The sequence below is a fragment of the Ambystoma mexicanum genome, chromosome 3p, assembly GCF_040938575.1.
Source record: "Ambystoma mexicanum isolate Mex_15411 chromosome 3p, UKY_AmexF1_1, whole genome shotgun sequence".
Lineage (NCBI taxonomy): Eukaryota > Metazoa > Chordata > Amphibia > Caudata > Ambystomatidae > Ambystoma > Ambystoma mexicanum.
This window is the reverse complement of record NC_090925.1, coordinates 335,152,196-335,296,374: the sequence shown is the minus strand read 5'-3', so window position 1 is coordinate 335,296,374 and position 144,179 is coordinate 335,152,196. Positions and strand designations below refer to the sequence as shown.

Here is a 144,179-nt window from a genome sequence, read left to right as displayed (position 1 = left end):
GAGGGAGCCCAAGGACTATCGTGAGTGAGTACATAAAAGAGAGAAAGTAGTAAGACGTCTATGTTCCTTCCACCCGAGCTGGGAGAAAGAGTGGGCACATGTGAATCTAAGCAGATACAATCATCAGAAATGCTATTACGGTAAGTAATGCATGTCTTCTGATGCTTGTTAATCTGCTTAGAATCACATGCTGTGCATAGACTAGGGAGCAGTACCCGGAGTTGGAGGTGGGTCGTGAGAAGGAACAGTAGTGAAAAGATGTCTTAGTACTGCTTGTCCCACCTGAGAATCAGACCTAGAATGGGTGTCTAGGCAATAGTGTTTTGTAAAGGTGTGAACAGAACTCCAGGTTGCCACTTTGCAAATTGACTCTAGGGGAACATTTGCAATGAATGCTATGGAAGCCCCAGTGCCTCGAGTAGAGTGAGCTCTAGGCTTGAAGAGCAGTTCTCTCTTAGCAAGAGTGTGATGCAATTCACTAGCCACCTTGAGATGGCTGATTTAGAGACAGGATCCCCTTCTCTACCAGCTGCCACTGAAATGAAAAACTGGGTTGTTTTCCTCAGTGGTCTAGTTCTTTCCAGGTAAAACATGACTGCCCTGCGCACATCTAATGTGTGTAGGCTTCTTTCGGCCATGTTAGTGGGGTTCTGGAAGAAAGTAGGCAGTTCTATTGACTGGTTCAGATTGAACTTGGATATAAATTCCGGTGCAAATCGAGGGTGAGTGCACAGAACCACCTTATCTCTGAACTGTAACGAAAGGGTCTAGAACTCAAAACTAACTCGTCTTATAGAAGTGATAGCCAGAAGGAAGGCTGTCTTGTATGCAAGATCCTTAACACTTGCCTTATGCATAGGCTCAAATTGAGACCCCAAAAGTCTATACCACATTTAGGTCCCATCCGGAAGCCGGGTTAGAAATGGGAGGATGAATCCTTTCAACCCCTTCCATAAAAGCCGTAACTGTAATACTCCTACGTCCCATCCCCTTTCCTCCATACTTATGGGACATCTCTCCATTGTGTGGGACGGGACCGGAGCACTTTGTAAAAAGCATCCAAATTTTTCCAAAAATGTGTCCTTCCTCTCTTTCTTGCACGGGGCCCGGCAAGTGGCCATAACCCCGCCCACCTTGGCTCCGCCCCGCGCATCGCCCATCAGTCCTTTTCTCCACTCATTCGGGACTGGGCGCACTTGCAACCTCGGAAGATTTTCTTCCTTTTTACCTGGCTCTCGCTAGCGGTCGTTTACTGGTCTGTCTATGTCGTTCAAACTAGACTTTCCAGATTGTTCATCGTGCCACTGTCGTTTCGCAAGGGCGGATCCCCATCCTCTTTGCTTAGAGTGTTTGTGTCCGGATCACCGTTGGGACTCCTGTTTTTACTGCGACTCCCTTTCGGTCCGGGCACTTCTACATCGGTTGGAGCGGTGGGAGGAGGTGTTCTGACAAACTCCTCCTTTACATTTTCAGGCGTTCATCGACGATAAGAAAAAACGCCCGGTAAGTTCTTTACTTTTCAGAACACCCCGGCCGGGGGATACCTTTCCGGGTTCCTCTCGGGCCGGGAGGAGCGTTGATCGCTCTGTCACCAGGGTTTGCCGTGAGGTGCCCGTTGGGCCTAATAATTCTACCAGAGTTTTCTCTGAGGGTCTCCGTAAGGGGCCTGTGGATACCAGAGTACACTCCGAGGCCCCTCCTGTTGGGGCTGTTTGTAGACCCAGTTCTACTGAGTCGTGGAGTACCAGAGCTCGCTCTGAGGCCTCTCTGTCGGCTACCCTCAAAAATAAGACCGGGGTGCGCCCCGAGGCCTTGGGGCTTGCTGTTACCGAACGGATGTTCGAGGCCCGCGCAGATAAGGCTGTTACCGGGCCTGGTTCCAAGGTCCCTTGTCTAGAGGCTAAAGCTACCAACAGTTCTGAGAGGCCTGACAAGGCCTTGTCGGTGAAAGCCGTTTCTCACCGTTCCCGCTCCTGCAGTGATACCGGACCTGTTGAGGGGGCAAAGAAGCAAAGTTCTTCTTTTACCGGCAGTGCCGAGGTCCTTCCTTCGAAGGCTGAGTTGGCGGTTGGTATGTCACAAAAACATTCCAGGCCTCTCAGTACCGGCTCTGCCGAGGTTCCTTATGTTAAGGCTAAAGTTAAGACCCCTGGTCCCCTGATCCATCAACGGGGACCCCTGCCTCACTTCCTCACGTGCCGCAGTTCCCCTCAGATGAGGACAAAATGGCACCCGTTCCCGTCACGACCGCGGTGGCCATTTTAGGTGCTTCCCCTACAACTACGCCATCGGCCTCAGGTATAGGGTTTGGTCCCTTGGGTGAACATAGAGTCCCTTGTGCGCATCCTTATTGGCAAGTTTACGATTGGAACGCCCTGATGCCTCTTCCGCACAATGTTTCGTTGCCTGCGGGGTCGGCACCTTTGATTTATGTGGATACGTCGGTGGAGGGGCCTATGTGGCACCCTTCCCCGTTACGCCCCTGGATTTGTCCACCTCATGAGAGGCCTCCTCAGGTTCCGAAACAGTCCCCGGAGGATGCCTTTTTTGGTAAATTTCAAACGCTTATGCGTACCGACCCCATGAGGGAATATTTCAAAGGGCTTTTCAGGGAGATATGTCCACCTGCACCTCCGGCTCCACCCGTTCCTCCGGTGGTTCCGCCGGCACCTCCCTTGCCTACGGTGCCTTCCCCGACTCTTCCGCCTTTGCCTCCATTGTCCCCAGTGGACAAGGCAGCACCTGACATGGCTCAGCAGGATCCTGACCTGTCAGATGACGCCCAAGGCCATCAGGACAACGAGGACCTTCCCCGCTCTATTAGAGCTTTTCATGACCGGGTACTGGACATGATTAGTTTCTTAGATTTCCCAGTACCCGAGGCACCCGCTCTGCAGGAGGGCGTGCTCGCTGGGGCATTCACCCGGTCTCCCTTGGAGCGTACTGGCCTGTTCTTGCAGAAGGACATTCTGGCCGAGGTCCGCAGAGTCTGGGAAAAGCCACACTCTGGACTTTTTGTCAATAAGAAAATTGACGCGAGATACAGGCTGCATTCTTCATAAGAGGTGGCCCTGTCGTCTTGTTCGCCTCCCTCCTCCACAGTGGTGCCTGCGGCCACTTTGCAGTCCAGGCCTGCAGCATCCTCTTCCACGACGGCTACTCAGATTCTGGGAAAGGAGGACAAGCTCCTAGACACCCTCGGGAGGAAAAACTTTGCCAACTCGGCCTTGCAGCTCAGGCAGGCCAACGCTGAATTGATTTTAGCGGGAGCTAACATGCGGGTGTGGAAAGGTCTATCTGAGTTTGAGGAGTTTATACCGGTCGAGAAGCTGGAAGACTTCAAAGGTGGCCTATCCGACGCCAGGGTCTTGGCCCAGGATCTCCTGGAGGCTGCGGCTCATCACGTAGACACCTCTGATCGGGACTTATGCTGGGGGTTGATACCTCACGGCAGGCGTGGCTGCATGCCACTAAATTTTCAAAAGAAGTGCAGGACAAGGTGTTGGACCTTCCATTCGATGGTAAGGAGCTCTTTCGTTCTACAACAGATGTAGAGCTCACCAAGACGAAGGATAGCACTCAAGACAGCTAAATCGTTGTCTGTCCTAGTCAAGGCCCCTTTCAAAACCCAGAGACCGTTGTCACAAAGTTAACCTTCCTCTGGCTTTAGGGGCTTCCTCGACCGTAAATCTCGCAAAGTGGATACCCCTGCGGGAATAACTGCCGTAGGCAACAACGGATAAACCTACTAAATTAGGGTTTTCCATGCTCGCAAGAGGCCCCGGTGGGAGGACGCATTGCGTTTCATTGGGAGGCTTGGCAGACCATCACAGAAGACAGATGGGTCTCGTCAGTCGCTCGGGCAGGCTTCCGCTTACCTCTACCCCCTACCCCACCCCTCAACCCTCCTTTTCAGCTGTCGGGCTCACCCTCCCTCAAAGCTGAAGTTCAGAAACTTCTGGACCTCAGAGCTGTGGAACCCGTTCCCCTTGGGGAGCAAGGGGAGGGCTTCTACTCCCGGCTGTGTACGGTGCCCAAACCCAACCAGGCTGGCCTGCACACCATCCTAGGGTATCGGGTATTAATATCGCCACATATATAGTCGCCGTAAATAGTTTCGCCGGAAAAATGTCGTGGCGATATTATTTGGGTGACCATATATGTGGCGATAGGGGCAAAAAAATAAATTAAAAAAAAAAAAATAAATGTTGGGGGTTGCGGGGGTGTCCCCCGCATGTACCATGCAATAAATAATGTCACCACAAAAAACGACCATTTTTCGGCGATATTTTTGTATGGCGATATTTTTGTGGCGACATTATTACATGGAACCCATCCTAGACCTTTCCCAGTTCAATCTTTTCCTACCCCAAGAGAAATTCAAGATGATCCCGCCCAGCCAGATACGCTCCTCCTTGCAGATGGGCGATTGGCTCAGCGTTGTGGATCTTCAGGACCCGTACATGCATTTCATGGTTTGGAACCCACACAGGAGATATCTCTGCTTCTCTTTGGGAGAGGAGCACTTCAGTTTCGAGTGCTTCTTTTTGGCCTCAGCTTGGCGCCGCGTGTCTTCACGAAGATGTCGTCGGTGATTGCGGCCTATCTTCGTCTCCAGGGTATCCATGTGTATCCATATTTGGACGACTGGCTCTTACGCAGCCTTTGTCCGCCAACAGCAGCGGGCAATCTCCAGTCTCTCCTTCAGCTCCTGTTCCATCTTGGGCTGTCGGTGAACTGGCGAAAATCTTCCATGACGATGTTGCAGGACCTGATTTTCCTGGGTTTTTGGCTGGAACACGATCGACTGCAGAGTGTTCCTGACCAGGGACAGAATGGCGGATCTGTTAGCCACGTGTCAGATGTTTGCGCAGTCGGAGAGCATGACGGCCTGGTGGTTCCAGAGGCTTCTGGGCCTCATGGCCTCGTGTGTGCTGGCTCTTCCTCTTGCTCGCCTCAAGATGAGACAGACCCAGATGGCTCTTCGAAGTTCCTGGCATCAGGCTGTGGACCTGGATTCCAAGCGGATAATGATTCTGGATTCCATGAGAGTGGACCTGGATTGGTGGTCATCTCTCAGCAACCTGTCGGTGGGTGCGGGGTTTCAGGACCCAGCCCCCATGGTGACGATCACGACGGACTCCTCCCTTCTGGGGTGGGGTGCAACGTTAGATCTTCTTCAGGTCTCGGACCTCTGGTTGCCACAGGACAAGCTCCTGCACATAAATCATTTGGAGCTTCTGGCGATCTTTCTGGCGCTCAAGGCGTTTAGAATGCTCATTGCCAACGAGGTGGTTCGCATACGCACAGACAATGTGGTGTCAATGTATTACATCAACAAGCAAGGAGGAACGAAGTCTCCCCCCCTCGTGGACCCGTCTACCCAGATATGGGAGTGGGCCCTGCTTCATGGTGTCTGGCTGCTTGCAGTACACATCCCGGGCCAGCTGAATGTCACAGCGGATGCCCTCAGCCGGCGGACAGTGGTCAGCTATGATTGGGAGTTGAAGGCGGAGGTCCTCTCATGGTTTATCTCGCCTTGGGGCACACCGGAGGTGGACCTTTTCGCTACGGCGGTAAACAAGAAGCTTCCTCAGTATGCCTCCAGAGGGGGGCTGGGAGCCTCCTCTCTGGGGGATGCCCTCGAGATTCCATGGCACAACATGAGAGCTTACGCCTTCCCGCCTCTGCCTCTAGTTCATCGGCCAATTTGGAAGCTGAAGAACTCTGAACTGTTCACTTCTACTCATAGCCCCGTGGTGGCCGGCCAGGTTTTGGTTCTCAGAACTTCAACAACTGTCGGTGTATCCGCCGATCAGGTTACCAGTAACTCCCGATCTTCTTCATTAGGGGGAACAGCAGATGTGGCACCCCTCCCCACAATCGCTCAGCTTGGCGGCATGGTGCCCGAGTTCAAGTCTTTAGAGCATCTTAACTTGTCTACAGATAACATGCGTATTATCCACGCAGCCAGGAAACCCTCGACCAGATCCCAATACAGGAGTAAATGGCTCAGGTTCTGTCATTGGTGTTTAGAGAAGCAATTGGATCCAAGGGTGGCTACGATTGACACGGTACTGTCCTTCGTGTCCTCCCTAGCAGAGTCGGGTGTTCACGTTCTGTCATGCAGAATTTACCTTTCAGCGGTTTCCGCTTATCTTTCTACAGACCAATGTTCTTATTCTCTGAGTAACCCAGTGGTTAAGAGGAATTTTGCAGGCTTGACACACCTCTACCCTCCGGTTCGTAGTCCACATCCGTCGTGGGACCTTAATGTAGTCCTGACGGCGCTGTGCCATAAATCTTTTGAACCAATGGCCACGGTGGACCTCAAGTACTTTTCCTGGAAAGTGTCCTTTCTGGTCGCCGTTACGTCAGCTAGGAGAGGTAGTGAGCTCCAGGCTTTGTCAGTGGAGCATCCTTTCTTGGTCTTTCACAAGGACAAGGTAGTCCTGCGGATAAATCCGGCCTTTCTACCGAAGGTGGTAACTGAATTCCATCTGAATCAGTCGATCTCCCTACCGGTCTTTTTTCCGAACCCTGCCTCAGAGGCTGAAAGGGTTCTGCACTGTCTTGATGTCAGAAGAGCTCTTAAGTTCTACCTGGACAGGACTTCCGATCTTAGGAGTTATTCTCAACTTTTTGTGACCTTCGGTAACCCTCAGGGTAAGCAGGCGTCTAAGGCGACTATTTCTCAGCCGCCTGCATCACGGAGTCTTTCACCGTCCAAGGGCTGAAACCTCCTAAGGGTATTCATGCACACCTGGTGCGGGGCAAGGCAGCCGTGGTTGCTTTTCAGAAATATGTCCCGTTGGAGTCCATCGCTAGAGCAGCTACTTGGGTCTCCCCATCTGCTTTTTGTAAGCATTATTGTCTCAACATGAGCTCAAGAGCTGATGCTCAGTTTGGTCAGGCTGTGCTGAAGAACCTGTTTCAGTAAGGGATATTTCCATCCACCGGTAGTTCCTGTTAGGAGTGCTTGGGAATCTCCCATAAGTATGGAGGAAAGGGGGCGGGACGTAGGAGTATAACCAGGTTACTCACCGTAGTGACCACCTTACTCCTAGTCCATAGTCCCCTTTCCTTCATACGCCCGCCCGCCCGCCGTCCCCTCTAATAAGGTTCCTGTGTTATTGCTAATAGGTCTCTGACCTGGCGATAGAAAAGGACTGATGGGCGATGCGCAGGCAGAGCCAAGGTGGGCGGGGTTACGGCCACGTGCCGGGCCCCGTGCAAGAAAGAGAGGAAGGACACATTTTTGGAAAGATTTGGATGCTTTTTACAAAGTGCTCCGGCCCCTTCCCACAGGACGGAGAGATGTCCCATAAGTATGGAGGAAAGGGGACTATGGACTAGGAGTAAGGTGGTCACTACGGTGAGTAACCTGGTTTATTTCCACCAAAACACCTTCTGTTGTGACCTAGTCTAGGCTGAGAGAGCAGCTAAGTGAACTTTCAGGGAATTAAAAACCAGGCCTGAATCTATGTTATGTTATGTTACTTTGCATTTATATAGCACCTTATGTATCATTGGTGCCACTGGTAGGTTGAACGCCCTCGGGAACCGTAGTTCGGCAGTTGAGAGAGAGAGAGAGAGTCCTAAGGTGCGTGGGTGCACCGGATATGTGTGCAGCCAGTGTGGCACTTGCATGCTAGCTGCTTCTTAGCGGTAGGTGTGGTGGTTGGGAGGTCAGGTATATGTGTTCATTCTGGAGGGTTGACACCCAGACTGATTTCTGGCTGCGTTAGGCCCGAGGAGACGCTTAAGCTGGCGGTGTGTGCTCTGCAATCTGTGTCTAATTAGGATGATGAGGAGTATGTGGCGGGTGTTAGTATGAGAACAGCTATACCGAATGTGTCATAGTATCGCTGTGTTCTAGTTGAGTGGTGGTGTACAGGGAAGAGTAAGCATGGTAGTGTGATATTGTGGTTTTCAGTAAGGCGCTTGAGATTGAGCACTCATCTGTAGCATCTATTCTGTCCGTTCATTCCAGTTCGTCTGTTCATACATTTGGTCTGGTTCATCATTTAATTTACTAGTCTTTCCATCCATTCCATCACTCAATCCTTCATCCACATGAACTACTCCATCCAATCCCTTGATCCATTTCATCCTTCCCATCCGTTTAGTGTGTTCAATCTGTTCCATCCTTTCTCTTCATTCGATCCGTTCCGTGTGTTCCGCTCACTTTATCTGTTCCAACCACACAATCAGTTCCATCCGCTCTATCTGTTCCATCCACTTAATCTGTTCTATCCACTATATCCGTTTCATCCACTCATCTGTTCCATCCACTCTATTCGTTCCATCTGCTCCATCCGTTCCATCTGCTCTATCCGTTCCATCTGCTCTATCCGTTCCATCTACTCCATCTGTTCTATCCACTTCATTTGTCCCATCTACTCCATCTGTTCCTTCCACTCCATTGGCTTTATTCATTCCAGCTGCTCTATCCGTTCTATCCATTCCAACTTTTTCGATCAACTCCTTCTGTTCCATCCACTCCGTCTGTTCCATCCACTCCGTCTGATCCACCCACTCTACCTGTTCCACCCACTACATCTGTTCCATCCACTCCATCTGTTCCATTCACTCTATCTGTTCCATCCATCCACTTCGTCTGTTCCATCCACTCCATTTGTTTCATCGACTCCCTCTGTACTGTCTACTGTATCCGTTTCATTTACTGCATTAGTTCCATCCATTTGATTCGTTCCATTTGTTAAAATTACTCATCTTTCCATCCGTTCAATCTGCTCGTTCGTCTCATCCGTTCAATCCACTCATCCGATCCATCTGTTCCATCTGCTCCATCCGTTCTGTCTACTCCTTGCGTTCCGTCCACTCCTTGCGTTCCGTCCACTCCTTGCGTTCCGTCCACTCCTTCCGTTCCGTCCACTCCTTCCGTTCCGTCCACTCCTTCCGTTCCGTCCACTCCTTCCGTTCCAAATAGTACGTCTGTTCAATCCACTCCACCCGTTCCATCTACTTTACCCGTTCCATCCACTCAGTCCGGTCCACTCTAATCCGTTCCATCCTCTCCGTCTGTTCCATTCACTCTGTCCGATCCATCCATTCCATCCATTCGATCCACTCAGTCCGTTCAATCCACTACATCCGTTAGATCCATTCCACCCGTTCCACCCACTCCATCCGTTCCAACCACTCTACGTGTTTCGTTTGTTCCATTCGCTCTGTCGGTTCCAACGGTTCCGGCCAGTTCTTCCACTCCAGTTAGCAATCTGTTCCATCCACTCTAGCCAGTACGTCTACTCCGTTGCATCTGATTCAACTGCTCCATCCACTTCATCTGTTCGTTCTGACAAGTAGACTTATTCCAATTAGCTCTCTGTTGCATCCTTTGCATTCAGTCTATCCGTTTGATTCACTCAGTGTGTTCCATCGTTTTTCTTTTCCATCTACTCCCTCCGCTCAATTCAATCACGCTTTCCATCCATTTCATTCCTTTATCCACTTTAACCGTCCACTCCATCAGGAGGAGAGTGGCCAGGCCGAGGGATGTGGCCCAAGGCCAGGTCACAGCTCTCAGTGGAACCTAAGGCTAGGACATTTGCATCAAAGCAAACAGCATTTTGGGAGCATAGGAATGAACACAATTTTAAATGCGATACAGGTCTGTCATAAGCCTTTTGAGAGAACAATGGAAGTTAAACTCTGTTCTTTTCATTGGTCACAATACTCAACCTAATAAAAGAGTCTTGGTAAATTGCAGGACATATATACCAATTTCTTGAGACTCAACAGTATGTAAGGCATTGGCTGTTTCAGTCTCCCATACCTTGTCTTGTGAAGCACGAGCTGCGCTTTCAGATCTCAGCTTGACATGCCCCTGGACCTACCCATGCAAGGCAATTTCTGTTGGCGCTCCATTCCCCCCTACATTACCAAATAACACTGCACACATTATTGGCACAATGTTTCCAGGAAAGTCAAGCACTCCTGTAGATATCCTGCTTGTCAACTGTGACTTCTCACTACCTAGTCTAGACTGAGATGAATCTCACCTACCAGCAGAACAGAATACACCAGCGCCACACAAAACCTCTCCTTACCTGCAACAGTAATTAAACATACCAGAATGGAACTTCTTTACAGCTGGGCTTGTGTTCTCACATGCAAAATGGCGCCCACTAGATCTCATCCGCTATTGCAGTGGCCAAAGATGCCACACATGCCTTTGCAGACCTAACAAACTATCCATAGCCTAGAACCCGCTGTACCTTGAAGCTAAGGACGACACGCCAAAAAGAGCAGCACGTAGCCCGCCAGTAGATGACAGACTAGTAAGTGAGTCAGGTACAATACAATAGGTGTAGGAGAGCAGTCAATGGGATTGATGTTCTTGGATTTACACCAGATTAAGCGCTTCCACATGGGGGCCACCAATATCATGTTGACTGGTTCCTGGTGCATCTTGTGCACAATCTTGTTGTGTAGTGGAGTGGGGGGGAGGGGTGAGCGTAAAATTTCCCTGACCATGTTATCCAGAGACTGTTCCCCTTGGATCGGTTCTGGGGTACCGGGAGGCGTAATCTTGGCATTGAGCATTCTCCACAGTTGCGAACAAGTCGATATCTGGGAAACCCCATTGTGCAACATCGTTGGAGACCATGTCTTCGTGTAGTCGCCATTCGTACTCTACGGGTAGTAGGAAGTCTCTGCTGAGCACGTCCGCCAGAAGATTGAGTTCCCCTGGAAAGTGTTGGGACAACACGAACATCCCGTGTTTGAGAGCCCATTTCCAAATGTTCTGGGACAGCTTGGATAGCCCTGGACAGTGTGCGGCCCCTTGTTTGTTCAGGTAGTACATGGCCGTGGTGCTGTCTGTGAGGACCAGGTCTGTCTTCCCCTGTAGCTGTGTCTGAAAGACTTTCAGTGCTTTCAATACGGCTAACAGCTCCAACAGATTTATGTGGTTGGATGCTACTTCTGGGTACCACACGCTTTGCGCCATCTGCTGAAGCAGGTGAGCCCCCCACCCCGTGAGAGATGCGTCCATCGTGAGAGTTGCTTCTACTGCGGGGGTGGTGAAGGCTTTCCCTTCAAGAGGTTATCCCTCGACCACCACTGCAGAGAGAGAACGAGGGCTGGCGAGAATCACCAGCGGGGAGGGGACCCAAGGCCGGGGAGCCTCTGGAGGTGGAATTCCCCCCTACCCTTTCCACATCGTCGTCCTCTAGGTGGATATGTGGTGGTAGTGGTGGTGGTGTTGGATCCCTGTCCTGAGGACCAGCTGTTTCCTGAACCATACTGGTTGTGAGGAGAGCGAGATTGCCCACAAAAGGAACGACAAGAGCCACCCCCTCTTTGTTGGAAGGGTCTTTGGGTAATTTGGGTCAAGGACGAGAGTCTCATGTTCCTTCTTTGCTGTCTCAAGAGCCTCATCAACAGCCTTGCCGAACAAGTCGGTTTCCTCAATCGGCTTGTTTATCAAGGATACCTGGGTTTCAGGCCTAAAACCGGAGTTCTGCAACCAGGCGTGCCGTTTCAGTAGGGTGCCCTGGGCCAAAGTCCTGCCCGCTGTTTCAGCAGTGTGCAAAGTATTTTTAAGAATACTATCGCAAGCAGGCGAGCTAGCAGTGGCTCAGGGACCTCTTGAAGGCCTTCTTGCAGCAGGTTCCACTGGATGTCCGCATAGCTAGCCAACAGTGTGGTGTTGTTGGCTACGTGTGTGGAGAATGCTGCAGCAGTTGTAACCCTTTTTCCCAGTGTGTACAACTTTTTGCATTCTTTATCAGGCAGTGTTTCACCTGTAGACGGGGGACACCCGCCCTCTTCCTCATTGTCATAACTACCAGGGAATCCGGAGTGACATGCACCCTAATGTAAAGGGGGAAGCGCGAAACAGCTTCTCCACCTTGGGATTAACTGCACTGGTCTGTGCTGGTGTTAACAACGAAGAAGCCAGGCGTCTCTTAATTAGAATTCAGTAATGGAACGGCCTGACAAGCAGGAGGCTTTTCCTTAAGTATATCTTCAACAAAATCCGAATCTGGCACAGCTCCTGTGTGGCAATTTGGAAATGTACTGCCGCCTTCTTTAAGATAGCGTTGAACACCATTTGATCATCCACAGGCGAGGCCTGATGAACTGGTTTGGTAGGAGGGGAATCCATACACAAGGCGTCAGGGTCCGGGGTAGGGGACGCCCAAGGTTGATCATCAACTGGATGGCTGTCTTCCCAACCCTCCATGGACTCAGCAAGATCATCATTCGGGTCCCCAAAAGGATCATCATCCTGTACGTATGTTTCCACAGAAGCCTCATCATCATTAAAGTCAAACATTTTCTTCATGAGGAGCATCAAAGGTCCTCTGAAACTTAGCCATAGGTGTAAAAGGGAACTCCTCACGAGGCCTCTTTGGAGCAAACCTTTTGTGAGAATTCAACAAAATTCTCCAGTCTGTTCATGCACCCCTCAAACTTCTCTGTGGTCCATGATGATGAACCAGAGGATTCCAGGGGAGGAATGGGGTTTTCTTGATGATTTTGCTCTCTAGAGCTTCGAGATATTTCCCCTAAAGTATTAGATAAAGACAAGTGGCTCTCAGAGTAATCTTTGAGGCTGCGGGCATTGTGACGTGTCTTTAGGCCGTTCTGTCTCTTTTGACAGTTGCTTATGTTTCACCACCGAGGCAATCCTCGCGATATCATCGCTGATGCTCGGGGTTACAGGGAGGTGCAACGGTTGAGCCGGTGGCTGCACGATGGATTTCAGCGCCACTGTCGCCTTAAGCGGTGTCAGTGCTTTCTTCTGAAGCTTCTCGACGGCCACGTTTGTTTTGGACTGCCCGGACGCATGCCATCGTCGCGGTTGTGGGAGGGCTGCCAATCATAAAGATCAGCAGGCATCGCCGAAGTATTCAGCGTGCCAGTTGGCACTTTGGAACGCTTCGACTGGACCGCCGAAGCAGAACCGTGGGTTGTGTGCTTTGTGTGGGAATCGGGTGCGTCCCTGTCGCCGGGATGCATTGTCCCCATAGCAGGACTCTCGTCGTGCCTATCAGGGCCGGGGACGGACGCTGCAGATCGAGAACTCTCTGCCGTAAGGTCAATGGCCTCTGAAGTGGAGCCTTGGTCATCGCTAGCCTCTTCGTCACACTAGGTGGCTGTGGTGGTGGGGGAAATTACTTGTGGCCTGCGACATACCGTAGGCCGCCCACAGCTTAAACCGGCACTCCTTAATATTCTTGGGACGTAGGAGGTTACAGGCCACACAGGACGCCTCTCGAAAGACAAAATGCAATACTCTGCGGTTACCACTGGATGTAGATTAACAAGCATCAGAAGCAACAATTTCTTTGTACCAAGCCACAGCCAACTCGCCCTCGTAAGATACGCCTGGCTGCTCTGTCCATGCTACCACATTCTCAGGTGGCCCAGCCTTATACTAAAAGTGGAGATTATGTACTGCCTTGGATGTATGGTTTTATGAGGGGTCTCCAGAGGAAGTTGCAGTAACTGGGGCTTCTTCCTGCCACAATGCTGTTGGCTGACACTACTGTGACTGACCGCAGCGCCAGCCATAGCGTCGCACAAACTGAAACGTCCTCTCGCCGGTCATGGGAGGAAGTTCCAGTTTGCACGACGCTGTGGTCCCTGTATGGACCACTAATGAAGCATCTGGTAAATGTTTAGCTCTAGTATAGCACTGGACCTTAAAAGCATAGGTTATGAACACTTTTGTTAGCCAAAGCTGTGGAACATTTCTTTTTTGTGGCATAGCCAGGAGGCTAAAAGACTTATCAAGGGTGGGTTTTAACTGTATGCTGAACATCCAGTTTGGACTTTGGTTTATAGATCAGGGTGTCCTTGGAGGGATTGAAACTTGAAATGTTAGTGTTACAATGGCTGGTAGAAAGACATCTCCACCCTGAGGTACAGGGAACCCCACGTTCTCCTTGACACTGTTATACAGAAGAAGTCCTTATTATTTTCTTGAGTATTACCCGGGTTCCTTTAGGCGTGTATCCAACACTGGACAATGAATTTCATTAACCTAATAAAAAACATAAAAACCTACTTTTGGCATATGTATCATTTCTCGGCATCCATACAGGAGAAAAGTGGTGTGGGGGAGGGGTCAGGTTAGAGGAGTTATGGTGGTTAGACCCAGCATGGCCCCAAGACAGACTACAGTGGAGAGGGAGGAGATAGGACAAGCATAGCTGTCCCAGTTCCCCGCCCCCCTTCACAGGAACATGTGAACACAGAGTGACACTGGGCACGGTCCCCGTGGAGTTTTCCACAGAGGAGGAGAGGTTGGGGGACAGCCCACCTGGTGTGGAGCCAATTCTTATTAGGGCCTGAGCAGTACTGGGCAGAAAAGGATTGGCAGCTGGGCATGAGAATGAGCGGGGGGGGGCGAACAGCTCAAGGGGTAGGAGGTGAGGGTTATTGGTTTGAGGTTGGAGATTGCGACAGGGCAGTGTTAAAGGAATGGTTCGGTCAACAATTTTTATTGCCCCTACGGGTCGGCCATGTGTTTTTAAGCCTAAGTCGATTTTAGAAAAATTTCCTATGGACCTTACCCGAGTTTTCGTCCATTAAACGCACGCGAAAACAGGCACCAGGGAGCTGCCATTTTGTGATCATCCTATCATTTCCCCCATCGCCCTGGCTGACCTGCTTTTGCGGCACTAGATCATATCCCCTGGCCCTGAGCCTGTCATCAGCAGACGCATACCGCCCATTTCACAACGCCAAAGCACGCCTCGTGTCAACATTCGCTGCGCTTCAGCTAATGACGTGTCGCCATGGAAATGGCAGGATGCCTCTTTCCTCAATAAGTATAAACAGACCGTTTCACAACACACAGCAGCAGATTTTCGATTCCATTCCTCTCTCTGTGTTACTTTGAGTATTCTGTGACTCGTTGCTGTGCTCTGGTCAGCTACTTTCGTTGCTTGTAGCTCGTGTGAACAGATACCAGTACCACCGCTATCAATTATTTTAGTTTGTGCAACACACAAAGGATACAATAATGCCCTACATGTACGAGCCCGAGTATACCGAGGAGGAACTACTGGAAAGGGAAACACGCGAAAACGATGGGGCTTCGGAGAGCAGTTGGCAGGACGAATCAACGGATGAAGACACTGGACCTAGTCGCATGGATGGTGTTTCCACCTGGTGCACATGCAATCGGTGCGAGCTAATTACGACCGAGGAGGAGAACTGCTGCTGCTGTGAAAACTCGGGATGCGTGGCCTACATTTCGGAAGGCGAGCCACGACCGCAATGCATCACCGAGCTGCCAGACTTCAGGGCAGCCTGCCTCACACGGTCCGTGCTGAGAATAATGATGGTGCTTATGCACGAACTTCGCGCAACTGTTCGTCCTCGTAATCCGAGTAACGAGTAAGTATACTCTGCTTGTGATGCCACTACTATTTCATGGTCTTCTACTATATCCAAAATCACATATACATATCATTGTAATGCATGAAAGTCGTTCAATAGTGTGCAGTGTCTAGGTAGCATTTGTCCGAGCAGAATGCCATTAGTTACAAGAATTGTCATTGACAACAAACGTTTATTAAAATTATCTTGGTCATTTAAAAACAGTTTGTTTCATTCCTTTTCACAGGTGGTACAGGCTGGTGGCCTATCGTTCCTTTACATGGTGGCTTCACGGTAGGCTTGGACACCGCGTTCGAAGAGTGATACCCGCCTGTGCCGTTCTTGCCATAAGAGAAACATTCCCGAGTGACAGCGGTCAGTACAGGGGATTTTCTCTCGCTGTTCTGCAACCTGAACTGTACAAAGTGTAAACTTTTGTATTTTTGTGTCATCAAAATAAGCTACAAAATAAAACACCACATATATTTTAACAACGGTTGTTTCGATTTTTTAAATCATTCAAGTGTGTCTCCATGCAAGGATGGACGTCAGACACCTGTGCTCGGAATGGATGAAGTTCAGGTCGCTGTGAAGCGGGGTGGTCACTATCTAAGCTAACCAAATATATTATCAATAATGCATGCACTAAATAACACTTGTTCAAAGTCTTTCAGTCGGTTATGTCTCTATAAAAGTCACACATATATCAATACTATCAATGAACATTGGATTATACAGGCCTTAGGTCTAGGGTCTTGACCACTATAATACAGTGTTTGAAGTGTGGGTCTGTGCTCACAAGAATCTCCGATATGTGGCATTTGTTATTGATAGGCAACGATATACTGCAGTAGGGGTCTAATGTTAGTTGGGGATCTACTAGGTGGCCATCATGGCGTGGTCAGTGGTCTGGCACATGAAGAGAATACCTTGCAGGGACACAGGGTCAGAATGGCAGTTACTTTCCACTGGCGAGGGTGCGTGGGCAAGGACACGTTTGTGGAGATGAACGAGCCATGTGCATGGTTCAAGACGGTTCACATGCAGGACTGTGATCTCAGAGAGTGATGCGTTACATTTATTAGCTGTTGCAAATACCTCTGGAGTTTTCCACGAGGCTGTGGGCCATGTGCTCTGCGCGCTGTACTATCGTAATGAGGCCTGGTCACCAAAATGGAGTGGAAAGGGGGTACAAAAATGGATGCCCCGTGTCCTTTAACATCACATAAGGGCAAGGGACGGGCGCAAATGGCCAAGGTGCCAAACAGCATGTACACTTCAAAAGGTATCCCACGCCCAGGGGCCATCGCTCACATGGCCTCCTCAGACCCCGTGTCTCCAGGCAGGCCTCGCCTGAGGCAGGCCACCCCCCTGCAATCCACATAAGTGTGTCTCGATTCAGCAGTCTTCCTGTGCCTTATCTGCACGCCCCAGGCCCATCCATCCCACCCCCTCTATCAAAGGCGGTTCGCACCCGGGGATGAGCGCTGGCATGGGGGGCTGTGACAGGCGCAAACAGCCAAGGTGCCAAACAGCATGTACACTTCAAAAGGTATCCCACGCCCAGGGGCCATCACTCACATGGCCTCCTCAGACCCCGTGTCTCCAGGCAGGCCTCCCCTGAGGCAGGCCGCCCCCCTGCAGTAAACATAATACCACGACATACACACGTCATTCATTCACAAACACACCCCTGTTTCTAATACTTTATAAACCACTTGATAGGTCTCATGAGAACATCTTTGTGCTTTGCAAGTCAACTCCTGAACCTTCTACCTGAGAAGCACTGAGATCTATGCTAATCTGCTCGTCGCCGTGCTATCTGTGACCGCTTCGAGCAAACTCGTCAGTGTGCTACCTGTGGCCATCTAACTGTTCTCCTGCAACATACTGCTCGGCCTGCTGAATCCAACTGTTTGTTGGTCAAGGTAAGGCCATGTATCCTAGTCATATTTCGGTCATTTTTACATTTCAATCTATTTGCTATTACAGTACCCAATAGAGCTATGGTCATTGGTCTCATTGCTATTGACTTGAGTTTCAATGGTTATGCTATCAATAGATCTATTTATTTTCATCTGTGTCAATTGTCATCGAATTGCATCCTTCTGGGCTCCAGTTTATAATGTAAGCATGGTTCCTTTTCGTGCAAGACAAAACAGAAATTTCTGTAACTTATGCAAATGCTAAGTCGCACATGGTGAACTGGTATAGTTCCGGCGACCAAAACAAACCTTGCATTGAGCATGGTATGGTTCATTTACTTTTTTATGACATTTTTATTCATCAAGGTTTTATAATAATCTTGATATTTACTTTTCAGAATTTTCAACAATGCCTGCCTGTTCGATTAGCGGTTGCCCTTCGAAGACCCATGCTAAATCTGAAGGCACTACAATGCATGTATTCCCGAAAACTGTTGATCGAATAAGAGATTGGGTCAGACATTGCGGATATCCACTGGATGAGCTGGAAAGTAGAGTCCAACAAGTCTTTGAGGACAAGAGGGGTGATCGATACCGCATCTGCAGCCGGCATTTTCCCTCGAACATGTACACCACATCTTTGGTAACAAAGAAGAACAAACGGCGATCGACACGAAAATGGCTCGCAAACGCTATTCCCACTCTATTCATCCACAATCCGCCACTGGTGAGTCAGGTGTCCGTTTTTAGCTTTAGGCCTTGCAGTAGTGTGTAGGTAGCCGAATGGATTCATTGATATTTTAGGTGTTTTTTCCAATTTGTAATACTTTCGACATTGATATGAGTGTATAGCTTTTTGAATAATGACATTTATCAATATATTATTTTTAGATTTCATAACCCACAAACGAAATCTATATATGGGCACAGGGAACTGTGCTATATTGCGCATTACTCAAGTATTCTGTCTCCTTACATGGCAATTTTAAATATTGCCATTTCATTATCAAACAATAATTTACCTTTACAACTTCTTGACTATCCCTTGAATCTGAAGCAAGAACATTCTACTTCCGTCACGTGCTCGCAGTTATCAACCACTTCTAGCGCATATCAGGTAATCATACTTGGCCATTTTGCTACAGACTTGTTTTATGCATGTCAAGTAATAGTTTGTATGTATCGTGTGATTATTTTACCAATTGTTTGGTTAGTGCTTTCCAATTGATATACACCTTAGTTGTCATCCCCTGGTGTTTGTTTTCAGTTATAATTAGTGTTATCCATACTAATGCAAGTACTGTCTTTCAGGGAGATGCTGAAGCGTCCACCACATTGACAACAGCCCTAGATGTTCTTCAGCAGCCCGAGGTATGGATACTGACAGCTCAACTGACCGTGATCATCAGGACTTGAACACTTGTCGTTTGATTGTTCTACACCATGTTTCATTTGTGGTTAGCCGTTGATATGTACCTGTGCGGTCGACCCCAAGCGCGTGTTGTGTTTTCAATATTGTAATCCTTACTAATGCAAATACTATGTTTCAGGCTGTTGTTGAATCGTCAACCCACGCACTTGATGCGGAGCCTGACATTCAAGTAATTCCGGTGGAAGCGGGACCATGCGGATACGAATCGGCGCAACAGCTTTCGGAAGTGCGCACCACATTGACAACAGCCCTAGATATTCTTCAGCAGCATGAGGTATGGATGCTGACAGCTCCATCGAGCGTGATCATACAACGTGATTCCATTTGCTATACTTTCTTCCCTATTAACGCAAGTACTGTGTTTCAGGGAGATGATGGAGCTTCCACTACAATCACAAGATCACATTTAGATGATGCAGATGTAAAGACATTGGAGAAATAAGTCGCTTAAATCTGATCATTTTTAAATATTCCTTGATTCTTTTATATAATGCAACATTTGTGGTCATCTCTTTATATGTACCTGTGCCGTCGACCCCAAGTGTGTGTTATGTTTACGATATTGAAAACCATACTAACGCGAGTACTGTGTTTCAGGGAGTTGCTGATGCCTACTCTTCAATACAATCATTCGTGGCAGTCCATGTAGAGCCAGAGGTATGTATACTGACATCGCCATCGAACTAGGTCATCAGAGCTCGAATACTTGTTGTTTGATTGTTCAACACAATGTTTAAATCGTGTTTGGCTATTGAGATGTACATGTATGTTCGTCCTCACGTGCGTTTTACGCTAACAATATTTTGATACACAGTAATGAAAATACTATGTTTCAGGGAGTCGATGGAGCATCATTCCGTGCTGTCTATGCGGATACAGATCATATAGTCGTTGCAGCGCAAGAGGAAGGGTGGACATGCGGATACGTATCAGAGTATTTTTGAAGGTCGAGTCAAAAAAGTTGTAAAGAAAAGAAACCAAAATAAGGTTAGTTACAAACAGTTCATAACTTGACATTTTTTGTGCTGGGGACTATTTTATGTTTTTTTCCAGTCAATTGTACTATACTTTATCTTGTGTTTAAACTGAACATCCCTTTTCCAATCTGTCTTCTAGTTACCCGTGGGTCTACGAACTATACATACACAGACAGTGAAGCGAATGAGAGATGTTGCTTGCCAGACCATTTACACTATGGAGGAACTATTAATTCAGACGCGGCGTGTTGAGACTCGGGATGCTCATGTCCAATGGCCAGAACATGAAATGAATGTGTCCGGAGAATCCAGCAAAGTTTTATTGGACCATTGCTACAGTACGACCGCACCGCCGCAACAACATGATACTGGAAGTATTGAAGATAGCTCTGAAGTAGTCGCAGATCAATTCACACAATCTACACCCGCCAAAAAATTGCCACCAAAAAAGCTGTCGACATTGTTGTGTTCTCCCATCAATGTTGAAGTAACAGATGTTGAAATGACAGAGAATGAACCAGCAGCAGCATTCACTGACGCATCAGAACTTGATAGCAGTGATATTTCTTTCAAATGTGGTGATATGTCCTCAACGTCACAGGCCGAATCAACTTTGACGCAGGATGACAGTCTAATGAAAGAGGGCAAATACATAGTATTCGACAGTTGTTTGATGGATATTATAAGTATGCTGAAATGTGGGCATTCCGTCAGAGGGAAAGTATGTGGGAAGCCATTGATTCATATGACTCGTCAAAAACAAGGCAGTAACGTCACAATACATGCCGCCTGTAGATTACATCATACGTTCTCATGGTCTGCACAACCGATGCTGGGGAAACTGCCAGCAGGCAATCTACTGTGTGCAGCTGCATCACTTTTTAGTGGCTCCAGTTTTAGAAAGTTAGAGTCTTTCTTTCAGTTTGTGGGACTCCATTACTACAAATACCAACATGATTATCTGTTTCCGGCAATTAGTGATGCTTGGAAAATTGAACAATTGTCTCTAGCAAGTACATTCGCAGGCAAACTATTCAGGCTAGCTGGCGATGGACAGTGCGACAGCCCTGGATTTTCTGCCAAGTACTGCACCTACCACTTTCAGGACATGGATAGTAAGAAAATTGTGAGTTTGGTGGTCGTGCAGGTAACACAATGTACATCCTCAGTGGCCATGGAGAAACTAGGATTTATAAAATTAGTGGAATATCTACAATCGAGGGGAATGCACATCGACCTCATAGCCACGGACAGACACGTTTCAATTGCCAAGACAATGAGAGAGCAGTTCCCACATATTAAACATCAATTTGACATGTATGGCATCTTGCTAAATCAATCAATAAGAAAATCTCGGCTGCAGGGAAAAAAAAGGTTTGGAAAATATTTCAGAGTGGTCCCAGTCTATCAGCAACCATCTTTGGTGGAGCTCCAAAACTTGTGAAGGGTCAGTGGAAATACTACTTGAAAAATGGCGGTCACTGATGCACCACTGTACCAACGTGCACCGCTGGTCAAAAAAACCTACATTTCCACCAATGTGAACATGGCCCTTTATCCCCAGTGGAGGCACGGAAGAAGTGGTTGAATCCATCTTCACCGACACACAAAGCCATTGAGAAGATTGTTTTCGATAAAACTCTATCAAGAGATTTGAGGGGACTGACAGAATTCTGTCACACAGGAGGTTTGGAGGTGTTCCACAATATGTGCCTAAAGTACAGGCCAAAGCGCTTGAATTTCAGCATACAGGGCATGAGACATAGGACTCTACTTGCCGTCTTGGCCCATAACGAGAATCTCGGCCCTGAACAATCTAGGACTGATGGTAATGTAAGGATGCCTCGCTACACTAAGGCCTTTTCAAAAAGAAGTAAGCAATGGGTGATCAAACCAGTCTATGAGGAAATGGAGTTCGACTTTGTCAAAAGCCTTATTGTTGCTGTATTAGAGAAGCACAGATATGGAATTTTGAACGTTTCTGTGCAGAGCACTGATCCATTGCCACCCAACATTGCCACGGTGCCATGTCCACCCAAAGGAGAGCTGGTTGTGAAGTACAAATCCCGGTTTAAATAATTGTAATACGATTGTCTTTTTGTAAATAAATTTTATTGTACAGTGTGCATACAAAGTATACTAACCCTAACCCCTACCTTCACCATCCTGGGTGCCGAACTACCTGGGTGTCATCTTTGAATTCTCTCTCTATTCACCTCCTATTGCTGACCTTGTCTATTTGTGTATGTATATATTTTTGTTGATGTAACTAATTTTCGCAATCTCTTATAAATGCTGGGCACTGTTAACCGAGGGGAGGCTTGCGTATTGCAAATAATAAAACAAACAATAAATCTCACTTTCAAATCAACTGCTCGGGTACTTTATACTTTCACCTGACCTTCCCCAAAAAATTACAAGTCTCAATAGTTATGGTTCTTTGGGGCTTCAAAGCTCGCAGGTAACGAGGACAAAATTGGGGCCATAGAAGGCGCCAAGCGAGCCGTTGCAGATGAGAGAGAAGCCAGTTCGCATTTGCACATTGAGGCGCACTACATAGATGGATTCGAAACATCAAGTTTTCACAGATGGCTTTACTACGGTATGTTGCAAAGAAAGAATGTATGCTAATTTCTAGTGAAGGTCAGCGGCTTTGATTTTTTTCAGCTCGCGCCCTGAAGAGGCCCACAACTCACACTGGCAGTATAAGGTTCTATTGTTTTTTGACCTTGAGGACAGGGACCATGCTGAAAGAACTTCATTTGAAGGGGGGTGTGGGAGGGGTGCAATAACGTTTGAGACGATAAGGCAGAAAATTCTTAAACTAGACCGAGTTTCATGTTAGTTCAGTATACGAAAAATCGTTGTCAAGAGCACAGTGGGATTTACGGACTGCATTACGCAGAGGCACAATGGAAATTGCAAATATAATGTAAGTAACTCTTTAGACGCTTTTATACCGGAATGAGGAATTAATGAATGGATGCATGAATAAATGAATGAAGAGCTTTGAAAAGGTTTGTGGGATCGTCCTTGTAGCGGGCACATGGGCATGCAGGTCCACATGCCACACGCATGTAGACAAAAAGTCGTTTCTCAGTGTGTACCAACCTCGATTTATTTAGTTAGTTTTCGCATTGATTTTAGAGCCGAACATACTCCATTGCACTATACTTGAAAGCAAATAGTTTCAGCTCGGCCGTAATAAATAAAATGAATAATATTAATCAAGATCGGCTGGCGAGACCAATTATAAATTTTATGTTTTCAAAATAGGTACATACTCCCGTTTTGCCCCTGCCACCAGTTTCAGACACCGGCAGACGGTTTCTTCAGTCGCCAGCTGCAGCTTAATGTAAACAATTGCACCATTCGGATTATCTTATGGGACGATCGCCAAGGGCCCATATGCCCTTACGCGGTACTAGCGGCTAGAAGCAACATATCAACCTTTACGCTGGCCTAGTGCCTACTTGATGGAACAGCCTTGCGGTTCAACGTGCGACAAAAGTGCCTCTTTGAACGAAAACCAACACACTGTGTACCATAAAGGAACACCGCGTGACTCAGGATAACATTTTAAGGATTTGCGGATAGAGATGAAAGAAAATAAATGACTTTCGGAGTTCATATGTCAATTGCTGAATATTCTATAAACATTTAATGTCAAATAAATGTACTTTACCAAATTTACCGTGTTGCTGTTTGATTTTAAAGTACAGTTTCATATTCCGAATTGTGGCGCGCTCTGTTGTGAGCTGATCTGTGTTGGTTTCCGGGTTCTGTGTGAAGTCGCGTAGAAGACGACTGGGCGCGTTTGCCTACGCAGCACAGTAACGTCACGGAGAGAGGCGGGGAATATGAATGTTTTGATAATGTCAGGCACAGGGGCGGGGGATATGATTTAGTGCCGCAAAAGTAGGTCAGCCAGGGCGATGGGGGAAATGATAGGATTATCACAAAATGGCTGCTCCCTGGTGCCTGTTTTCGCGTGCGTTTAATGGACGAAAACTCGGGTAAGGTCCATAGGAAATTTTTCTAAAATCGAGCGACTTAGGCTTAAAAACACATGGCCGACCCGTAGGGGCAATAAAAAATTTTGACCGAACCATTCCTTTAAGTGAACAGGAATGGTTTGGGCATTGAATATGTTAGGTGGTTGGAAAAGGGAGCAGCATAGTTGGGAAGAGGTGGAGGCTTGAGGAAGGGGCTACAGCAGACCTTGTGAGGGGACTTCCTGGGGGTGGGGGATGGAATGGGAGGAGCTTTGGCCATGGCGGAGGAGAATAATGGCCTTGGCCTAAAGGGTCAAAAGGAGGCGTGTTGGTGTTGAGCCCAGGAATGAAGAGAGTAAACATCCCAGAGAATGGGAACCCAGCCAATAGCTAAAGATGCGTGGGAAGAGGTGTACCTGCCATTGGCAATGAATGAGCGACCAAGAGGAGGTTTGGTATTTTCCTACAGGTGAGGAGCCAGCGAGGTGGTTGGCAGTTTGGAGAAAGGAGGTGTTCGAAAGATCTGAGGGGCAGGGTGAGGGGGCACCAAGGGACCGACTGGAAGGTGGGCAAGGGTGGATATGGGGGTGATAGCAGAGGTGAGGGTATAGCAACCCTGGAAGGAAAAGGGACAGGAGAATTAAGGGAGTAGGAACGGTGCTGTCATGGCTATGTATATTCAGAAGGTTGTGGGGAGAGCGAACTAGAGGTTGGTGTCGGGGCTGCAAAGTAGTAGCTAGTGGAGGGGGGAGAACGAGGTGAAGTTGAACCACTCGGATTGCACTTAATGCTATTACCAACATGAAAGATTTAGAAAAGGGGTTTATGGAGGTATTCAAGCTACTGCAAAGGGAATGGCAAAGCGTGGGGGGGTCAAAGCAAAGGACGAGGAGAAGGAGCTAGCTAAGAGCTAGCTAAGAGTCCAAGTCCTGATGACTTATGAGAACTGGAAATCAGCCTTTATCATTTATGCTAACATGTACTGTGAGAGGATTCCAGAGAGATGAGGGGCACTATTTAAATATAAGGGGAATGCCAGTGGCCTGGCATGGTTTTGTTAGGAGTTTAGGGCAAGGATGGGGAAGCATAATGAGTCTTATGAGGAGCTAGACACGCCCAGTGGCCTACCTTTGCCATTGCAGCCCTTTCCTGGCCACTCCACACAACCAATGGTGGGGTCTGGATTTAGAGGACCACAGTCCATAGGCTGCTGGTCTTTTAACAGAGACATGTGCTCCAAACAATTCACTAGGTTTTGACATGAATGTTTGAGGCATGGATGCAAGCTTGCAGTTATACAATGTGGAATGGCTGCAGAAAGGAGGTGGGGTAGCTAAAGAGGCCCGGGCGGTGGGGGTCCATGGGGGGGGAGAAGAGGTCCTACACTGAGGGTGATACGTGATGGAGGGTAGCCATTGTGTTTTCACGTTGCGCTATAAAGTTCCCAAGGTGAGGTGGTGGGGAGGGGTCAGTGAAGAAACCCCAAAGTTGTAGAAGGCAAAGATTCTTAAGGAGGTTGAGGAAGGCAGGTTAGCTGTCCTCTTTTCTGACTGAAATTGGGAATGCCTGTTGATTTCCCCATTGAGAGTGGTGCCGTCGAGGGAACCACAGGAGTTTTGCCAGATTCATCATTTGTCGTGGCCTGGAGACCTGTCAATAACTTATTTCACAGATCAAGAGGATTGTGGGGCAATCTATTCCAACATTGATCAGTCCATTGTCTTGGTTAGGAACTGTGGGGTAAGGGCACTACTGGCTGAATACCTTCAGGCTGTAACTGGTTGATCGGTGGAACTGTTGGTGGCTAAAAATGCAGTTTGGGGGCAGTATCTTTGTAGATCGGTATATGCCAATGGGCGGTTTGGTGTTGCATTTGCTGTTCAAGTGTTTCTGCACCTTTTTGCAGCGGTGGATACAGCTCGGCACGGGGAATGGTCAGATACTTCAATACCTGGATGATTGTTTGGACGATGAAGCTTACTTCAGGTATTCAAGCGATTGGTGGAGGATTTGGGGCTTTCCGCTAGCACCAGAAAAGACAGAAGTGCTGTTCACAATATTGACCTTCTTGTAGATCAAATTGGATTCAGTGGTTATGTGGTCTATGTTGTCCGCGGGGAAGGCGAAGGAGCTGTTGAAGTTATTGGATAAAGGCTTTTATAATAAGCATCTGTGACAGATGCCTAGTAAAAAATAATAGCACTTACCATGCCTGCTTTATCCCAAATGTGCACTAAAAGAAATGTCCTGTCACAGTAAGAAATGGCTAGACTGGCTGCACCAAAATGCCAGTTTAGCCATGTAATAACACTTAATATGCTTCCATTATCATAGATACCCAGTAAAGAGGTCATGCCACAGTAAGAAATGGCTAGACTGGCAACTCCAAATTGCCAGCCTGGGCACTTAATAAAACTCTCTTTATCACAGATCTGTGAGAAAGCAAGCATGGTAAGTGTTAATACGCGAGTGTTTGTGTGTGAAAAATAGCGAGATTAATGTCGGCAGGTCAATTTTGTTTTTGTAGACCGGCAGTCTGGCCCACCTATTGTAGAATTAAAATATTTACAGTTGGTTCTGTGCAGAAAAGCGATAGAGAATAGGAAGGTGACCTTTAATGTGGACAACATGGCTGCGATCTAGGCTGTGAACAGGCAATCTGTGTGGGATGAGATGGTATTGCTGTTGAGGTGGTTTGCGTTAGGCTCTCTCGATATTAACACCATCTCCTGAGCCAGGCATATTCCTGGGTTGGATAATATTACTGATTCACCGTCTCATTCTCAATGGCAGAGATTAGGTGCGCTGGGACCAGGGACAGACGACCGACCAACCAACTATCCTGCAAGAGATGTGAAAATTGGGATGGCTTTTGCAGCAGATTGAGAGATCCTAGGCCCCATTAGCCTTTCAATCATATCTGGTGGTAGGGTAGGAATTGGAGAGTAGTGGGGTGAGAAGGAGGCGGCATGGGGTCCCTGGAGAGATGGCTCGTCGTACGGAGGACTTTGTCCGATACATCTTGGGGTTGGGAATGATCATGAAGGGTATATCGTCTACGACCATTGTGGGTAAGTTGGCGGGGGTGGTTTTCTTTAGGGGGCGTGTGGCTAGGGTTAGGAAGGCAGTTACATTACAATTGTTAGAGGCTATTTTGGGTTCACTGATGGAGATCTGTGGGTTGCAGCATGCTATGATGTTTGGATTGTGTTTTTTGTGGTTGTTTTCTGGGGGATGTTTAGGCCTAGAGAGGTGCTACATAAGGGGAAGATTGCTGGGTTTGACCTGGGGACATGTAAAGGTGGCCGGAGGAGGTTTCAGAATTTTTCTGAGCGCTACCAAAACTGACAAGAGGGGAATGAGGCATTAGCTTCGCTGCCTGAGCTGGGAGAGAAGGCCTTTTGTGCATGGAGGGCCTTTAGGGAACGGAAGAGCTTCAGAGAGGATTTCATGGGTAGGATATTTGTACATGAGACGGGTCCAGGCCGGTGGTATTTCAGGTTTAGGAGGGGTTTGTACGGCTTGGTTTGCTGGTGAGGAAGTATGGTACTCTTTTAGGACACTGAAGGGCGAAGGACTGGGCTGAGGGGGGGGGGGTGAAGAGATTGTGGGCTTGGGAAGATGGAACTCTAGGGTGAACCAGGGATATGTGCACGCAGCAGAAAGAGTTATAAAAGATGGTTTGCTTTTCCACCTCTTCCCCTTATCCGCTTCATCACTGTAGATGGAGAAGACATTGAGGCACGACGGTCAATGGAACCCTTCATCTAATCATTCATCAGTGAAGTGGGATTGAAACCGAACTGAGAAGAGGATCGGCTGGGGAGGGAACTAAGGGTTATCTATGGCAGTGGCCTGGTAAGATGGAATGGCTTGGGAAGAGATGGGGGGCATCTTATTCCCACATGGGCGAGGATGAAAGAAGGCCACCCCACGCCTGCTTCGTTAGTGATTCACCTCGGGGTGAATGACCTAGAAAAAGATGCAAGGGTAGGACTTATGAGGGGTATGAGGAACAATTTGAGGACAGTGAGGGAGCAGGGAGGCAGCGCAGAGATTGCATGGATGGCATGCTTCCAAAGGGGTGAGGAATCAGGCTGCTATGGATGAAACACGGAAAAAGATCAATTCAGAGATGGGGATTTTTTCCATAATTGAGGATCAGGATCATTATTGTGCATGAGGGTCTAAAGTATGAGGCTACTCAAATGAGTAGGTAGGTATGGTGTTCATTTATCCTCTGGCACTACACTAATTGATTCACTTTTTTTGGCATGGGGTGCTCACCATGCCTCATTTTTGGTCCTGTTTTATGCTTTATATGGTTTTTCCCATTGTGGTCATGCCAAGTCCTTCTCGACCTCTGACAATGGCTAGCGTCAGGATTGAAGAATCGGAGTGTTGCGAGGGGTTTATTTTTAAGAACCACATTCACCTGGGTTCTGGAGATCTAATAGTGATTGAATCAGCTTGAGTGCATCAAACAAAAAATGAGAAGTCATGTAACTTGAGTTAAGAGTTTATTAACGCGCAAAATCCAACATGTGTTTGGACCCAACAGGGGTCTTTCTGAAGGCTTGTGCTAGAGAGCAAGAAGGGAGAACTTAAGAGATGAGCTCCAGACTGATGGCTCTGCTGAATAGCTATCTCTCAGGCCAGCGAGGCCTCTGCAACAAGATGAGCGCTCACGGCTTTCGGTTAATAAACCACTGCTAAACTCAAGTTGCATGATACTCAAGCTGATTCAATCAACTTACATTATTAGATCTCCAGCGCACAGGTGAATGTGGTTCTTACATATAAACCCCTTTAACTCACCTTGATGGAAGAGCACCATCTCCTAACAACCCCTCACCGACAGCAGGCCCCACTCCGTAATACCATGATCAGCACAGTGATCTGTTTATTCTGGTGCTCTATCCCCCCCCCCAACTTCCGAGTGTTGTGCGGATCACATTCTGCCCTTGCCCCAGGTTGCCTTAATTGTGCTATTGTCAGGTTCTGTTTCCCTAGTCTTTTGAGTGTGTGCCCTTGAGTCTGTGTAGGTTATTTTCTAAGTGGTTGGTTTGGCCTCAACTTTCCTTGTGCAGTGTGTGGAGAACCTCCCAAGCCAAGATGGAGGTGCTCTGCAGTCATCCTGACTGGTTAGAAGTGACAAGAGGAAGACAACGGGCATTCTAAACTGCCTTTCATCGTCAACAGCCCAAATGAGAGGACAGGTTTCTAGGAGCTCCAGTTTACTTGGCCTAAGAGGGCCTTCAGGGGCAGCAAACAAGCAGAGAGACTACAGGAAGCATAGGAGCATTTCAGGAGGAAGAAAAGGTCAGCAGAAGTTCATTTAGAATATAAGAAGCTAAGCGACTGTTTACAAGTTCTTTAAATCTTTTGAGAAACTAAATGAAAAGCTATAAGTTACTTTAAATATCCTCCCATGTTGTGTGGAGGTAGAGTTGCTGTTCGACATTGCTATTTAACAGTTTAAAAGGAAACCATACAGCTTTGCGAGCGTCTTGCTCAATTAGCGTAGTGCTGAGAAAAGACTTTCTGCTCCGTGCAACGTATGGTTGCCAAGATACTTGCGTACGCGAGCCGGCTTCCTCAGCTGTTGATCACAGATCACTCGTAGCAGACTTCGGGGTCTACGCCTGCAGCGGCTTTCTTTTGGTGTGTGAGCTTGCGCCAGCCATTGGTGCAGCTCCACGGGTGTCAGAGCGCAGAGTGCGGCACATTCCATATTGTTCACTAGCTAAAGCAAGAGCTAGTGATTGGTTTTTTAGTGTGGGAAGCGCGCAAGCGTCTTTCAAGGCTAACCTGTTTATGTAATCTCTTCCGTACGCGAGCGCGGTTTTCTGCTACAGGGTTTGAAAAGTATTGCGCGCGTGCGCGGTTACAGCTAAACTAACACTGCTTGGATCTAAGAGAAAGGTTTCTTTCTTGAACCAACAGTAAGCAAATACGTTTTTGGCACAGGAGTTTCTTGGAAAAGGCTGATCCTTTGAAAACTGCTAAAAAGTTACATTAAGGTTCTTTCTGAGCAATTTTTAAATAGAAAACAGACTCATTGAGCAAGGAGGTTTCACTGCTGGAAAAGAGTGGTGAAGCAGCGACAAGGGAACCAGGAGGTTTTCTTACAGAATTCTTTACAGCTCAGCATAGCCGTTTGGCTGCAGGAAGTACTAAAGTGAAGGTGGCAACCAATAGTCCAAGTGTCTTATAAGTAATTTCCTCCTCTGGGAAATCAGTAGAGGAGTGCCAGGTATGGTTTATTAAACTGCAGTGTTAAGGATGCTGGGGAGAAGAGCAGGTAATTTAAGAGTACTTATTTAAAAAGGGAATGTTCTCTTTTTGTCCCCTCTGCAGGTTTGTGACAGCAACCGATGAAATCTGGTGTTTTCTTATTTTATCCACTTCCCCTTTCCCCCGGGGGTGTACCATGCTCAGCTGTATCTAACAGGTTCAGTGTGCTACACCTTAGGGGCACTGTCGGGGTTCAGCAGCTTCTGCGAACATCCAATTCTGAACTCAGCCTGACAGCTACTAACAGATGCCATCCGGTGGCAGAGGTGAAGACAGAAATAAATCCTTCTCTTCAGAAACATACGAGCTAAAGAAATATGCTTTTACTGTAAGCGCTCACTGGCTTGGGTGCGAACGGGCGGCTAGGTGGAATAACGTGGCCTTGGTGCTTTGTTGAGGGGTGGGCTGGGGCACACACATAACGTCCTGACAGGTGGATGTTAGGGAGAATTCTCATAAATGGTTGATTTCCCTTACCTACTGAGTCCCTCAGCAGCTTTGCTGGATTTCTCCGATTTTTTTTTTTTTCACCTGGTAAGAGTGTGAGCCTTTTGTACCACTCTTACATGTGTTTTGCTATGTGCATTTCTACTTTGTGTGATCTTGGGTACTGGAGTCTCACCTACTCCAGGGCACCATATTTTTCATGTGTGTTACACAGCACCTTCAGTGCAGTGACACAGGGTTGTCTTTTAGACTTCCCACCGACTACATTTTCTGGGGATGACTACAGTCCCCCAGAAAAGGGTAAAGTTGCCATTAAATTTACCTTAGTCACTTTAAACCACAGACCCAGTACACCCCATCTTCCATGGAGTATTGGAAAGGGTTAATTCCTATCCCTTTTTGTCTGTGCCTCTTGGGGAATTATTTCGCTCCCTTTACATTAAGACTTAGCTGGTGGCAGTGGTATCTACCCTAACTTTTCTACCGCGATTATCTTATATAAACGTGTTAATGTTTTAGGCTATTAGATTAGCCTCAAACATACACCTGCTTCACCAAATACATTTTATTTTGGCTCCAGCAGGTTTTATTCGCCATTTCTATTTGTTAAAGTCTTTCTCGTGTTTTACTCTCGCGCCAAACCAGGTTTGGTCCCTTTGTTCTTCGCTTTTTCGCAGGCTTTCACACAGAAGCCCTCCTTTAGGCGCCTGAGAGTCTGGGTAGGCAGGATGTGAGGGAGGGGTTTTAGGATCCCTGCCATGGGTTCCCTTGGTAAACCAAGTCACACTCCTGTCTGATTGGTTAAGGGGATTGGCCTTGCCAGGCCAGCCACCCTGCTGTGTGACAGCCAGGCTGTATGAATGGGGGATAACTGCATAAAAAGCAGGTCTCTGGGATTCGAAGAGCAGAGACGCCACTGGAATGAAAGAACCAACGAGGAACTGGAAAAGAGGACCCCTACAACAACTGAACCGCCCGGTGAAGCCCTGCTGCTGGTCCGGATCTCCAGAATCCGACGACAGAGAAGATCCCCCAGGAAACTTCTTCCCTTGAGCTGGTGGCACCAACGAGTTCCCCCAAACTGCAAGCCAGGACCCCTCCTCTGGTCAAATTCGCTGTACAGAGCACAGTGGGCCGGATAGCCAGGAAAGGTCGGACCCTGCTTGGGTTTTAAGGAGCGCACCTTTTATTCGTTGCTTGGCTCTGCTGCTGGTTTCTTCCCTGGGTAGTGCCGGACCCTCCAGTCTTCCTACTTCTGATCAGTCCGACAGTTGCTTCAGGAACCGTGAGCCTGCAGGAACTACCAGGAACGTCCGCCTCAGCTACAGCCCCCTCTCTCCGTTTCAAGGTACTGTGCAAATCCGGTTGTGCGTTTCGTTCATCCGCAGTGAAAGGGTTTGAAATCCTTCTCCAATGCGAGGGCTTGTTCTTCTCTTCTCTTTGAACTAACTTTTCTACCAACCAACCTCGTCCGGAAACCGTGCCACGAACTTTACCGCAAACTACCCTGAACTGTATTATCTTGAGCAAAAGACTTTTGAACCATTGACTTTGCCCCCAAGCCTTTTCTGATTTTATCATTATAGTCTCTCTTGTTCGCTTGCCCCGAGTACTTACCTGTTGGTGTGGAACCATTTCTGTGTCTTTCCCTCCGTTTTAAATTGCTGGAGTGCCATTTTGCTCCCACTTCATTTTGTGAGCTTAACTTGTCTGGAATTTAAGGGAAGTGGTGTGGTGTATTAAGAGAGTGGTTTTTAGACTGCTTATAATAGTACAACTGTAGAAAGTGAAATAAATGTATTTTCTTGAGTCAGTGCTTGCCTGAATCATAGCAATTGCTGTCCTTTGTGTAACTATTTGATACTGCTCACTTACTCTTGAGATAAGTTTGGCTGCTCCGCTACTGCTACCACTTTAACTGTGTAGTACAGGATTGTACCAAAGGTGACATTGTACTGGCACTTGTAGTCTTAATGGTGTGTGGTGTTCCCAAAGGGTACTGCATAATTCTGCCCGACAGTGGAGAATCCCGGATGCTCCCCGCTCCCTCCCCAACTACAGGGGCATATAGCGCCGCCTTGAGGGCTCCAGTTGAGACTCTAGAACAAGTTTTTGGATCCTGACTGGAGTCATGTTTGGACAGGAACCGCTCATGGGTGAGCAATGGTGGGGCTAACGTGTGCAGAAGTATTTTGGGCGTTTACTAACAGTGCCTGCCCTTGGCGGCATAGGGTGTGCAGACCCCCCCTTATTTGCATAAATGGTTACCTGTGATATTAGAGAAACGTATTTTCCAGAACGAGTCTTTAATATACTAAATATCAAGGGCAGTTACATTAAAAACAAGTTGCTATTAGTAAGGCAGGAGCCACATACAATGTGACGTCCAGTATAGGATTTGTCATTGTTAACATTTACCTATGTGGCAATTTCAGCAGTGCGCCTTTATTTTGTAGTAGCAGACGAAATGAGAAGGGAGCCTCGTCAATTTGGAGTGGGTGAGCAGGCCAAAACTGTTTGGTGGGGTGTAGGAATTGAAAGGGGAAGCAGGGAATCCCGTAGCAGAATGTTGCAACAGCAACTGAGCAGGTTAGGGGACTGTTGCTGGGATGCTATGTTTTTATCTTCCTGTAAATCACAAGGCCTTTCCCATTCCTGCTGTAAAATGTATTGCTTGTACTATAGGATGTGTAAGGCTCCTTCGCATCTCTAGGTGTGGGAACTTCTGGCCCCATCTCAGATATCAAAAGCTGGCCCCTCTGAATCCCCTACAAGAAAGTGCACCAGACAAAAGAGCATTGGCATTTATTAATCAACACCATAAAAATGACCCGACAGGGGAGATTTTCCAATAACTACGCTGGCAACGTGCAAAAAGCTGCCCGCCTTTTACTCCCAACCATCTGTTGTGAAAGATTCCCAGGAAAACACAATCCAAGTAAGAGACATTATGTGGTCTTGTGGGTACACATCTGCCCTTGGAAAACCTGGGTGAAATCCTTGCAGCCGAACACTTCAGCAAGTTTGTCGGACTCAAAATACCCAAGCGGGGTAGTGGCTACCCTCTGAAACAAATGTGCCCACCCACATGTATCCTCGACTTATGCCCTAAAAAAACAAACAAACACAGGGCCACAATGAGGTAAAATAACACCTCCAGGATCGGAACCTCTTACCACATCTTGGGTGTATATATAAATTACTTGCTTTCCTGCTCATCGTTTACCCTCACCCCCATTTTTGCTTTTGAACAGTACTCGGTTTTTATAAATATGACTTAAAAGTACACAAAACATAGTAAGGTAGTCACACAAATATATCAATTCTTATAGAAACATAATAGGCAAAAATGTGTCAATTGCTGCATTATTCTCCTCATCGTGAATGGGAGAATACAAATAACAGAATGCAATTTGGCAGAAGGCAAAACATGGCCTTTGAGTTTTGAAAAAATGTACTTTCAAGACAGACTATTGTGAGAAAAGCTAGACTGTTAGTATGTCGATGTTTGACAAATACAGGCTTTCTATATAGTGTGATAGAAATATTAACTTCTACCAAAAATAAACTATTTTTTGGTGTGTTAAATATGAACATCTGAAAATAATGTGGTTAGTTTAAAAGTGCTGTGTGCTATAATTTAAGTGGCCTGGAGGAGGGTGTAAATGTAGGCAGCTAACTGGTGCTTGGTGTGTGCTTTTAGAAACATGACCCTTTGCATTTCTTAACACAGAAACGCCGTGTCCAAAACAATGGTCTCTTAAATGAGCCATGACGTGTAAATCGCTCCTTGAAAAGCTGGGGTAGAGCAAAGAGATTAACAGTAATTATGGGGCCTGCAGCTCTGATGGGCCGCTGCAAGGGGGCCTTTGTGGCCGGGGCCTCCCTCGGAAAAAGCGCAAATCGTCCAAGTAAGTAGCACACCCCCTCTTTAACATAATGTGACCTGCATTAGTCGAGGCATGTACTGGCGTCTGCGGGGGCCCTTCCTAACAGGAGCCCTGTGCCACCGCACACACTGCACATGCCTCGGGCCGGCTCTGTTTACGGGGGTGTAGACCATGTGGTCTAGGTATTTGACAGGATGCATCTCGTGTGGTCTGGGTTGGAGCAGGGTCCCTCAGAGGCAGGCAGGTTTCAGTTGCATTTCTTTCAGCAGACAAATAAAGAAGTGGTTACTGACCTGAATTAACTGGACTCGCCTGAACCCACAGCCTTGGTCCTCCTCGTTCTTGGAACTTACCTGACAAGATCACAACCCCTTTCCTTTCAGCAGTTTTCTCCAGATACTGTCAAAGACTGATCTTTTATTCTGATTTTCTCAAGGGGAAATGTATGATTAACTAGTTGTAGCATCAAAACTTGTGCTGTGTGAAAGTGCACTCGTATCTTTGTATGTGCACCCTCCTGCCGTAGACCATAGTAACCCAATTATCATTATAGTATTGGCTTTTTATATATATATATATATATATGTGTGTCAGTACCTTGCCCGAGTTAGGAGCATTCAGGTTCTTCAACTACATAAGGAGTTGGCAATAGCAGAAGGGAAAATAAAAACAGGACTACATCACTGCATTTAAAGGATTGCCTTCTTTCGGTCTAAATCTCCAATTAGAGCTCTTGACCCAGTTTCAGGCACCTATAGTGCAGAGCCTGCACTATAGGATTTGTACTCTGAGCGTGTGGGGTCTGATAGAATAGGTTAATTATAACGCGATTAAAACGCCGAGGTTTCTAAGCGCGGACCCGGGGATGGAACCTGTGTTGCTCCGTGTCGGCTTGCTTCCAAGGCGAGCACGTTACCCCGGAGCTATCCTCCCGAGACTGGGAGGATAGTGCTGCACTCGGAGGACAGTGCAATTGTTGGGTATGTCCCCCACTGAAAATACACACATCTGTACATGCACAACACTGGATTTCGAGGCCTCAGGTGCCCCAGATTTCACTCCCACTTGATCGCCTCGAAGTGATGTCCTCCAAGAAGCATGGAAGCTCTTTCTTCTTCCCATTTGAGAATACGCAAGCCGAGGTCCATGAATGCTTCAGGTGTGGCTATTGCCTGCCTACAACTTTCAATTCTTGATCAGTATACAAAGCGGTCCCTTATATACAGTAGCTACCCAATGGCGATGCTCGATACTATCTTAGTGAGCATTTCTAAGGCAAATAATGGTTGGGAAATGCTCCATCCATAGCAATTAATGGTTATTTGGTGTTCTTATACTAGTGTTTGCTATTAGTAAACACGCATTGGTGATGCCAACAGTTTGAGCTTTTGTGTAAGCATGAGAAAGACATTTGCTAGGCACTGCCGTAGTGGTATTAATTGGCCATTGATGGTAGCAGGTACAAAATGGTGCTAGTACATGTGGAAACTAATAGCGGTGCCTGGCAGCCCAATACGTCTACACATACCAGATCTGTTGGCTTTGCCAATACTTATAAATCGAGTGGTTGAAGGCAGACCTTGTTATGAAATTTTGATTACACCAGTATGAGGTTTACAGCTCCAATTAAGTCATTAACTTTAAGAAGACTGCATTGCGGAAACACTGGCAGGCACTGCGAGTGCAAAGTTTGATGGGAAGGCTTGAGTAAAGCAAGACCAAATAGTTCCCATGGGGAGGTGCTTTGGGCATGGAGGGGCAGGAACTGGGTGGGAATGGCCATAGGGATTAGCATGGCCATGGCTCGTCAATGGGTGGGCAAATAACCAAACAGCACCTACAGGCTGTGTCCCCCCTCCTCATTTGCCATTTCTCCCCATTTGTACTCTAATGCAATAGTTTCAGCTAATAGCCCAAACTAAAAATGATAAACATTATTAGACCAACAAATAATAAACGTTATTTAAGTTACATTGGCATAGATGACCTTAAAGACTTATAATGGGGCAGAAATATTGCGCTAAAGCCATCGGAGGAAGGAGGAAAGGTTGTCTTTAAAAAATCCTGAAGTCTTCAGACCTGACTTTATTCCATCTAGTAAGATCATCAACCAGGGCCTTCGTATCCCTTGGAAAGGAACCTTTTCAGTTCCGAGAAAAGAGCGTGCCATCATGAGCCAGCTTGAAAGCCATTAGCATCTGCAAGGACAACCAACATCCTTGGCAAGAGGCTGCTAAGATGTTTTGGTCCACGGGGGCGCTCAGAGATTCTGGGAATTGCTTGTTATGGTCTCTCAGGGGAGTATCCTCTATATAGACGCAATTATCACTCTCTGGAGAAAGGACATGTTCCTGGTACATCAGCGGGGTTTCAGAACACTGGCGTCCCATTGTCTAATCAGGCTGCATGAAGAAGAGGGTGGAAAACAATGAAAGCCCCTTCAGAGGCTGAATGGGTAGCAGAGTTGAGCAGAGTCTCATTGATGGGGAAAGACGTACGAAATTGGAACCATTTGAAGAAACCTGGTTTCCCTTGATTTAAATGTCTAGCTAGACCAATTTGCGTTTGGGTGAGGATAAGTCGGACAATGCTCTGCCTGGTCACAACTGTTCATTTTTGTCCTGTAGATATTTATGTAAAATGAAAAAATGTAAATAAAATTAAAAAAGAAGAAGTGGTCTACACAAAATAGGGGGCAGTGAAAGTGCCAGGGACATTCCATGGGGATGCAGGGCAATGATGGCGGTAGTGTGCCTGGTGTCGAAGGTACTCTTTAAGGGCATGCAGTCTGTGCCATACGCAGTGTGGAAGGACAAACGAACACAAGATGGTAGCTCAGGTAGATCACTTTATTGTCTCGCACACCGTTGGCCCCACAGGATGGCAGCTTTAATGCACAAGGAATGCAGTAAAAATACAAACCCGTGTACAGGAGTCATTGGGGCAAGTGCTTGCGAACATCACAAGGCTACATCATGTGACTGCAAAGGTAAAGTGCAGTGTAAAGAGGAATGCAAGCTAATACAAACAATAAAAGAGTAAACAATAACGGAAAAGGGAACCTCAAACACAGAGGCAACTTTCTGTGTAGCATGATGAAGGCAGCAAGCATTCAACCGCAGAGCCGAAACAGGTGTCAATGGTGTCTTCTAAGAAAAGGGGATGAAGGCTGAAGCTGTGGGGATAGGAGTCACAGAATGGATATTAGTCCAGAACTGTCTTTCCAGGAGAGCCGATATACCCCCGGGAAGGGGGAAGCCTCCATCCTGAGATGGAATGTGACTTGGGGATAGGGTTGTAATGTGAGAGGTGACTCCCGCCTGGGAGTCACAAAGTCTTTAACATGATCTTTGAGGAAGGCAAGGTGGGAACCACACCCCCAAAAGGAAAACCTCCCCAGGAGAAACTCCCCCTGCTGCGATGCATTTTATTTGGTAATGCTTAATCACAATGTTCTACCACATCAAGGGAAACAGGCAGATGAAACCCAGATTTCTAGCCTGTATAAACGCTGCCTTGCTCACGCTCATAACCCCGCTATGCAAAACAAGCTGTACCCCTCAAATTGCAGCTCAACACCCTCAACTACAGAGGATCCAAAGGCTGGTTGCGGCACAGATACTTCCCATGGTGCATCGCTCGCACACAGAACGGCTACACGTCCGCACACACAAACTTGACCGGTTTCAGCTGTCATTAGTCGCAAACACACTGCATGCACTCTCCATGTGTTGGGTTTAATTCTTACTCTTAGCTGGGCTGGCTTTGTTTTCAAGCAGGTGTTTGCTCATTTCCTGACAGTTCTCTGTACCAAGCAGGGTGGGTCTATGCCAAAATTCTCTTTATTATCGCAGGGGAGGCATGGGGGACGACTGGAAACACTTGCATAGATTGGCATGGCATAGCCATGCCGGTGGAGCTCAATGTTGAAGGGTACTGCACAGGTGGCCGGTTCTCTGGTGTCATCTCTTTCGTTGAAGTGGTGCTGGTTAACCCCGGGATGTGGTCTTGCAGGTGGGCATGCACTGCTCGGAAGAGGGAGGGCATTGGGACCAGATGCATACACATGGACACCCACCAGCATCAAACGGTGGTCTGTGCATGGAGGAGCGGCATGGCGCAGGAGCCTTTGGGAAAGCGGCTCGGCAAAGTGATCTGGCCCTAGACGTGCTGGTCGGTGGCATTTAGCTATATACTCTGCATCAGAAGGGGGGCACTGCACCCCCTTTCCCTCCCACAAGTAATACAAGATCTACAGTCAGTTCAGTGCGATACGGTTTGTCGTGCAACAGAAACATCACCGAAGGAGTTAAACCTCTGGGATAGAGTGGTCCATGGAAGATTTCAGTAGGCCCGACGACATCCTGGAAAGAATTAAAAAGGAGACATTTACATGGTGGACAGTCAGGCTCCCCCGCCACATGCGGCACTAGGGAACTGGATCAGACTGCCCAGGCACACTTAGCTCTTCCATGGGTTCCCTCAACCAGAGCCCCCCTGGCGGCGTTTGAGAAACATAAAGGCTGCACAGCGTATAGGACATTGAAGCAGAACCGAGTGATGAGGTGAAAAACCAAGCAGAGGGCTAACTTGAGACTAGAATTGCCAACTTCAAATAGTACAGAGGAGTGTTAGTGATCACAGCCTAAAACCATTCATGAGCATTAAATTGCCAGTCAGGGCCCCCACCCCCAAGGACACCATCCTCTGCAGAACAGCAACTCCATTTTGAATTTCCCTCCTCGCCACCCACACATCCCTCACTACGCCCCTTCTCAAGCTTGCGCTCCTGCATCCTCTGAACCGACCCCCCCTCCCCCCCCCCCCCCAACTCCCTCCCCAGGGCACCAGGAGCCTCCTAGATCCACCTATGCAATTCTCTAGCAACGTGTTTTCACATCTCTCGCCACTTCCTTTCCCAGCTCCACCCACAATATCCTTCTCTCTTCAGCTGGATCTCCCTCCGCCCGCCCCCCCCCCCTCCCCCAAGATCTCCATCCTTCCACAGCACTAGCACAGCCTGTATAAAGATCTAGCCCCACCCTTTTCTCACGTCCCCAAGCCCTGCTTGCACCTCATCTCCCACTCAGGACCCCCTCTGCATGTCCCTTCTTGGCCCATTCCTGCATCCTGCCTCACACATCCTGCATTTACCTCTCCCGGCTCACGCGAACATACTCTCTCTCCATCTTCCCCAGCCTCCCCTCCTTCCCCATCACCCCCGGACAGTTGAATACTCACTTTTTCACCATGTGCTCATAGATGACAGAAGGGATGATGGTAACGGTGATTACATCACCAGCGGAGGCCAGGATGTCTCCCACCTGACTGTCCTGCAAACAGAAAAGAAGGGGACTCAAGAGGCTGTACTGGGATCAGACATCCAGTGGTCAGGCCCTTCCTGCAGAACAATCCCATACAGAGCCAGCCAAACACATGAAACCCTCACACACAGCTGATGCTGAATACCACCAACATATCCTCGGGCAGCCACCACACTGTACAGCAAGCGGATTGCTTGAGTTGGGTACTTATAAAGCACCCTGTAGCTCCTTAGCTGCTTCTAGTCGCAGGACACACTGTATGCATTGCCTTAAGGGTGTCTGGCTGATTCAGAAGTAGGCTTTTGGGGCCTAGCAAAATGTGGTCACGGTAAGGTGGATGGATTAAGATATGATAAGTCATTTATAACGCACCTGTACACAAGTGTTTTTAGGCGTGACAAGGGAGGGAAGACAGAGGGAGGACAAAACAAAGGATCTTACTAGGCCTTGTGTCATTCATATCGTGCCAGCGCAAAATACAAAAGTGCAGAGGGTTGGGGGGTGCAGGGAAGTGCCAGGGGGAGTGGAGATGGAAGTGCAATCAGGCCAGCATTGCTCCGAGTAAGTGCAGCCAGGGCAGCGCGACTCTGGGTAAGTGCAGCCAGGGCAGCGCGACTCTGGGTAAGTGCAAGGAGGCAGGGAATTGTAGGGTTCCAGATGCAGCCCCTAAGCGAACGGTGGGCCCGGAGGCAGTGCAGGGACTACCGGTCGTGGGTTAGCCTGGTACCAGCTAGACTCTGAGGGTAGCCAGGCAACCACTTAGTGAAGCAAAAAGGGTTGGTCAGCAGGGGAGAGAGTGAAAGGTGAAGAGAAAAGGAGGGTCTTGGGCTGCTTCTGAAACTTCAGGTGGGCCGGCTCAAGTTGAGAGGGGCAGGGAGGCCAATGGGATCAATGCCAGTATTTCTGGAATTTACGTCGGAGGGGCCAGTCCCAAACAATGCACTGAGGACTTGCGAGGGCAAAAAAGCAGGAGGTTATTTTTCTACCAATTGCTGATGGCTAGGGTGACGCATACGGTCCAGATGGCTTGCATGCATCCCCTAACATTAATAAAGCTTTGAGGGGTTCCTGAAAGCATGAAGGATAGCATACACATTGAAATACCCAGAGGTTTCTAAGCGCGGACCCGGGGAATCGTACCCGTGTGGCTCCGTGTCGTCTTGCTTCCAAGGCGAGCACGTTGCCCCTGAGCTATCCGCTCAAGACAAGATATGCGACCACAAGGTCCTTGCTGTAGTGTACTGTTAGGGTGGGGAGGAGAATTACAGCCTCGCTTTTATCACATAAGTATTAGGACCTGCAGGGAAGACCACCTGTCCGGGTGAATCCCATGGTAAATGGAAAAATCGGCACAGTCCGTATTTCTATGAAATACTGCACACTGACTGCGAATGCCAACATGCTGATATATATATATATATATATATATATATATATATATATATAGGAAAGTTAAAAATACAGACTGTATGGGGAAGGGCTGCTGGGTGTCTCCCCCGCATATATATATGCAGTGAAATGGGGAGAGGGGGGGGGGGGGGCGGAAAAAAACAAAAAAACAAACATTTTGGGATGCGCAGTGATCACATAGATCCTAGGCCTTTTAAATATCCTTGCGACTGGATTGCCCAAGGTCACCGAGAGATCAGGGAGACAGTACATGGCAATTCAGGATTATAGTTCCGGTGTTTTATATAGCACACAGTCGATCCAGTTTCACAGCTGGTTCTGTAGTCTGTATCTTCTGTATACTATGCCTGTATGTCCCGACTTGCCTCTTATGCCACTTTGTAACCAAGCTGAAAGCATTATTTTCTCCTCTGCGCCCCGATACTCTTGGGTCTGGCGCGCATTATAAATAAATAAACAGCACTTCGTAACTGATGTTACTTATTACTATCATTATTACCCATTATGTGGTACTCAATGTATTGATTTGCAGGGCTGAGCTCACTCAACCAGAGGATTGAACCCGCGGCATTGTGGAGATTAGCTCAGGGGCAAGGAGTTTGTCTTGGAAACAAGACAATGCAGAGAAACCGGTTCAAATCCGGGTCCCACGCTTAGAGACTGGCCTCCGGTATTAAGCGTGTTATAGAATGATTAATTAATGAATTAATCGTCGTATTCCCAGGGCGAGCATGTTGTGCTTGAGCTATCTGCTCAAGGCAAGGAGACTCTACTTTGCCTCAAAGCTCAAGGGGGGCCACTTCATGTTTATTTTCAGTGGTGACGACTCACTGCATAACTCAATTGCTTCTTGGCACTTTTGGCAGATCCCAACACTGGGTCCTCACAGGGGTCTTGATAGAACATAATAAACTTGAGTTGTGTCTACTTCTATAAACCGTGACCGCCACCCAGCTCACAGCCGAGGACAGGTTCTGTACCATGTGCAGAATTACTGGGTGGCATTGAGGAGGTTGGCTGCGGAGCCCCAGTTCGCTGGTGTTTTTCAGTCTAGTCGTGTTTTTAGGGTGCTTTATTATGGATGCTGGGGGAGAGGAAGAGGCTGGTAACCGGAGAAAGGATGCTGGGATGGTGTCTTGGTCTGCCTCTGCAGCGGTGATCCCGACTTCTAGGAGGGCGTCGGGAGAAGTCTTCCAGCATTTCAGTGTCCTGGCACACAGGAGCGTTGCAGGAGCCCCGTGACTGGGAGGGCTACATATTGGATGTCCTGAGATTTTACAACCTTACCGCTTACGGAGGCACGGCTGTCGGGAGAGGTATTATTGGTGGCGGCACCTGTGTAGGAGGCGTTTTGAAGATTTTGCTTGCCTCGAAGATCAATCTGTCGAATTGCTATATTTATTTCAGGGACATATCCTGGGGAGTGGCCGCCTTTCTATTTCTGCTTCTTTTTACTGCATCAATAAAAAAGAAGAAACAGTCCATCTTTTGTTCTTGAGATTTTCTTAAGTGAGAAGAACCAATAGACCAATGTGTGGAGCGGCTACATGGAGGAACTGGCTGGTGAGCGTGACGCCGTCCCGGTTAAATTGCAGATTTCAGGTTAGTGAGGCTAAGTGCGATGCCATAGAATTCTGCTCAAGGTGTGTTGTGTTTTGTATATAAAGGGAAGGAGGTGCAATATGATATATGGCATTTATAATGCACCTATACACAAGTGTTTCATACACACACAGTCGTTTGCGCAATGTTACATCATTGTGCGATCCGAGCACTGTGCCAAGCTACCAGCCCTGAGGGCATTTTAATTTCTTTGGAGGGTCACGGCTGCATCTTCTTTGGCTGCTGAAGCGGCCAGTCTTCCAGTAACATCATGGAGGTTCTCTTTAGAAAGCTGGCCAAGATGGAGGAGGATAGCACAGGAGCAATGCACTGAGCAACTGAGGCTCGAATACCGGAACTGCGCTTAGAAACCAAACTCAGGTACGGTATTATGCGCGTAAAAAAAATAAAATAAAACAAAAGGCAACTTCTCAGACCAGCCCTGGGGACGAGGCTACGAGTGCACTCCCTTTCAGCTTTAGCTCACCGTGAAGAATACCTATTGCAGTGAGAACGCGAGTAGAGGAGTGAGGACACTCAGCCGCCAGGTGCCCATTGCTTTTGTACCCGCCTTTCATCTGCCATGCTGCCCAGTCAAGGCCCATGCCACACCCATGGAGGTCTCCCTTCCTTGTTTTTGAATGGGAATGCGAGGCACACCTGGACATCCATCATGCTTGTTGGCGGTGTCCGGACTCCGCCGTCCGTGAGCCCCCCACCCCCGTGATACAGAGACACGGAGACAGAGATCTTTCTCGTGTGGGCTACCCGGTGGTTGTGTCGCCACCGGACACGCCCCGTTTATTTAACTGCGCACGCGACGGAGTGAACGTCACCCCGTCGCGTGCGCGCCCTTAAAGGACCAACGCCACACTCCTCCTTTTCCATAACAACAAATTGGAAACAGGAGGGACCAACTATCACACATTTATAAAGCACGCAACTATGCACACAACAAAACCCCCATTTATTAACAGCCACCCTTGATCCCCCGAGGGTGCCTGTCACGGCCTGACCATTGTCCCCAGGTCAGCCTCCCCTGCTCAGTCCGTTACATAGTCTGTGAGACGGGCAGGTTTCCCACGCCCTGTTCTCAGGGGGTACCTCCTGCCAACGTCTCTTGACCTGGTCTGCCCCGAGCAGGAGAGTCCACGGCGGGGCTTTCACCCCCACCTTCATCCAAGGCATCCTCACCCTCTCGGTTGTCCGGGCTGTCCACTCTCGGGTCGCCGATTCTCCTGAAGGAGGCATTCCTAGTCACGGACGACGTCCCATCAGAGGCTGTCACCATAGAGCCCTTCACCGCCACGACATCCAGGGGGGCGGGTTCATACGTGAGGGATAGCTTGCCTTGTGGGTGGCGATTCCTCACCAGCACCTCATCCCCCAACGCGATGTGTGGGGGTCTCAGGCCTCTCCGGATGTTTTCCATCTGCGTCCTTGTTCGTCTGTCCTCCTCGACCTGTTCATTGTCAATGACGGCGGGGTCCCTGTCCCCCACCTCCGGTATAACGTCTCTCGGGCATCTTTGGAAGAGAGCCTCCGCCGGTGCTACACCCGTTGAGGAGTGGGGTGTGGTCCGATATCCCCGCAGGAAGACATACAGTGCCCTCTGCAAGCACTCGCCTTTTCTGTGGGCAATCCTGAAGACTTTGTTAAGGGTGCGCATCATGCGCTCTGCTTCACCGTTGGCCCGGGGCCAAAGAGGGGTTACCCGCCGGTGCTGAATGCCATACTCCTTCATGAGCTCAGCAAAACGCTCGCCTTGGAATGGTGCCCCGTTGTCGGAGCACAGCACGGAGGGCAGGCCATGGGTGGCGAAAATCTTCTCCAGCGCCACCACCACGTTCTCAAATGCGACGGACTCTATGAACTCGACCTCCGGGTATCGAGACCACTCGTCCACCACAACTAGGAAGTGAGTGCCTCTCGACGTGGACCCAGAGTCTGCGTGCACTACTTCCCATGGCCTAGTCCCTCTTGGCATTGTTTCAATGGACGGTTCCCGCTGGGCCGGTGCCGCAGCCTGGCACCATACGCAAGATGCCACAAGTGCTTCCACCTTCCGCTCGAGCTCCGGGAACCACACCTTCTGGCGGAGGCGAGCTTTTGTCTTGGGCGCCCCTTGGTGGCCCTGGTGCGCCAGGGCGATGACCTGTGCAACTTTGGCCTGGGGCACCACGATCCTCTCACCCCTTAGTAGCAGCCCCGACTCCGAGAATGCCAGTTCTTCTCTCACTCGCCATAACTGCTCGAGAGCCACTCTGGCTTCACATGTCCTGCGTTCCAACGCTTCCAGCACCGTCTTCCACGCACCCCGCTGCATTGCTTCCCTCAGGATGGCAAAACACTCGTCGCTCTTCGACGCGAGCTCCAGCTCCTCCACCTGCATGGAGTTTGGGGTGGCCGTTTCCACGACCAGGCGGACATGTTCGTCGGCCTCTTCAGCCAACGTTGACTCCTGCGAGTCCCCTCTTGGGTGTCGAGAGAGGTAGTCCGCTGCGTTGTTAGCCCCTGGACGATATGTCAACGACACTCCATACTCGAGCAGGGCGAGCATCCAGCGCTCTATTCTCACTGGTGGACGGGATGATGAGCCCGCAATGATCGGCAACAGCGGTTTGTGGTCCGTGACCACAGTCACGGGGCGCCCCAGGATGTAGAGGCGAAAATGTCTGCAACCCCACAGCACCGCCAGGGCTTCCCTCTCAATCTGGGAGTATCTTTGCTCGGTGTTGGAGAGCGCCTTGCTGGCGTATGCTATGGGTCGAATCTCCTGGTCACTCCCCACTTGGGTAAGCACTGCCCCCAGGCCATAGGGGCTGGCATCCACTACGATCTCTGTCTGCAGGCTCGGATCGAAGAACGCCATGGTGTCGTCCGCCGCCAAGGCACTCCTGATATCATCGAATGCCGCCTGCTCAAGGGGGCCCCACTGCCAGGCGGTATCCTTCTTCGTCAGAGATCTCAGCGGCTCTGAACGGGACGCCAGATTCCTGATGAACCGGCCACAGTAAGTGACCATGCCCAAAAAGCTCCTCACCTCCGCAACATTTTCTGGCGGACGCGCCTCCTTTATGTCCCTCACTTTGCGGGGGTCCGGCGACACTCCATCCGCCTTAAATACGAATCCAAAAAACTCGATCGTTGTTTTCAGGAACTCGCACTTGTCCTTGTGCAGGGTGAGTCCCAGCGAGCGAAGGCGCTCAAAGGTCTTGGCCAGGCGTGCCAGATGCTCCGTCTCTGACCTGGCATACACCAGGATGTCGTCGCTGATGTTAAGGACTCCATCCAGATCAGCCAGTGCTCCTTTTATGATGTTTTGGAACACCTCCGCCGCGGAAGACACCCCAAAACTCAACCTCTTATATCGGTAAAGACCTCGATGAGTGGTAAACGTTGTGATGTAGCGGGACTCGGGTGCAGGACCACCTGGTGATAGCCTGCTCTCAGATCCAGTTTGGAAAAGAATCTCGCCCCTTGCAGTTCCGCTAGAATGTCATCGATGGTAGGGGTCAAGTGCCGTTCCCTCTTTATGGCCTTGTTGGGGAGTCGCATGTCCACGCAGATCCTCACCGCGTCGGGCTGTTTGGGCTTGCGTGCGATGACAATGGGAGACACCCATGGAGTGGGGCCTTCAACCTTTTCAATAATGTCCAGCCCTACGAGATTGTCCAGCTCTCGATCCACCAGATCCCTGAGATGAAAAGGAACTCGCCGGTGCTTCAGCGCCACTGGTTGGATCGACTCATCGATGTGGAGCCGGACCGGCTCACCCACCAACTGTCCAATGCCTTCGAAAAGGGAGCTGTGTTTGGCCAGGAGCACCTGAATGTCGTCTAGGTACACCGAATAGGCGAATGTTACAATTCCCAGAGCTTCGGCCGCAGCACAGCACAGCAGTGTGTTGTCGCTCACCGGCGTGACATAGAACCTGGCCCGTATATGTGAGTCGCCATATTGAACTTCAGCCACGAACACGCCGTCCAAGGGAATGGGCTGGTCGCCCCCAAAAGCGAAGATGCGTGCCCTTGGCGCGGTCAGCGTGGGCGGGGTCTGCATGGTGTCATAGTGCTGTCTGGCCATCACATTCACGGATGCACCGGTGTCCACTAGCATTGGTATAGAGTCCCCATTGACCAGCACATTGCATCTGGGCTGCCTCTTGGAGCGGGATTTCAGCATGCTCACACTGGACACAAAGAAAATGTTTTCATCATCCTCTTCCTCCTCCTCCCCCTCCTGAGGGGCCCCTTCGTCACCCTGGTCCACTTGAGCAACGTTGGACGCCCTCTGGGGGCGGAAGAAACCGGCTCGAACAGGCCCCCTAGGCACTACCTTAGGAGCTGCAGATCGGCACATCCTGGCGAAATGGTCCGCGCCCCCTAGGCACTACCTTAGGAGCTGCAGATCGGCACATCCTGGCGAAATGGTCCGCGCCTCTGCACCTACCACACTTCACCCCAGTCGCAGGGCATTCAGCCGGGTGGGGGAGGTCGTACCCGCACTTTGGGCACAAGGAGGTTGTCCCAGACGGGCGCGGGCCCTGGGTGTTCATGGGGCGCCTTACTCCACGGCCTCTTCCGACTGCGCAGACTTCCTCCACCTTGCCTGGGCGGGCACTAGCTTCCATTCTGGTCGCCCGCAGTTCAGACACTTCGTGACATCTTCCCAGTTCTAAGATGCGGGGAAGGGTGATACCCGGCTCGCGCAATATCTGGCGCCGCAGTTTCCCAGAGGCGCACCCCTGAATGAGTTGATTGCGAATCATGACTTCAGGGTCGTTCCACGCATATGGCGCCGCCAGTCTCCGCAGCCGCCCGTAGAACACATCTAGAGTCTCGTCATTCTTCTGTCGAGCCGTCCCCATGAGAAAACGTTCATAATCTGCACTGGCCATTGGCAGAAAATGATTATGGAGTGCATCCTTTGCCGCCGCAAACGACCCATCCGCTGGCTGCAGGGACAGAAAAATCTCATGCACTGCCGGGCCAGCAGAGTACAGGAGAGTGGCCAGCATACTGTCGTCGCTCGTCTCCATCGTGGCCCTGAAGTACATCTCGAGTCTATCCATCCACATCTTCCACCTCTGTCCCAGGCTTGATGGAGCGCCCGAGATATCAAACTCAGGCATTGGCTGTAGGGACCCAGGTGGTTTCAGCGGGAGGGCGGGCGGAGGCTGAGCAGCAGCTTGACTCATGGTGGATAGCGCACAGGCACCCCAGATGATAGGATTAATGGGGCCGCAACTCACCACCAGCAAGCAGCCTCCTGATACGGTCTAAATTCTGCCTCTCTCCAGATGTGCCCCTCGTGGATGTACCGCTCCAGCCAGCAGGCAGGACAATGAAGCATCCAAAAATTGAGCAGGGGGGAAAGACCCCGAGTGCATTCAGCAGGCTTCCAATGGAGTCTCACCCATCCACTCGGTGAAAAACAGTGAAAATGTCAATGATTCATTTTAAAATTGACACGTGCGGTTTCCAGTGGCTGTCCGCTGGATTGTCCAAAAATTATGTCCGGATGGCTCACCGGCGCTTCGTTATGAAGCCGTGAGTATCCGAGGCCTATTCATCAAAATGGCCGCCGGCCGCGTGCGTCTCTCCCCTCTCCGCGGTCAGAATTCGCTGAAGCGCTCACGTAGGATCATCTACGCTACGAGCGAATATCTCCGCCTGTTCCAGGGAGTGATCACGGCACTCGTCGCCACTCTTGGCGGTGTCCGGACTCCGCCGTCCGTGAGCCCCCCACCCCCCGTGATACAGAGACAGAGATCTTTCTCGTGTGGGCTCCCCGGTGGTTGTGTCGCCACCCGACACGCCCCGTTTATTTAACTGCGCACGCGACGGAGTGAACGTCACCCCTTCGCGTGCACGCCCTTAAAGGGCCAACGCCACAATGCTGTCCCTTCTTTCAACCTATAGAGCTCAGGGGTGCTTCACAGTAAGAGCTGAGGTTTCGGGTGTCACGTGATCACTGTGATTACGACACCTTAATGTGCACTTGCTTTTTTGACATCCCACAGCTTCCTATCCAGGGACGTCATTTGGGGGTCGCCAGAGGTCGCAAGAGCGACCGCTGGCGATTGGCCAGCGACCCCTGTCAATCTCTTGCGACCTCTGGCCATTGACCAATCAGAGGAGGAGGGGGCGTGGCCACAGCGTGCTGCGACGCTTGTGTTGGCCTCCATTTTTATTATTTCACGACGCGTGTGGTGCTTTCTCGTCTTGCTGCTGCCAGCTGAGGCTGTGTTGTGTCCAAACAGTCCAGCTGCATCCTCCACCCACGTTGATCCACCCCCGCTGAAGGAGGATGCCAGGCCAGTGACTGACTGACGAGGTGAGTGACTGAGTCGAGACTCGAGTCGAGCCGAGCGTGAGCCGAGGTCGCCGCCGACGGCAGGCAGGCCTCAGGGGCCGCAGCTCACCAAATTCATTTTACTGACGACGTGTAATTGTGCCGGCGGCGGCCCGCAAGCTGCCGCCGGCATATATTTGCAATGTAGTAAAATGAATTCGGGTGCCGACGGCAGAGGCCTGCCGTCGGCACCCGAATTCATTTTACTACATTGCAAATATATGCCGGCGGCAGCTTGCAGGCCGCCGCCGGCACATATTTGCACATCGTCAGTAAAATGAATTTGGGCCTGAGCCTGGCCTGCCGTCGGCACCCGAATTCATTTTTACTACATTGCAAATATATGCCGGCGGCAGCTTGCAGGCCGCCGCCGGCACATATTTGCACGTCGTCAGTAAAATGAATTTGGTGCTGCGCGGCCTGAGGGCCTCAGGCCGCGCAGCCCAGCACCAAATTCATTTTACTGACGACGTGCAAATATGTGCCGGCGGCGGCCTGCAAGCTGCCGCCGGCATATATTTGCAATGTAGTAAAATGAATTCGGGTGCCGACGGCAGGCCTCAGCCTGAGGCCTGCCGTCGGCACCCGAATTCATTTTTACTACATTGCAAATATATGCCGGCGGCAGCTTGCAGGCCGCCGCCCACACCACGATTTCAATTGCCTAAAAATGTATGCACATGAATCCAGAGCCACCCCTCGGCTCGATGTAACACGTTTGGTTTGCCTGAAAGCCTGGATGGGTCAGGGCTCAGTCACATGAAACATATCACATGTCCCTCTAGTGCTGTCTAATCCACACTACTCTCTTCGGGAAAGGCGGTGGCAGAGCCCTCCATCCATTCACGCGACAGGTGACAGACGCGAAGACGGGCAACACTGGCTGTTTACACAGCTGGGAGAGTGCGATATGTCTCAGGAAAGTGGACCGGTACAGCATACACAGCTTCTAGTCCTCGGGGTGTCTCCCGCGCAGATTAATTGCACACCTGCAAAGTAACCACATCTCCTAAACACTGTTTGGAACACCACCCTGCCATTAAAAACGAAAACGCTTTCATTTGAGGTTAGCGTGTGTTTAAATTTGGATGGGCTGCATTGCATTAGAGGGAACACGTTGTCTATTGGCTGCAGGGGCCCGCAAAAGGGCTACTGTGTTAGGGGGAGCGAGACGCCTATTTAGAAAAGTCAGCATAGATGCAAATGGTCCATCACACGCACGAGTGTAACATCCTGATATTGGACCCACCGTTTCCCACCTGACTACATACACTGTGGGGACCTGGGAACATCCCATTCGCCCTGCGCTTCGGTTCACTTATTCACCGAGGCTGCAAACTTGAAGTGCTTGAAAGCAGCTTAACGCCAGTACTAGGCGCCATGTCACCTCTGCACGTTCATTCAGGAAATCAAGGGACAGGTATAAGGTTCTGGGCCATGAATTCGAATTGTGTTTCACTGAGAATGGGTTTTGTTGGCTCTTTATTTCTTTTTCTTTTGTTTTTTTGAAAATGGGAGTGTTGACACCCTTGGACCCGTCCTCCCACCATCCAGTTCTACGCCCCCTCTCCTTTCATCCTCTATGTTTTCACTTTCTATGCCCTTTCTCGTCCAAATGCCCCTGATGGGGGGCTAGTTTGAAGGATGGGATGTGCGCTGATCACGTGCCACCGGAGGTTCGGACTTCTTTGAAGTATGGGATAGGCGCTAACTGACCACAGGCCGCCTTCAGTGGGGGATTTGAGGAAAGCACGGATTCCCTACTCTCTGGGGTTGGCATTCTTTAAAAGATGTCAGCACTGGGCACTTGCCGCCTGAGGTGAGTGTTCAGTGGAAGCGCGTTGTAAACCACGTCTAGTTTCCACAGGTAACGCTGGGAATTCTGGAACTATTCATATAATGACAGCTGTTGGCTGCTGTGCTCTAACCGTCTTTAAACACAGCTGGGAGTAAGCGCCCTGGGCACCACAGGTGGCCACCCTGCAGGTTGCCCCTCACTCCTGTCATGGCCTTAAGATGTCTCTCACCCCGCGGTGGCCCCTCGTCCCCCTGGTCCACTTCTCACCCGGGGCGACTCTCCCTGCCAGGCACTCCCCACTTCTCGGGGCATCTCTCGTTCTCTGGGGTGCCATTGCAGTTTCATGGCCCCTCTATGATCTGACCCATGTTGTAGTGGTGGGTGGGAGACCGCGGTAGCTCAGGGGGCGCCACTCACCTGCCATCAGCAGCAGCAGTGGCATCGCCCGGGGCTCCATGGGGCGGGTGTGAGAGTGGACGACGCCGCTGCCGCACCCCTGTTCTCCTGGGCTGCGGGTAGGAAGGGCTCCCTGGACGCCGGCTGCGCGGCCAGCCCTCCTCAGGAACGGGCGCGGTTCCTGCACTCCCCAGTCCCCTCTCCGCCGACGAGCAGCGAGTCCGGGCTGCGGGCGGGTTACTTCTGCTGGTGACTCTGAGGCGTGGTGCCCTGACACTCCAGTAGCGCCTGCCCAGCCTCAGGGAGGGGCTGTTCTCATCATGCCAGCGGCACGGGGGTCGGTAACACTGCAGCCATTCACACGACTGTTTCCAACTTTAGACTCCTCCGTCTGAGCCAGGTACATACAGTAAGTGCGAAACTCCCAAGGAGCGCGGCCGCCGGCACATATTTGCACGTCACTAAATGAATCACTTTGTTACTGTTGTAACTGCCCAATCTTTTCAGCCACCCAACCGATAAGGTCGAGTTTGTCATAAAAATGATTTTTGAGGCAGTCATATCTCTGCCTCCCTTTATGCACTTTGCATTGACCCGTCAAAGGAATGTTTAATAACAAGCAGAAACTGGGATGCGCGCCCAATCTGTCCCCACGAGATGGGCTGTGTTTCGTCCATCTCAACACAAAAGCAGGCTGCGCGCCAAAACCAACAGGGAGTTAAATGCATACAAGAGTCTCCAGGCGAGAAGCGGCATGCCCCAGGCCTCACCTTTGTAGGGTGGCTAATGTATTTGCTGAAGCCACTCCCTCTGTGTGCTCTGGTGCAGACAAATATGCCGGCTGCGTGACTGGCTACTATAGGGCTTCTGGCTAAGACCAGAATGTTCCGTGTTTTTTTCTTGTAAGCGAATTCCTTCAATTGATTGTTATCGGGTACATGTGAGGGTATTTTGCTGACTGTGATGTCACACCTTGCGCACCCCGCAGTCCCCCAGGCAACATTCCCCTTCTGAAAGGGTTAGCAAATAAGCAGTTGTTTATTTATGTATTTAGGCATTTGTATGAGTCGACCAAGCCAGTAGGCATCTAGGCGCTAGTTACAATCAGACAAAAAAGGACAACATAAAAAAAGCCGGGGTACAGAAGCTTAGTTAAAGAGGCAGGTTGTGAGGTTTTTTATTTAAATCTGTTGTATGATGGTTCGTCTCGCAGGTGGGCAGGGAGCGCGTTTCAGAGTGTGGAGGCATGGACTGTGAAGCCGGAGCCCCGCTCTCTTGCGGTTGAATGGGTGTAAGGGGTGAGGAGGCAATGTTTGATAGTAGGGGCCTTTCTGGGGAGTGTCTTGAGAGTTTTTTTGCAAGTTAGGAGGGGGACAGTAGTATGTAAGAAGTCATATATACTGCGTCTCCTAGTTCCCTAGTGGTGACCCGGCACACACCTGCCTGAGTGAAGCACTGATCACTGGTGCCGCCTTTTCATTTTCAGTAGGTGGTCCGGGGATACAATCCCCCACCCTATGAGCAAGCAACCGAACCTCTAACGTGCAAACGGCGCATTTTAGAACACATTTTAGAGAATGCATTCGAACAAAAACGTGAAGGCCTGAAATGTATGGTGGGTGGTGGGTTGGAGTTAGGCCTATAGGAAAGGAGTGGTGGTGCGGGGTTTACTCTCCCCCTCATTTGGCAGTAAAAACATCAGTAAAAAAAAGCAGTAAATAAGAATTCGACACGTTTAAATTTGAAGATATCACATCGAAGCATCTCAGTAAGTGTCACCTAACCTGTTGTACTACCTTGCCTCGGGACTGTCACTCTACTGCGATGAATTCAAGATTGCAGGTGGAGCCCTGATACTGCCCAGAGGCCCTGGGGTAGCTACGGCAGCAACAGTGCAGTTCATGTACAGGGCTTAGAAGCAGTGGTCAAAGTGTTATGTTATGTGATTCATTTTACTGACGTGCAAATATGTGCCGGCGGCGGCCTGCAAGCTGCCGCCGGCATATCTTTGCAATGTAGTAAAATGAATTCAGGTACCGACGGCAGGTCTCAGGCCGCAGCACCAAATTCATTTTACTGACGTGCAAATATGTGCCGGCGGCGGCTTGCAATGTTGTTAAGCTGCCACCGGCACATACATTCTTAACCAGCGCCTCTAGGACTCGTACTAGTGACTGATAGTCTCCCTCTTTCAGCCTGTAGTTCCCCCGCCTGTGTTGTGATATTCAGACACTCCTATTTCACATTCAGAAGATGCAGGTGTGCAGGGTTCCACTGCTCAGCACACCGGATCACCACCTTCCACACCGGCCATTGGCCACAAAGGTCATTCGTTGCCTGGTTCCCCTAATCCCAGCTGCCCAGTAGTCTACTCACCTGGCTGGGCTCTTTCCCCATCATTAGTGAATTTAGGTTCGTGTGCAGAATATCCACACTGCTCAATGTTTGTCCCTACCCCATTTCCTTCATTTGAGCATATGTCTCTTCCAGGGCGGCTCCACCACCCCCCTAAATATTTTCCAGCATGGACTGATGGACACTGAGAAGTGTATAGGCCACACATTGCTCACAGTTGCCAATTCTCTCACGGTCCTGCAATATACATGGGCGTCCCTCACTATTTACCCCATTCATTCAATCCTTCGTCTGGGGGACTTGCACTGTAGAGGTTGGTTGCTCTACAATATGGCAACCTGTGGTGAGCAGAGGGGCAATGCCATGGTGTGCAAAATGAGCAGATGAGTGGTGCCAAAATAGGTGGAAAGGTCAGGAGAAAGAAACTGAAGTACAGAATAAGTGACTACGTGACAGGCAGATGCAGTGTGATTGTGTTACGCTCTGCCACTTGCCTTTGATAGTGGTTCACCTAAGGCCTGTCCTGGCCAGAGTGCAGGGCAGAGTCACATAGCTGTCAGGTCACTGGATTGGTCTGAGTCCAATGAAAGTAATCACCTACCAGCCCACTGTACAGACAGACTAATGTGTTGCATGCTATGTCCTGCAGCCCGCCTTAGAGTCACATAAATTACCTTCCACTGTAAAAAGCAGTGGGGTCTGTCACTGAAATCTGTAGGCGGTAGGACTGCTTAAAAAGCAGTAGCCTACTGCCTAAATCTGTAGGGTTGGCAAGCATGTTAGTATAATGAATTCAGTGCTGGCACGGCAACGGCTTTACATTAGGGAAAGTAAGCAAGCCGCTGATGCCAGCAGCACCAAATTCGTTTTACTAACGTTACATTTTGTCTTTTATAGATCATGTGGGGGAGTGATTGAAGGCCTTTTTAATTCCTGCTGTAAGATAAGTCATAGCCGGTTCCATGTGCCCACGACCCCAGCCAGTGTGTCGATGTGCCCCTCGTCACTGTGTCCATGTGCCCCTTGCCCCTCGCCACTGTGTTCATGTGCCCTCCTGAGCCCAGCTTAAAGCAACAGCTTATGCAAATTATACTGCTTAAATTAACCACAGGCAGATGAAATCCAAGTCATTTGTGGCCTGCAGCCTATACATTTTGCAATGCATTTAACTAGGATTTTACATTGTGACACGACATTATGTAAACTGCTCCTTGCCCGAGCCACACACTCAGCCTGGGCCTGCTGCGGCCTACAGAGCTAGTTCCTAGAGATCCTAGGACAATGGTGCATAACATGCATCCCTCTGAGTTACAGAAGGTTAATGATGAATCGTTGCCGGGCCTGAAGTCATTCTCTAGGTCTGTCAGGTGCAAAGCCTCTGTGGTCCAGTTTGTCTCTGCATGATGCGTGCACCCCAGAACTCTAAAACTCTATTAAAAATTAATATGGTCTGGTGTTGCACAAATGAATCTTTCTGATATTTTGTTATTATTTTCAGACCTGCATCTTCGTGTGGAAGTTCCTTCCTTGCTGTGTTCTCAACGCCAGCAAACAGTACCACCATTGAGCAGCTGACATCAGGCCTTATCTGTGACCGCTGTGAGAGGTAAATGAACGTGAAGCAACATATTGAAAATGTACAGCATATGTTAATGATCTGATCTGTTATTCCATCTCTATTTATGCATTGCAGCCTTGTCCTAGTTGTTTCAACAGAAAAGATGGCTGTTTCTCTTCCATTTAATCAGAGAACAGCACACAATTAACTTCAAACTGTATGACACTGAACACATGCTTCACTTCAGTTTTTTGGGACCCACAGGTTTCCTTTTTTCTTAGAGGCAGAGTTTGAACAGGTTGCAACTGTTAATCTCTCAAATGTAAAGTATTACCTTGACAGATAGGACTGACCTAAAAGTAAGCTACGAAAATAAATGCTTGAAATCACTGCTTAGGTATGTACTCAGTGCTCCAGATAAGATTTTGAAGTGGGACTATTGTATTCCCTATTTTGTAAACTTGGAAGTAAAATGATTTTTAGGGAGTAAAAATGTAAATCTAGTTCCCCACGGCAGTATTTTGTAAGCAAGTAAAAATGCTTTAACTGAAAAACTGAAAGGTTTTTCTAATAATTATGTTGCACCTAGTTACTCATACACATTAAAAGATCATGTGCATGTCTACCGATCGAGCAGTAATAATAGTACTTTCTTCCTTTGGAACTACGTGCGCTACCTCTCCAAACATCCATGGAACTGTGTGTGTGAAAGAAGGGCTCAGGGTCCACAGTGTTTGTTTCCTATTTTTTGTTGGGAGTATTTGTAATCTGTTTTTCTTTTTGGGGCGTACTCGCTTATTTTCAGGGAGTACAGTGATAAACTTGTAAGCCAAAGCAATACATTTCAGATTTGTCTCCTCTTTGGTATTCAGCGGAAGTGGTCCTCCAAAGAAGAGTGAAGCACAAAAGAAGTCAGGAGGACACTGAGGAATCCATCATTTGCTTGAACAATCGCTTCTGATTTAGCAGTACTAAAAGAACGAACATGTCTACACCTACAGGAAAACCCAAGGATCCAAAACAGAGGTCAATCGTTGATATGTTTTCTCCAAAAGCAAGAGGAGCTGGCCCTACTCCAGGCTCTGATTCAAGCAAGCGCAAGAGGTCTGATGATAACTCAAGTGGCAGTTCAAACACAGCTGCACATGTTGTCCAACCATCGGCCAGCACATCAACTCTTGCTGGCAGCGAAGCTGCTTCTTCAGGTGCAGACAGTGCATCTACATGTGCTGACATTGGTTCACTATCTCCACATGCTGACTCTTTGTCTACAGCTCCACCTTCCTTGGCTGACATAGCATCTCCTTCATTTGTAGTGGCCACTGAAGGCTCTTGTTCACATGCAGACATTGCTGTGACGGTTTCACGTGATGCTGATGACCCAAGCAACACTTCAACGTTCCTGGATAGCGCAGAGTGCTCTTTCAACCCTGATGTTGAGGATTGTTCTTCCCGTATTGGCATGTTTGATGATCCTCCCACTGGTGCTTGCTCTCCCGACATTTCACTCCTCGGGGAGAGCACAAGCAGCTCTTGGTTGCAGAGCGATAACAGTATGCAGATGTGTCTAGCTGAGCAGGGCATTCCAAGAAGATCTCCAGCTCCCAATTTAGATGACAGTGTGGTGACTGATCTGTCCCCAAATCCATGCAGTGACCCTGTACAGCCAAAACTTCCTACATACCCTGTAACTGGTTCCCGTAAGTTTAACGGAGACTACAAAACATATCCTTGGGTGGAGTATTCCGTTCTGAAAGATAAAGTATACTGCTTTGCATGCAGACATTTTGGTTCTAATTCTGGAGGAGGGGGGCGTGCACGTGGCAATGTTCCATTTGTTGATATTGGCTTCGCTAAATGGGAAAAGACACGTCGTTCTTTAAAGATGCACTCAGATTCTGATAAGCATAAGTCTTCAGTTGTAGCTTGGGCAGACTTTAAGTGTGTACAACAGACTACAGGCCCTCACCACTCAATTGTGTCAATGCTAGAAAAGGTTGGGGACCAAGAGATTGAAGAGAATCGTCAACATGTGCTGCAGTTACTAAAGGTTGTATGTGTTTTGGGTCGTCAAGGACTTGCTTTCCGAGCCACAGATGAATCGCAAGACTCCCACAATAAGGGAAACTTCATAGCAATATTGCGTTTGCTGTCTGATAATAATGAACTTCTTAAAGTAAAAATGGCTAGACGATATGGGCACTACACATCTCCAGAGTATCAAAATGACATGATCTCAGTTGTGGCAAATCTTATACGTCAGAATATCGTTAGGAAAGTGACAAAGCACTTTGCAGTGTTGGTTGATGAAACCAAAGACATTTCGCATAAAGAACAGATGAGCTTTGTGATCCGGTTTGTAGATCAAGATGGGAACATTCAGGAAAAAGCCATGGGATGTTACCACATGGAAAAGTTGGATGCCTCCAGTTTAGCTGCAGCCATTCACAAATCTGTACGCGATGCTGGCCTTGACTGGAAGAACTGTGTGGCACAATGCTATGATGGGGCATCAGTTATGAGTGGCTGTTTCAATGGAGTGCAAGCGAAAATAAAAGAAATTGCTCCACAGGCAGTTTACATTCACTGTCATGCACATCGTCTAAACCTTGCGTTAGTGCAAACTATCACTAACATACAAACAGTGAAGGATTTTTTCTCAACTTTGCAGGCTGTGTATGTGTTCCTTTCACAAAGTTCTCCTCGGCACGAACTCTTTGTAAAAGCTCAAACAGAAAGCGGTCTGGAAGTACAAGAATTAGAAAGACTTTGTGGCACTAGATGGTTTTATTGGTACGCGTGTGTTAAAAAAATACAGGCTCGATTTGAAACCATTATAGTTGTTCTCAGTTTAATAGAATCATCGCAACAACGTGACAAGCAGGCTTGTTCAGAAGCCAGAGGACTTCTCCGAAATATGCAGTGCTTTGAGTTTTTGCTAACTTTGTTAAGTATGGAAGCAATTCTGAAAAAGATTCGTGTGTTATCTGATGAACTTCAGAGAAAGCATCTTGATTTGCCAGATGCGAGTCACCTAATTCAAGTGACAAGAACTGCCCTCGTCAACCTTAGACAAGAATGCCATTGGGTGAAAATCGTCAATGATGCAACGGAATTGGCAGAAAAATGTGGTATTGAAACAGTTGAAGACCACGACCGCAGAGCTTTACCAGTAAGGCACCACCAACTGTGCAGCAAACTCAAAGAATACCTTGTTGGTACTACTGTAGGGAAGAGGCCTGGACATTATGAGCACTCTGAGGATCGAATGCCACAGACTGAACGGATAAAGCAAGAGGTGTTTTTCTGCACCTTGGATAGGTTTGTAAGAGAGTTGGATGCTCGTTTTATAGATAACATGGGGCTTATCAAGGCTGCCGGCATGTTCAATCCAAGGGCTAAAAATTTCTTGGAGGACTCATCTGCAGATCTTCTTGCTCGGCACTACCTAGGGCCCCAAGTAGATTATGCTGCATTGCATTCAGGGCTTGACACTGCAAGGGGCTATTTATCTGGCAAGACTTTAGCAGGTATTCACTCTGTCAGGTACTATCTCAATGAATCTCCAAGAGGCTTTTCTGATGTCCTAAATCTGTTGGATCTGGTTCTTGCATTGCCAATTACAACTGCAACAAATGAGAGGTTCTTCTCCTGTTTGAAAAGAGTTAAAAACTATTTGCGAAATAGATGTGGAGACAACAGACTTAGTGATTTGTTGGTAATGGCATGTGAACCTATGGAGGTTGAAGAGGTAAATTTGAGTGATGCCATTGACCGATTTGCTGACATGCGACACAGGAGGTATCCTCTGAAAAGATGAACCATTATATTCTTCGACACTGTTAGATTATAGCTCAATTTTCCAGTTAGGTCTTTCTTTTCAAGTCACGCAGACCTAATCAGCACCACATACAGTCTTCAAAACCATCTGCTACTCTCCTACACTACCAGCCTCTTCTCCTCATGAAGTCAGCCATGATACATCGCTCATGCACTACAACCAGTTTGTCTCATCTTCAAAACACTGCATGGTATGCTGTTGAGTTTAGTCAACATCCTATTTTTTACCAGTGAGCTAAGCAACAATGGACCATTACGTCAGAAACATCATGTGTGTCTTTAAAATGGCATCATCTGCCACACCGCCGGCATCCTACAGATTTTCAGTCTAAGCAACAGCAAGACATTCAATTAGCCTTTTCCTGTGAAGCCAGACAGGCACTACTAGTAGCACAGCCACAAGCATCTGTCAACCGCCAGTCTCTTAGAATCTGAGTAGCCTCCATCAGCATCTTCTTGACAGGTCAGCCAGAAGCTGCAGCACAGCTGGAGTCTTGTGTCATGAAAACATTTGCTATCCGATTCCCGCCTGGCTCTTCTTCATTTCCAGTCAAGGAAGCAATGATGAGCCATCTAAGCAGCAACTTCCATTAAGCCAGTCACCAGCTACCCCACAGCTACAGTTCTGTCTTCACAATGCCAGCACCGTATCCTTGATTTGTAGTCAACCAAGCAATGATGAGACACACCCAGTCAGTGCCCTCTGTTAAAACCAGCCCGGAACCATCGGCATCACAGCCAGTATTCTGTGACCTCAAAACAGCACCTGCCATACTTGCAGCCTCTTCTCTGCCAAACACCTGCAGCTCGACTACCAGAGTTCTGTGACCTCAAAACAGCACCTGCCATACTTGCAGCCTCTTCTCTGCCAAACACCTGCAGCTCCACTACCAGAGTTCTGTGTCTTCTTGATCTGTTGCCATTGAACACTCACAGACCTCTCCTCTGGTTTCCAGTAACCTAAGCAACAACCTGCCTTCGAGTCAGAATCTTCACCTCACATGCCATTGAAACAGCAGCACCGGCACGTCTGTCAAGCCACTGTTCTGCTCAATCTGGTAAGAAACTACATTTTAAGTCTTATGATCAGAGTGAAGGAAGAGCAACTGTTGGGCATTATCCAAAAATCTATATAATAGTACTAATTGTTGGAATGTGTACCATTGTGGTGCGGGGTGTGGAGGACAATGAACATGTAGGAACAGAAACCTAGGCATATAAAGAGTGTTGGTGAGTGTGGGAGTAATGCAAAATGCAGCCAGGATTTTTTCCCCCATAAAATCTGGGCACTGGACTGATGAGGCTTTTGGTACTGAAGTTTGTATCACTCAGTAATGCACTGTATGCCTTGAACACATTTTGAACTAATCTTTTGGCAGCCAAAATAACACAAGCAGAAGAGTCATTAAAAACTGAGGATGCCATACATGTTTTCTGGTGAAATATTCTCCAATCTCCCCTTTTATCCTGGCTTTCCCCTATCCCCGTCACCCCGTGCCCGCCTATCCGTCCCTGTCCCCCCAGAATGTGATTTCGCTCTGTAGTCCTGTTGAAATAACAGGGCAGATCCACATAAAGAGGGGATTGGGGTTCATACACTTCACGTGGCAACATGGACCTTGACACTGATACATATGATGATCCATTCTTGTATGAAATGTCAGAATACACTGATATCGTAACCATTTTTTTCTTAATGCACTGAGCGATAATGCTTTATTAGGCCACTTCCTGTGATGTCATGGTGGGGGCGTGGTCTAATGACATCACTTCCTGTGGGGTGTGGTCAAATGACATCACTTCCTGTAGGGGTGTGGTCAAATGACATCACTTCCTGTGATGTCACTCTTGGGGGTGTGGCACTGTGATGTCACTTCCGCTACCCCTGGCATTTTGGTGAAATGACGTCCCTGTTCCTATCGCATGCTATTTTTAGAGTTTGCGAGGGGATTTTGTGGCCCAGCCGCAGCGTGGTCCTGTGGAAACTGCAGAGAAAGGGCGTCTGCCGTCTGCGTACAAGACTGCTTGGCATGAATAATGAATTCCCATTTTTTCAAAAAGCCATCAGTGGGAAAGCTCAGAGCATGTGTCAGCGCTTTCATGTGAGGTAGAACATGTTCCCTGAGACTTCAAGAAAGCAGCTGTTAATAGCGGGTTAATAGCGGTCGGGGCCCAACCGCGGAGGTGGCCAGCAAGCGGCCGCAACAAAGCTAGACAAGGCCGAGGCAGGCAGGAAGGAAGGCAGGTGACAGGTTCAAGATGGCAGAAGTGCTGCCGGCAGAACCACAGGCGCGTGCACATTATGCGGCTCATACCCAGACCCCTGCGGGACACAAGAGGGGCCGAGCCAGACTGGGGTTGGGACTGAGGCGGTGTCAACTATGGAAGTGTGTTAAAGGGCCGTACAGAGAGGGAGCCAATATGATTGTGGCAGCTGGGAGAGTTGGTTGCTGACATGGGCTCTGCTTATCTAGTGGTGCGTGCTGTCGGCATCCCCGACAAAATAAACCCTCCTAAATAAATGCAAATCTCCCGTCAGGTCATCTCTAGTCTAGCTTTCATTCTTTGTCTGAGATCAAAGTTTTTTCACGCCGATGTATGATCACCTTTTATTCTGCTTCTTCGGTTTACAGTGCCCCCTGGTGGGGTCAGCACCTAACTCATATTGGTTGGGGTAGGCTATAGTACAGAAGAGGGGGGGGGTGTACTACAGCCACTGAAAAAAATGAAGCGTGGATAGCTTTCTTTTTATTCACTAGATGCGCGCGCAGCATATCAGCTGTATTTGGCGCCTGCAGGCGACTCCGCATTTGGCCCCTCCCTCTGTGGGCGCTCCTGTGACGCACCGCTCTCAGCGTTGGCGCGCGCATCATCCATGCAGCCGCCCTCTTCCCAGGAAAGAGCATGACGCAGAGATGAGCATCTTTGGCCATCATGTCGTTTTTAGTCTCTGTACTTGCTTGGCAGGCGCCTAACCCTCCGATCCTTGTCCTTCTCGGAATCGGGGTCTTTCTCTTGTGTATGGAGGGCATCTTCGCCATGGACTCCTGTCTGCTGTTCTCGTTCACTTAGTCTTTCTTTGGTGTCTTTCTGTAGCCATCTGTCTAAAAGGGATTTCCATTTAGGGACGGTTAGACCTGGGAGAGCCTGAATAACTGAACCACAAATGTAACTGAACCACAAATGCTAGTGTGCGACCGTTTTTTTGGTCAAAGGGGCCACTTTTTTGGCCCATGCGGGTCAATTTGATTAGTTATTTCACCATGAGGCTATTCGTTTTGACCAGTGTTACTGAATAAATATTCTTTAAATGCACAATTTGCATCACATTTAATCGAAAACCTCACCCTTGGGTACTACTCAAACAGTCTCACAAGAAGATTGAATTGACATTTGCAACTGTGGGCCACTTTTTCATTTTACTTTTTCAAAAGGGTCTTGGGGTAAATAAAAGTAAAGGGGCTTAAAGGGACTGGTGACAACAAAGGGGGTACCGGGGACTGGGTGCAAGAAAGGGGACTGGGGTGTGGGGACAGTGCTGGTGTTTTGGGGAGGGTGCTGGGGCAGGAAAAGGGCATAGTGGCATTTTGGGGAGGTGGGGAAGCACTTGGGAAAGGGAGTTAGCCCAGAGGACCACAAAGAGTTGTCAGGCACTGCCTACCAACTCTTTGTGCTCAAGAATTGCTGCACTGTTCGCGCCAGGCAGAACTCCTGTCCTGTCTCAGCCAATCAATGAGTGGCTGGCTCGAGTCAGGACAGGAAGTCAGGCGGGCCAGACCGGAAGTCAGGTGGAGCGTTTTTACTTTTTTGGGGGGTCGTGGGCATCCGGCGTGGCTCATGGTCTGCCCCGGATTTTGGCAGGCACTGACCAGACAGGAGAATCAGGACAGAGCCCAAGCTTTGACCCAGGCTGGCCTGAGCCTTGTCGAGCTCGCCCCGCTCTAGGGACAGTGTGTCCGATTCTTCTCTATGTTGTATAGTGCTCTTTTCTATACGTTTCCCTCCTGTGTTTAAGGTGCTCCCTTGAATGGCTTATACCAGAAAGGGGTCGGCACTAGAGATACTTTATCCTTATGGAGAAGCGTATATTTTCACCAAGTTGCTTTTATGAAAAGGCGGCATACTGGTGTTTTTCTCATATACTTGCGCCCTTTTGCGTGATGTTCCTGTCTCGTCTTGGATCTAGGCCAATGTCATCAGGGCCTTTCAAACCTTTGAAATAAAGGGGCCTAAGCTTCAGGGAAGCCCTCAGCAACTGCCCCCATGTTTGCTGGAGCCCTTCAGGCTGTGCCCCCCTCTGGGGTGTATAGGAGTGTGCTCATCACATCATTGCCCTTTTACCCCATTTTCGCTGCGCCCGCTGCTTTGCTGATAAAGAAGCATTAATTAATAGTTTTTGAGTGGACGTTTAGGGTTTTAGCTCCCTGCTCCATGACCGTAATGCGAAAATCTGTTTCTTTGTCTCCATTATAATGTATACACGCCACAGGTGCTTCTGACTGCTTTCCTCTGTTCTAGGAAGGGAGAGGCCCAAACATGTGCAAATGGGATCCAGGAGCCGATAAACATCTTCAGGCAGTCATTATCCTGGGTCTTGCAAATTGACAAGGGGGGGGGTCCTGGGAGTCTCTCTGCCAGACATTAGTCCTGGTTACGAGAGACTTACCCAGAGTCTTTAGCTCACCATCTTTCACAGAGAAGAAATATCCCAAACATATCAGTCTTTGACCTGCCCTGGGGCAGTCCAGCACCGAAATGCTAGGCAATTCTCCTCTGAACAAGAGTACCAACAGCATCGCAGACACGTGTTTCGGTCTGGTTGGACCTCATCAGTAGGGAGGAGCTGTGCCTCTCTAAGAATAGTGAGCAATGGGTCCAAGTCTGGATTCCCCTAGTAATTTAGGGTGAGACCCAAAGTTACTTAAATATGCAAATTGACAAGGGGGGGGAGGGTCCTGGAGTCTCTCTGCCAGACATTAGTCCTGGTTACGAGAGACTTACCCAGAGTCTTTAGCTCACTATCTTTCACAGAGAAGAAATATCCCAAACATATCAGTCTTTGTCCTGCCCTGGGGCAGTCCAGCACCAAAATGCTAGGCAATTCTCCTCTGAACATTGCACTTCAAGGGCTCGTCAACGTGATTACTTGACCGCCATAGCCGAACAGCAGTTTCCCTCGATATATGGATTACCAGTTATTTTTTGCCACAAGTCGGATTATGTACCCTTCGGTGTAATTAGAGCCAGAACCAGCTAGCATTCTAATGTTTGCCTGTCGCAGCTGCATCTCGGATATGAGTTTGGGTGTCTGCGACATGCCTCTGTCGTGTTCATCTGGTGAGGTCCAACTACTGGAGCCATCTTCCCTGTGGAACACCATTCCCATATTCAGCATTTGGCAAAGTGTCCATATCTTGAACATTTGGTGGAATGTGCGCCTTTGCTAGACTGCATTCATCGTTAGCTAGGTGTTTCTGCATCGGCAACACTGCCTCTCCATCTTGCTGCTGCCTCCCTTCGGCTTTTGCAATTGGTCCTGTCCCGCCCTCGGGCCTGGAGGCGTGGAGTTTCGCTGCATTTATTTCTCTTGACTCCGGCTTCTGTTGTATGATCTTCTCATCACCGTAGGCCTCGCCATTGCTTCCATGCTGTTGCCATTGGGAGGTTTCCGCTTGCACTAGCTTTTCTTGGATGAGAGGGTGTCTGCAAGCAACCAGCACCATGTCTGGGAATGGCTCATCCAGGTAAGCGCCAAAACCACAGGAAAGTGCCACTCCACTTAAGCCAGTTGATGCTTCATGAGGTTTTCTTTGATTTTGAAGCGCTTTGCTGCTCTTGCCAATGCCTCATCGTGCTGGTCAGTAATCCGTTCAGGTTCTTCTCCACTGGTAGTGTTCCGCATCCCTTTCGCCCTCTGTCCCTAGGGCGTTTTACCTGCAAGTCGCACGCTTGTTTCTACTGGGTCGGTCCATAACAGCAGAGCCGGCACTGGGGGGGTGGGGAGGGGCGAGCCGGGTGACCGCCCAGGGCGCCACGCCCCCCAGGGTGCCTTTTGCCCCCCCACACGCCAGCTCGGGGGAGTCTTTCAAGGGCTCACCTGAGCTGGCGTTGTGGGAGAAGGCCCAGTAGGCGGCCTTTTACTGTAAAATGTGCCTGCGGCGGTGGGTGCATTTAAATGCGTCCCTCGGCCGCGGGCACTTTTCACAAGAAAAGGCGCCATTAGCCCCCCACCACGCCGGCTCTGGGGAGTCTTTCAAGGGCTCCCCGAGCTGGCGTAGTGGCAGGCGCCTCATTGCCATTGAATGAACCCGCAGCAGCGGACTCATTCAATGGCAATGGAGTGCTAACGCGCCCATTAAAAAAAAAAAAAAAAGTGGCCCCTCCTGGCCCCGTCCCCTTCCGCCCCCTGTTAACCGGGGGAGGGGGGGCACGGTGTGCGAGGGGGGCGCCAATTCGCCCAGGGAGCGGCAGCCCTTAAGGCCGGCCCTGCATACCAGGGTATTATTGCCAGTGCTTCTATGAACGGTGGTGGCAGTGCCATGCTCATCTCATTCTGGGTCGTGAATAGCTTTCGTTTTAGTCGTTGGATCGCCACTTTTGCCTCCCTCTCCGGGCACTCTTCTGCTCCCCGTGCGCTGCTCGTTGTCCCAGTGTGGCCATCGCCCTCTCCCCCGTGCGCATGCGCCTGTGATGCAGCGCGCCATTGCTAGTCAGTCTGTGGTGGCTACACGCCTGCGCTAGCTGTGGCTTAGGGAAGGGGAAGTCGATTTTTTTTTGGCAGGGGAGGGCAAGTAGGCCTTCCATTAATGACGCCAGTGTCTTAAGGAGCTTGAAATCCAAAAGTTGCGAGCAAAAGGAGGGGCCAGCTAAAGGATGTGTATGTCAGTATGTGAGAAATTAATTGTACCGATGTGCGCATTCCAACTGCATTGCTTTTTAAATCCCTTCTCTGGTGCTTTTCTTCCACCAACTATGCAAACTTGGGACCCCAAAAGACCAAAGTTGCCGGTCCAACTGAATCAAAATTTTGCGATCTGGGCTAGCCAATGTATCTCCTTGTGCCTCCGTTTCCTTATGCGCAAATCTTTGTAGTGCTTGGAAACCAGTTGAACCACCATAATTAAATGCCAGGTAAGTGAAACGACACCACTATTTTTCCAATTGCAGTGCCTACAATGGTTTTAGTTTGCAGAATTCTCTTATAAGAGTCTCCTAGAAAAATCTTCTAGTGTCCGTTTTTTTTTAGTTTGAAAAGTGCAAGTTCCTAGAAGCATTTCAATTTGCTGGATGTTATTTACCAAAAAAAACCACTACATATTAAGAAAGCCAGCTATCTCCACAAAGACCCCAGCCGTTTAAAATAACAGGAGCTTTGAAGGAGAAAAAACAAATGGCATGTTCCTGCCGGTGAGTTGCTTGGCCATTCAGGGAGAGCTCCCCTTTCAGAATTGCATTAGCAATGTCCGAGACGGTAAGAAGAAAATAAAAAAAAAAGTTTCAAAAATTCAAGGAAGCCCTAGAAGCAGAAGTGAAATCCGACAAGGCGCCGTATTCCACTGTACGCCCGTGTTGTTGAGGTAAGCAGATTTTTGGACGCTCCCAGGCAGCCCATCCTGCTCCCATGTCTATGATTGTTGAACATCTCTGAGCAGGCTGTTTTTAGTTTAAGTAGAGAATAAGGCGCACTTTCACAAGCACAAACCGGTGTCTTCGATGCAAAAAGAAGTGCATATTCCTTCCCTCCCCCAGTGGTCGAAGTGAGTGGGGGTGGTGGTGCTCTACTTTTTTAAATGACCTTTTACAGCTCCTATACTTTTATAGTAAAAAGAACCTGTTCCGGAATAGTTTCGTTTTAAAATAAAAGCGTAGGAAGAAGTTGAAACTTGCACTTTCAGTGCACTGCACTGAACGTTCCCTTAAGCAGCAGGTGCACGTGTTCGGGAGTGTGTATTGTGTGTGGGAGGGGACGTGGTGATGGGGTTTGTGGGGAGTGGGTGCAGGCCAGCAGGGAACAGTGGTCCCTTGTCTAGCAGGAGGTGCGGGGCCCCTGTGCGGTGACTCCAGAACCGCAATCGAGCACCTGCCCTACTGCAGATCAGATGAAGCCCCTGGTAGCAAGAGCCTGGAACTTCCTTTACGGCTTGACCTAGAGCACGGGTGCACAACTTGTTTAGCTGGAGGGTCGAATGTACCACACAAGCCCCATACAGTGAGCCAAACTATCCATGGCAATGAGCGTGTGGAAGGGCATTGACACATACATTAGAAACATGGGCTTTATTGTGTACTTTTCTACTGTCATGCTTGCCTTTTAATGGCATCAGCATGTTGATGTACTTGCATTATGGGACTGAAATGAGGTTTTAAAGAAGAAGCGAGAGTGCACCAATATGATGGAAAGTCACTGGAGCATAGAGGCTTCATACACGTGACATGGCAGACATAGTGGCTGATGTGTCCTACCCTACTCTGCCTGAGGACCTCTCGGACAGGGGAGGCCTTCCTGCAATAAAGAGACGGACGCGAGCCAGTGCTGGTAAACTACCCCTTTATTGTACACCGAAATTCAGAATAATTAGCTTCCCCTTTTCCTATCCCGCCCCCTCCCTAGCCCAATGTCACTTCCCTAGTCCTGGTCCAAACGTGGGGCTCAACCCTCATAATGTTGAGGGAGGGCTACACGCCCTGTTACCGACGTGACACCTCCCTCCTTTTTAGCGTGCCAGCTCACCTCACGGTTTACCCCATCTCTTCAATTAGTGTCTGGGGGTTTATGCATCATCGCTGGAGTCGCGTCGATAGGCTGGGTGCCTTCACCAGTAGTGGGTTGTCGGATTCTCCACTGCTAGTCTTTTCCTCAGACTGCTCTCCGTCCCCATTTATGAATTAATCATCAGAGAAAGAGCCACTTTGACTGCTTCTATAGGATCCCCCGGTAGGGGACACAAAAGTTTTCTGAAGTGAGAGGAGTTTTGGGTTATGGACTCATGCCTCTGACCACTTGTGGTCATCATGGTGCCCTTTTTGTTGGTTACGATCAACCGTTCTGGTGCGAATGTAGGGTCTTCCTTTCTTATTTTTGGCAGTCGTACTAGAACTGGATCCCCTATTTCTATGTCACACTCTTTTGCTCCTCACCGGGAATCTGCTTAGTCTTTTTTATTTTCTCTTCTTGATCGCGGGTTCTAGCTTGTTTTTCTAGTGTCCCGGTGGGCTGCTGCATGGCACATTCTGGCAGTCGTGTTTGCACGGTTCTTTGGAACATGAGGTCGGATGGACAGACTCCTGTATTGCTGTGGAGTATGTCTAGATATTCGCACAGGAGTTGATACAGAGCTTGTTCAAATGGCTTTTTGAGTACGAACTCTATTTGTATTGTTCTTTTGATGTTGGCCATAAATCTCTCGATGATGCCGTTGGCTTGAAGTCATTGTGGTGTTATTTTCCTGCGCTTGAAGCACATATAGCGTGCAAAGTTTTCGAAGTCGTGGCTGTTAAAGGGTGGGCCGTTATCTAACTTTATGACCTTAGGTATTCCGTATGTTGATAGCATGCGGGCTAGTGCCGGTATGATGCAGGTGGCTGAAGTGGATTTCATTAGTTGTGCATCTGGGAAGCGTGAATGCTCCATCAGTACTAGTACGTATTCTCAGTTTCATAGTGGGCCAAAGAAGTTCACAGCCGATTCTCCCTATCCTGCTTCCGGCAAAGGGGACATCTGCAGTGGGTTGGGATGAGGGGGCTGTGCCACTTGAGAGCAGGTATCGTATTGACTTATGATATCTTCTACTATGATGTCTAGTTTGGGGAACCATACTTCTGCCTCAGAAAGTTTTTGGAAACTCTCTATTGGTGGCCTATGTGTGCCAGCATGACTGTCCTTTCCCTGAGTGCTGCTGGTATCACTATTTTGCAGCCTTTCATGATGAGGTGGTCATCCACAAGTGTCAACTCATCTTTGACTAGCTCCAGACATCTTATGTCGTCTCTCACAGGTTGTCTCTCCTCTGGCCTGATTCTTTAGGTGTTTTAGTTTTCCGGCCTTGATGCAGTGGACTACAATAGACAGGGTGGGGTCCCGCTCTGATACTTTCACCAGGGTGATGCAGTCTACCGGTACGGGCTGCAGGTGATGGATCATGTAATTGACGTACGCGTCTGCGATGGAGGGGCCCACTTGTGCCAGTCCTGTGGGGTGTCTTGACAGCTAATCGGCTGGGTTGTTGTCCTTGCCCGGGCAGTGGATGATGTCGAATTTGTAGTCCTGCAGCCTCAGGCCCCAGTGTACTATTCTCGGTGGTATTTGTGCTTTGGGATCACCATAGATCATTAGAAGAGCTTGGTGGTCTGCGATGATGGTGAAAGCCTTGCCATATAGGAAGAGATGAAGTATTCACAGGCCCAGATGACTGCCAGGCTTTCCTTTTCTGCCTGGAAGTATGCTTGTTGCATGTGCAAAGCTCCTACTTGCGCAAGCTACAATGAAGGTGGTGCTCAAGTCTGTAGGGTCCAGCTGCGTTAAAATGGCCCCTAGACCAACGGGGCTGGCATCAACTATTACTTCCGTTTTCCTTTCTGCATTGAAGTACGCAATGTCCTTGGCCTTGGAGAGGTTATTGCGAATGGTCCCGAAGACGTGCTGACAGTCCGACCAACCAATGGGTTGGTCTTTCCGCGTGAGCAGATGGGCAGATGGAGAGGGGTACCGATCGCTGTGTAATCTTGGAGGTATCTTGAGCAGTAGCTTGTGAGCCCCAAGAATGAGCAAGTGTTCAGAGACAGTCTGTAGTGGTTGAGTGGTGTTCAGTGCAGCTACCTTGTCTGGGTCGGGTCCGGTCGCATCACCTTCTCTGAGAAGATGTGACGGAAGAATCCGAGCGAACCCTTCAGAAATTTGGCTTTGAAACCGGCTACTTCAAGTGCCGTGCATACACAGTGCAGGGCTGCATCATGTTCTTCTTTGGTTTTGCCAAATACGAGGACATCGTCCAAATAGTTGAGACAGTTGGGGTCATGCTGTATTACTTTGTGGAAGATTTCCGTGGCAGACGAGATGCCGAAACTGAGGTGCTTGTATTTTAAGAGATGAAGGTGTGTTACAAAGGCAGTTATGTAGCTTGATTCAGGGGCGATTTAAAGTTGATGATAGCCTTTTGTGAGGTCTAGCTTCGAAAAATATTGTGCGCCATGTAATAGGTGGATCATGTCAGTGATCCTGGGTGCCTCGTGTCCTTTGCGCTCAATTTCATTCACTCTCCTCATGTCATGCATAGCCTGATGGAGTCTGGCGACTTTTTAGGGACAGGGACTATGGGCGATACGCAGGGTGCGGGCCCCATTGCCGGTTCGATGATGTGTTGCTTCAGTAGTTTAATTTCTTCTTCAACTTGCCGTTGTATGTTGATGGGCATACCCCTGTAATGTTGGCCGACCGGCTTGACGTCTGGGTTAATGTGGAGCTGAATTTTCTGCTTTTTGAATTTCCCCAGTCCTTGGAACAGTTTGGGGAATGCCATCTCAATGTCTTCCGGCCTCGCAAAGTATTTATGGTCCATCAGTTGGTACAGGACATGTACCAGGCCCATCTCTATGGCCGTCTTAAAACTGAGAATGCATCCGCCGTTTACCTCAGTCTTGAGTGCATGCAGAGGGACCTCTGCTGGGTGGGATTTGTGGGTGCACGTGGCTGTGATGTCTCCATTGAATGGTAGTGGAGAGGTTGACCCGTATGGGTAGATGTCGACGGTGAATCGCTTGCACTTTGGGGGGCAGTAGAGGGACTTGTACGCTTCTTCACTTATGATATTGACTGTTGCTCTTGTGTCTATGAGAAATTCCAGGGGAGCATCAATGAAGTTGAGCATGAGTATCGGACTGTGTTGTTTCGCTGCGCTGTTATTTAGCACCCAGATGTATCCCTTTTTCCATCGGTCGTCACCTGACCAGGTCGAGTCACTACTGGAGGGGACCTCATCTCGATGTATTGGACATCGTCTGCGACCCCCATGTCTGGCACCGGACGGTCTATGGTCTTCTAGTGTGTGAGGTCTGCTGTATTCACATTATTCCCATCTACGTCTTCTGGGTTTGCGGTCAGGCCCGGCCACATGTGGGTTGGCTAGTATTGTTCACCGCCGTTCCCAGAGTGATCTTCTGCTGGGTGAGGGCAGTGGTGCATTTGCAAATGGTAGTCTCCACCGCAGGCGACGCATTTGCCCCAATGCTGGGCATTCCCCTGTATGAGGGTATTCGTATCCGCACCCGAAGCACGTGGCATCCGAGCATCTGGTCGGAAGACTTGGGGTGGCCTGTGGTTTGTTGACGGTATCCGACTTGGTTACTTTGTGCTGTATTGTGAGCTTGCCCAGGCTGTCCAGCTGTGATTCTACTGCTGCTTACATGCGTGCCAGAGCTAGGATCTCTTCCAGTGACCCGTTTATGCAGTAGCTTCTTCCGAAATGCACCCGGCGAGGACTTAGGATCTTAATGCCTCTTCGTTGGAGTACCGATGGAATTCGCAACTTTTTTCCGAGTATCATGACGTAGTCGTCTAGGGAATTCTCCTTTGTCTTGGAGCGTTGTGTGAAAGATGTGTCACTCAGTCGATGTCACTCAGTCGACGTTGGTATGAGGCGCAAAGTATTCTGATAGTTCGGTGTGGAGGTACTAGAATGTTACTGTCTCAGGGTTGAGTAGTTCCCCTGCGATGTCCCCGACTGCGGGTCCGACAGCCATGGATAAAGTGTTTTTTAGCCTCTCGTCGTCGTTAAGCCCTATGGCTCCTACATAGAGGTCTCGCAGCCATATTGGCCAGCGTGGCCCCAGGTTGCTCATGTTACGCAGGTCAAGCACGTGAGGTAAGTGCAGTATCTGGGTCCTGCCAACAGAGGCAAGGATGGGTCCTGCGGCTCCACCTCCAGATGTGGGCCCTGCTCACACCACGGTTCGTGGGAGCTTTGTGGGGCTATTAATCTCCCCTCCCCTGCAGTACCTTGTGGCCACGTATTCTGGGGCCGTGTCCAGGGAGGCACACAGAGGCGTGTGTGTAGTGCCTGTTGGCACCCTCCTGCGTTGCACCCCCGCAGATGTGGCGGCCGGGATGCTCGAGTCACGGCATGGCCAGCCACCACCGATGTCCTTGAACGGTGGAGGCATGTGTCCTGTCTGTTGTGCCCCACCCTACCCTGACTGGGGACCTGCAGTAAAGAGACGGACGCCGGCCAGTGCTGGTAAACTACCTCTTTATTGCACACAGAATGTCGTATTATCCCACCCCCTCCCTAGCCCATATAGTCCTGGCCCAAACGTGTGCCTGCCCACTCATAATGATGAGCGAGGGTTACAAACCCTGTTCCCAACGTGACAGCCGACGGTCTTTAGTAATTATAATTGGTTATTTATAATGCGCTTAATACCCAAAGGTTTCTAAGTGAGGACCCGGGGATCGAACCTGGGTTGCTCCATGTCATCTTGCTTCCAAGCCGAGCACGTTGGCCCCGAGCTATCCTCCCGACACAGGCAATACTTCATCATAATGTTCATGTGATTGGGTGGCCATAAACAATGTCCTGAATGAGGGCATTTGTGCCCCTCCTCCCCCCTCCGAGCCGCATGCTGTGACCCACTGGCCCAGAGTCACTGGGAGGTCTTTTCTTGTACAGTAAACACTGCAAATTGAATTGCCTCTTGGCCATATCAGTTATTACACTGTTCTACACTTGTTGCTGGCAAATATACAATATCATAAATGCTATCCATTGCGAGGGGGGTGCCGGGGAGCTTTGCCGCTTCACTTCCCATGGTCCAGGTGAATAACCAGCCTAATACTACTGTGTATATGCCAACTCATTTTCCCCGATCTATCCTTTGCTTTTGACACGATCAACCATGCCATCCTGCTCAATACCTCTGTGACAACCTGGGTATCATTGATCAGGCCCTGGCGTGGTTGACCTACTTTCTCACCGACCGACCCTTTTGGGTCCAACTTGGGTCTTTCCTCTCTTCTATCTCCCTCTCTACTTGTGGTGTTCCACAGGCGTCTCCCTGGCTTTTCGACCACTACCTGGCACCTCTTGCCCACCTCATTGCTACATTCTGTGCCAATTTTCAGTGCTATGTGGATGACACCCAGCTCTCTTTCAAGCTCCCCTCAGCCACCTCTGTTCCTTCTCTCATACCAGACTGTCTGGCCGCAATTCAGGAATGGTGTGCCGTCAATCTCTGCCTTAATGACAGTAAAGCTGAGATCCTCCTCATAGGTACACCGGGTCCCTCCTTTCCTCTGTCTCTCTGGCCGCCCACTCTGGGCCCTGTTCCTGCTCCTTCCTGTGAGGCTAAGAATCTTGGTGTCATCTTCGACTCCACCCTCTCCTTCTCTCTTCACATCTCTGACGTCTCTAAAAAGTCAAACTGTCAGCTACACCTCCTCAGAGGTATTCTTCCTTTTCTCACTTTCACCCAGAAGCACACCGCCTCCAGAGCTCTGGTCCACTCTAGGCTGGACTACTGCCTCTACTCTTCGACCTTTACAACATATCCAAAACAGGACTGCAAGACTTGTCCTTGGCCTCAAGCCCAGGGATCGTATCTCTCCAGCACTGAAATATCTGGCTCCCGTGGCTTCAAGGATCAAGTTCAAGACCCTTTGCATCCTTCACAAGGCTTTCTGGGGCCTGGGACAGCTCTACCTCCAACTTTCTCTACCAAAACATCTTCCTTCTCGAGCTCTCTGCTCATCCACCTCCAACTCTCTTAGGGTCAGACACTGCTCTAAGCAGAGAGTTGGGGGCAGATCTCTCTCCTCGGCTGGGGCATCCCTCTGCCTCTCTCAAACTTGAGCAGAACCAGCTCGGGTTCCGTAAACAACTCGAGCCCTTCCTTTTCGCTAAAACTTTCTCTCTTCCTCTCCCCTGCAGATGTCCCCGACTGCTCCGTGCACGGGTCACCTGGCTCCCCTCTGAACTCGTGCCCAGGCTCCTGCATGTGCAGTTGCCCTCGCACTGCCTCCAGGCTCCCCCAGCACATAAGGGTCTGTACCGGCAACCCTACAGTCCCTTCTCTCTGCACTTATGAGCCACCTGCTGGCTGCACTTATGGAGTTTCCTGCACTCTCCCCTCCCCCGCACTTCTCCCATCCCTCTTCCCCACACTTGTGCAATCTGAATGACACAAGGCCTAGTAAGATTGTTGTTTTGTCCTCCCTTTGTTTCCCACCTCCTTGTCTTGTTTCCCCTAGATACATTTGTGTACAGGTGCGTTATCAATGCCATATCATAACTTTGTGAGTAAAGCGTCTCAGGAGCAGCGTAGGGAAAGGACAGCTCAATTGCGCCACCAGTGCGAAGGTCAGGTTTTGTTGGCACAACCCCTGATTGCCAACTCTTGTCACGTACATCGGTCGATTTCACCTATCCTACGCTGTGTGCATCCTTTAGCATGTCAAGTAGTGCCTTGGGAAAGGATACAGACAGCACCGAAATGGGTGGAGTCTGTACTCTCTAAGGCAGAGGGAGGGGAAGGAGCATCTAAAGGGTGAAGGGGTACTGCAGTCTTGAATACATTTTTTCACTTCTCACCCAAGGTAAAAAAATAGCTGCCTAACAATGGGAGTCCTTGCACATTTCATTTGATGGCAATCCCTGGTAACGGGGCGAGTTAAGGTCAGTGGTGCAAGTAGGTATCCAGTGATTATATTGAATACAAACAGAGGCATTTAATAACAACTTTTACAACTGAAAAAAATACTGCATTTCTCTGAGAAAAAAAACAATATATATATATATAGATATTGGGGGGCATGGTGGGGACGGGGATCTCTCCAAATTTAGTCCATAGGCATAGTAGGTGGCAGATGGTCAACACCTGGCAAATGCTTACACAAAAACCAAAACTATCGGCTGGGTTAGTGCTTGCACCACTATTCGAGGTGTACCAACATCTCTGCCTTGCTAAGATTTGCTGAAGGCATAACGACCCCTACTGTGTCTAGGTACTCGGCATACACATGAGCAAGTCATTATCCATCTCCCTCCATTTCAGCTCTTGGCAATAGTGCAAACACTTCTAAACATGCTTGCATTTAAAGAAGCCCACCCCCACACACGCGCGCATGCATAGACCTGTGAAGATATGCTCAGACGCCCATAGGCAGACAGAAGAGCCAGTGACCAGAAATGCAGACGCGCATGCTCAGAAGAACCCACACACGGATGTAGGGCTTACCTTAAGTCCGATGACGTTCTGCCCGTTCACCTCACAGATGTAGTGGTTGGTCAACAGGCCGTTCCTTGCTGCCGAGCCGTCTTTGACGATGGACGTGATCTTGCCTTTCTTATAGATGAAGCCCACGTGCCCCGTGCTGTCCTTGTGCATGGTGATGGTGCGCTGGAAAGGTCTGTGGGAAGGAGGTGGTTGGACCGTTACATCTTTTCAACTTTATACCACAGCGGAAGCATCAAGTGATGTAAATACAGCTTTGCCCGCCCACAATGCAGGTGCTCCTATAGGCTGCCGCAAACCTATTTGTTGGCTTTATGTAGGTTTATTGCCTTGTGATTTGCCATGTGTGGTTTATGGTAATCTACTCAAATATAGTCTTCCTTTTAAGGTTCCGAAGGTGGGCATACAATTGTCTTGGGCACCAATGGAAAAGTGGTTCACAGTTGCAAATGGCAATTCATTCCTTTTGTGACAGACTGTTTGAGTGGAACACAAGGGGAAGTATTGCGATTAAATGTAATGCAAATTGCGCACTTTAAAGAATATTTATTCAGCAACAATGGTCAAAACTACTAGCCGCATGGTGAAGTAAGTCATCAAACTGGCCCATATTGGCCAAAAAAAGTGGCTCACTTTGACCAAACAAAGGGAGCCCACACAAGTATTTGGGGTTTTTGGTTCGGGCATTGCCCCATAGGCCAGTCGAGCCTGCAGAAGTGACTGGAGCATCAAAGCTCAGGTAAGCGGGTGCCTGAGGAAGGAAGAAACCTCAACAGACTCTCCACTCAGCAGCTGACTGAGTCCAGTCAACGTTGGGAGTGATGAGCACCACTCAGGCATCAGTCAGCGTGTGCGCTGAAGCCCTTCAACTGTTGACTCAAACCTTGCACATCAGCGCCACACAGGACTCTTAGTGTGGCCGAGTGATCAGGACAAAGCAGATGGTCTAGATCAGTGCCCCAGATAAGATCTTGAAGTGTCAGTATTTTACTCCCAATTCTTTTTAAGTTGAAGTAAGATGATTTTTTAAGGAGTGAAAAAGTAAGTCCCATTCTTAATGGGAGTATTTTATCAGCAAGTAAAAAAATAAATGTTAACTGTAAAACAAATGTTTCATAATCAATACCTCTTTGGCCCTACTTATTTGTGCACATTAAACAATACCTTTTTACCTCGAGATCAGGATTTAATAGTCGTTTCTTCCTATGGCACTACGTATATTACTTGCTCAAACGGGATCTATGTGATCACTGCGACGGCCGAAATGCTGCCTTTTTTTTTAACCCTTTACACTACATATATATATGCGGGGGGAAACCACCCCCCTCCCCCTAACTCCCCCAGATTAATATTATACTCTAAACCTCCCCCACATATATATGTGGTCCAAGGGGGGGGGGGGGTTACAAAACAAAGAAATCGTAATTTTCGGCCATCGCAATTCCCAGGTTGACATTTTTGTACGATTCCGCTCAAACGTATCCATGGTGCTGTGTAACTGAATGCAAGGGGGCAGGAACCTTATGTGTCCTATTGTTTGTTGTATTTCGAAAGACAAGATGCAATACTCTGCGATTACAACTAGATGTCGGACTATATGCACAGCATGTGATTCTAAGCAGATTCACAAGTATCGGAAGTGCCCGATCCACCCTTTATATGTAGGGCTGGTCTAGATGTTCAACACGGTGCTACCAGTATGCGGGTGTGGATGTAGCGTCATGTGCATTTACGGAATGGTGGGTAGCATGGATCAGATATTAAAGGCTTAGAAAGACCAGTCCAACCAGTCCCTTGCTCACCTGTCTCGCACAATCATGCTGATCCTATCCTGTGAGGCCTTCTTCAAAGCTTTGTGAGCCTTGTCAGAGCTCCAGCCGGCACAGTCCTGCCCGTCAATTTGCAGAACCTGGTCCCCGAAGCGCAGGCCAACGAGGGAAGCTGGAGTGTTGGACTGGACCAACTGGACAAAGATCCCCTGTGAGAGAAAAAAAAGATTTATGAATGCATTGGAATTCAATCTTAACAAGGTGTGAATATTCACAACACATTGCCCAACAAGATTTCCAGCCACGGAACACTACGTTTTTGCTGACTTGTAAGAGTACTCCTGGCACTACATGAAATATTCAAAACATTTGAAGCCACGCCTCCTAGCTGCCTACTAGCATCACTGTTATTTGCCACAGGCTCTTTGCAATGCCCTTGTCTCTCACTTCTTTTAAAAAACCCAGAACATCCTGTCCATCCTGTCCACCCACACCCCTCCTCTCCCCTCCCCTCTCCTCTCCATCTGTGCTTGCTGACCTTCCCACCATCCTTCTCGTCCTTTCCTCTTTTCACCCCCGACGAGGTCGCCAGACAAGTCCGATCTATGAAAGCCTTGTCAAAACAGGTTCATCCCCGTTCCTCTAAAACCATCAAGTACCACATGGACACCCTTGCTCCAGCCCTTACTGATTTTTGCAACCACTCCTTTGCCTCGGGATCCTTCCCCTCCCCTCTGAAGCACTCCTTTGTGCATCCTCTGCTCAAGAAACCCACAGCTGATCCTTCTTGTCCAGCTAACTATCGCCCAATTTCCATTACTCCCTTTCTTGGCAAACTCCTGGAAAAGTTAGCCATCTCTCAGCTTAACCTTAATTCCAATTCTGTTGGCTGTCTCCATGACTACCAGTCTGGCTTCAAAGCTGCCAGAAGCATGGAAACTGCTCTCCTGAACATCCGTGAAGATCTGCTCTCCAACCTTGACTCTAACATTCCCTCTGTTCTCATCCTCCTCGATCTCTCTTCTGCCTTCGACACGGTCAACCATACCATCCTGCTCAAATGTCTCTGTGAAAACATGGGTATCACTGATCAGGCTCTGGCCTGGCTGACCTCTTTCCTCTCAGATTGACCTTCCCAGGTCCAACTTGGGTCCTTCCTTTCATCTACCTGTGGTGTTCCCCAGGGGTCTAACCTCTCGCCCTGGCTTTTCAACCAATACCTGGCAACTCTCGCCCACTGCATTGCCACTTTCTGCTCAAATTTCCAGTGCTACGCTGACGAAACTCATTCAGGCTGCCCTCTGTCCCCTCCTCTCCCTCTCTCATCTCTGATTGCCTAACTGCCATTCAAGATTGGTTTTCCGCCAATGATCTTTGTCTGAATGCCAGCAAGAAGACGATCCACCTTCACCATCCTTTCCCCTCACACTCTGGCTGGCCTCCCTTGGCCCTCCTCCTACCCCCACCTGCGAGGCTAAGAACCTAGGGGTCATCTTTGACTCCACACTTTCCTTCTCCACCCACATCTCTGAGGCCTCTAAAAAGTGAAATTTCCGACTGCACCTCCTCAGAGGTACTATGCCTTTCCTCTTCTTCCCCCAGAAGCTCATGGTATCCCAAGCTCTGGTTCTCTCTAGCTTGGACTATTGTAACAGCCTCTTTCTAAATCAACCTGCCTCTACTCTCCGCCCGCTGCAACTAATCCAGAACAGGACTGCGAGACTTGTCCTTGGCCTCAAGCCCTGGGGGTATACCGTCCTTTGATCGTGGGACTTTTCATCGCGGTGTTTTTTACTGCGAATTTATTTTGGGGGGGGGGGTTACATTTTTTTTAAAAAAGTGTGTAAGGGAATAAAAAAATAAATAAAGTGAACGGGGGGGTAACCCCCCCAAAAAAAACAAAAACAAAATTCGATGGCTTTACTTTTTTGGAAAAGAAATTTGCGGTAAAATCCCCGCGATGAAAAGTCCCGCGATTAAATAACGTAGAACCACCCTGGGATCGTATCTCTCCAGCTCTGAAATCTCTCCACTGGCTCCCAGTGGATGCAAGGATTAAATTCAAAACCCTCTGCATTGTCCACAAGGCTTTCTGGGGCCTGGGTCCAAAATACCTTCAGCTATCCCTCCGTAAATACCTCCCCTCTCAAGCTCTTCGCTCCTCTACCTCCAACTCCCTCAGGGTCAGTCGTTTTTCAAAGAAATGAGCTGGGGGTAGATCTCCGTCTTCGGCTGGGGCCTCCCTCTGGAACAGCCTCCCTGCCACTCTAAAACTTGAGGAGAACCATCTCCGGTTCCGGAAGCACCTCAAGACCTTCCTCTTTTCTTCTGCCTTCGCTCCCCCTCTCCCCTGCTGATCTGTTCTCTCTTGGCACTGTGCACCCTGCCACCCTCTGTTCTTCAGGCCCAAGTACCTGCTCACCCTGCCACACTCCCGCACTGCCTCCGGGCCACCCCTTGCACTGGGGTCTGTATCTGTACCCATATAGCACCCCCTTTTTCTTCCTGCACTTATCAGACCTACCCTGTCTGCTGCCTTAAACCTAGCACTTGCAGATTGCTGGCTGCATTACCACTGTTTGTTGCCTTTGTTATTTATTGTTATTTATCTGTTTCTCCTCTGCTTCGCACTTTCCACTTCTCCCTCCTTCCATGCACTTTTCCCCTCCCCCCTCTCCCATGCACTTGCGCGTTCTCAAGGTCACTGGGCATAGTAAGATCGCCGTTTTGTTCTCCCCTGTTCCCCTCCCATGCCATGCCTTGTCGCGCTCTGAAACACTTGTGTACGAGCGCGATAGAAATAAAATATCAATCAATCACATGACAAGTACTCACTGCTCCTACCCTTACTGTACACTCCCCGACTTGTAGTACCTAAATGCTTACTTTTGTCACAGATCTATTGACTTTGTGAACAGCTCCACGAATTCAATATGGCTGTAGTACTATTACTCAATGCTCCTTCTCACGTCAAAGCAAGCAGATCCACAATCTCACAGAGCCACCAAGCCCTTCCATACAATAGCAAGTCAGTATTACTCTCAACCCTCCCTGCCACAATACCTTGGCTTGCCAGCCTGTGGCACCATTACTTAATCACCCTGCCATGTTCACAAGAACTGCAAACTCACTTTCCAAACCAGACACACAGCCATGGTTTGTGAATCACACAAACCCTACTCCCGATACTCACTCATCAGCGATGCCACCATGGCTACCATGCGCTAGCAGCCTTACCTGGGATGCCACCACCCAGGCTACATAGTTCCAACTGCCTGGAGAGGAACAATCTCTTATGACTACACATCAAACAGGGAAGAACAAGATACAACACACCTCCTGTCCTTGCACAGAAGCATACACAACCAAAGCAAGCGGATCAGAACCCCGGAACCAAGATACAACACCTCCTGTACGCTCGCTCACCTTGTCGACGGAGATGAGCCGGAGGCCCATCTTGCCGTTCTCGTCCTTGCAGAGAATCACCTCTCGAATGCCTTGCTTGATCTCGGCTCTGCACAGGCCGATGTTGTTTCCCGTCACGGGAGCCACCATCATGCCCAGTGCTGAAGGCCTTGTGGCCACCGTCTGCCAACAAAAAGAAACAATAAATAAGAACCAATCCTGAGGCTCAGCAGCACAGATGCCAGGGCAGATATACCAACTGCATGGAGTTAATCGCCATGGTGGTCCTCCGTCCCGTCACCTTGACAAATAACCACACACCTGCATATAATGCACATCTTGCGAAATGCAAGGTGCAGCCTGAAATCATGTTTACTCTATTTTGAGGATGTCTGGACCACCTCGCCCAGATTCTTTTTAAATAAAATTTGGACAAAATGTGTAACCATCCAAACCCTGCAAAACCAAACCGCTGGCTGGTCATTTTCCTGTTCTGTTGAGCGGTAAAATAGATATAAACTACAGGTGTATGGGTTTACACAGTTTAGCACTCAGGGGGAGTTTCTCATTTTAAGTTCGGGGAGCGCGGGGCACAGACCAAATTACCATTTCTGCCTCCCTTATATGCTCTGCCAAAATGTCAAGCAGTTCCGCCAGGATTTGATTTTCCTGCGGGGATAAATGCACTAGATTCCTACAAAATCCCTGCCAAAGGCCTCCGACAACACACATATAAGGCAGGAGGCCTTTATGAATCCTTTGAGTGACGGTCACCCAAAAGAATACTTGTATATCATGCCTGCCCTCCTCCACCACAAACAGCAGAATGCAGACCTCAAATTATACTTGACTGGACCTCTCTGCCGAGAGAGAGAGAGAAGTAGAGATGGAAACAGTTAAATAGAGACGGGTTCGTTCAACGGGGATGCTGGTAGGGGCACACGGCTCTTTAGTCTGTACTTGCCTATAAAACAGCAACTAATGGGTAGCTTATAGTAAAATATAGATTTTATATGGACGGCAATATCGAGGCCTGGAGCTCTGTGGTGTGGTCCTAGAAAGAAGAAGTATTGGGTGGTTGCATAACGAGCTTGAGATGTGCTCAAGAGGGCCACTGTAATGTGGGGACTTTACAGTAGAAATAAGAGTTATATCACAGGATTTCAGCCACTTCTATCACACAACAGCAGAATATTTACTGCAGGTTGCCTTCCAAAGCGCCAGTGCACACAGGCAGTAGAGATGCGGGTTACTATGGAGGGGCTGGAGCGTCTCAAAGAAAGGAAGGGAGGAGGTCCAAAGACCAAACCTGAAGCAGGGAACAGACAGGAATGGAGAGGGAGGACACGTACACTGTCAGCTGCTGGCAGAAGGGCCAGGTTCATCTGCACCTCCTCACTGGACAGGGACAGTCCCATGTAATTGCAGAGTTCACCCAAGTTTGGGTACAGGCCTGAGGGGAAAGAAGAAGAGAAGAGATCAGGCAAATGGGCCAAATGCAGAGCATGAGACCAAGAAGCCCAGGTCATCCCTGCACCGCTACTTCTCTCGTGGTTTCCCTTCACCCAACATCCCTCATCCGAAGGATAGCGCTCCTCCATCCCTCACATCATCTTACCTTACACCTGCCTCTCACCCTTCAACCCTACTCCCTTTTAATCCCTCCAAACCCCCATTTTCCCTTCATGCCTGCTCACCTCCCACTCACTACACTTCCCTCTCCACCCTTCAATCTTGCTCCCTCCAAACCCCAATTCTCCCTTCATGCCTGCTCACTTCCCTCTCCACCCTTCAATCCTGCTCCATTCTGCAACCTCCAACCCCTCATTGTCCCATCATGCCTGCTCACTTCCCTCTCCACCCTTCAATCCTGCTCCCTTCGGATCCCTACAAACCTCCCCCCCCCCCCATTTTCCCTTACACCTGCTCTTCCCTTCATACCTGCTCACCTCCGATTCACCACACTTCCTTCTCCACCCTTCAATCTTGCTCCATTCTGCACCCTCCAAACCCTTATTCTCCCTTCATAGACCACACTTCCCTCTCCACAGCTCTGCTCCATTCTGCACCCTCCAAAACGTCACTCATTTCATACCTCTTCACTTCCCTGCCATTCCTCTACTGCTCTCGCACCCACTCATTGCCCTTTCATTACCGCTCACTTACTTCTCTCTATGTGCCTGCTTCTTTTTATTCCATCCTCTGTCCATTCTTCTCTTGCTCTCCATCCCCAACTCTTCTCCCCCTCCCAACATCACCAGGGCCCCTCTCCTCTGCTTAGATTGCTGCCCCTTTTCTCTCCTAGCCCAGCCCTACAGATAAGGAGTGTTCGGCCCCTTCTACTCCCTAAAAATAGGCAAATGCTCCCAGAAATAGGAGTACAAATAATTCCAATGAAAAAGGGAAACAGACACATATGGCCTTGTGCCACTGCTTTCACTCACACAGCTCCATGAATATGTTTGGACCAGCAGTGCACACAGTACCACAGGAAGAAACTGCTGTTATTAATACATGAACATAAGAAGTAAACATGTATCTTTTAATGTGTATCCATAACTAGGTGCAAAGAAATAATTGTTACAAAATAAAATGCATTTCCCAGTTAAAGCATATTTTTATCCGCTTATAAAAACATGTTTACTCCCTAAAAAATCATTCTACTCCCAACTTAAAAAAAAATAGGAAGTAAAAAATACTTCCACTTCAAAATGTTATCCAGATCACACAGTACACCACCCCTTCTCCATATTCTTCCCCGCAGCCCCTCTCTGGGCCCTCTCTCTTCTACTATGTTTGGTGGAAGTTAGGACCTTCTTAGAGGATACTCACCAGGGGCACCCACGGCTTCCGGGACTGGCATGATGGCTGGTGTCTGAGCCTGAGCCTGACTCCTCTGAGCGGCACTGAGCTGAGCCTGCAAGTTCGACAGGGAGAGAAGTAAATCATGGGCAGAGGTTAGGGGCAGAACTTACCCAGGAACCAAACACTTTCCAATGTTACAGAAAGAAGGCGGGAGCACGCATTCTCCTGGATATAAATGCAGGTTTAAAGCAAAACTGCAGAGTATATTAACTATTAGCACCCGGCACTGGGGAACCGGCCAATCAGGTGGCTAAAAACGCAGGCTGAAACCTACAATCTCAGCCCATGCTCCAAGCCGCCTGAGGGCTGGCTTCCCGCCCCCACCCTCCGACCCCCCCCCTTTTACCATTTCCAACACCCAACCCCACTTACCTCTTTGTTGAGGCGGTGCAGGAGGCCGCCACAGCTTGCCAGCTTAGGGGCTACATATGGAGCCCCTCCTTCGCTTTTCATGGCAGCCATCTTAGCACAGTATTTTCAGTCATCGAACAGGACGCCTCGTGCCACCCATTCAATGACTGAAAATTATTTTCTTTTATTTTTGCACCCTGGGTTACCGCTTTGGTATCCCTGGATGCTAAATGGCATTAAGCCCCCGTTCCAAGGGGTGGAAAGGGGTTAACAGCCCGGACCCCTCGGTAACGGCCCGAGCAAAGCTGCCGGGCCATTAGCTCCAGCTCCCATCTCCATGCCCCCCCCCCCCCCCATTGCAGCCCTTGGAACAGGGGCTTAACGCCACAGGAACAGAAAACTCCATGGACAGACAGAAATGACCAAATTTAAATACACAGATTAAGTCAGCTGAAGTATTTAGCAAATGGCTCTGAATTAAACAAAGCAGTCAAGGCGACTTTGTTTTACATGCAACAAGCTGAACACATTTGTTTTAGAAAACTTTCATGGCGACATTTAGACTTTTCGCTTAGACCCATCAGAAGGAGATGTATGGCTTATTATTTCAATGATTTATTCTTACAATCAAGAATAAACATCCCCAAAAAAAGTAAGAGGGTTGCACAGGAAGCTAAGGGGGTTATGCCTCAGAAGCTCAATATCGGAATTAGCCAGGACGGGCTCGCACGGTGATGCCCAGTAATGCAGCAGTGGTTAGTATAACGGCCGCTCTTACTTCATCATGGAGATCCCGGTCTTTTTATGACTTTATAGAAGGCCACAGAATCTGCTCTTTTATTTTGGCCAATTGACGGCAGAGGTACAATGGCACCATGTCGAGGAGATAGAGTGGATCAAACATGACCAAAAACACTTTGAGCTGGTGGTATCCTTCCACATACGAAGTAGTGCGTGCAAAAGGATACATACAGCACAGAATAGTGTTGCCCGCATGATCTCCAAGAAAGGGGGAGTGGAGGCTATGCCCCTACAATATAAAGGGCGGGAGCGCACTACACCATAGAAGCCATTTTTTATTTTAACTATGGCTTCAATATGCCTGCGCAATGATGAGAGCACCTGCCATTAGGGAGTACACGGGGATTTGATAGGAAAACCTGGCAAGGGTGCAATGGAGCGAGTGCTTGAATTATGAGGGGAGTGGCTGGCATGAAATCAATACCTGTGGTTTGGTGCAAGCAGCAGAGCCAATCATGCCCTGCAGATGCCAGCCAATGGATATATAATGTCTACACAGAAGCAAAACTAATGTCTTCAATTCGGGTTTTCTTATCGCCACTCCTGTCCATACACACAATTTAGAATTTCTGGGTTCTCCTGATCAATTCCCCCACTGGTAAGGTCATTTTTTCCTCCAATGGTAGAAAATGTAGCAAATCGGTTGGCAATTGAATTTTTAGTTTGCTGAAAAAATAAAAATTAAAAAAAAAAAAACCCACCCACAAAGACAGTTAACGTGCTATTGAGCAAAGAACTGAACTGGATAGGAAACACATGCTTTAAAGGGCGAATGCCAAATCCTAATTGGAACCCGTGTTTGCAATGCTCATCTGGGCCATTGCATAGTTGTAGTTGGTCTCTCAACACAAATCCCCTCACCCCTCCATTTGGGTAGGCTGAACCTGGGCAAGTTCTAATCCTGGATAGTAATCCCTTGAAAAGACCTCCCCCTGGATCTCCGCTCTTGGAGAGCGGTTAGCAAAGGCATAGATCTACCGCTTGCATTCGGCCAATGAAAGGGCAGGTGGCAAGGTGAGAAGTCTTGCCAGTTAATAAGAGTGCAGAGCACCTTCCATGAAGTCACATCCCCGACTGGTGGAGGAAGAGCAGCTCTCTTGGTTCTGCAGGAGCAGAATAAAGCAGGTTAGCTCAGTGCAGCGAGTGCCGAGGTCCGTGTCTGCGAGGACCCGCCCAGCTTATTCCAGGGAAAGCCAGTGGTCTTATCCCAGGAAGCAGACCTCCACAGAAAATTCACCACAAGACATTAAACTCCTTCATGGAAAGGGTGCGAGAGCACTGCTTTACTCAAATCGGTCCATATGGGAGTGGGTGCTCAGAGTAAAGCACAGCTTATTTTATTACTGTTGCATTACGTTTCTATCACTCGCTGTTTTGTTTTAGGAATGAAACAGTACATTTGATATTTTTCATAACTTCTCAGTTCGGCAGCATTTCAACCAATAGGTAACCCAAAAGTTTCATTGTGTTTACCCCCCCCCCCCCCCCCCTTAACCTTACACTGCCCTTAGAACATATAGGGATGTCCTACTGTTCATAAGAAATCAATTAAGTGCGGCTCTACTACGCACTGCTAATGGTTGCAGGCATCTCTGTCCATGAGGCAAAATGACGAACGTGGCAACTTCAACGCACCTTGAGCTGCCCTTATCTTTTTGCTTAGTGCTTTACTTTTTCATCTGGAGCACGTTCGCTCTGAATGCGGTGGCATTTGCGGCTGGTAACTTCTTGAGGCCTTAAACATCCAAAAATGGGGGGGCGCTGTTGCGCTTGGGAAAGATGGCCGCCTGAGTTCCAGCTCCGTCCCGTGAGGCATACGATCTCCTGAATTCTCCGGTTGCCTCCGACATCACATACTGCGGACCCGCTGCTCAGACGGCTGACGGGGCCGGGCGCCTGTGGGCCGAGTGCCTCCTTCCGGGCCGCCCCAGCGGCCAAGTTACAACCCGCTGAGAGTGAGGCGGGAGCGGGTGCCGGTCCGACCCGGCTCCCGGCGATCTTGCCTGAGCCCCGCGGCTCGTGGCCTACTGTGGGGGAGGGGCGTCCTGCCCTGCAGGCGCGGCGGCATTCGCCTGCGCCGTGTTGGAGACCCTGCCCGTGTTACTCCTGCTCACTCCTCCTTGTCATCGCAGGAGCCGGGATCCTAGAGCGGACTGCTCCGCTGCCCCGTCCTGGGCGGTGTGCTGTTCGCGCCGACCCGACGCCGCGCGGTGAGCTTCTTGGAACCGCCTCACCCCGGCGGACCCTGGGGGGGGTCGGCCCTGGCCCCCCAGTCTCCTTTTCCTCCGCTACAAGGGACTCCAGAGCGACCTGCTCCGCTGCCCCGTCCTGGGCGGTGTGCCGACCACTCTCTAGTGGATACCTACCCGGCCCCGGATGGCAGGGCGGCCCTGACTCGGTTGCCCTCTGCGCCGCCCTCTTCCTGCGACACGGGGGCCGGGATCGGCGCTGGGCCCCAGAGCGCCAGGCTCCGCTGCCCCATACTGGGCGGTGTGCTGACCACATGGAGGGAAGCGTCGCCCGACTCCCGCATGGTGAGTGATCCTGACCCCGACCACCTTCACGTCCGCCCATGGGTGCCGGACCCTGTCCATCAACTACCAGACTCCTCCACCCATACGAAAGACTGACTTTGGGACACACGGTGGAGCCTGGGGGTGCTCCGCTCTCTGCATTAATCCTCTGCCCCCCTGGATGGCTGGGGGCACCGCGTGTGGATCTATCTGGTCCTGGTATTCCTGCTGCCCCTCCATTGGGGACGACTGACACTGTGCTCTCTTCTCAGGCCGTGGCGCCCACCATCTATACTTTGAGCTCAATAGGGAACCCTACCTAGATCCTACGATCAGCTCCTTCCTGGTCATAACTGCGGAGAGCGATACAGCGACCCTAATACCCTGATGACGAGCATGGGGGCAACCTAAACTGCCTACTTCTTCTGGACCACCCGTATTCCTGATCCTTGGCTGGTCTTGCTCTGGGGCTTCGCTTCCCTCCACCTCCTCCAACGTCCCCCACCATTCGGATCCAGTGTTTCTCACTTCACTCCCGATATTGGGTTGCCCCCCCTTAATAGGGAGTCTTGGGACCGATTACTGCTCACTGGTCCCTGCATACATTGCCTGGCCGGCGTCGCCCCTCTCTGTGCCCTCCCGCTTGGAACGGAGTCGTCGTGTGCTCTTCTGGCGCGCGGCTCGATCTTCGCCTGCGAGCCTCGGTGGATCCTGGTGCCTTCCCTTCTGACTTCACCCAATTCCTTGGTGGATCCGTTGATCTTAAGTTCACCCTTCCATCGACATCATGTCGACACGCACTGGCAAGAAACAATCCTCCATCAATATCTTCACCAAGCCCTCAGGAAGCAATGGACCGGAGACGTCCACGCAGGAGCCTTCTGCCCCAGTGGCGCTGGAACCGTTCGACCCTCAGAAAATGATGGAGTTCATCCGGGATGGATTCACCACAATTCATTGTAAATTGGACGACATGAATGGCACGATATCCTCCATCAAGGCGCATATCGAGAGAACGGATGGCCGTGTGGCTGAGATTGAGACGCGTGTGAGCACCACCGAGGACGGCCTGAGCTCCCTCCGGGCGGAGGTCTCTACACTATCCGCCCGCGACACCGAGGTGGAGAAGAAAAACGAGGACCTTGAGTCTCGCTCGAGGCGGAATAATCTCCGCATTATTGGGGTACCGGAGGATGGGATACACGAGCCTATGGAGGAATACGTCGAGGGCCTACTGAAGCAAATCCTGGATTCCCCCAAACTTTCGCCTCAGTTCGTGATTGAAAGGGCCCACCGTGCGCTCACGGCGAAGCCCAAACCCGGGGCACCCCCACGTCCCATTATAGCAAGAGTCTTAAATTTTCGCGACCGAGATGCCCTCCTCAGGGCGGCGAGACTCAAGGGGGACCTTCTCCTGGGCGCAGCTAGGATCCACCTATATCCGGACTTCTCGGTGGCGGTACAACGGGATCGCAAGACCTTTCTGGCGGTCAAGAGAAGACTACGTGACCATCAGGTCAAATATGCCATGCTATACCCCGCCAAACTTCGGATTGAACATGCAAACTGAGTCTACTTTTTCACGCTGCCTGAGGAGGCCTCCAGGTTCATAGATGAACACTTTCCCGGCTGAACTGTACCTTCATCAGGCACCGCTGTGGGCTCCCCCCGCCGGCGCGTCGGAGCAGGTGATGTGTCACTGGCTAGCCAAGCCATTGTCAATTCATTGAAATGGATACCGTTGTGTCCCATTGTGATCTCCCGGCGCTGGAGGGAGCCCCCTTTTATTGAAGGCGACCAGACCACACTGATGACAGATTGTGTGATTGTCCCTATCGTCCCTCATGATTGCTATGTTCGGGGACCCACTGATATGACAGGAATTGAATGGGTCTTTGGGCAGGCTATGCTGTGGTCTGCTCCCCACCATTGCACCCCAGAGGCTTGCCACACATTCTTTGCTTTCTTGGTCGCCCGGGAGTCCTGGGATAACCCCCTGGACTCCACCATGACATGTTGGTATTGGACAGCACTACTCTGCATGCTAAATGTTCCTCCATTGTTGGTTTGTTCAAGACATGGGCCTGCATGCGATCATTCTTGTCTGGGTGATCCTTCTGGTCAGCTAGACCCCGTTAACCGATTGAACACTATTGTTGCCCCTTCGGGCATCTATGATGTATACTTGTCAGACTCCTGTTGGGCGGTTGGGCCATGCTTCCTCCTTCTCGCGCCTCTGGGGCACACGTCCCGGCTCCCCCCCGTCACTGTGACACCCCCAGGGCATCAGTGGCCGGGTGCGTGCACCACCCCGGTCCGGTTGATCGGGATTTCACGTCTTTGCAGCCCTCGTTCATTGGTTCATTATCTACTGACCATGCCCGCCTTTTCCCTTCCCCTCCACGGGTCCTCCCCTGGACGGGAAACGACATCAATGTCGGGCATCATGTTTATCCTAAAATTGCCTCACGGTTCGTAGCATTGCCGCTGGGCCAACTCGCAGACCCCCCAGGCGTCGATGCCACTGTTCTGGTTGTTTGGTTATAGGGTCTTCATCCCTCTGGTTGGGGGAGGGATGTGGTAGGGGGATGGGGGAAAGGGGTTAAATGTTAAAAAAGGCTTGGAGACGCCAGGAGGGGTAGAGTTCGGAACACTATGGCCCCAGGGGCGTCGTGGACCTGACCATATTGGTCAACATCCATGGGGAGCACACTTCCATCCACCCGTATTCCTCTATGGCCAACTCTGAAGTACGGGGTGAGGAGGCATTGACATTCATGAGTTGGAATGTGCGGGGTCTGGGTAATCACAAAAAAATGAGACTGTTACAGCTTCAGGCCGAGAGACATGGGACTAAAATCCTATTTCTTCAGGAGACACATGCATGTTCCGAGTATTGTGAAAAATTTGCGAAATCATGGGGCCCTCAAAGGTACTTCACCACCTACTCCACCCAGAGCCGCGGAGTTATGACCCTGATCCACAGAACCCTCAAATTCAACCCCATCGCTACGTTAATTGATCCCCTGGGCAGATATGTTCTACTTCATGGCGTCCTGCAGAATAGGGAGGTGGTCCTCCTAAACATTTATGGCCCCAACATCGATGATCCCGAATTCTACCTACAACTGGTGACCATCTTGGAGGGCTTCCCGCTGATACCGATTCTCTGGGGGGGCGATTTTAATACGATATTCGACGTGAACTTAGATAGATCTGGATCCAGACCCCGTCAGCTCTCCAGAGCGGCATATGCTGCACTGTCCTCCCTTCCTCGATTAGCCCTATATGACGCATGGAGGTTTCTTTACCCCGACTCCCGCTCTTACTCCTTCTATTCCTCGGTTCACGATTCCTTCTCTCGAATAGACAGGTGGCTGGTATCTGGTGTGCTGATGAGTGTGTCTGGACTGACCATCCTCCCCAGGACCCTTTCCGACCATTCCCCGGTGACAGTCACCCTACTCTGGGGCCCGGACGGCGCCCGGACCAGGCACTGGAGGATGAAACCACTCTCTCTCCTCGACCCGGTCTTCAGCTCGGAGTTGGAGTCGGCCATCGAGGAGTTCTTTGAAATTAACACCAACTCCGTTTCCTCCCAAGCCACCCTCTGGGAGTCCTTTAAGGTCTACATCAGAGGCATCGCCCTCTCCAAGGAAAATGGTATCCTTAAAACTATTCAGAGGGAGATTGCAGCGAGCGAAGCCACATTATCGGCGTTGGAGACCCAATACACGTTAGACCAAACCCCAGAAACCCTTGCGTTAATTGGCTCGGAGCTGGATACATTCCGCTCGCTCGCGGACCGTGAGCTGAAGTTTCTGGATAACCCTGGACATGCGAGGAGATATGGGGAGGGTGAACGCCCAGGTCGCCTGCTGGCTAGACTTCTCCGCTGTGAGTTTGGTGCCCCACCCATTCCTGGAATCGAGAGACCTGATGGCTCCCTGGCCACTTCGCCTGGAGATGTCAATTCTGAATTCCTCTCCTTCTATCAATCTCTATATACACAATCAGATAAAGCCACTGAGGCAGAAATCGATGCCTATCTCGATAATCTTCCCCTCTCGGCTCTCTCTCCTGAGACCGCCGGATCTCTTGAGAACCCGTTCACTCCTGAAGAGTTCTCGGAGGCTATAGACTCCCTCTCTTCAGGCAAATCCCCGGGATCAGATGGTATACCTGTGGAGTTCTATAAACACTTCAAATCACTCCTACTCCCTCGTCTAATTGCGCTATGGGACGAATCGGTGGAACTAGGCCAATTTCCCTCCTCGTTGCGCGAAGCCACCATAACAGTCCTACTAAAACCCAATAAACCTCCTACTCAATGCGGTTCGTACCGTCCACTCTCTCTGATCAATTGTGATGCCAAGATCTACGCCAAAGCACTTGCTCTTCGACTTGTCCCTTTTATGCCACATATTATTCACCCAGACCAAGCTGGGTTCATCCCAGGCCGCTCCACATCCTTGAATTTGAGACGTTTATTCAACATTATAAGCAGGGTGAGCCCGAGTGTACATGCAGTGGCCGCAACACTTGACATGCAAAAGGCATTTGACTCGGTGTCGTGGAGATATCTCTGGCGGGTACTTGACAAATGTAAATTCGGTCCCACCTTCGCCTCCTGGGTCAGACTACTTTATTCTAACCCCGTTGCCAGAGTCCGCACAGAGGACCGTTGCTCCCCTCTTTTCCATATAGCCAGGGGCACTAGACAGGGATGCCCCTTCTCTCCCTTAATATTTGCTGTAGCAATGGAGCCATTTGCGGACATGCTTCGTCAAAACCATGCGCATAGGGGTCTACGTACTTCCGGTATCTCGGACATAGTTTCCCTGTACGCTGATGATGCTCTTCTTTTCATCCGTTCCCCCCGAGACCAACCTGGCCCCAATACTGAAGGATATTGCCTTCTTCGGGCACATCTCCGGTCTCACGGTAAACTGCTCTAAATCAACCCTCTTCCCGCTTACTCCCAGCACACTTCCCCCCCCCTGATACCATGGGGTTCGCTTGGGCCCAATTTAAAATTACTTACTTAGGTATAGTGGTGGCTCGTCACGCCGAACGGGTCCGCGAGGAGAATTATCAGACATACCTTACAAACCTCACCACAAAACTACTGGGCTGGGCCAAGTTGCCGATTTCGCTGGCGGGCAGGATAGGGGTACTGAAGATGGTGGTACTTCCCCAACTCCTGTATAGATTTGCGAATGTCCCGCTATGGCCGGGAACCGAATTCTTTCAATCATTGACACGTATCCTCAACTCCTTCCTGTGGCACTCGGGCGCGGTCCGTCTAAAGCTCAAGACCCTTGCCACCCCTATGGAGGCTGGAGGATTTGAAGCTCCGGACTTCCTTAATTATTGGCTGGCGGCACAACTCCAACACACTGCACACTGGTTCAATGTATCGGATCCCCCCCCCCCCACGTCAGATTGGAAAGGTTATCGGTCAGTGACCGTGATATCCGATCTCTAGTGGTCACGCCCATGCCGGTGGTGTCGGACTCGCTGGATCCCACGGCTTGCACATCCCTAGCCTTACATAAATCTTGGCAAATACTGAGTACCATTCATCCCTTTCACGGCAACTTTCCGATTTGGAACTTCCTCCCGGAAGTCCCACATGTCCCTCCCTCGGTGGTCCGCACATGGGCTGAGGCGGGATACGAACTATTACGCGACATATTCAAACAGGGAAACTTTATAGAATGGCCCGACCTCCCGGCCTCCCTTAGGCGGAGACCCTCCGTTTGGCTCCAATACTCATCTCTCCGGGGGGTACTCAAGCGCAAATACATAAGTTTTCCGGCACTGCCACCAGATGAACCTGCAATTACCGAACTATCCTCGCCTTCTCCTATGAGGGGAAAAATCTCCAGGCTATACGCCCTGCTTCAAACCAGATCACCCCCCGCATTCTCCAAACTGAGGTACGCCTGGGAGTCAGATCTCGGCTCCGAAATATCTGACGAGCTGTGGACCCATATGTGTGCACGCACCCAGTTGATCTCCTTTAACTCCCGATTCAAATTAATTCAATTTAAGGTGCTCCACAGATATCATTATACCCTGGCTAGGTTACACCGTATGTCAAGTGACTCCTCCCCTAGGTGCCCTAGATGTGGCGGTGAAGAAGCGGGGTATATACACATGATCTGGTCTTGCCCCCGACTCACCCAATTTTGGACCTCAGTATGCTCCACTATCTCATCTATTCTCGAGTGCCCCATCTCCCCATCCCCAATGCAGTGTCTATTTCATGATTTCCCTGAACTTCACCGTGATTCCAGGAAACTGGCTAGCCTCTGTATGCTACTAGCTGTGCGTACAATCCTACTCTGTTGGCTTCGGCCGAACGCCCCTACTCACGCACAGTGGCTCAGGGCAGCCACGTGGGCCTCCGACACCGAGGAGTCCTGGACGATGCAACAGTCCGCCCACTCCAGACCTAGGAATATATGGCAAAAATTCCGTTCATACATGTCCTCCACCGTCACCGACTCTGACCCTGCATCCCCGGACCCTTCTCTTGCCTCAGCTCCAGATGACTCTTGATTCTCTCCCAACTGTCTTTGTTCTGTCCCCGCATGTGCCCCCCATGGGTGTACGTTGTTCCCTGTATTGCCATTTCTTCAATTGTACCATATTGATCTGTGATGAACACGATCCCCTTTGCATTTCTGTTGATTTTACATGCTTTACTGTAACCTGCCTGTGCCTGTTGTACCAAGCTGAATGAACAAAAGTAAAAAAAAAAAAAAAAAAAAAAAAAAAAATCCAAAAATGGCCGCTGCTATGTCCCGCAATGATGCACCTCCATTGCCCGCCCGGATGATGCTCTTATTGGCCAATCCCTGCACCTTTAGGCTATCGGGAGCCTGCAGGTGTGGGCCGGCCCAACACAAAGGCACTCACTAAAGCCTCTGTCTGGACCTGTCAAGAGCTGGAGCGAGCCCCCCACCATGCCGCCACTCCTGCAACTTCCCCCAGCTCACGTTGCTCAATGAACAAACTTACAGCTACCCCTGCATTTCGGGACCAAGAAAAATCTGCTCCTACATTGCACCGGTAAGCACCCTGCATCACCCTGTCCTGTACTATAACCCTTTGCCCTGTTGCTTGCTGAATCTTCCCTCCCTTCCCCTCTAGCCTCCCTTCCCCTCTAGCCTAACTGCAAACTGTAACTTCTTGACCGTTTGATAGGTGTATCTGCCTTAAATTCACGTATTACTCACTTTTCACTGCTTGCCCAACTCAAACTTTCTCTTAAAGGTGCTTTTAAATCTGTGCTTCCTCCATTCTTGTGCTGTATCTAGTGCCTTTTGGTAAATTCAAATGTAGTTGTACTTTTAAATATGTGCACTGATTATTTTCCATTGCACACCTCCTCCTCCTGTGCCTCTATGGCTGCCACTAGGCGAGTTCCTGTGCACTGTGCAGCTCCCCTGTTCATCTCTCCCCCTCTCCATGGCACACTCTATCTCCCCTCTCTATTCCAACTGCTAGTCTATCACCTATCCCACCTCTCTCACGAAGTCTGGAAGGAAAAAGCTGAAAAAAAGCTTTCCTTGACTCCAATTCAGTCCTACCTATTGCTGACACCTATGCCAATGCCACTTCCAGAAAGACTATTACAGACATCCTCTTCTCTGTCCCCTCTCCCGACCTATGGACCCCCATCTGGTCTCCAGTCCTTCTACTTTCTCCTCCTCACCCATTAACGGTGGAACTAGGTGGAAGTACTCCTGGCATACTTCTCATCCTCTAGGTGTATCATTAATGTCTATCCCATTGGCACTATCATGGCCCAAGGTTCTCAACCGACTCCTCTCTTTCTCGACCGGTGCCTGCCTTCTGTCATAAACTTTTACCCTTGTTCTACCACTCCTTCCTCTCCTCCACCACCAACGGAAGACTTGACCTAGACATCCTAGCTCGTTGCGAGACGTGGTTCAATGCCAGATCCGTCACTGCTCTTCACACTCCTGAGAGATACAAAATCCTCTCCAAACCCAGACCCCAACAGTCCTGGAGGTGAAGTGGCCCTGATCTTCCCCGAGTAGGTCCCTGCCTCCATCATACATACTCAATCCTACTCTTTTGAATGCCTCATCTGCAAGCTTGGGGAGGTGGGGGGGCTCGGGGTCCCCCTCTCTCCCCCCTCTGGTCACCTCCCCCTCTCTTTGTCTGGCCACTCTCTCCTATCCTCCCGCCTGGGACCCCTTGGCCCTCTGAGCCACCCCCAGCACTGACAGCCTCCTTCGCCGTCATCTGACCGATGAAGAGAGCGTCACTCACTGCTTTTGCCTCCACCGTCATCCTCCCCACCCGACTCTGTCCTTGCTAGCCTGCATCTCTCCATCTCTAACACCCTTGACATTCTTGCCCCTGTCACGAGGATCCGCTTAAAACTTACCACCAATAACAACAGCTAGTACGACTTTGATTTAGCATCTCTGAAACGCAACTGCAGAGTTGCTGATTGGAAGTGGCAGACATTGGGCTTACCCTCTGACAAACTGGCCTGCTGCCTGCTCCAAAGGCAATATAGCTTCTCTATCCACTCCAAGAAGTGGGCCCACATCCAAGCCCACATTTCTAGAGCCACTAACAACACGGCTGAACGTTTCTACATCTGCAAGGAACTAGCCAATCCAGCTGCAGTCTCCACCCCTCTCCTTCCTTCCCAGGCTCGCTGCACCGCTTTGGCATCCCATTTCTCTTCAAAAACTCACACCAATCTCCACTCCCACGCCTGCTCCCCTACCTCCCCTCCTTCCACCCACCGCCCCATTCTCCTCCCCTCTGCTCATAGCACCGGATGAGTCTCTAAAGTGGTCCACTCTATGCCGGTCTCCTCCAAACAGGGGCTCCTCTGCTCTTCCAGAAACATCAAGGACAACATCTCCTCTCTCGCCCCAGCTCTTGCTGACTTCTGTAACCATTCCTTCGATCACTGGCTCTTTCCCTCAAGCACTCCCTTGATCACCCTTGCTTAGAAAAGCCATGTGCTGACCCCTCCTGCCCACCTAACTATCGCCCTATTTCCACTACGCCCGTCCTGGGAGAAGCTGGTCTTCCCCCCCAACTGACCCTCCACACTGATCTTGTTGGTTGCCTTCATGACCATCAATCTGGACTGGATTCCAGGCATCCAGAGGCACGGAAACTGCTCTCCTGAACACCTGTGAAACCATGCTTGCAAATCTCGACTTCCACTCTCCCGCTGTTCCCATTCTCCTTGACCTCCCTTCTGCCTTTGACATGGTCAACCATTCCATCCTCATAAAATGACTGTCACCCTCTGCATCACTGACCGGGCACTGGATTGGCTGACCTCTTTTCTCACTAAGCGCACTTCCTATTTGCATTTGGGCCCTTCCTCCTCCACCACCTCACTCTCTACTTGCGGCATCTCGCAGTACTCTATCCTATCGTCTTGGATCTTCAACATCCATCTTGCTCACCGGACTTCCTCCTTCTCTTCTCATTTCCAGTGTTATGCTGATGACACTCAGCCTTCCTTCAAACTTCCCTCTACTACCACATCTTCCTCCTCTCTGATCCCCAACTGTGTCTGCCATTCAGGCATGGTGTGCGGCTAACAATCTCTGCCTTAATAACAGAAAGACTGAGATCCTTCTGATTGGGTCACCTGCGCCCCCTTTTCCTCCTACCCTCTGGCCACCCTTGTTAGGAGCTGTACCCCTACCATCATAAACCTTGGGATCATCTTTGATTCCGTGCTCTCCTTCATCCCTTACATCATGGACCTTACTAAGAAGTCCCATTTACCGCTCCACCTCCTCAGAGGGTATTCTTCCTTTCCTCACCTTCACCCGGAAGTTCAATGTCTCCAGAGCTGTGGTTCTCTCCAAGCTGGACTAATAAAACAGCCTCTTCTTCAATCTCCCTCTTTCCTCCCTATGCCCCCTCCAGCTAATCCAGACTAGAGCTGCAAGACTGTTTATTGGCCTCAAGCCCAGGGACTGCATCTCTCGAGCCCTGAAATCTCTCCACTGTCTCCCGGTGGCTGCAAGGATCAAATTCAAGACCCTTCTGCATCATCCACAAGGCCTTTTGAGGCCTGGGACCACCCTATCTCCAACCATCCCTCCCTAAATACTCCCCTGATGGAGCCATACGCTACACTAACTCCAACTCTACTGTCAAACGCGTCTCCAAGTAGAGTGGAGGGCAGGTCTCTCTCCTCGGCTGGTGCCGCCCTTTGGAACACCTCCCTTCCCCTCTCAGACTTGAGCCCGACCACCTTAAGTTCTGGAAACTGCTCAAAACTCTGCTGTTCTCTACCTCTTTCCCTTCCCTGCTAATCCCCCCACTGCCGCTGAGACTGGTGGCCAGATCCTCAAATCTCACAGGATTCTAGGCCCTTCTTCCCAGCCGACACCAGCAGCCTCCACCCCCACTGCATTGCCCTTGCTTGGAGGCTCTGCATCCCACCCGTGGGAGCCGCCTGCACTAGCACTTAGCCTGAGGTTCTCCTCCTTGGTTCCCCTTAGCACATCCCTCCCGGACCCTCCAGCAGAACTTGCCCACTCCTCCCCATCTCCTGCACTTCTCTGCACTGCACTTGCACGCCCGAATGCCACAAGGCCTAGTTCCCTTCCCATTTAGCCTTGTGGTGCTTTGAAACACTATTCAGTTGTATAAGCGCCTAACAAATGCTCAAGGAGGGTAGCTCAGGGACAACATGCTCGCCCATCAATCAAGATCACGCTGAGCAACACAGGGTCGATGTCCGGATCCACGCATAGAAACCTCTGGGTATTAAGCGTCTTATAAATAATTAGAATTATAAATAAAAAATTAATCTTGGCAGTGATGGGGTGAGACAGGGTTGCTGCATGATCTCTGTGCCTCCAGATTTTTCCTCTTGAGCGTCGAGGGCCCTAAGCTTCACAGCGGCTTCCAGTCTCCACACTAGAGTCTTTGAGGCTGAACCTTACTCAAAAACAGAAGAAAAAGAAAACACTCAGCATTTACCTGGATGACCCGGTCCACCTTCAGATCTTCAAGGGATGGATAGAGAGACATGTTGGACGCGGTTGGCCTCTTCCCAAAATCTGTGGAGACATTCATGCAGAAAAGATGAGACCCCAGCTTAAATGTGTCCTAGGATCCCAGAAAGATGGGAGCGGCGGTAAGTGAGGAGGAGGCAAATGAAGCGAAGGAGGAGAGAGGATATGAGGAGCAGGATAGGAGCCAAGACAGAGTGAAGTTGAGCATGGGAGGAGACAAGAATGGGATGTTAGTTAGCAGTAGGAAGGAGGAAAGAAGGAGCACGAGGAAGGGTATGAGAGGCGTAGATAAAGAAAGGGGCCGAGAAGTAGAGGCATAGGGAGAAGAGAATGGATGAAAGAGGACTTTATGGGGGATTTTGGAGCAAAGGAGAAATAAAGAGGGGGCTTGCTGTGGGAAGAGACAGAAAGAGGCAGACAGGATTTAGGAGGAAAGCCGTTACAGGACAGAGGATTTGAAGTAAGAGAGATATGGGTGGTGGGAGAGGGGGAGTAAGTTAAACACGGCAAGGGAATATGAAACATGCGAGGAAAATAAGAGTCCCACGAGAGAAAGGGGGAGACACAAATGAAATATAAAAGCCTGGTGTGTAAAAAGAAGCTAGAATAACGCACGCAGCTTGACCAGTTCAATATGTGATCACACATCTTTGGTCTTTAATCAAGTGAAGTCCTGCGCCTTCATCAAGAGAGGTTTTCTTATTCTTTCCAATTTGTCTGCGATTCCACTTTCATCAAGTGCCTCGCTGTGGCAAATGAACCATAACGTTTTAAGCGAATGCTCTGCAGAAAAAGCAGAGTCCATCCCATAACGACCTTGCCCTTCAAGCTAGGCTGCTCTGGTGATGCGCAGGGCAAGGGGCTGGTAGTATTTACACTACACTCTGGTGTTGTGTTTAGAAACAAGTTACAGCTGCATATGTGTTTGTACACTGTGGGCCTGAAGCATTGCACTGCAAAAGCACTCTGCACCGTGAATTAGCCCCATTTAGCGCGGTGCAAAGTATATTTTTGCAGTGCAAAGTGACTTTGCATTGCAAAAATACACTTTGCGCAGCTCTGTGAATCAGGGTGTTTCTTTGCACAGCAAAGTCACTGTGCACCGCGAAAAAAGTTCCACGAATCAGCCCCTGTGTCTTGTGGTGCCTGCGAGTGGTGCTCAGTAGCTCCTGAACGGACAGATCCGAGTATCGGTGGCAAAGGCAGGAGGGGCAGAAGGAGAGAAAAGATGCCTACAAACGTCACACGATGGGAGGTCTCAGCCAGCGGCTTCCAATGGGACCCGAGTTTCGCTGCTTTTCGCAAATAGGTTCACAGTTCCTGAGACGCTGCTTGTGCAGTGAGCAGAACTCTGCACTTTGCTTCATAGGTCCTTTGAAGCTAATCACGTCACCTGGGCTCCTGCTAAGCAGCGCAGTAATGTGCGAGACCTCGCGAAGGGGCGCCTTTGTGGCTGTGACGGGGAACGCAGGAAGAATTGCGCCACCTTTTAGTAAGCATGCTGTGCACTGGAACAGCATGTGCCCGCCATGCTATGCCCGCAAAGCGCCTCAATAGCCCCAACAAATCCCTTCTTGTTGGCATATGTGTATCCTTTTTGTATGAAGGTTTCCGCATTTTGATTTGTTCCCTCAAACAACCATTCCTCACCCCATTGGGTTATGAGTGGGGCAATTGAACATGTATATTCCTCACCCCATGGGGTAATTGAACCTGTATATTGTGCATCATTCAAAATTCCCAACCTCCCATAAATGTTTTTTTTTAATTTATTTCAAGACAACTGTACCTCGAGCTCAGGGGTCTGCAACCAGCGGCTAGCCAGATGTTTCGGACTAAAACTCCCATGATGCTCGCTATAGACTGTGCTGGCTAGGGATGTATGGCTTTAAGTTACCCGCACTCACTTCACCATATATTCAGCGAGTCAGATTTACTTCACCTGTCTTTAACTTGCCTCAGCATTCACTTTGCCATTACAGGAGGAGGACCCTTTACCCCTCTTTTTCTCCCCCCCCCACCCTCGACACCAACCTTTAGCTATCCTTAGCCACATGCATTCATTCCCACCTTCAATTCAGACTCCTGTCCCTTCGAGGGCGTTCAACCAAACAGCGCTTTGGGACCATGATCATGGCGAAAGGCGCTATACAAATAACAAAAATGAAGGAAGATGCAGACGAAGTAAAGGCATAAAGAAGTACATGTATGACAAATGACAAAGTAAAAGTATGGCAGAGGTAAGTAGAGTATTCTGGGGAGAGTGCTATACGCCCCACACATTGACCATGGCTTCCAGTCAGTGGAGTAACTTTGCTGAAAATGTTGGGGGGGCGGGTGGGGGCGCATGACACCTGAAGAAAAGGTGCCCCAGCCAAATGAATGGGGAAAAAAAATGGTGTGCCATGAAAGTTGGGGGGGCAAACACCCCTGCCCCCCCCCCAAAATTACGCCCATGCTTCCAGTGAAGAGTAAGCGGCTGCTTGCTAGTCGTGCTGTCCAGAGGTGGCTGGCGTCTTAGATCTCAGCTTCTGCCCCGTGACCAGTCTCCTGACACAGAAAGGCACGAGGGGCAGCACGCGAAAGGGATGAAGGGGGTGGGAGGGGGGGCATGTCACGTTACTATCTGTTGCGTGACGCCAGCAGGAAGAGAACCCTGGACTTGCCTCATTTCCCCAGGGTTGGTGTCAGGGGTCACCATGGAGGGTCAGGCAGCAGCTATCGAGCGCTTGGACCCCATCCACAAACGTTCCTGTGGTAGTGGCGGCCATCACGAAGGAGAAATGACTCAAGCCTTCAGAAAAACACCTACACCATGTGGAAATATACATCCTGACACGTTCCAATGCGGCTAACGCCCTGTGCACAGAGCGGCCCACGCCCTGTGCACAGAGCGGCCCTTGTGTCTGACCTGGAGGCTGCTCAGCCTGAAAAAGTAGGCCGCAGCAGACACAAAGTACATTCAAAACAGCCGCAGACCCATCACCGACTAAGGCCAACAGCTACAAACACCACCAAAAATAGAAATCCCCAAAAGAAGGGGTTCCACACATACCGCCAAATCCTATACAATAATCTCAGGGGCCTCCCTAATCAAACACACAGCGACCCCGAGAATGACACGATGAGAGACGAATATCTTAACACCTTGCCATAACAGCACATTATCAAGAAAGGAAAAAAAACAGAGCATAGGGAAGGAAAAATGGAATAACCTAAATGGAAGGAAAAAATAAAAATATGAAAAAAGTGGGAAAAGTACTTTGGAGGACCCAATTAACAGAACAGAATACAAAGAGAGCATCTGCCCCCAGAGGAAAGAGCGGCCATGGATCAGCAGAATACCAAGAGAGCATCTGCCCCCAGAGGAAAGAGCGGCCATGGATCAGCAGAATAGCAAGAGGGCATCTGCCCCCAGAGGAAAGAGCGGCCATGGATCAGCAGAATACCAAAAGAGCATCTGCCCCAGAGGAAAGAGCGGCCGTGGATCAGCAGAATACCAAGAGAGCATCTTCTACCCCAGAGGAAAGAGCGGCCATGGATCAGCAGAATACCAAGAGGGCATCTGCCCCCAGAGGAAAGAGCAACCATAGATCAGCAGAATAGCAAGAGGGCATCTGCCCGCAGAGGAAAGAGCGGCCATAGATCAGCAGAATACCAAGAGGGCATCTGCCCCCAGAGGAAAGAGCGGCCATGATCGGTTATAGACAATAAAACATACCATAAGGATCAATACACACACAAATAACACGAAAAGAGAGCAAAGAGAACATGAAAATCCAGCAGCAGTGATCCCACATCAGGCGAGCTGCTAGAGCTGAACACAGCAACACTACACCCACTTCCCCCAGGGAGGAGCCGAAGACATGATCACCCCCAACTACACAAAAGTGGTAACCCCGTGGCCCTCAATAATGATTGAGCCGTCAGTGTGGGGAGCAGAGAAGGGAAGCTCTTCTGGAAGGCTGCAGATATTCTGCACAGGAGGCAGGCAGGATCCCTCCCTGGACGGCCACCAGATCACATGCACACCCTACAGACAGGGCTCCACGCGTGCACTCGCCACTGGCTAGTGAGAACGGACTCCTGGCAAGTAGCAAAGTGTAGAAGTGAGGTGGCAAGTGACTTTCTGTGGCTGGCCAGTAACTTGCAACCTGTTACCCCTGCTACAGAGATGCACAAGATGGACTTAACCCACACAACCATCAAGAAGCCCCAGGTGTGCAGGCTTCCAAAGCGGTCGGCTCAAGTCTCACATCCAGGGTTCTCACTGAAACTCCTCAAACGGCCATTTTAGGTCATAGCTCAGATCAGTCACTGCAAGGCCAAAAGCAGTGCCAAAAGAAGCCCCCCCCCCCCCCGTTTCCCTCCCTGCCATGTTTGACGTAGTCTGTTTGCAAGCGGTTGATTGGGCCCAGTTGCGTTTAACGTGAACATTAATGGCCTTCCCATGGGACTGAAAGCTTCCAGGGCAAGTCTATTATTAGGGCATAATAACATGAAGGGCCTTCATTAACCGGGTGGCGTGGCCTTCCGTTACCCACATAAGAGAGACCAAGAAAAATGCAAGCGTCCATAAACAAGACAAGAGCCAAGGCAATAATGTTTAAAAAAGGCTAGAAAACTGAAATAAAAAAATAAAATTAAAAAAATATAAACACTAAACCACAGTATTTCTATTTCAGCCCTAAAACTTACAATGGCCGGCTGCGACCTGGGAGTCATGTTTAGTGGCTCGAGAAATAAAGAGACTGATTAAATATGGAAGCGAGGTCTGGGGACCAACTCGGAGCAAAGACCTTATCCCGTGGGGAAAGACAAACAGAAAGCATGCAGCCACTAAACAGACACACCGGCAACAATGCACCCCGAGTGGTGCCCCCCACTACTAGCCAACAGAAAGCATGCAGCCACTAAAACAGACAACGGCAGCAATGCACCCCGAGCGGTGCCCTCCACTACTAGGCAACAGAAAGCATGCAGCCACTAAACAGACACACCTGCAACAATGCACCCCGAGTGGTGCCCCCCACTCGGGGGCATAGACAGGGTAGGGCCTGAGCGGGCAAGGCCCACCCAAAAGCTGTAAATGCCCACTCAGCATCCGTGTGTGGGCATTTACAGATATTAATGTCACTGCAGTGTGCTCAACTCCATTAGATTCAGACCCAACTTTAGACAATCCTGGCTACGCCTCTGCCCCCACTACTAGGCAACAGAAAGCATGCAGACACTAAAACACACACCAGCAACAGTGCACCCCGAGCGGTGTCCCCCACTACATATCATTTGTGCTTTCCACACATCTCTGAAGTTACTTAGAGCCTGTAAGTGAATAATGAAGTACACTCTTAAGGAAACAGAATGGAAAAAACAGAATACAAACTTCTGCAACCTTCGTCTAAAGTGCACTATGCAACAGACGACTGAAGAAAGGGTGCAAGCTTACACGATTCCAGCAAATCGTTAAAAACATCAAAAACAAGCAAATTCTGAGGAAACACAGGGCGAGCGATGACAAGCCGGAGATCAAACCATGAAGCCCGAGAAAGATCAGGCCTGTGACCAGTGCAACGTACAACTTCAGGAGGCGAAGCCCACCGTCTCCTTCACCTCCACCAAATACACTATTTTGGAGACCTTTGGGGGCGTGGGGTACACGCTTCCCGCAAATAAAGGATGGATAGAAAATGCAAACTCTTGTGTGAAAAACGGATGCAACTGTAAATAAAGAGGCAAACTAGCGATCAGCGCGTCACAACATAAGGCACCCAAATACTCTAAACCAGGTTTGCAAATTAAGGCTCTGCGGATCTTTTGCACTACAACTTCCATGATCCTTCACTCTCGGATTTGCTGGCTGGGCCTGATGAGATCTGAGGCCTTTGATGCCTGGGGCAGATGGGAATTGGAGTCCAAAACATCTAGAGAGCCAAGTTGCAGAGCCATCCACTAATGCCCAGGGTCTGCTACCTTTGGCTCTCCAGATGTTTTAAACTACGGCGCCCATGATTCTTTACCATTTATTAAGCTGGCTAAGGATGCTAGTAGTTGTAGTCCAACACATCAGGCGGTGCAAAGGTTGCAGACCCCAGCACTAAACCATCCAGGAGGAGCTGACACGAAGGATACAGAGATTTTAGTAAAATATATGGATTAAGCACAACACAAACACTACCCCACCAACTCAAGCAATAGTAATCAAATACATGAACGTTATTATTTCAGGTTTGACATACCAGCTTTCCTTTGGTCACTGCGACTCTCAGTGCCAGAAACAGTGCGCCACAGCCTCCGAGGGATGGGGTAGAGCCAGTCAGGGCCTTGCGTACAGGGGACTGACTCTGCCCAACTGCACAGCCCTTTCCAATGCACCGGTCTAAGGAGCAGTCCCCCAGTTTCCCCGCAAGCAGCAAGGTCAAGGGATCTGGACCTCACCAAAAGCATGGAAGTGACGCCCTGGGATCTGCCTGGTGTGACGAAATATACGGCAACAGTATATGCACAATGAGAGCACTGCAGCCACCTGCCCAGCCCGCCTCAAAGACGAGAGTACTTCGTCTATTGGCGGGGAGGGCTGGGCAGGTGGCCTGCAGTGCTCTCATCTTTGGCGGGGAGGGCTGGGCAGGTGGCTCGCAGTGCTCTCATCTTTGGCGGGGAAGGCTGGGCAGGTGGCTCGCAGTGCTCTTGCACAATTAAATGCACAACATAACGCAGACTGAAACCCAAGAGTGTAATCTGACCCCTTGGAGCATACAGGGGCCGGATGGCAGGCATAACCAAGCTTTCATTCAATCCGAACGCTGCCCGGACCGGACCACCGCCGTGATCACCAAGCAAACATGGCGGACGCCACAGGAGCATTAAGGAGGAGTGCAAACTTGCCGGCACCCAGCGAGGAACAAGGCAGTGCACAGCACGGCCTTTACACCCTGCCCAACATGAATTACAATCGGTAAGGAAGGCGGTCATTAATGTCAGCGCTGCAGCCCCGATTACTCGGGTCAGCGGAAGACAGCCCACCCCACTGCAGAAGTCAGGCAACACAAGCACAGAACAGTTCCCCGCAACGCCATTGGTGCACGCATCCCATGGTGGTGGGCCCCCACCATACCTGCCTAACCTCAGGGTTTTTCATCCAGTGCTACACATGTTATACCCTGCAATGGAGAGTTTGCTGAGAGAGCTACTTTCTAGGTTAAACTGCCCATAATAGCAGAAAGTAGAAGTCTGTTGAATGTGGACTATGAATGCGAAGACAATCAGATAGACAACAACAAGACAGTCATTGGGTTTGTCACCAAGCAATTTATTAGGCAGTATGAGGATGAGTTGCTGCCAAGTACACTGCAAGGTTTTATGCAGATGTACAGATGTGTTATGTTCAGTGTGTGACCTACATTAGGAAAAAGCTTCCATGGGAGGGCCAAATAATAAAGAGCGCTGCCTTCCTCAATCCCATTCAGATGCAAAGCTGCAATGTAGACTGCATGGGCGACATGGCGAGGCACTTCCCAAACCTTTTGAAGGCTAGTGAGGTAGACCGGCTAGGTGCAACATTCAGAGAATACCAGCTCATTCAATTCCCAGATGAGCAATTGCAAAGTGATAGATTAGACCGGTTTTGGGACTGGATTTCAAAATTGGAAAGCCCTGGGACTGGCAAAATTCAGTTCCCACTCCTCAGCAAAGATGCCAAGGCTGTTCTTATTCTATCACACAGCAATGCAGACAGAGGATTTGCAGCAAGGTTAAGAAAAACAAGACCGAATTCCGTGCCTCTCTTGCTGCCGATAGAACTCTTGCAAACATTATTAAATGCAAGGTGAACATGTTGAGTGGCAAGCGCTGTTATGACATCGACTTTACAAAGCCATTGCTCAGGAAGGTGCAATACACATATACTGTGGAGATTCATGGCGAGAAGGCATAATGTGCTCATCTTCATAGCCTGGGAATTGCAACCAGTGTTGCTGCATGCTTTTAATTGTTAAATTGATGGACATGTTGCCAAGAAGCATAAACTTAGAGCTACAATAAAATCTGTTTAGATATTGCATGTTCTTGGACATTCACATTTGTTGCATTCCACTGTAAAGTGCAAACTGCAAACATGTTTCGAATGACAGGGGGCAGAGCCATGTGCAAATGGTCGGAGTCTTGTGCGGATGTGGGCAGGGCATACATTACAGGGTTTTTGGTTTTCAAATGTAGGCATGTATGAGGGACAAGAGACAGACCATCGGTCAGAGCAGCAGCCCAGCACCTCACCAAAGGCAAACACGGCAAACAGCAGCACTTTACCAGATCCACATTACCCAGAGCAAGCCACCTGAAAGAGACTATTGCAAAGTGCCCCTACACATTACAAAGAGCACTTTTTTAAAGTGGGAGGCCAACGGCCATCAACGTGGAACATAAGCAGCCCTCCCTTAGCGCGGTCAGTTGACTAGGAAGGCAGCCCTGAGTCTGGTAGCGTGTGAGAGGGAAAAAAAAAAAGAGGCAGACCATAGAAACGCATGGTTGAGAAGGTTGCTTGGTGAGTTGGCCAGGCAGACAACAAACAGCGCATACACCGCAAAGATCACCATCCCAGCAGGAGAAATCTTCTACCTGGACCAGCGCACAGAGCTCAGGCTGCGCATGTTTTCACGCAAACCAGCAGAAATGGAACCAGAGCAGGCTGCAGACTCGGCAGACATCCCAAGGGCAGACCACGACACCGCTACGCCTCTTGCTTGGGAAAATTCGGTCAATTAAATCTAGTTGGAGTGCGAAGGTCACCGACCTGCAGTCCAGAATGGTCAAAGTCGAGGACCGCATAGACGCTCTTGAAAACAATCAATTTTCTGACAACCTCACAGCAATGAACAGTGAAGCTCAGTTCCTAGACTTAGAATAAAGAGAAAGATGTGGAGCTCAAGCTGGACGACCTGGAAAACAGAGAACGGAGAGCAAATATACACATAATGGTTCTCAGTGAGAAGCCAGGAGAATCCCCATCCTCATTGAAGAATCGGGTGAAGGCCCGGATCGCGTCGCTGTTTGACCGCACAGCATCAATCAACTTTGAGTTCAATAGATTACACAGGGCTAGAGGTCCATTGAATGGCCCGAGGTCTGTCCTAGCCAAATGTCACTACATTAAACAGAAACAAGACATTCTACAAAAGGCTAGGGAGAAATAACCCATCGACTTTGAAGGCTCCAGCATTCAAATATTTTAGGATCTGTCAGTGACTACACACATTAAGCAGAAAGGCTGCCACCCACTAATGACCTGGCTACAGGAGCAAGAGATCCGATACGGAGGGGGGAGGACCCCTTTTCACTGAGCTTCAAGTGCAACAGAAAGGGGTATCATGTCAGATCGGAAGAAGAGGCTCGAGGGGTCTTGGAGGGCTTGCAATCAAGCATAGATGGAACAGACAGCGATATGGCTCGAATGCCCTGGAGCCAAATACACAAGGCAACAGCTTCCTCGCCACGGAGGGGGCCGAGCACAAGGCTCCAGAAGGTACAAATGCTACAACACGCCATGAAGGTTGAACCGTTGGTGAAAGATTGGGAGACATGGACATTACTTTATTCTATCCAACTTTTCTTCTTTATCCCCTCTCCTTTTTACTGCTTTCTACAGTGCAGAAGAGGAAATATGGTCTTAACATATTGAAAATTGTTTACGTTTTGTCTGGTTTACAACACTTTGATTATGGTTGCGGCACGTTGCAGCCATCAAGTAAACGAGTATACTTTAAATTGTACACAGCTCGGTGAGGGGTCCTTGAAGGGTGGCCCTTTTTACTATATGGCATCTCAGTAAAAAGATGAGTGTCAATGGTGACACTTTGGGGTTCAGGGAGGAAGGAATGCACATCCAAGGGGGGGTGGAGGGGGAGGAGGGGAGGGACACCGTCCATGTCAGCACTCTTGCTACTAAACAGAAACAGCGTAACTCACACGACCTTCAGACATGGCTCACCTAGTATTACTGGTGCAAATAAATCGACAGGCTAGGGCTAAAATTAGGCAACGGACATGCTACCATAGTATTAGCAGAAGGGGTAAAGTTTGGGTCCCTCAACGTCAAGGGCTTGAATTCACCACAAAAGCGTTCCATGTTAATGAGAGAATTCAAACTCTCCAAATTAGATGTATGGTTTGTCCAAGAAACAAAAATTGGAAATGTAAAGGAATTTAAAGTTGCGGGTAAGGAGATGGGAGGGGTGGGGGGAGGGTGCACTATGGGTGTCGGGCCAGCCTAAAAGGGTCAGCATTATATATAAGAATTTGTTAGATCTCCAAATATCACAGATTCATAGAAATGAGGAAGGGAGGTACATTGCAGTGAAAGGGCGGGTGAGGTCCCGTGCTGTGACTCTCTGCTCGATTTATGCACCTAATCAAAACCAGCTGTCCTTCAGCAGGGCTCTTTTTGAATTTCTTGAAGGTTGGAAAGCGGCTCCGTTAATATGTGGAGGAGATTTTAATGTTGCATCAGACCCCGTAATGGACTTGGATTCTATGAGGCAGCGGGCACCCCCCGCCCCTGCATCCAGCCAAGTGAGCGAGGGATTCCCAGACCTTTTGAAGGCTAACCACTTAATTGACACGTGGCGAAAAAAAGTGCACCCGCAAGAGAAGGCGTTTACTTTTTACTCCCCACCACATTTGACATACTCACGAATAGACTACATTCTTGTTGAAGCTGCATATGGATATACTATACGAACAGCGGCCATTGAGATTGTAGCATGGTCAGGCCATGAAATGTGCTTATTGGAGCTGGACTGGGGCCCGCCACCACAGACAGATCGCAGATGGATCTGTAACAACACCCTTTACAAAGATCCGTTGTTTAGAGAGACCCTTGCTGAGTAAATATATTAATGACACATTAAATACAGTATGGGAAGTGGCCAAAGTCACAATCCGGGGATTCCTGATAGTAGAGGGAGTGTTCAGGAACAGAACCAGAGTGCTAAGAGAACTGGGGGTAAAAAAAAAAAGAAATTAAACAGAAGGAATCTTTCCTCCAAACCCAGACCATCAGCAGAGAGGAATCCTTGGCGAACACTAGAACACCGGAAAGAACTGAGCAACATATAGCAAAAAGCGTTGACACAGCTTCAGTATTTAAAAAAATGTTTTATAAGAAAGGAGATAAAGCCCACACTATGTTAGCCACATGCCTGCGAAAACAGAGGGCACACAGGGCAGTCCCCAAAGTAAAAGATGAAAAGGAGAAAGACTTGCTCAATCCAGGCGAGATCACTAAGCACTTCTCCCGATTCTATGCCACCATATATACTGCAGAAGAGAGCAGCACGGAGGAAGACGTGGCGTAATATTAATCAAGATTTCCCTGCTCTCTGATACCAAATGATAGCCAAATAATGATAAATGTCCCAATAACAACCGAGTAAGTTCTGAACGCCATATCCAAACTAAAAGCGGGCTCCGCTCCAGGGCAAAATGGTTGTATGCCCTTCCTGGTGAACCGTTCAACAAAATTCTGAAACCAGCCAAGCCCCAGCCTCATTCACAGAGTCCATAATTATAATCATACCGAAGAAGGGCAAGGACGTTGGGGAATGCGCCTCATACCGTCCAATTAGGGGTGTCACGGTATTCGTTTTAAGACGGTACGATAACCTTCTTGCCAAATGACGGTATATCATGGTTATCGCGGTATAGCAGGTGGAGTTAACTAATCTTAACAAATATTTTCTAAAAGGTCATAAATTGACAGATGTATCATCACAAACAAAACCAGGTACCCAGGGCCAGAATTGGGCTTTTCAACATACTTTCCACTGAAATGCCTTGCTTCCACCAAACACAAGTGTGGAGAGGAGGGGGTGGGGTGGAGGCCTGCTGCAACTGGCAAAGCAAACTGAAAAGCTTTTCTTAAGTGGTCATTTAGGCTTTTTGCTTCCCCACTGGCTACTGGTGAAGATGAACATGTTGCCATCTTGATAACCTGCATGCCACAGATCAATGGAGGCTGATGGTAGTATACGCTTGTACACACACACACACACACACACGTACACACACACACTTTCTTTTCACGTTACAGCCTTTAGTTTACTTGCGGGCCAAAAGGTGTTCAGTAATCACTGACATGTTACCCTTTGGTATGGCAGCAGGGAATACCCACAGAGATGAGTGAATTTCGCAGTGTGACTTATTATATGTAAATTCAATGATAGAACCAGGGAAATCCCCCATTGCCATATGTTTAGAGAACATTATCCATTATAAATATATAAACCCCAAAGCCGCCACCCCAAAGGAAACCCTTTTCCTTCTTGGCACTGTATCTATTCTTCCTATTGCTAACATATTGATTTTGTGTAAGGCAAGTGTGGTTTATGGAATGGCATTAAAAACTGCTCCAACTGAAAGTACTTGGCAGACGGCACATCCAACAGTGCAAGACGAAGACTGTGCAGCACTTGCTTACTGCAGCCTTTCCAAATCAGATTGAAAAGCACACTTAACGGTATGAACGGTATAAACAATGTGACGGTTATTATTGTTCAATTAAGTGGTTCACGGTATCTTTAACGGTATACCGTTATACCGTTACATCCCTACGTCCAATATCACTTATAAACATGGATGCCAAGATTTACGCAAGTGGCCTGGCTGGCCAACTCTCCCAGATCTTACCGCAGTTATTACACACGGACCGGTCGGATATGTAAGGGCCAGACAGGGTGTATAAACTCTAGATCCGATTGCTTCCATCAATGAGTACGAGGATTGTCCCACCCCGATGTCAATCGACATAGAGAAGGCGTTTGACAGGGTTGAATGGCCTTTTCTGCATGCCGCAATGCTGTGGGCAGGGCTGGGCCGACAATGGATTTCCGGTGCCCAGACGCTACATCGAGAAACAGCCAAAGTAGTGGTTAATGGCATCGCATCAGAGTCCTTTGGCTTGTTGCAGGGCACGCGTCAGGGCTGCCCTCTGTCACCCCTTTTGTTCGCCCTGGCCTTAGAACCGCTTGCGCAGGCGATCGGGGCAAATGTCAGGCGTGAATACAAACTCGCACTATTTGCTGATGACATCTTAGCGTACATCATTCAACCAGCAGAGTCTATCCCATCCCTCTTCGCCACTTTGTGGAATACTGTGCCTTATAAGGGTTTAGCGCCAATTTAAATAAAAAAGTCGCACTTACATTGAAGCAAACGTCCGCCCTACCGAGCCACTTGGTAGCAGATTGGGGATTCCAACTACAAGCAGAGGGGATCAAGTTATCAAGTACTTGGGTGTAGTGATCACAAAAAAACTAGCAAACTGATTTCATAACGAACTACTTGCCTTTGTGGCACACTATTAAAATCAGATTCGGAGAGACGATCCAAAATAGCACTTTCCTGGACGGCCAGATTCACATCGAGTAAGACGAACATCCTCCCAATGTTATTATTTCTCTTTCAATCACTTCCTATGGTTATCCCAGAAGCATTTCACGTAGAAGTAAAAACGTACCCTACTCACATTTCTTTGGGCTGGCCTGAAACCCTGGGTATCATATACAACTTTGATAACACCCAAGGACAAGGGAGGCATGGGCTACCCGGATTTCTACTACAGGGCATCGCAACTTTGCATACCGAAAAACAGTTGGTAGGCCTTGAAAATGAACTATTTGCGCCCGTAACCCTGGGCGAGTGGCTATGGGTCCCTTATGGAGCCATGCCACGTAGAATTCCGTGAGCACCCAGCTTTGGCAGTATTGTGGTCCCTTAGGCGTCCCTCACAAAAAATGCAGGGAGTGACGTTCTGGCCATCCCAGCTCAGCTGCATATGGGCTCCCACTATTTGAGACCTGTTGGTGAACCCAAACCGCTTTCTGCCCCAATACGAAGGAGGCCCGGTGAGGGGGCGGGGCAGATGTGGAAGGAGGGTACCTTAATGACAAAGCCAGAATTAGAACTAGCACAGCAGGGCGTCATGATATCACTGTTACGGTAGCTGCAGTTAAGAAGTGTATTGGTGGGCCCACGCTGGGGCGACTCCCTCCAAAGGCCGCTCACTCCTTTCAAGCGCACCATGAGCCATTGCCATGGCTCCAGGGGGCTAATAGCTAAATTATACTCTGCACTAATCATTAGAAGCCCCCTACCACAACCAATCACACTGACCAAACGGGAGGCAGAGTTTGGTTTGCAAGATTGCCGGGACACTTGGGCGTTGATACATAGAGCGGTATGGTCCACCTTACTATCCATGCAGTATAAGACGCACAACGGGAGGTTACTAATGCAACGGTACCTAACCCCGCAAAGATTAGCGAAAATGTACCATGGGGTCACGCCGTACTGTTGGAGAGGTTGCCCCGAAGTTAGTGATTGCTGGCATCAGTGGTGGAGTTGTCTGCAAGTGCAGACGTACTGGAAGGAGATTATGGGCTGGATACAGGCCATTGATGGTATTCACAGAAGCCTAGCCTAATATTGTTTGGGGTGGAAACGGGCACTGAGGGAACAAGCACAGTGCTGTCACATATGCCCAGGAACCTGCTCCTGGCAGCTAGGGCTTGTCTAGCTATTAGATGGAAATGCAACATCCTACCCACAAAGAAGGAATAGCTGAACAAAGCCCACGAAATATACCAAATGGAGAGCATCAGGGCCGCATTGTTAGAAACACATTCCCATATAGATATGATCTGGCTCCCCTGACTGGAATATTACACTGCGCCCAGAGACGCGCAGACGCAGGCAGCGTAAAGACTGGAGAAAAGTCACCCAACATTATTAGCAAGTCCACATTACTTATTTAACCGGATTAGCCTTGGTCAAGTAGAAAGGAGTGTCAACAACCTGTTTACCTGTGCTGACAATTCAATATGTTGTGAAACGGAAAATATGAGTATTACAAGCTCAATGCAATGATGTGTGGGTGGGGTTCAGAGGGGGGGGGAGGCAATCTCTTTTCTTCCGGGTTACCAAAAAAGACGTTCAGTCACTAAGGATTTGTCAGATAAATGTTTAGCACTTAGGATTGCTTCATTTAAAGAGACTCGATTTCTTTTCGGACTGTATTCATATGTTATTTGTCAACTCAATGTTGGTAACAAAATCAATAACATTCGGTTTTAAAAAAAAAAATTACAAAAAAATAAAGGCCATTTGCCACAAAAAGGTACCAAAAAGTGCTTTAGGGAAAAAGAGCGGTGTAAGTGACTCCGTACGGAACCACGTACTCCACATGCTGCTTTTGATACACCTTCTGTGTCTTGTTACAACACTCTTTTGTAAAGTTTCCACCCTATGTCACTGGGTGAAATACTTGCTCTCGGGTTTATGCCCCTGGGTGAGCGGCAGCATCCAGGGGCTATGTCCGTGGGTGAGCGGCGGGATCCAGAGGACATCATTGGTACTGGACAAGAGTCTACATCTTAGGGCGCGTCACTAGGGAGAGACTACACCCAGGGTACATATCCACCCCCCAACCCCCCCCACCCGGAGAGATCCCTCCAGGCGACCTATCACTTGGTGAAATGCTTACTCCTGGGTTAATATTCCTGGGTGGGAGATTGCGTTCAGAGTACAAATTCCCCCATAAAAGACTGCATCAAGAGGATACATATGCTTGAGTAAGAGACTGCGCCCAATGACCATGTCCGCAGGTGGGAGACTGCACACATGGTTAATATTATTGGGCGAGAGACTGCATCCAGGGGGCAGAGCACGAGAGTGATACAGGACGAGCAGGTGGCATTGGTTATAAACGAACACCTTAAAACGAAGGAGAAGCAGGTGTAGAACAGGTCACGTTAAAACACCACGCACCCCGACAGAAGGGGAGAGTATAAGGGTGATAGCAGGCCACAATAACATGGGGAGAGAAAGGGTGGAGTAGGACAGGCCACCTTAACACACTAGCCTACCAAAAAGGCTAGGGGTACAGCAGGTCGCCTTTTTTAGCTGGCCACCTCAAAGGGATAGAGTATACAGGTAGAACAGGACACGAACATGCAGGCCGCCTTAAGCTGGTATACCAGGCCACGCTAATAACAGGCCACCCTGAAGAAGGAGAGGGTATTGCAGTAGACCAGGTCACCTTAACAAGAGGAGAAAGTATCGGGCTAGACCCGGCTTTCATATAAGGAGGACGGACACCTCAAGGAAAGAAAGATGCGAATCAGTGCATAAACACGACGTTAAGAAGGAGTAAAAACATCCGTGATAGGCGATAGATCAGGCCACAAAGGGCCTGGGTTTTTTTCTTCTCCAAGTGCCGAGCAGCCCACGAGCCAAGGGCGGTGATCAATTAGGCACAGTCGAGGGAAGCCTGGGCTGCAGCACGTCGTCTACAAAACGCCACATTTTTCACCTTATGATCATGCTCCAACAATAACCCTACACATGCGCGGGGGTGGGGGTGTAACCAAGCAAAGCCACTCCTGAGACCCGAGAAACCAGGTTCAGCAGAAAAGAGAAAGCCATGGTCTGTCTGAGGCCGGGAAAAAGCCCCAGAGCCTGACTGGGGGAACCCGTGACAGAGAGCAGTGCACAATGGCCAATCCGGATGAAAGGTCAGATTGCGTATACTCTAGGCATCCGTGCAAACCCTGCTGATTTAAGCAGTAGGCTACTTCTTTTTAAGCAGTCCTTTCAGCTACAGATTTGGGTGACAGATCTTCCCCTGTAAAAAGCAGTAGGGTCATTTATGTGACTCTAAGGCAGGCTGCTTGAGACCGCCTGGGACAAAACACGCAACACATTAGTCTGTCTGTGCGGTGCGACCGGACAGCTACATGACTCTGGCCAGGACAGGCCTTAAGTGAAGCACCACTGAAGGCAAGTGGCAGAGTGTACCACCAACACACAGCATCTGCATATCGGTCTCCATGTTGTTCAGTTATTCATCTTGCACTGCAGGAAAATATATATCTATTGCCCAAGCTGCTGCTACAGAGCACTGGCAAACGTTGCCTACCAGCTCTGTGTGTTTATTACCTTCTGTCAAGTTAGGTCATTGAATTTGGTGTTAACTTACCATTCAGAATTATACATTGAGCATATTTCCATGTTGTGCCGTTTGATGGGTTGTGCATTTTAGAATGCTCCGGTGGTGACAACTCTGTATGTTTGGTATTTTCCTGTGATGTAATTGTTAAGCAAAGTATTATTTTTGAAACTTAAAAAATCCTACATCTTTTTGGTCACAGAATGTTGGCAAGTATGCGTCTATGGGCCGCAGCGTCCCCATGATGGGATCAACAAGCGAGGGCCTGAGGAAGGTGCCCGTTTCTCTCTCCATCCATTTCCCACGCGCAGGACCCCCGTGGCGGGACATTCCACCGAATTGGAAACCCCAGCATAGAACAAGGCAATCAAACGGGCATATACTAGAAGAACTATACCCCGGACAAGACTTCTAGACATCCTATACACACTAAGTGAGCAGCAGCGTGTGGCCTGCAGCAATAACACGGCCGGAAACGCCTCTGCATCGGGGCCAAGGACCGGAAATGCAATAGAACACTTCCTGCGGTTCAAACCCTGGGCCTGAAGAGGCTGCTCCGTAACTTGCCCCGTCTCTCCGAGGGGGCTCGGGAACTGAACGCCAGGATAGTCTCGATCTAGTCTCATCTCCAAGTACAGGCCGTGCAAGAGTGACAGAGACACTGGTTCTGTGCGAGTGCTGGAACTGGGCCGCATCACTGCGCCACACCCCTCCCGACTCGTTCATGTGCACCCTTCATTCATTAATATTCTAGAATACGCCCCTCTTGATAAGAAATCCACTTTGTGGCGGTAGTTTCGGTGATCTGAGGACAGATGAAATGTGGCAATGCGTGGGCAATACGAATAACGAGCCCTATTCAAACATTGTATGTAAAGGGGGCGGTTCCATGTGTCTCTGAACGCAGGTCACTTCGCATGTTGTTGTTAGGATGTTGCTTTCTACCCCAACCCACACGCCCCTTTGCAATTAAGGGCGCTTCACCCCATTCTAGCTCAGCGCCCAATTATTCCTTTCCCAAGAGTCCATCTATACGTGCCCTTTCGACATTGGGTTTCGTAATCCGGTTTCGAAATCTGGGAGTTTTTGCTAATTTTCGCTGAAACCAATTCGAAAAAACGCCATCCACCCATAACGAAATCCTGGCTTTACACTCACGCATTTGTTGGTTCATCAAACTTCCCAAGACCACACCTTCAGTGGGCTAATTCCCACTACCTCTACGTTTCAGATAACCGATTGCCACTGGAAGTGCCAGAGAGAGTGAGCGCAGGATGTTGCCAATGAGAGAAGCTCGCACAGGATGTTGCCAATGAGAGAATAACGCCCAAGAGAGTGATTGCGGGATGCCGCCACTGAGGAAAAGCACACGAGAGAGTGAGCGTGGGATGCTGCCACAGAGAGAAGAGCGCCCAAGAGCGTGAGCGCAGGATGCTGCCACAGAGAGAAGCTCGCCAGAGAGAGAGAGAGAGAGAGAGAGAGAGAGAGAGAGAACAGGATGTTGCCAATGAGAGAATAACGCCCAAGAGAGTGATTGCGGGATGCCGCCACTGAGGAAAAGCACACGAGAGAGTGAGCGTGGGATGCTGCCACCGAGAGAAGAGCGCCCAAGAGCGTGAGCGCAGGATGCTGCCACAGAGAGAAGCTCGCCAGAGAGAGAGAGCGCGCGCACAGGATGTTGCCAATGAGAGAATAACGCCCAAGAGAGTGATTGCGGGATGCTGCCACAGAGAAGAGCGCCCAAGAGAGTGAGTGTGGGATGCTACCACTGAGAGAAGAGCACCCGTGAGCGCGGGATGCTGCCACAGAGAGAATAGCGCCCAAGAGCGTGAGCGCGCGGGATGCTGCCACAGAGAGAAGAGCGCCCAAGAGCGTGAGCGCGGGATGCGGCCACAGAGAGAAGAGCGCCCAAGAGCGTGAGCGCGGGATGCTACCACAGAGAGAAGCTCGACAGAGAGAGTGAGCGCATGATGTTGCCACTGAGGAAAAGCACCCGAGAGAGTAAGCATGGGATGCTGCCACTGAGAGAAGAGCGCCAGAGAGAGTGAGCGTGCGATGCTGCCACTGAGAGAAGAGCGCCTGAGAGAATGAGCGTGGGATGCTGCCACTGAGAGAAGAGCGCCCGAGAGTGTGAGCGTGAGATGCTGGCGGTCTGAAGTTTGACAGCTGATAATGGCATTGGTTTACTGAAACGAACCGTGACCATCTCCTTGGGTGCATATTTCCTGAGTGATCGTTCACTGTTGCCGGGGGTTATTTATTTATTGCTCATTTGTAAGGCGCTTATACATCAAGTAAACTGTGTTTCAAAGCGCCCACAGGGCAACAGGGAGGGTACATGGGAATGAAAGGCAAAAATAACAATGAAAGACAGGTTGTCCTACTAGGTCTTGTGAGCCTTCGGAACGGGCAAGTGCAGAGAGAGAGAAGGGATGAGGGAGGGGGTAAGTGCAAGGGAGCAGGTTGCAAGCAGCTGTTAAGTTACTGGCAGAGGTAAGTGTGGTAACTGCCAGTAAATAAGTGCAGGCCTATGTTAGCACAGGCCTGTGGGTGCAATGCAAGTGCTGGGAGCGGGCGAAGGCTAAAGGCGATTGGGTGTGGGAGCAAAGGACCCAGGTGGACACATAAGGGCCGTGGTCACCAATCTCAGCGACTGTGCGATTTATCAAAGGAGGGAGGGGAGAAGGTGAAAAATCTTAAGAGGCCTCCGGAATTTTAGGAGATCCGGCTGTAGACGAGGAAGGCGGAGGCTGTTCTATAGGAGGGAGCCAGCAGAGGAAAGTCACCAGCTTGCTGTTTAGCTAAGCGCTTGATACACAGAGTTGGAGACGGAGGAACGCAGAGATCTGGAGGGAGAGTATTTGGTGATAGCCAGTTGTAGTTAGCGTGGTCCCTGGCCCCAGATAGCCTTATGGATGATGCAGAGGGATTTGAATTTGATTTTTGCAGCAACCGGGAGCCAGTGGAGGGATTTTAGGACTGGAGAGATGTGGTCTGTGGGCTTGAGGCCAAGGATAAGTCTTGTAGCCCTATTCTGGATGGGTCGGAGAGAGGAAGAGGGTAGTTTAAGGAAGAGGCTATTGCAGTAGTCCAGCATAGAGAGTAGTCGAGCCTAGAGAGGACGAGAGCTTTAGAGACACTGTTTCTGAGGGAAAGTGAGGAAAGGCAGAATTCCTTTGAGGAGGTGGAGTTGAAATTGGGCCTTCTTGGTCCTGGATGTGAGGAAGGAAAGGAGTCAGAGAGGACTCTGGTTTTTTTGGATTCAGATGAAGGAGAAGGGGGGGGGGTGCTAGGCAGAATCCTGTGCACTGCCCTTAGGGACCACTACACACAATTAAGACTACAGGTGGTGATACAAGTTTTACCTTTGGTACAAGCATGTACTACTATGTCATAGTGGTAGAAGTGGCAGAGCAGCCAGGCCTATCTCAAGAGTATATGAGCAGTAGCAGAGATTACACAAAGGGACCACAATTACTGTGACTCAAGCAAACACTGACTGAAGGTTTCAGGTAGAAAAATATAAGTAAATTTATTTTTAAACCATTCGTTATAAACACAACACTTCTATTAAACTTCAATAAAAACGACACGTTAAATATACTACAACTAACCAATTCCCTTTGTACAGTAAGTCTCAAGGTAAGTACCCTGTGTTGGAATGAACCGGTGTTAGGCACAAAAACATGTTACTGTGAAGACGAATGCGATCACTAAACAAACGTGTATCCGTGACATGAAAGGCTACCGGGGCAAAAACACACTTAGCACCCGAGATACCCAGAGGGAGTTGGAGGCAAAAATCACAGGCAATATTTTGGTTAGACGGGCAGAATCAAGTAACGCTCAGAGACAGGAGTTCAAAAGTCAAAGGGCTGGAGCCAGAGTCGAAGACACCGGGGCCAGTTGCCGAAGATCACACGGTCTAACAGTTCACAATTCAACTGAGCCAAAAGTACTTGGATATTGTCAATGTTCGGAAGCAAAAGTTATAAGAAGGAGGGAAGACAAGGTCAAGCCTTGGAAATGAAGAAAAAGGGATTCACCCAGTTTCCTCAAGTAGAACACAGTACCTTGTTCCAATGGTGCAGCTGGTGCCCTGGCAGTTGTTCCTGTTGGTTTCCCGCAGACCCAGGATTCCTGGAGCTTCGTTGCGAAGGAGGACGTCTGAAGGGGGTCTGCACCACACAGGGATGAGGCTGGCAGCGACACGGAATAAAAAGGTGCGCTCCTTAAAAACAGGAGAGGCTCTTCAGGTGGCTATCCGGACCACTACAGCAGTGTGCAGCAATTTCGACCATGAAAGAGGATCCTCTGGCTGTAGAAGATGAGCTGGTTATCCCCATCAAGCTCAAGGGAAGAAGACTCCGGACTGGATCTTCTCTGAGTCGTTGAAGGGCAGATGGCTCAGGACTGCAGCAGGGCTTCACCGGGACGGGGTAGTTGCAGCAACCGTCGTTCTCTCCACTTCTCTTCGGTCCCTTGTAGTTTCAGTGGCAACTATCTGACTTCTAGCCCAAGAGACCTGCCTTTTATGCGAAAAAACCCCATTCACACAGCCTGGCTGTCAATCACCCAGCAGGGGGGTTGTCCAGCCCGGACAACTACCCTGGCCAATCATGACAAAGTGTGACTTGGGTTTCCTAGGATACCCTGTGCAGGGGTTGACTACACCCCTCCCTCACATTCAGCCCACCTAGACACCCAGGCGCCTTGAGGAGGGCTTCTGGGCAGAAGCCCGCCCAAAACAGTGAACAAAGAAGGCGAACCTAGTTTGCAGCGCAAAGTAAAACACAAGAAGGACTTTAACAAAAAGAAGTGGCGAATAAACCCAACCAGAGCCAAAAGAAAGACGATTTGGTCAAGCAGGTTTATGTTCGAGGCTAATATAATAGCCAAGAACAGTACCACGTTTATCTAATATAATTGCGGTAGAAAAGTTAGGGTAGATACCACTGCCACCAGCCAAGTCTAAATGGTAAAAGAGCGAAACAATGCTCTAGGAGGTACAGATAAAAAAGGGATACGAGTTAACCCTTTCCAGTACTCCATGGAAGATGGGGTGTACTGGATCTGTGGTAGATTGACTAAGTAAAGTTAATGGTAACTTTACCCTTTTCTGGGGGACAGTAGTCGCCTCAGAAATGGAGTCGAGGGAAGTCTCAAAGACAACCCTGTGCCACGGCACTGAAGATGCTGTGTGACACACAAAGAAGGGGGCTACTGAAGTGGTGTACTTCAGAGTCCACCATCACAAAAACAGATGGAAACACATAGAAAAACACAGGTAAGAGTGGGGGAAAAGCTTGCACTCTTACCAGGTGGAAAAAAATAAACTCCAGAAGTCCAGTAAAGCTGCTGGGGGACTCACTAGGTGAGGGAAATTAGCCATAAATGAGAATTCTCCCTAACAGGGGGCGGGGAGGGAAGAGCTTGTGGAGGGTAGCCAGAGTGAAAGGAAGAAAGAGGGAGCAGGAGCCCCAATGGGAAGGATCTCAGTCTTGCTGGCATTGAGGCAGAGATCTTTGGAGGCACACCAGGTCTGGACGGCAGATGCTAGTCGATGCCCATTAGCTGCTCCCTTTGTCGGGTTCCCAGGAGCCCGGGTGGGACATGCTTTGCGGGATACTGAGTCCCTTCTCCCATTACTAGGGGAGTTTAATACCTGGAGCTCAACTCCTTTATACCAACGGTCTCCAAGTCCAGTCCTCAAGAACCCCCACTGCACCACGCTGCCAGGATAAGCCAGTGGTAGAAGTGTACCAAAAGAAGTAGTGGAGCTGTGACCCCGGCACGGGACACAGTAGGCAGGAAGGGAGCAACGCGCAACACATTTTTCAAGGGTTGCAGCCATGCTGGTGGACAGCCAGTTAAGGGCGCGATTTACAAAAATGGAAAGTCCCATTTAAAACATTTTTGTAAATCCGGCCCCAAGTTGCAACAGATCTAAATTTGTGCTATAACCGCTAGCGGAGAAGCGTGAAAAAAGTTGTGGGACAGTTAACAGTACATAAAATTAAAGTAGTAATAGTTTTCCCTTGTGCGTTCTCAATGTCACTGGGCCTAGTAAGATCGTTGTTATTTTCTCCTCTGTTCTCCTCCCTTGCCTTGTCGCGCTCTGAAACACTTGTGTACGAGCGCGATACAATTAAATTATCAATAGTAATTTCAGTGGGCACTGAATATGAAAACAACTCCCACTGAGAATCACTACACTCAAAACGCGTGCATATCCCGAAACCATGGAGTGGATTTGGCTTTTCAGGAATTATTTGGAAAAATCGGACATACCATCTGGTGGTGGGGTGGACAAAGGGATGTTGCACGACTGGGATGAAATTTACTTCTATACTGTATAACACGTATGTTTGACTGTTATGTCATATTCATGTTAATAAAACGTTGGCTATTGAGGGCTAAAACAATGCGAGAATGTTCATTGTTGACTCCTAGCAAAGCATCACCAACAAAGAGCTGTTTGGCGTCAAGTAGATTTATTAGGTTATTTGTGATGTTTCAGAGTCTCATGCATATAAAAAAGCTGCCATAAGGTAATTCAGTGGGTCACCTTAAAGGGGGTGGGGTTCAAGAATATAGTATACCATTCTAAAATAGAGAGATCTTTTAATAACAAGGGCGATCTTAAAAGGAGAGTGAGTCAGGGAATCGTGGATATTACTGGCCCACATTAAAAATGAGGAAACGGTATCAGAGACAGAACAGTCGACCTTAAAAGGAGACCAGGCCACCTTAAAAGTAGAGGAGAGTTGGTAATGGCAGACCAGTTTAGCAGTTAGACACGATACAGACCACCTTAAAATATGAAGAAAGCATATGGAATATAGGCGGCCTTTAAGGGTGCAGAGAGTTACACGGATACCCCTTACCTGTTTAAAGGTGGATTGTATCTAGAGATGTCAGTGATACAAGTATCCTTAAAAGCTGGAGAGTAGATATAGGCTGCCTTTAAAAGGTGCCGATGATATCTGGGATGCAGGCACCCTTGAAAGGAGGTAACAGGGATATAAATAGCTTTAAAAGGATGCGAGAGTAGCAAGGTCTATGCGTACACCCACAACAGTGAGGAGGGTATAAGGAATACAGAACACCACCTTAAAAAGAGGCGGGAGCATCAGGGAAACAAACCACCCTAACAGGAGACAGTAGCAGGTAAGCAGGCTGCCTTGACAGAGGAATATCATGGGTGCAGGAGGCTATGCAGCGTGGAAGGTGCCCCTCACGGGACGCAGCATCCCTGGGTATCTTTCCATGAGGTCATGCCAGTCAATGTGTCCCCACAAGCCGGGAAATCCCCATGGCAGCTGAGCGCCAAGATTATTGTTTATACAAAAGAAGGACAACATTGGCTCATCCTGTTATTGTATAGCGCACGCGACTCTGGTCATTGCGCAACTGTCACATCCTGCTCAACGGATGACAATGCAGTGGTGCAAATCGGGCTGTAGCCGACGTCCCCCACCCCGTTCCGAAATTTGGGCTAGGTTGACTTGACCTGGCTGACCTACAGAGCCGTGACCGTGCAGAACAGGACACAGACAACTTAAGTGCCAAGCATGAGTATGCTCATCTCATTTGCATAGAATTTCATAGAGCTCAGCATTTATTGGTTGAAGTTAATGTTGTGATGTAGCGTTAGTACTTGCATGCCAAGGGAGTTATTAGAAGGGAAGTGGGGACAGGAGACAGCTCACCACTCATTCTGACAGCAGTCCTTACATGTGACGTTTCAGAAATGGGGAGAGTAAACTGCTTTTAACATTGAAGCTGCACTAGAATAGTCTCATTAGAATATGCAAAGAAGTTAGATGCCCCCCACACAGGAGCGTTTGCCCCACCCCGACAGTCTCTGAAGTTAGTGTCGTTCCCACCCTTTGAAGGGTTAGCTTAAGTGCACGCCTGACACTACATTACCGTGACTGGATCCCTTATACACAGGGGTCTCAGTTTCCGCATCAACACGTCCTGTGTGCAGCACTTCTTGGCAAATCAATTGGCATTCACAATTACTACAAATAAATGAGACATCACAGCTTGTCTTACCCTGCGCTATATACTCATGCATGCATTCCTACACTGAATTTGTGGAAACTTCATGAAGAAAAGCACAAATAGACCCCAGTGATCAGCCAGGCCTAGACTTCACCAGGCCTACACGGTGGAAATGGTCTCAGAGACCACACAGACCAAAGCACTCGCAGAAGAGTATAGAGAGACTTAAACCAACCTACAAAGTGGAAAGAGTATCGTAGACCACACAGAGCAAACTATTAGGAAGAAAGAGTTTGAGAACAACATACAAAGAGGAAAGTGCATCGATTCACACAGACCGGCTTACAGAGGGGCACGAACATCAGAGACCTCTGACCACTGCCAAAGAGAACACGGTATCAGAGAGCAGAACGACCAACCTACAAAGTGGAAAGAGTATCGTAGGCCACACAGAGCAAACTATTAGGAAGAAAGAGTTTGAGAACAACATACAAAGAGGAAAGTGCATCCATTCACACAGACCGGATTACAGAGAGGTGAGAGTATCAGAGACCACACAAAGCATTTGCATAAAAGAATAGCCAGAAACTTAACAGACCTAACTACAAAGGGGAAAGTGTGTCAGAGACTACACAGACCAAAGCATTAGCAGAAAATAGTATCCAGAAACTTAACAGACCTACCTACAACACGGAAAGAGCATCAGAGACCACATAGTACAAAGCATTTGCAGAAAAGAGTATCCAAAGACATAACAAACAGGAAAGAGCATCAAAGACTATGCAGAGCAAACTATTAGGAAGAAAGTGTTTGAGACCAGAGAAACCAACATACAAAGAGGGAAGTGCATCGATTCACACAGACCGGTTTACAGAGGGGCACGAACATCAGAGACCTCTGAGCCACTGCCAGAGAACACGGTATCAGAGAGCAGAACGACCAACCTACAAAGAGGAAAGAGTATCAGTCACCACACAGACCCACCTACTAGGAAGAAAGTCTCGGTTACCTCCCATATCACTTACGAAGAGGAAACAGTATCAGAGACCACACAGACCAACCGATAAAGAGGAAAGTGTATCAGAGACCACACAGCAAAACCCACAAAGAGGAAAGGATGTCAAGATGGTTGAGTATTAGTGATTTCATAGAGCAAAGTACGATGAAGAAAGTGTAGCAGAGACTTGAGAGACCAGCCTAACAGTAGCAAACAGAATCAGAGACATACCAACCTGCAAAGAGTACCAGATACATCAAAGACCAATGGGAAGCGGGGGAAGTGGCCCCAGGGGGCAGATGCCCGCATGCGAGGAACGGCGAGCAGGGAGGAGTGGGTGGGGGTTTCAAGGAGTTGGGGCAGGCGGATGAAGCGGCAAACATCGTCCGTACAGGTATGTGGGGAGGGGGCAGAGCGCTGGGGGGAGGAGCGGTGCGGAGAGTGGTGGTAACGAAGGCGGGCACAGAGGGCAGGAGGTGGTTTGAAGGGGCAGCAGGGTCGCATGAGATGCCCGCGATAGCGCTTACCTGCCCGGGTGTTCAGCTGGGGGTCTTGTTGCTGCTCCTTAGTGTGGAAATGTGTTGTCCTCTCCTCCAGGAAGTTCTGTGTCTTTATCCGAGGGCAGGAGTTCCCGTCTGTGCGAAACTGAGGGCGGCGTCAGCTGGTCAGAGTCACAAGGGAGAGTGAGGTCACGGTTGGGAGGGGAGGAGGGAGGCGGGATGAGGAAGGGAGTGATGCCGTGATGGCTGGAGGGGGCAGGGGAAGTGAACGAATAAGAGGGAGGCATGCAGAGGATGGAGAGGGGAGGAAGGACGTCACGGGAGAGAGAGAGAGAGAGAGAGAGAGAGAGGGAGCATCAGAGGAGGAAGGAGCCAAGGAAAAGGGAGTGACACCTAGAGTTAGTTAAACGCATTCCACGCGTTCACAGAAACTTCTAGAGCTAGAGCCGCAGGTTCCCTTTACACCCAGAAAAGAGAAACGCATATTGAAATTCGAGCTCAGCTGGGCACACGTGATGGGAACCTAAAGTGAAGAAATCCCGCAAAAAATATCTGAAGTCTCACAAAGCCACTGGCAGGCAGGCCATCCGCACCTCACCACCCAGGAGGGCTAGCACCACCCTTCACGATTTGAATATCATTGACTAAAACCGCTGCGCCACTCTTCATGATAATTCAGCAGCCAAAACGAGCTCACCGCCAGCCAGCACTGCCAATCAACCACCAGTTAGGACTAAAATATCACACGGCCAGCCGGCGTAGCCAGGATTGTCTAACAAGTGGGGCCTGAAGCTAATGTGGTTGGGCCAACTGCAGTGACTTTAACATCTGTAAATGGCCACACAGCGCTGCTGAGTGAGCATTTACAGGTTTTGGGTGGGCCTTGCCCCTCAGGCCCTTCCCTGTCTACACCTCTATGCCAGGACTCGAGTAGCACATCACCAGCTGGGACGCATTCAACCACAGGCAGGACTAGAACTTATCCAGCAACCAGGAATGCTCCATTACAAGGCAGGACTGTCCTTTCACGAGCCAGATACAGCACATCACCAGCCAAGACTATCACCTTAGCAACCAGACGTCTGAAGGCCTCGCCTTGGCCAGCCAGGAGTAGCACACCCCCAGTTAAGATCACAATATCACTGACCAGGATGGTCCTGTCTACAAATGGCACTGTCCTTTCTGAAGTCAAAACTAGCTAATCACCGGCCAGTACTGTCACCTCAGCTGGACCTGTTAAACCACTAATCAGCACATCACCTGCCAGGACTAGTAACCTCCCTAGCCGTGATGAGCAAACCAGCAGCCAGGCCTCGCACATCATTAGCCAGAGATAGACTATCACCAACTATGCATACAACCAGGTCCACCTTAATCACCAGCCAGCACTAGAACTGTACCAGTCCTAACTAGCACATCACATGCCAGGGCCAGCTCATCACTGGCCGGGATTGCACCTCACCAGCTCAGAATATCACATCAACATTAAAGAATAGCACATCAAAAGCAATGGCTTGCACATCATCTGTCAGGACTAGAACTTTCCTAGTCATACCTAGCACATCACATGCCAGGGGCAGCTCATCACTGGCCAGGATTGCACCTCACCAGCTCAGAATATCACATCAACATTAAAGAATAGCACATCAAAAGCAATGGCTTGCACATCATCTGTCAGGACCAGTGCATCACCAACCAGCACAATCACGCCATCAGCACTATCGCACCACCAGGCTGTATAAGCCATAACCACCCAGAGCTGGCACATCACCAACCAGGACTAGCACATCACCAAACAGGACTGCTTCATCACCAACCTGAACTGCCACATCACCAGCCAGGAAATGAGAATATCATAAGGCGGGCATGTCACACTGCCCGCAGGACTAACATGTCTCCATTGACAACCAACACATCTACAAAGGAGGACATCAGCAGTCCCTGGAACGCTACGCGTGAAGTACTGCTGATCAGTGGTGGTGGCCTGGTGAAATTGCGCAGGGGAGATGTACGAGAGAAACGTGTGTCCTTGTTATCTCGGTGGCTAGGCTTTTAGTTGGGGCTATTGGTGGTGATGTAAGTGCTGAATATAAACTAAAACTTTTGCCATACAGGATTTCAAGAGAAGAGAGGGATGCAAATTGAGGAGGTACACAGCCTCTATGTGTCTTGCTTTTTACTATCTGTGTTCTAGCACCTTGAAGCGTCTTTGTGCTATATGCAATTACCAATAAAATATCTCAGACCAAATAATCGGACAGACTCAAAGGCGATGGTGAAATACTGCTTTTATCTCAAAGAAGTAAAGGAGGGTGAATTAACACTCATCAAATCGATTCATGCAGGATCACACTGTCCTTTTGATTATACTCAGTTTATATAAGGCTAGATGCGTCATCTATGACATCATACTACGTGCCAAACAGTAATACCTATCGAGGGGTGGGATTGGATTAGGGGAACATGTCTACATATAGATAGTACACGTGTTAATCCCTCATTGACGGTCTCTTGTCTGTGAGACACAGCCTGAGCTACTTCTAGACACGTGGTGTAATATACTCGTTACAGCAGAGAATATGACAGCGGAATAATACTTTGCAACATTTCATTAAAAAGTGCATGGCAGACTTTTCTAATTGGTTGGCAACCCAAATCCAACCTTGGACATTCAGCTCACTAGCAGCACGTACATACATACGAAACCGAGGTGCTTGGAGATACGTCCGCTCTCCCCATGTTTTTCCAATTAGTCGACCCCCTCTCATCGATAGACCTCATGCCAGTGTCTTCTGCTTGAAGGCTGACCTTGCCAGTCTGCACTGCCTTGGGACATTCAAGGGTGTGTAGGCACAATGTTATCTTAGCTTCAAGTCTAATGAATAGCACTTGTTTGCGAGCTCTCCATCACGTGTTAAGAGACCATGAATTGGTCCATTGTGGCAGTGCATTTAACACCATTTGATTCAATTATGCTGGATGCAGTTTCTCCTCTTGGCCTTTAGAGACTTTCTCACTCTATCCCATATAAACCTCATGCCCTTTTAATTGTTCAATACTTGGCATCTGTAAATGTTCCTATTCCTCCTAACCTTAGAGAAATATGTCCTTGCACATGGTCTGCTCGTTAGACTCCTTCATGCTTTTCCTTCATCTCTCCAAATAGCATCCTTGGTTCCACCAAGCCGATGTACTTCTCTAAGTTGCAAGGAAAGAACAACTTCTTCAGAGCGCAAAAAAGAAGGTGCTCAGATTATACAAATCTAAGATAAAGGCTACACGGTGCGCTTTTCACTTGTCTAATAATCAAAATATGGTTCAGCTCTTATGTAATCACAACATTCGTGATATTTGGAAAATGCTTAGAACACCAGACAATTCAAACGTAGCCCATATGGAACCTGCAATTGACGGTATCACATGGTTTTCATTTTTTGAACATAAATATCGTCTTCCGACAAGTTTTTGTGAAGAAGACATGTCATATTTATTGAAATTTATACCCGAGCACTGTATGTGGGTGCTCAATGATGTCATAGCAGCAATTGAGAAGCTGAAACCGTCGAAGTGTGCTGGCCCTGACGGTTTACCGCCATGTGTCATAAAAGATGATCCTATTTTTTGGGCTAATGTCTTTTTGAGGATATTTAGATCTATTTTTTCAACCAAAACTCTTCCGTGTTCTTGGGTCAAGTCGATTATTATTCCCTTACATAAAAAAGGACCATGCACAGATCCCAATTCTTTTAGGCCAATTGCCCTTATTGATGTCGCTGCCAAGATTTTTGCCCTTCTTCTACTCAATGAAGTTGAGAAACACATCAAAACAGAAAAAACTCTAAATAAAGTACAGACGGGCTTTAGAAAAAATATGGGGACTCAACTGAACGCTTCCGTTCTTGCTCATCTAATTGCGGAAGCTCATAATTCTGCACATGGTCCGATTTCTATTGCATCACTCGACCTATCTTCAGCATTTGATTCAGTAATTCGTAATAGGTTGTGGAAAAAAATGATAAATCTTAATTTTCCACCAAGTTTGGTGGCGCTTATTGCTCTTTTGCATCAACACACTTCCATTAGAATACGTATTTCAAGCAAAGGCATTCTAACAGATTCTATTCCAACAGCAATTGGCGTTAAACAGGGATGTAATCTTGCAGCAGTGCTTTTCAATTTATACCTCCACGATATTGATGGTATTTGGGATTCTTCTAAATCTTACACTGTGAAGTTGGGGAAGATTCATCTCTCGTGGTTGGCATATGCCGATGATATATTACTATTTGATAGTACGCAATCTGGGCTGCAAAATAAATTAGAGACATTTTTGTTGTATTGTAGAAAAAACAATCTTACTATAAATCCCTCAAAATCAAATATCCTGATACTTTCTTCGAAAAAAAAGATTCGGAAGTTTCGGTGGCACTTAGAGTCTTCTATCATTCAAATTGCAGTCCAGATAACCTATTTGGGATATAATCTGGCAAACAATTCATCTGCACTTTTTTGGCAACGTGCGATTGCAGAAAAAGTGATACCTTTACAGAATCAAATGAGAATTATTTGTCGTAAACTTTGTAAATTTTCTCTAAGTCCTCTATTTGAATTTTATTCAAAAAAGGTTGAATCTATCATTCTTTATGGTTTGGATATGAATTTAAACGATCTAGCAAGCTTTTTGAATAAATTGCAAGCCATGCTATGGAAAACAACATTATGTCTTCCTTCTTCGCTTCCGAATGCAATACTTCGTCATGAGTTAGGTCTAAACTCACTGGCAACACGATATAATTGGCGTCTTTTGAAAACTTATTTAAAAATGAGTTTCCCAGAGGAAAACTCGCTGTATGAGGACTTTTGTTATATGCTAAGAGCATCGCAGCCAAGATCTATTGCTGATTTTAAGCAGCGTATATTGTCTGTCCTTGGAAGTATTAATATTTCTGCTGAAGATCTTCAAAGCAGATTCCACACTGCACATAAGCGTATTTTTTTGAATGACTGGGCAGAGACTTGTACTCAAATATTGAGCTATTCTTCTTTTTCTGAATATGCACGTTTTAGGCACGCTCAGGTGCCTCGGCAACAATATCTTATTCTTATTCCGAGTGCTGAAATTCGTTCAGATTACATGCGTTTTCGATTGGACTTACTGCACACTAAAGTAAGAATGAAATATTGGGGCACCAGAGACAGAGAAGAGGTTGATACTAGTTGTAGATTTTGTAAAAATCTTGAATGTACAGAGACTTTGAAACACCTTTTTTTGTTCTGCACAGCCTTTGAAATGGTGAGATTAAAAAACATTTCACTATTCAGTACTACTAACACCCTCATGGGAAGAGAATTAATCTGGACCCGTTGTATGTGGGGTTCTAGTAATTCCTTAATGTTGGCAACGGTGCGATTAGTGAAAATAATTGAGTCCGCACTTCTTTTTTGTGTTGATGTTAAATGTGTGGTTGGGACAATTTGAGGCCGTTGTTGAGTCCATGTGTTTCTGCGCTTTATGTTTCTATATTTGATGTGTTTATAGGATGTGATGGGTTTGTGGCCTTTGTTTAAGTAAAGAATATGTTTGTGGTTAAGGAACAGAAAAGGGAAAATAAATGTCTGATTTATGTAAATGCTTGTTTTTAAATGACATGTATTAATGTGAAATGTAACTGGTCGTAATTGTTGTAAATTAATTTTGTAAAGATGCGTTTGCATCAAAAACAAAATAATAAAAAAAAAAAAAAAAACTTCATCATCTTTTCACCTTAAGATCCTGGACTCGTATTTTGAGGTAGCTGGGTTGATTTTGACATAAGCCGTCGTCCATCTTCTTCTGATGGTCGTCCTAAACGTTGAATGTATACCTCTCATAAGCAAGCTTCTATACGTTCTTTCTACCTTGCATTTGACCAGTATGTCACTTCATTCTTCTCTGTGTGATTACTTTATCTTTAGGAACATGTTTCTCTTAGTGCTTCAGTTACATCGTCATTCTTATGTACTTTCATATCGTTTCAGCATAGGTTCTTACATCTTCTTTATGACATTCTTTTGCTGTCGTCAGGCTTAGTTTTAACGTACATCCATTCTGGTCATGGCTGCATTTCGACAGCTCGGCAAAGTACATCCTTCTTGGTAACATTCCTCCACCCACTATGTCAGCTTGTGGGTACACACTGAAGGGTTGTCTGAGTGCATATCATCTCTCATATACTTGACGTGGTACAGGAATATTGCAAGGATTCAGGCATGGGTTCCCCATCATGGCTCTTCATCTGTCATCCCAATATGATGGTGGCAAGGGGGCTGGGACTAGGGAGAAGACAGGTATCTCCTCCTCTACACATCAATTGGCCACCCATGGCTATGCTAGCCTGTATGATGATTCCCACCCATTACCTGTCCCTGTCCCCCTCTACCCAAATAACTAGCTCCTATCTATATGTGGCCTGTCAGTGTTATTTCTAAGCAGTGTTCTAAAAGGAAATGGCTTACTTGCAGCTGTAATCAGCTCCTGTTTGTAATAAACAAGCATTGGCAAACCTAAGAGTTTTTCCTCTTGCACAGGCACTGGACTGACATTTGCCTGGCACTGCCTTTATAAGCCTAGGCGCTAACACCATTTGGCAGCTATTGCCATCTTATCACTAGGTAGTACCATTATGGCAGTGACTGGAACATGCCTATTTCATGCTTACACAAAAGCCAAAACTGTTGGCTTTGCCAATGCTTGTTTTAATAAGCACTGAAACAAGGTTTCCCAGGAAGCACTGGGGGGCCAGATTCTGTACAGGACCTTAACGGCAGCTGCAAGACAACTCAGTGTGACATGTCTGGGTCAACACTGCAGTGTTTGAGTAGCAGTCCGATCTTTTCAAAGTATCAAGCCAGTCGTGTTTATAGAGTGAATCAGGAGGCAAGGACATGAGGGGGAAATCCCTAGATCGTGGCATAGCACTACTGCTATGTTATGTCCTGCTATTGGGTTTTATACCATGCACTGCTGCCATTTACATGTCCTCTTGGTTTTGTGCAATCTGGGAAAGAGGGAAGTTGGATGGGATTTGTAGGGACAGAACAAAAAGTGCAGTGTTGTGTGGGTGGATTGCATTTGGTTTCTAGGTGATTTGTGCCAAGGGCATATGACATATCTATCTCCCAAGGGGAGTGTCGAGTCCCTATATTTCGAGGGTTCTTTGGCTTGGACTGCATTGATATATTTTATTTATAGCGCGCCTATACACAAGTGTTTCAAGATGCGTGTTGTTGGGAGAGCTAGAGAGTTCTGATGTTTAAGAGTGTTTTAGGGGGAAGTGTTCAAATGCCATGTATGGGTGGCATAGTCAGTGTGCTTGTAATGCGGTGGAAAGCAGAGTGCGGCGTGTTATTGAGGGGACCAGGCAGTCGAGACCCATGGCTCGGACTATCTGATCCAGTCTAGCCATGCAGGTGTCCTAGTAGTGGTGCACATAGGAGCAGAGTCACCATGGGGGATGACCAGAAGCACCACACAGAGGGAGAAATACCCCCGGCGGCGGACAGCACGCAAAATCACAGAGGAATAGAGTAACAGCAAGGAAGCATTGAGGAACAAACAGTGGGAACACCCAGGAGCAGAATCAGAGTGAAGCAAAATAACAGTGAAGGATACCTAGCAGAAAAGTCACAAGGGGGAGTAATACCCCTGGCGGTGGACAGCAGGCAAAAGACAGAGGAGTAGAGTAACAGCAAGGAAGCATTGAGGAACAAACAGTGGGAACACCCAGGAGCAAAATAACAGTGAAGGATACCTAGCAGAAAAGTCACAGTGGGGGAAATACTCCGGACGTCGGACAGCAGACAACATCGAGAAGCAAAAATCACAGAGGAGTAGAGCCACGGCAAGGAAGCATTCAGGAACAAACAATGGGAACACCCAGGAGCAAAATCACAGTGGAGAAAAATAACAGTGAAGGCTACGTAGCAGAAAAGTCACAGTGGGGGAAATACTATAGGCGGTGGACAGCAGGCAAAGCCTAGGAGCAAAATGATGGCGGAGTAGAGTAACAGCAGGGAAACATTCAGGAACAAACAGTAGGAACACCCAGGAGCAGAATCGCAGTGGAGCAAAATCACAGTGAAGGATGCCTGGCAGAAAAATCACAGGTGGGAGAAATACCCCTGGCTTTGGACAGAAGGCAAAATTCACAGAGGAGTAGAGTAACAGCAAGGAAGCATTGAGGAACAAACAGTGGGAACACCCATGAGCAGAATCACAGTGGAGCAAAATGACAGTGAAGGATACCTAGCAGAAAAGTCACAGTGGGGGAAATACTCCAGGTGGTGGACAGCAGGCAACGCCTAGAATCAAAATCACAGAGGAGAAGACTAACAGCAAGGAAGCATTCAGGAACACACAATGGGAACACTCAGGAGCAGAATCTCAGTGGAGCAAAATAACAGTGAAGTATACCTAGCAGAAAAGTCACAGTGGGGAAAATACTCTAGGCGGTGGGCAGCAGCCAACGCCTAGAAGCAAAATCACAGAGGGTTAGAGCCATGACAAGGAAGCATTCAGGAACAAACAGTGGGAACACCCAGGAGCAGAATCACAGTGGAGCAAAATGATATTGAAGCAGAAGAAAAGTTGCAGTGGGGAAAGTACCCCAGGCGGCGGACAGCAGGCAGCGTCTAGAAGAAAAATCACAGAGAAGTACTGTTACAGCAGGTAAACATTTAAGAACAAACAGTGGGACCACCCAGGAGCAGAATCACAGTGGAGCAAAATAACAGTGAAGGATACCTAGTAGAATGGGGGAAGTGCCCCTGGCGATGAAGAGCAGGCATCGTCTAGAAGCAAAATCACAGAAGAGTAGAGTAACAGTAGGTAAACATTCAGAAAAAACAGGGGGGAACTCCCAGGAGTAGAATTATAGTGGAGCAAAATAACAGTGAAGGATACCTAGCAGAAAAGTTGCAGTGGGGGAAATACTCCAGGCGGCGGACAGCAGGCAAAGCCTAGAAGCAAAATGACAGTGGAGTAGAGTAACAGCAGGAAAACATTCAGGAACAAACAATAGGAACACCCATGAAGAGAATCACAGTGGAGCAACATGACAGTGAAAGATAACTAGTAGAAAAGTCCCAGTGGGGTGAATACCCCAGTCGTCGGACAGCAGGCAACGTCTAGAAGCAAAATCACAGAGTAGTAGAGCCACAGCAAGGAAGCATTCAGAAACAAACAGTGGGAACATCTAGGAGCAGAATCACAGTGGAACAAAAATAACAGGGGCGGATACCTAACCGAAAAAGTCACAGTGGGGCAAATACCCCTGCCGGTGAACAACAGGCAATGTCTAGAAGCAAAATCACAGAGGAGTAGAGTAACAGTATGTAAACATTCAGGAAAAAACAGGGGGGAACTCCCAGGAGTAGAATTATAGTGGAGCACTATAACGTTGAAGGTTACCTAGCAGAAAAGTTGCAGTGGGGGAAATACTCCAGGCTGCGGACAGAAGGAAAAGCCTAGAAGCAAAACGACAGTGGAGTAGAGTAACGACACGAAAACATTCAGGAACAAACAATAGGAACACCCAGGAACAGAATCACAGTGGAACAAAAATAACAGTGACGGATACCTAACCGAAAAGTCACAGTGGGGCAAATACCCCTGAAGGTGAAGAGCAGGCAATGTCTAGAAACACAATCACAGAGGAGTAGAGTAAACATTCAGGAAAAAACAGTGGGAATACCAAGGAGCAGAATCACAGTGGAGGATTCCCAAGGAAAAAGTCAGTGGGGGAAATAACAGTGATGAGTATCGAGGAGTGCCAGAACAGAGGGAGCACCCAGGATCAATATCACAGTGGGGGACAGCTTGGAGCAAACGTCAGTGGGAACCCCTGGAAGCGAATTGCAGTGGGGTCGTTCACCAATGAAGCACCCGAGTACAACTAGAGTTGGAGCCATCTTGGAGCAGTTTTCAGTGGGTTCCTGGGAGCAACACCTAGGGCAAGTCACAGTGGGAATATGTATGAGCATATTAACCTCTGCTAGTGTCTTACGACGGGCCCCTTAAAAGTAGCTCATCACAGTGCACTGGGCCCCTTTTGAAGTGAGTTCTTTGCAGTGCACCTACTCCCATGCAGGTGGCTCAGCATGCCCTTGCAGTTGGTGGAATCCTTCTGCCCAATTAGACTTCTTGTATGATGTCCACATGCTCCCCCCACCCCCTCATGGCCTGCCCTTAGGTCTCTACACTATGGCCGCGGCCTATGAAGTCCCACAGTGATGTTGGCGCCTCGCATCGCAGTGCAGGTGGTGAAATGCGATGCAGTGCGCGATCTGGTGATGGTTCTTTGGTTTGGTTGGCCCCAGTTGAGCTAAACCGGGATCTGAAGCTGCTGTGTGGAGCAAGAGAGGCGTTTGTTTCCCAGGGTGACTCTTTGGTGTTTATCAGTCCTTGACCTGCCCTGGGTTCATGCTGTGAGTTGCTCTCCAGTAAACCTTATTGGCTTGAATTTGTGTGATTGTTGGAGGGTTGCATTCGGTTGGGTGCAGCTTTCACTTGGTGTTTGCTGGATCTGGATGCCAAGTTGTTGTTGACTAGTTATTTGTTTGTATATAATCAAGTCTTTAGGGTTTTCCAGAAGGCTTCCTGATCCTGGATGGTGCGAATTCCCATTGGAAGAGAGTTCCATGGTTTTGCTGTTATGCTTCAGAAATCCGAACCCTGGGCCTTTTTTTGATGTCGGATGGGCTTATTAGGAATATGTTGGATCTCAGTGGCCTCTTCAGGTGGCACGGGATTATTTTCCCTTGGGTGAATTAATTTCCACAGCCCTGAATGGCGGAGCATGGGATGCAGGTGCACTCTTTAAATGTGAGGTAGTCAGTAGTGCAGAGACGTCTAAATGGGGGGGGGGAGTGCTTGGGGGCAAACAGGGCACATGGTATGAGCCCCCACCCTGGGAGAGGACCCCACCTGGCTTCCTGATTCAAAAAATGTCAGGGTGCCTTATTCTATCAGTGTGCATTTTTACCACACAAAACTAACATGTCATAACACTGTAGAGTGTGCTGCTAAAGCTCTGAATCTGCTGTCTGGCTTTTGTTGTCAATTTAGTTCCAAGTTGGGTCCAACTCTCTAAGAATTGATGCGGTTCCAAAACAATCCATCAGAGCCCGATCATTTAAAAATCTGACACCCCAAAAACGTTCCCAGGAACTAAGAAGTAGGCTCAGCGACTTGCAGGACTATGACAGATCTACTGTCCTCTCTGGACACTTAAAAACCACCTTAGATTCCGTTATAAAGGATCTTGCCCCGTTCACTGTTAAGTGTGTCAAACCAGAAACCCTTTCACACCACTGGTTTAATAAGGACATTCTCATCCTCAGGCATCTTCGGAGAGCAGCCGAGCGTTCCTGGCAGAAGAATCCTACACCAGCTCTCTTGGCTGCATATAAACTAGCTGTTAAAAAAGTAAAGGCCGTCGTCCTCTTGGCTAAGTCTTCTTATTATAATAACAGAATACCTTAAGCCAAATCAAGCTCCAAGGAGTTGTTTGTGATTCTATGAAATTTCAACAGTGAGACTCATACTAAGACCAATATAGTCCAAGACCTTGCATGGTGTCAAACTATTCACGATGCCTTCACAGCGAAAATTGACTCCCATCTGAAGTTAAGAGTCCCTCCGGAGTCTGTTCCTCATAATGCCTCTATCTCAGCACCTACATCTGGTATACAACCTGTTAAGCAGCAATCTACGACCAAACCAACCTTCTCCTTTACCCCCTGCAGGGTAGTGGAAATCAACAAGATCATCTTAGAGATGAAACCTACTACCTGCAAGGGTGATGCCTGTCCCTCTTAATTGCTGGTTGAGTCATTTGATACCATCGGCCCTTGGGTCACTAAGCTCATCAACAAATCCTTCTCGGAGGGACAGGTACCAATCGATCTAAAAGAGGCATGGATTACTCCATTGTTTAAAAAGGATAACCTTGATCCTGGTCAGCCGAAGCACTATCGTCCCATCACGAACGTTCCCTTTTTATTGAAGGTAATGGATCGGGTTGCTTATCTTCAACTTCAGAAATTCATTGAGGATAACTCCATTCTTGGGCCTCATCGGTCTGGCTATCGTGCTCGACATGGGATCGAGACGGCCATGCTTGATTTAAAATCCAACCTTGAGGCCATTATTGATCGTGGGCATCCGGCACTTCTTATGTTGCTGGATTTGTCGGCCGCGTTCGACTTGGCCGATCATGACCTCTTGGCCTCTAGGTTGCAATCCTTGGTGGGTTGTTCTAACCTATCAACACAATGGCTGGTCTCCTTTTTGGGTCCACATATTGCACGAGTTGCCATTCATGACATTTCTTCCTCTCCCACTATTGTTACATGAGGTATCCCACAGGGTTCTTCTCTATCACCTACTCTTTTTTAACATCTATATTTTCCCTCTTCTCCTTATGCTCGATGACCTGGGTGTCCTTAATACCAACTATGCCAATGACACCCAGGTCATCCTTGAACTCTCTGGCAAATATGCTCAAGAATATCATGCCATTAACACCATCCATACCATCATCCACTCTTGGATGGTTGCAAATTCAATGGCCCTTAACACACACAAGACAGATTCTTATTACTGCTACCAGCCACATGCAAACAATACTTTCACCGGAATATTCTTCTTTTCTGATTTCTAATGTTACTATCCCTGTGGCTAGGAATATCAAAATGCTTGATGTCACACTTGACTCTGAGCTCACCATGAGACCACATGTAGCCAAAATGTGTGCTTCTTGTGGTCGAACCAACAAGCAGCTAGGTCACCTACATCCCTACCTCTCTGTTGAGAATATGTCCATGCTAGCTTCTGCATTAATTAACTCAAGGCTTGATTATTGCAACAGCCCGTTGGATGGTACAGCGCACTCCAACTTGGCTGCCCTTCAGGTTGTGCAAAATGGGGCAGTAAGGGCGGTGTTGGGTATCCCCAACAGGCATTCCATTACTGCAGCCAGACAAAATCTGCACACACTAGCTGCCACTCTGGCACCGGGTGTCTTTTAAAATCTTGACACTCACCTTCAAGTGTCTGACTCAGGCTGCACCCAGCTGCCTCTCTGAGCACATCCGGCGGTATGCCCCTACGCGAGCCCCGAGGTCACTTGATCAGGCTAAACTCAGCCATCCCAGGTTTCGCCATGCTAAATTCAATAAAACTATCTTTGATGTTGTGGTTCACGCCACCTGGAATCCTATTCCTCTGATCCTTAAAAACTCCACTTCTCTGGCCGAGTTAAAAAAGAAGGTCAAAACCTTCCTTTTCACGGCTCCTCAGTTCATGCTTCCTGGTATATCATAGTTCTTAATTCCTGTTCTTTCCTTTGTTGATTGTATGTCCGTTTTTATTGTGTGCCTTGAAGCCTCCAGGCAATCTGGCGCTTTCATAAGAATTAAAATTAATTCATTAATTAATTAATCCTGTAATGTGTTTTGTGTAAACCAAATTGTTATTAAAGGCATCAGATAGTACACATATATGGCAGAGTCGAGTATATAACAACAGTGCTTAAACATGTTATTATAATCCAACTTGGTAACAGCAATTAAAGATAGGAGATGAGACACATAAGGATTGGACTTTGCATGAGTAGAGTAAGAAGAATAAAACCTTTGCCTTTGTATATAGTAGTGGGGTAGGGAACATATATCATACATTATAAACGAGACTGTGAGGCTTTGGGTGGGTCGAGGGATAAGGATAAATGGACATGTTGAGTATACTCATATTTAGAAAATAGTGATTTGAAGTTAAGAAATCAGAGAACATTTTCCATTTCAATTCATTTGTATGCTGTAATAATGGGGTTGAAGCAATACATCCTTCCATTCTATGTATGTTACATATGGAGTTCCACCATATCTTATAATTAATCTGGTAAGACTTCTTCCAAATGGTTGTGATTACTTGAACAGCTATCAATATGAAAACACGTGTTAAGAACCATCGGTTACATGACAATTCCAACATTTGTTATCTAGTGAAATCTTACATTTAAATAGCACATCGGGGGAAATAAATATCCTGTGTCAAAAAAAGAAAAGGGGTTATTTAGGTTGGCTGACATCGTTGTATTTGAGAGTTTCTTCCAGAAAGATGGCCAGCCGTATTCTTCTATGGTTATAGAACAGTCTTTTTGGCATTCTTGTTGCATTTTCCATTGGAAATTATCGGTTTCAGCATTGCTGAGCTCTTTATAGAAGAGGGAGGCAGAGAACTTGTTGTTATACATATGATTTAGTCTGATTGCACATGGTAGGTCTGTAGATTTCATTAGAGGTTGCAAGTTTTCTATAATGGCATCTATTAACAGAGTATTGGTGATAAAAAGGACTTAGGGGAGACAAATTTCTCTTTAAATTCATTAAACGTCAACGGTATGCCTTGATGAAAAAGTTGATGCGCATATCTAATTCCTTTAAGTTGCCAGTTCTTCCAAAAGATGGTTTTTCCATTAATCAGTATAATGTTGAACCATATGAAAGGCGATGTGTATTTGGATGAACTGGGAGAAGTAAGGAAAATTCTAATCTGTTTGGCTGTGAATTGGACAATTTTACATTTAATAAATCAATTTTTTGTATCAAAAGCATACCAAACTAATAGAGACAAAGGCCATACAATATTGATCTCCGCACCCACGTAGGGGCGGAAAGTGGTTAAGCCTGGCAGAACCAATTCTGTGCTTGCTTTAAAATAAAGGCAGAATGATACCTCTTGAAATCTGGAAAACTTACTCCTCTACACATGAGTTTACTAAGGGAAATCCTATGTTTTTTCTTTCCCCACAAAAAGTTAGCAAGGCAAGAGTCAACATCGTTAAAGAATTTATTGGGCATTGGAATCGGAAGCATAAATAAAATGTACAAAATGATTGGAGAGATCATCATTTTGGTGGTTTGGAGATGTCCCCACCAGGACAGGTATAGCGGTGACCAGGAATCAAAACATTTTTTAATTTTGGTTAATATAATATTACGCTTTTCTCTAATAATATCTTTATCTGACAGAAACATTTGCAGTCCTAGATATTTAATCTTCTTAGGGCACCATTTCATACCATATGTTGAAACCAAGAGTTTGGTGCAACAAATGTTTAGGGGTACAATTTCGGACTTATCCATGTTCAATTTTTAGCCAGATGCTAGTGAAAAGCGGAATATAATATCCAGCAGATTGTTTAGACTTATTTCAGTATTCTTATGAAATAGAAGAATATCATCTGCATAGGCTTCCAATTTAACATGTACTTTACCGAAGATTAGTCCTTGAATATCAGGATGCAGTCTAATGGTTTCAAGAAGCGGTTCGAGAGCTAAGGTAAATAACAGTGGGGAAAGAGGGCATCCTTGTCATGTACCTTTGCCTAAGGAGAAGAAGGGGGACATCTGACCATTCATGAAAATAGAGCTTCTAGGGTTAGAGTACAGAACATTTGTCATGAATAGGAAGGTTTCATGAAGACCATGCATTAGTAGTGCATCAAACAAGTACTCCACTCTATCAAACACTTTTTCAGCTTCTAGGGCAACAGCTGCACAAGGATTCTTTGAGGCACTTGTAACATTCAGGCCATCTAGGAAAATTCTAATGTTGGATGCCGAGATTCTTCCTTTAACATGAGCTACTTGGTCTTCTTTAATTTAGGTATGAGTGGAATAAGTCTGTTTGCTAAGACTTTGGCATAGATTTTACAGTCTGCATTGCAGTAAATCCTTATTAGGTTTAGGAAATGTTAAAAGCATAGCTTCAGTAAAGGTGCCTTCAGATTTAGAGTTAGATACCAAGTGATAGAAAAGTTCATGTAATCTGGGGGTGAGAGATGATTTAAAATGAACATAAAAAGCGATAGAGAATCCATCTGGTCCTGGTGCTTTACCTTTTTTGAGTTCATGAATAGCTTTAATTATTTCATTATGTGTAATGGGTAAGTTAAGTGAATGAACATTACTACTAGAATAAGTAATTTGTGTACCGTTTTATAGTAAAGCAGCAATGTTTGAATTGTTGGGCGTAGATTCAGAGGAGTATAGTTGATGGTTTAATGTTCTGAATACATTAATGATATCTTTATTAGTGAATTTTCTATTACTCTTTGAATCTTTTATTGCTGTAATTTTACTTCTTTGTTTTTAAATTTTAAGGTAAGAGTCTAAGGATGTTCCTTCTTTGTTTGAGAATTGATACATTTTTTATTTATATTTTAGTAAATTGTTGCAGGTGTATTCAGAGGTAAATGTATTATATTTGAATCTTAGCTGCAATCTTTTGTGATACATTTCCGAGATGAACTAGAGATAAATTGGTTCTCTAGATTTTTTACATTTGTTAAAATCTACTCAGATTGTCATTTCAAATCTTTCTTCTTTTTGGCAACTAACAAGATAATCTCGCCTCTGCGTAGTAGCAATCCCAATTGTTAGGGATAGAAGTAGCTTCAGCTTTATTAGTCTCAAAACAATTCTTGTGGACATTTAATAGAAAAGAGGTACATTTTTCATCTTTTAGTAAGGCCAAATTGAATCTCCATTTATTTCATTTGATGGTAGGGTTAGTATTGTTTGTTTAATATGGACAGGGGCATGATTAGATAAGGATATACAATCAATATTAGGGCCAGCTATGTTAGCAGTTAAAGAGTTAGCCAGGAAGATATAGTCAACTCTGGAAAAGGACTTGTGACGAATGGAGTGGAAGATTAATTCTTTGTCCAATGGATGATGTAGTCTCCATGCATCTGCCAAGCTTAATTGTGAGAAGAAGTATAGGAGTTAAGTGTGGGACATGTGGACTTTCTGTCTAGGAATGAGTGTACGATTTCATTACAATCTCCACAAACAATAAGATTTTGGATATTCGATCGAAGCAAATGTTTTTTTTCCCAAAAAACAGGATCTGAGACATTAGGTCTGTATACATTTACGATAGAGTGATATATAGAGTTTGATATAAGGTTAACAAGTGCCCATCTGCCTATATCATCAGTTTCTGAGCTAATAATCTTGCAAATCAAAATTTGTATTAATCAAATTAATAACACCATTTTTCTTGCCCTAGGCTACACTAGCAAATGCTTTGCCCATCCAGAGCTTTTTAAGTTTTGCGGCTTCTAGAGTTGAGAGAGGGGTTTCTTGAATGCAGGCAATTGAAGGTTTAGTTCTATTGAGATACGCAAGTACTTTTTGTCATTCCATGATTATATATTTATAGACATGAGGCATCAAGAGTTAACAGTATGAGCTTTGGATAATGAGTTAATTGATCATTGGAAAAATATGAACATATAGATTTCATCTTATTGTTGATACAACAGTCAATTAATGGGAATGTCACAGTAACCATGAGGAGAAAACAAAAGGGTAAAGAGATCCATAAGGAGTGAGGGGTGACAAACAGCAACATGAACATGAGCAGAAGTAGTGTGTATTCCTTATTATAATTAAACAGTATGGCTAGCAAGAAGCAGCCAAAACATTTCATGTTCAAGAGGAAAATTCAAAAAGGAGGGCGCCGCGCCCAGCGTGATCGAACCATCCGTGGAAATATGTTGAAAATTTGAAGATTGTTTTATTGCAAAAGCTTTATGTCTAACTTTTGAAGAAGGGCCAGCAGTATCCATTTCATCAGCCATATCCTTTAAGATCTGTACACATCAATGTTGTAACAAAGCAATCATGGCCGGCCTGATCCCTCTGCTACTGCATTAACCCCCTACCCTATTTCATACAGATCCTGAAGCTCCTAGAAAGTGTGAAAATAGCAGGTGGTGTGCAATGAATGACTCAATATCCTGATGTATCTTGTGTTATAAATCTGTACGCTCAAAAACTTGCAACCCTGTAATATGAACAAGTTCTCTCATGGGCGGCTTCAGTGTAACCCTCAAGTAAGCCTGCTTTAGCTCTGTTACAGCGCCCCGATGCCTGCGGGCTGCTAGTGTTCTCTACAAATACAAATAAATAAATAAAAATAAATAAATAGCATAGAAGGACATAGCAGAGTGTTGTGCAGTACTCTGGACGGCCCAAGCAACTTCAGTGGCTGGGAGCAACAGGGGAGAAAATGTAATGATGCTTCTATCAAAGTTAGTCTGCTATACCAGAATCTCTGGTGCACTGCCTGTCAAATTAAGTGATACGAGACTGAGCGAGGGTCAGTGCAGCAATAATGCAATTCTATGTGACAGTATTGGAGCCACTAGCAGAGGGACCCCAGGGTACACCAATATGTCCCTACACTTTTTTAAACTGACCTTTTGTAAGGGTGTAAACATAGTAATGTAGAAGTACTCCGATTTTTGCAATTGAAGTCATGGTGAGATTTCATTATTTGCCCAGGATCACACATTTACGCTAAACGGTGAAGCAGCTATTTTAACTCACTCTGCAATTTAGGCATGGCCACCTTCTTCCACACTTTACTTGGAACAAATAATTAAGTTTTGGGTGTCAAGGCCTGCAATAATACTGTCGCAAAGAGTTTACTTGCAAAATATACAAATTGCATAGTAAAGCATCATGACAACATGTAAATCCTTATAGCAGCACGTTGAGCCAAAATAATATCAGTGTTCCTTTATTTTCCACATCCTGAATGCAAAACTATAATTCTCAGCGCTTTAAGACACACAATAAAAGAAGTTGTGTAATAAACCTGCTTAGGTTTGGAGATTCGTCATCAACCTCCAGCTTGTTGTTATGTATGGTATTAAGAACAGTCAACTGAGGACATCAAAGCAAACTTTACTTTTTAGCATATCAAGCTATTAGACATGATGCGTACGAACACATATTTCAAAGGGTGCTTTATTGTGTTGCTTGTTTTAATTGTCACAGATTTGCAAGGTGACTTGTGGTCTTTCAGTTGGAAACTCACCATCATGCATAAGAAAGGCTATGCTGCTGATGACAAAAGAAACGTGTTGTCGAGTTCATTACAGCACTGGCTGCAGAGCCAGGGAGTAGCCTGTGTGTCTCAGGGGGGCTGTGGCTTGGGGAAACGGGCAGTGTTTGATCATCCGAGCTGGGTAGATTGTACATTTGCCTTGGAAGAAACAAAATGCACCCAGGACCATGTTCTTGATCCTTTAAACTATTAAAGACCCAGCACGGAAGCCCCGACCCATAGCTCACATTTCGGGGGTGGGCGGGCTGGAGCGTGATTATCTCAATGACATTGCACACCTGAACACAACCATTGAGGATTGGAGGAGGATGTGACTGCTGCCTGCTACATTTGTGGTCCTGAAATTGCTCGTCGATCGGTCCTCGGATTGTCTGTGTCGTGAGCCTGTCGTATGCAGAACTATAGCTTACTATGCATATGAATGCGGCGAGCATCAGTCAGTGATCAAGCCGCAGTTTACTCTCAGCACCTTCGGCGATAAGGATAGAGGTGCGTCAGTAGCAGACCCAGAAAAAGATTGCAGAGCTCACCGCAAGTAAAGCAGAGCACACAGGAGAAACACTTGATTTACAGGTATGAAGGGGAGATCTGTACTGCGACTGCTCATGGGACTGTGAAGGCTGACGTTAGGCACAAGCAAAGCTCCTGTGTACCCGTTCTCTGAGGACACCGCTGAGTTGAGGGTAGTGGTGTAGCCTGGGATGAGGGGGTGGGGGTTGCTGGAATTCCTATAATTGGTATACCACCGGACTTGATGACGTGAGTGG

The 144,179-nt window shown here is 48.4% G+C and overlaps 1 protein-coding gene across 1 annotated transcript; it reads right to left on the bottom strand.

The window, feature by feature from the left end:
- Nucleotides 1-37,161: 37,161 nt before the first annotated feature.
- SDCBP2 (syndecan binding protein 2) lies at nucleotides 37,162-124,903 on the bottom strand. Its single transcript, XM_069650921.1, has 9 exons — nucleotides 124,473-124,903; nucleotides 97,908-97,987; nucleotides 83,194-83,278; nucleotides 81,714-81,814; nucleotides 80,383-80,544; nucleotides 76,990-77,165; nucleotides 75,191-75,362; nucleotides 39,568-39,659; nucleotides 37,162-38,690 (listed from the first exon to the last, which is right to left on the bottom strand). The coding sequence occupies exons 2-9, from the start codon at nucleotides 97,956-97,958 to the stop codon at nucleotides 38,636-38,638; spliced, it is 894 nt and encodes a 297-aa protein (XP_069507022.1). The 5' UTR covers nucleotides 97,959-97,987; nucleotides 124,473-124,903; the 3' UTR covers nucleotides 37,162-38,635.
- Between the last annotated feature and the right edge of the window lie 19,276 nt (nucleotides 124,904-144,179).

Coding starts and splice junctions, on each gene's coding strand:
- SDCBP2 (XM_069650921.1), bottom strand. CDS start 97,958: ATGTCTCTCTATCCATCCCTTGAAGATCTGAAGGTGGACCGGGTCATC. Junction 81,815..83,193: donor GGAAGCCGTGGGTGCCCCTG/GTGAGTATCCTC, acceptor CTTTCCCCTCAG/GCCTGTACCCAAACTTGGGT. Junction 77,166..80,382: donor GGCTCATCTCCGTCGACAAG/GTGAGCGAGCGT, acceptor TTTCTCTCACAG/GGGATCTTTGTCCAGTTGGT.